We start from the raw sequence: 144179 nt of genomic DNA, 5'->3' as shown, positions 1-144179 counted from the left end.
ACTTAAGTGGCTTTCGTGTGTCGAATGTAAGAAACAAGTGAAAAGAGAATTATTAGAAAGAAAGAGTATTGAGTTAAAAAACTGACAGAGGCAGATGTTAACTATTTTCACATAAGCAGCTTTGTAGGCTTCTTATAAAGCAGTATTTGGGGTTTCTAAGACATGTATGAAGACTACCAAAAATGTGGGCTTAGAAATGTTGAGTGATGATGTGGCAAAGGAGGTAGCTCACACACCATTTTCCAGAGAAACTATAGTTGAATATATTCGGGAACTGACTCATGATATGGAAGACAACTCATAGAGAAAAATGAAACTAGCAAAGTATCTTTCATTGAAACTAGATGAATGCACAAGTCCTTTTAAAATGGCCATCCTTTTAGTGTATGTATGATTTAAACATGACTGTGATAGGAAGAAATAGTCCTTTTATTTTCTCAGCTTCATGGCTAATAAACACAACTGTGAACTGTATAAAACTAGAAAGGATTACATTGTCTATAAATGTGTCTGGAGTTAGGATTTTGTCTAGGATTATATTCTGATGGCACAGCTGCAATGACTGGAAAACATTCTGGATTAGTTACCCCGTTTATGGAACTTGTGCCAGAATGTAAATCAATTCTGCTTCCTTCAAAAGTTTCACTACAAAAGTCAGCTGAACTGAACAGAAAATTCATGGGTCTCAAATCCCTGACTTGTAGAAAAATAATTTAACTTTCATTATGATTCCAGAGGATAAATTGTTAGAACTGACTATTGATGAAGGATGGAGGATGAATTTTGCTCTATTTTATATAAAAATTTGAAATGAAAAACCTAAGCTTGCTCAAATTACTCTGAAATATCTTTTTCCATTCTGTCAAAATACCCCTGTAAGATTAGTTTCCCTCCTATGAGTGTTATTAACACAAAGCACGGAAACAGTTTAGATGTACCTTGCTCCCTACGGGTGGTGTGTGATCATCAACGTGCTCAAGATTGGAAGGTTAATTAGCAAACTCATTTGTCTTATTGAAACCTTTAAATATTGATATGAAGGGTGCTATCCAAAGTGTGCATGCAGCATTTAATAGGGGAAATCCTCTTTCATTCACAAATTTTTGCTTACTTATGACCATGGAATAACCAAGGGTTATAAATGTAGTAATGATTGCCTAGGTTAATCGTTTGTACACACACCTTCAAGAGCAATATGCTCAATTTTTGTAGTTTTCCCCCCTTTTATTTTCGTTCTGATTATAATCATATTTAACAATATAATAATGAATGAATTTAATAATAGTGAATGAATCTAACAGTAAAAAACTTATATTTTGTATGTCTTTGTTTTTATTTCACTTTTCTAGTAATTCACTTTTATTGTATTAAAAGAAGTATTGATCTGTAACAGATTGGAAGTGGAAGAAAGGGGGAAAGATCCTTCTCAACAGACTGCTGCTGTGGAGAGTCAGTCTGGCACATAGGATCCATGATGCAGAGGGAACATGCTTACCCAGAGCCCATGGTCCTAGGACCCAGAGAATCCAGCAGCCCAAAAGGCCCTGAGCCTGTGTCCAGGACCTATGCAAGCTTCTTCCTGGGAGCACATTGCTGAGAGTGAACGGTGCTACCAGGGGATGAGTGTGGGGGGGCAGGGCACAGCGAGGATGTGCAGGCCACATGTGCACGAAGGCCCTTACAGTATGAGGTGGGAAAGACGCGGGCAGGCCAGGGCTAAGAGCTGGTTCATTCAGTGCCATCACGTTCCAGTGTGAACTCCAAGAACTTGAAATTTGGCAGATTGAGAAGATGGTATGTTTGTCAAAGCAGGATGATAAAATGTATTTATTCAATAGTCGACAGCTTTGTTTATAACTTTAAGTTTCTGGCATTTTGAAATATGGGTCTCAATTTTGTTGTTTTGTCAGGGCCCCACAAATGTTAGGGGACCACCTAGCCAGGAGATACACCAAAACCGGAGCCGCAAATTTGGCAGTCAGCATGGAGAGGGTATTTGCAACTGAAGAAGAGGCAGTCAGGGGTAAAGAAGGCAAGTCCTACATTCAGACTACCTGCCTTGAATTTCTTATCAGCAACCTACTAGCTATAGAACCCTGGGCTATCTTTCTGCACCTCAGTGGGCATGTTGATAGCACCTGTTTCATAGGGTGATTTTGAGGATCAAATGAGTTCATCCATGTAAAGCACTTAGAGTAGGCTAGGCATAGAGTAAGCTCTCAATACCAAGGAAGTGAATTGCCTGGGAAAGAAATAGAGAGCAAGAACAGAAGGGTCTCAGGAGAACCTTGGAAAGAAAGTCTAGAGATAGAGAGAGTCTGGGGAGCATGTCCCAGCCCCTACCACAGGGCCTGGCAGGTGGTATGTGCTCAGTAAATGTGGATCCTGGAAAGGAGACTGAGGAGAAGCACGTAACACACTGGATGCAGCAGGAAGTTCAAATAGGGGGTGAGGGGATGAGAAGACCTTATTGGATTAGGTCAGGAAATACCTTTAAAAGGATGTTCCAGTTCACAGGAAGTCAGACTGCAGTAAATTAAAGAATGAATGGGAAGATATTCTTTTAGTTCAGCTTTGTAACTCTAGTGGAAACTACCCTTTTTAGAAATTCATGTAGAGGGTGAAAGAGATAAAATAGTACCTTGAGGGGTATGCAAAGTTGAAAGAAAATTCTTTTCTGTTCAAAGAACCATGGGCAGACTTGTTGCCAAACAAGAGGAAGAGATTATTACTGGAGCAAGAATCTAGGAGAAGGATTAGAAGAGATGGAATCAAGAGAAAAGACATGGGGGTGAGTCTTACAAAAGAATATTCTGCCTAAGAGGGAAGGAAACAGGATCATCGATAAGAGTATAGAAGAATGTTCAGGACTGATAAATTGATGTTCTTGAAGTCTGTGCAAGGGAACTTGAATATCCAGAAGAACAAGTAAATAGAGCTGACTAGTAGGGAGCATATTCCTTTACCCTACTATGGCAGATCGGTGAGATGGCTCATTCACTCTGGCTGGCTTATCTCCCTACACTGCAGAACAGTAGTTGGCAAGCTACCTACAGTCCACAGGCCAAACTGAGCCTGCTGTCCCCAAACTGAACTTGGGTTTGTTCACCCAGCCGCACAGCAAAGCCAATCTACTGACACCGGGTTGCGGTGAAGGAGAGTACAGTGTTTATTTGCTGGGCACCAAGCAAGGAGAACTGGCAGCTAATGCTCAAAAGATTCAAACTCCCTGATGGCTTTAGGGAAAGGATTTTAAAAGATCATATTAGGAGTGAAGGTCACAGGATGTGTAATCAGCTTGTAGACATTCTTCTGATTGGTTGGTGGTGAGGTAACAGGGTGATATTTTGGGAATCCCAGTCATCAGTCTTCTGGTTCCAACCAGTCTGGGGTCTACGTGCTTGTGGTCAGCAGTTTCCATTCAGTAGGGGTCCTGGTTTCAGAAAAACTACTCAAAGATTCTCATCAGATTGTTATCTGTATCCATTGAAGAGGAACTAGGAGTTCTGTGCCTCTGTTTTATTGCTGAACTATTATTCAATCTATTATTACTTTTCTTGCTTGGCTGCTTTTCCTTTGTTCCTCTAGTCATTAACTGCTTGAGTCTGCTCTTTGGAACTCGGGGAAGGCCTAGGAGACTAAAGCTTCTTCTACAAATAAGAAGCAGGAACATGGAGGGACGTGTACCTGGGAGGGCCCCATAAGGTCCTACTCAGTTTTACTACTGCCTCTTTTTCTATACCCTGTGAACTAGAAATGGTTTTCATATTTTTAAAATTGGGGTAAAAATCTGCATAACATAAAATTTATTATTTTAATCATTTTTAAGTATACATCTCAGTGGCATTAACTACATTCACATATTGTACCTCATTCATCTTCAGAAATCTTTTCATCTTACAAAACTGAAACTCTCTACCTGTTAAACAATAACTCCCCATTTCCACTTTCCCCCAACTCCTGGCAACCATCATTCTATTTTCTGTCTCTATCAATTTGACTTCTCTAGGTACCTAAAGTGGTCTGATCCCCTAATTCCTGGCTTTCCCACACACATCCAAGCAATTCTCGGGCATCAGCTCAGTGTCCTGAAATTCAACTCAGTTCTGACACTGTCTACCTGGAGACAGCATCAGATCCCACAGATTAAAGTTCAGTTGTACAAGTCTGCCAGCCTCCTTCAGACACTAGTCAGAAGCTCAGGTCGACACGTGTTATGCTTCTGACTGACCAGATATAGATGGGAGGTTCCAAAGACCCCTCCTTGGGTTTAATTAATTTGCCAGAGTGCCTCACAGAACTCAGAGAAGCACTTTATTTAGTAGAATACTGGTTTATTTTGAAAGAATATATAACTCAGGAAGAGCTAATAGAAGAGATGCATAAGGCAATGTATGGAGAAAGGTAGGAGTTTCCATGCCCTCTCAGAGTGCACCAGTCTCCCTGAATCTCCATGTGTTCACTGATCAGGAAGCCCTCCAAACCCAGTTCTTCTGGGTTTTTACAAAGGCTTCATTGCAAGGGCTGATTGATTACATCATTTGTTACTGGTGATTGATTCGACCTCCAGCATCTCTCCCTTCCCCAGAGGTCAGGGAGGTGGGACTAAAAGTTCCAACCCTCCAGTTACATGGTTTTCCTGGCAGCCAGCACCCCCTCCTAAGGGGTGTTCCAATAGTAGCCTCATTAATGTAACAAAAGATACCTTGACCATTCTCATTTAAGAAATTCCAAGGGTTTTAGGAGCCCTATGCCAGAAACAGAGATGAAGACCAGATACATATTTCTTATTACAAATGACAATAGTACAATATTGCATGTAAGTGTAATCATACAGTTTTTATTCCTTGTGACTAATTTTATTAGAATAAAGTCCTCGAGGTCCATCCATGTTGTTGCATTTCTCAGAATTTCCTTTCTTTTTAAGGCTGAATAATATTCCATTGTCTGTGTATACCACATTTTGCTTATCCATTCATCTGTCAATGAATACTTGGTTTGCCCCCACCTTTTGGCTATTGTAACTAATACTCTATAGATATGGATGTGCAAATATCTGTTTGAATCCTTGCTTTCAATTCTTTTGAGTATATACCCAGAAATAGGATTGCTGGATCATATATTAATTTTATTTTTAATTTTTTGAGGAACTGCCATACCATTTCCCATAGCAGCTGCATTGTTTTCCTTTCCCAGCTGTGCACAAGATTCTAATTTCTCCATATTCTCACCAATATTTGTTATTTTCTGGGTTTTGTTGGTTTTTTTGTTTGTTTGCTTTATACTAGCCATTTTGTTTCTTTTACTAGGTTTGAGGTGATATCTCATTGTGGTTTTGATTTGCATTTCCTTAATGGCTAGTGATGTTGAGCATCTTTTCATGTCCTTATTGGCTATTTATATATTTTCTTTGGACACATGTCTATTCACATCTTTTGTCCATTTATGAACTGGATTGTTTGGTTTTTTGTTGTTAAATTTTAGGAATTCTTTATATATCCTGGATATTAACTTCTTATGAGATCTGTGATTTGTAAATGTTTTCTGCTATTCTGTGGGTTGCCCTTTTACTCTATGCACAGTGTCCTTTTCCACAAAAATTCTTAATTTTGATGAAGTCCAATTCATATATTTTAACTTTTGTTGCTTGTGTTTCTGGTGTCATATCCAAGAAATCATTGCCAAGTCCAATGCATAAAGACTTTCCCTTATGATTTCTTCTAAGAGGTTTATAGTTTTAGCCCTTACACATACAATTTTTATTCATTTTGAGTTAATTTTTATATATGATATAAGTTAAGGGTCCAAATTCATTCCTTTGCATGTGGATATCTTTTTTCCCAGCACCATTTGTTGAAAAGACTATCCCTTCCCCACCAAATGGTCTTGGTACCCTTATTGAAAATTGATTGATCATATATGTGAGGGTTTATTTCTAGGCTCTTCACATTTTTAAACGGTTGGAAAAAATCAAAAGAAAAATATTTTGTGACATGTGAACTTTTCATGAGATTCAAATTTCAGTGCCCACAAAAAATGTTTTATTGCAACACATCCTGGCTCATTTGTTTCTGTATCATCTATGGCTGCTTTTACATTATAGCAGCAGAGTTGAATAATTGTGACAGAGACCATATTCTTGAAAATCCTCAAGTATTTACTATTTGGTCCTTTAAAGAAAATGTTTGCAAACCTCTGTTATAGATAGGGGATAAAGGGCTGTAAAATGCATTTCTCAGACTCTCACAGCTAGGAGGTAGGCAAAGGACCCAGTTTCCACAATCAGATTTATGCACACAGAGTTGCACGTGAAAATGACTCACAAAGAGCAGCCACAGTCAGGGAGATAAAATTTTCTGTTAAGTAAAGTAGTGGGGCATCCCGTTCTTCCAGTGAGGTTGTTGGAGGGTTCTGGCCCCTGGTTCTTTATATCATGAGTGAAGAATGGCTGAAGATGGTACAGTGGTGTCCCATTAGAAAGGTTCTATGGTATGTTGAGGCATTTTTCTGACTATGCTTTTCCTGGCCTCTTTATTCCTGACTGCATAGCATCAAATCTTAGTTCTCTGTCCAGTTTGGAGAATCGTGAGCTGCCTAATGTTGCTTTAATAAATCTTCACCTGCTTCAACAGCTAGAGTGACCTCTGTTGTCTGCAGACAAGAACCCTGACTGATGTATTCAGTGAAGACAATCGTATTAGACTCAGTAGTATTTCCTCAAAAGGTAGAGTAGTGTTTTGTGAGAAACTCTTAATTCTAATTGTGACTTTTCTACCAATTTTTATTGTCCATAACCTTCCAATATCTGTAAAACTGGTTTAATGGAATTTATAAGTCACAAAGGGGGTATAATGGAGATTATCCAAGGAACAGACACAAAATTTAGTTGTAAAGAAATCAGACTCTGAGTGAGAAACCATAATTGAAATAGCACATTTAATTGTAGGAACTTCACTCCCCAGACACTTTCATTTCACTACAACTGAAAGAAAAAGAGATATGTTTCTGAGAAGAAAGCAAATTGTTTCAGAACTCTGACTTTGTAGAGCAGAAATCCTAAGAGTATCTCAAAAAAAAGGAAGATTGTTTATCATGGAAATGAACACACCTTGGAGGTGATGGAGACGACAGATAGGGTAGGAGGGGATGCTCTAGACCCAGGGGTAATAATTCAGAATTCTAATCTCAGTTATTCCACTTAGATGCTGAGTAAATCACCTCATTCAGAGCTGCTCCCATTTCTCCTAGCTGATGATTACACTCTTGAAAAAGCAAAATGCTCAAATTAGAATGCTTGTTTTATTGTTATTTATGCCTGTTCTCTGTTTTCCCACATAGTCGTGTGGGTGAGTAATAGTGACATCACCACAAACACAGAACTTCTTACATGAACTCTGCTTCAGGAATGCACATGGTTTTCAGACCCCTGCTTTTACCTCTATATGATTTATCTCTATTATTAGAGATTTTCCCTTTTTCTTTCTAATTTGAATATACTGGTCCTAATGAGACAGTGATAGTTCTCTCCCATGTTCACCTCTCCCATAAAAAGGAAAAATTTCCAATTCTACTCCATGTGAGAAAAGTCAAGAGAAACAAAGAAAGCAGTTTAAAATGGAATAAAGTAAAAAAACCATACACATCCTAAAAGTTGGCAAGATGATTCTTGAAGAAATCAGAACAGATGAAGAAGCAAGACATAGAAAGTAGGTAAGCTGGTACCACATGAAAGGTTGATAGGGAAAATAAAAGATCTCTTCAGAGAAAAGCATGCTCAGGCAGAAATAAGAAGGGGATCTTGAAGGCCATGCTCAGTGGACGGTGTCACTGGGCTTTCACCTTTTATGGGCAAAGAGCAGCTGAGACAATAGCTAGCGACCAGCAGCATCAGACATCTGGGAAATAATGAACTGCTTGCCCTTCATTTTCAGCCTACAATTAGACAATTGTGGGTGCAATTATTTGTGTGTGCAATTTTGTAACAACAGATAATTGTGGCTAAAGAGTTACCTGTATTGTGAAAAGGAGAAATAATTGGGGCCCCCTTTTAATAAGTCCGTGTTTTACATCTAAGCAAGTGTATAATTTGATTAGTGGAAAGACACCCATGACTTTTTTCTGATTACATCTTTATGTTTTCACAAGTGCTTTCCCTAGCCCATTGTGGGCCTCAATGCAGCATCATTGGCATAGAGCAATCATTAAATTACAAGGAAGAAAATGCCACATCACAAATGGGCCAGCCATGGATACTATCCAGACCACATAGGTATTCTATAGTCAACAGTGAAGGTACAAATAAAAGACCCAAAAGCTGAAGCCAGTAATTTGCATCATGCCTGAAATATAAAGAAATAGACCAAAGCATATCCAGCTCAGTGCGCAACACATGGAAGTCACCCAGCGAGGATTTCCTGAATTGATGCTGTTAAAACTCCCCTCCCTTTGTGCCCCACAGCATTTAAAACATGCCTCTACTTTGGCCCTTAGGGTTTTGTATTTTTTTGTATGTCTATCTCTCCCCACATCTTGCAGGCTATTGCAAGAAAGTGTTTGTGTCTTTTTCATCTTTTATTTTTCTAAGCCTATTTCTGTCTCTGGTGGCAGAAAATGAACTTAAAGTCAAACAAAACAGAACAAAATGACTGGCCAACAGAGGTAGGCTCTCAGAAGGGTTCTCTTTCTTTCTTTCATCCCATGAGTTGGCCTCTTTTAATAAAGCGGCCTCATTCTCTCTACTGTGGGTAGGGAACCTTCATGTGGGAGGCAGGATAAGCTGATGGCTCTTCAGTAAGACAGCCAAGCCTTGGATACAGCGCCACCACTTACCTAAAAAAAGTTATTTAAACTGCTTTGAGCCATGGCTTCCATATCTGTAAAATGAGAGAAATAGTAACACCTACCTTATTAAGTTGTTGTAAAGAGTAAATGAGATAACATATGTATGACACATAGAATGTGCTCAATAAATGTAAGCTTTATTAGTCGGTTTTTGTTTTTAATGGAGGAAGCAGGGCGATAGATATGATTACAGACAATTCTAGGTTTATAATATCCTAACTTAGTGACCCTAAAAGAAAGAGGGAACATTTATATCCCCGCATCTGTAACAGTTTCTCAGCGCACACAATTTCGGGGAAGGATTCCGATTAGCTAAGATTTACTGAGGGTTTACGGTATGCCAGGCACTATAGTAAATGTTTCCACGCATCATCTCAATTAATTTTCACCACAACTCTATGATGTAAGTGCCATTTTTATCCTCATTTTACAGACAAGCAAACCAGGGCTTAGAAAAATTTACTACAGAGAGCACACAGGTTGGCAAGCTTTTTTTTTTTTTTTCTTTGATAAAGAATCAGATGGTAAATATTTTAGGCTCTGCAGGCCACATGATCTTTGTCACAACTACTCAGCTGTGTATTGTAGCTGGGTTAAAAAACAAAATTCAACTGAGTAAATTTTAAAGATCAAATCAGCTTTATTGAACAATTCGTGAATTGGAAACATCCCAGCTAGCAAGTAGAAGGGAACTCCGAAGGGCTACTGAAAGGCAGGACAAGGAAGTCATTAGTAAAAAGGATTATTTCAGATTAGGTCATTTCCCTTTGGGGAAAAAAGGGTCTTCTTAGGTGAGTTACCTCATCTTCCTTTGGAGGATGGAGAGGGCCCAAGTGACAGATTACCTCATTGGTGCTGATGAGAAAATTCCTGACTGACTGGTTAAAACTGCATTTCTGGGGGAGAGTGAAGCTTCATAGAGTAGGTATTAAACCCTGATTTGGTGGCATGGTCTAGCAAAAGTGACTCCATTTTGGGCCTAGGATTTTTTTTTTTTAAACAATGCCCTTAGCTTAACTGAGAAATGTCATCAAAATTCAAGCTGTTAGGGCCATTCTCAGCCACTTCTCTGAAATTCACCCAGTTTTCGTTGTTGCTTCATGTGGTATCCGTAGATTATGATGCTTTTGCTTAATCCCTGCAACATTCACAGGTCACAGCTTCAGGCTCACAATCTTTAAGCTAGTCATCTTCATTTCTTTTCTGACAGCCCAGTTTTAGGGAGATTATTTGCTTAGTGGTTAAGTGGCTGCGAACTAGCATTTAAAGCTTTTGAGAAAAATACAGTGTACCAGGGAAACTATTATGATTATAACAAGCAGGATAATCCCCAGTGTCCGGAGACCCAAACTGATCAAAATCAAATAAGTCAAAGAAAAAGCCCATTGAAGGACTCACCTTTTTAAGCCAAATGGCTTGCTCACTAATCCTCTGCAATTGAGTTTCAACTTCCCCAGAAGCATAGCAGGTAGTGTTGACCACAGAATACTTCTTGCTCAGCTGAAAGTTAATCAAGGGCCATCCTACTATGGAGAACAATTTTGGCCAGAGAGTATAAGGATCTTTGTTGGGCAGCTCTTGTCTCAGCAATGGAATCTGCAATATCTTCAAGAGTTAAGGAGGAAGGGAGATATAATTCAGTGGTAGAGCATGTGCTTAGCATGCATGAAGTCCTGGGTTCAATCCCCAGTACCTCCATTAAAAGATAGATAGATAGATAGATAGACAGACAGACAGACAGACAAACCTAATTACCTCCCCCCACAACAATAACAACAAAAAGAGTTAAGGAGAGATTTCTGATCACATCCTCATTTGCATTTACTCCTAACCGGGGAAGTATGGTTCTGCCAAAGGAGAAAGATCCTTAAGTGCCTCTCAGTAGGTTGTTTCTAACTCAATGCTGTAAATCCAAGGGGATCAACCAATAAGGTGTCTTAGTTTGCTTGTGAAAAATTGGGAACACTGTTGGATAACCCATTGCCCAGCTGTGAGCCAACCATCCAGGCATCCTTGGCTGAAGAAGAATGATAACCACCGCAGATAACAGGGACACAACCATTTCTGTTAAGGAAGTACTGTTAATGGATTCATTCCCAGGGATTGAGATCTCTTAGTGGGTGGGCAAATCTGATCCAGATAATCATGGGAATGTAGGGGTACAAATGTGCTAAGATTTATGTAGGTTACTGTGTCTAACTGAGTAAGATCAGAGAAAGAAAAAACAAAGCACAGTTTCTGGCCGTAAAAGTTGAACTCGGTAAGAGACTTCAGATGGAAGGGAGAGTTGATTGTAGTTTGTGCTGACATTGGGAATAGAAGAGAAATTGGTCACAGCGAACATCAGGGAATCTCTGGCATCATGGATAGATCGGAATCTTTGCAATCTGAAATTTCAGGTTGCAAATCCAGCAATCTGAAAGATTAACCCCCCTTAGCAATGAATAGACTTGGAGATGCAAATGAGGATGTTATATTTCCAGGCTAATGTCAAAGTAAAGTGAAGAAAAAGAAGGAGGAGAATTTCATGTTTAGTTAAAGTATGAAGTCTCAATCCATCATCTTAGGTGGAAGAAATCTTTTCGAAATTATCTACTTCTCTTCTTTTTCAATTTGATTCGGAGTCTCCAGACCGTGACCAACAGGATCCTTTGTTTAGAGTTTTTTTTTTTTTTTTTTTTTTTTTTTTTTTTTAATTAAGGGAGGTACTAGGGATTGAACCCAGGACCTCATGCATGCTAAGCTGCCACTCAACCACTGAGCTATATCCCACCCAGCAAGAGCCTTTGAATTGGGACTAGGAAAGCTTCTTTAACCTTGATGTTGATGATAGGCTTTAACATAAGACATTAAACACATACAGAGGCTGGTCATACTAGCATGAGACAGCAAGGGATCAGCAGAAAGTTGAATACTAATCAACACTGGTCTACCAATAACTATCTCAGGTGGAGATATGAGTTTATGTCTTCCAAAGGGGATACTGCCTACAGTCAGCAAAGCCAGAGGCATTACCAAGGGAGTCTGGTGGTTTTCTCTTGACCTTGCCTGATGATTAAGGGTGATAGAGACAGTGTAATCCCAAGAAGTTTGCAGGGTTTTCATTAAGACTCATATGATTTGTCCTGTGAACTGGGTCCTCAATCACTGGAGATAGTGGAAGGTATACCCCAGGTGGACATTTTCTAACAGTTTCTCTGCACTGTGAGGGCATCAGCCTTGCGGCAGGGGAAGGCTTCAACCCATCTGAGAAACATACATACAATAACAACATATTAGCAACCCATGCTAAGTGGCAGTTGAATAAAGCCCAGCTGCAGGTGCTCAAAAGGTCCAGAGGGAGGAGGTCTGAGGCCCAAATAGTTTTTTAAGATTATGGATCTGACAGGTCAGATACTGCTATTTTTGCAATTTTATCAAAGTCTCCCCACCAATGTCTGTTTATAGTTTGAGTCATCTTAAATGCAGTATGATAGGTGAAGGAATGCGAAAGCTGAAAAACGGCGTCTGCCAGGGAACTGGGAAGAACCGGAGCCATCTTGGGTTTCTCATAGCCCTGACTGGTCATTTAATTTACTACCACTGTTTGCCCATCTTAATTTCTCTGATTCAGGCAGACTGTTGCCATGTTACAAGGACATTAGGATGACAAAACTCTGGCAGTGAGGGGTTATTCTGCAGAAGTAGAATGGACTTCATCCACATGAGCCATAATATTTATAGACTTTGTTGCTGCTGTCCTCACAGGAAAGTCAGCTACTACATTCCCTTGATACTGACTCGGCTTTAGTCCTTTAAGTGTGAGTCTCAGTTGTGATGACAGCAATTTCAGAAGGTCAGAAAACAGCAGTAAGAAGGTTGTCTACTTGTTGCCCATTGTTGATTGGGGTCCCAGAGGATGTAAGAAAACCTTTTTGTTTCCATAACATCCCCAAGTCACAGATGACCCCAAAGGCATACCAGCAGTCAGTATAAATATTAACAGTTTGTCCTCAGATAACTGCTGTGCTCTGGTAAGGGCATCTGATTATTGAGCTGATTTAGCTTATGGGAGGTTTTCTCTTTCAAGTAGTTCATGTTGGGTAGTAATAGCAAAACCAGCTTGGAAATTTCTGTTGTCATTTCTACAGTATAAACCATCAACAAACAGGATTAACTCAGATTGGTTAAAGGGGTGTCTCGTAAATCAGGAAACATCTCAAAGTCATGGGGCTCACCTTCATCAGGTAAAGGATGTAACGTAGCAGGATTAAGAACGTTGCAATATTTAAGGTATAGAGGTGAAAGCAGAAGAATCTCATAGGAGGTTAGCCTGCTAGCAGAGAAATGTGGTCTCAATTCAGAGTTAAGCCGACTCTGGACTGCATAAGGACTTTGTACATAAACATTATTTCCTGGAGTTAGGTCTGCTGAGGCTTCCACTAACTTCCACTAACATGCAGGAGCAATTGAATCAAGTTGCATGCCACAATAGGCAGTTGGTCTGTGTTTATTACCATGTCCTTGAATGAGCACTCCCAAAGCCTGGTTCTCTCTCCTGTACAAATAAGGTGAAACGGGTAGCCCTAAGGCAGTGGTTCTTGCAGAGCTTGTTTTAGTGTTATAAAAGCCTGCTCATGTTTATCCTCCCAAAGAAGGGATTAAGGGACTGAAAGTTTAGTAAGTTCCTAAAGTGGGAAAACTAAAAGGAAAATTAGGAACCCACAATCAGCAATAACCAGCCAAGCCTATAAATCCAGAAAGCTCTCATTTGTCATAGGTCTAGGAAGTTACTGAATTAGCTTAATCCTTTTTTGAGAGAGTAGATTTCTTCAGTGCTTAGGTTATGACCTAGGTAATGAACAGTATCTAAGGATAATTATAATTTTTCCTTAGCAACTTTACATCCCTCTTCAGCTCATCTTTTATGAAATGCCTCTTTGGTAACTGAACACAGTAAAAGGTCATCTACATATTGTAAAAGGATTGATTTCCAGGAACTGGAGGGAGATTTCATCTTGGGGGAGTACTTGGAAGAAATAAGAAGGGGCCTCAGTGAACCCTTGAGGCACAACTGTCCAGGTAGATTACTGATTGTGAAACTGAGTCCCCCTAACACCGAGTTCCTCTGCTGAGTTTTTGATTAACCTCTCTATCTAAAACTTTATTCCCTTTCTTGTCCTTCTCTGTACCCCTCAGGATTGAGAAATACCAAAGAAAAGGATGGGTTGAAATCAAACAGGACCCTCCAGGGCCCTCCCGTTACAAAAGCCCCTCTGTGTTGCCCTGTTTCTTATTTGTAGAAAAAGGCTTTCGTCTCTCAGGGCTTCCCTGAGTTCTAAAGAGCAGACCCAAGCAGTTACTAATTAAGGAAGTGAGGGAATGCAGAAACAAGGAAAAGCAGTCAAGCAAGAAAAAAAGCAGTCAAGTCAAGCTTAGACAAGAGTTCAGTGATAAAACAGAGTCCTAGTTCCTTCTCAAGGGATATATATACCAGTCAGATGTATACCTTTGAGTTGTTTTGCAGAAACTAATATTCCTTCTCAGGTGGAGGATGGTGACTCATACTGACCACAAGCACACAGACCCCAGATTTGTTGAAATCAGTAGGTTGATAATTAAGATTCCCAACACATCACCCTATTACTTCACCACCAACCAATCAGAAGAAACTCCATGAGCTGCAACCTTCATCCCAAATGCTGCCTTTAAAAACCCTTCCCTGAAAGCCATCAGGAAGTTAAGACTTTTGAACATGAGCTGCCCATTCTCCCTGCTTGGTGCCCTGCAGTAAACGCTGAACTTTCCTTCACCACAACCTGGTGTCAGTAGGTTGGCTTTGCTGCTCATGGGTGAGTGGACTTGTCAGTAACAATTGTACCAAGTAAAGGCAAATAGACTTTGGCTGTTGGGGTCTAGGAATGCTGAAAAAGGCTGAACAAAGGTCTACAACAGTGAACCATGTTGAGTCTGGTGGGACTTGAGATAAAAGGATGTTCGGGTTTGAAACAACTGGGAAACTGGGAAAAACTGTCTTCTTAATAACTCTTAAACCCTAGACAAGTCACCATCCCCATCCATTAGGTTTCCTGACTGGCAGGATCTGCGTGTTGCTGGGGCTGGTGCAGGGAATGATCAGCCTCTGGGTGATAAGTTCTTCTGAGATGAGTGAGAAACCTAGTATGGCCTCAGGATTCAGTGGGTATTGAGACAATTTAGGAAGAGGTTTAGTAAGATCTACCTAAATCTTTATAGGCTCTGCATTTTTTATTCTCCCAATGTCAGTACTAGAAATAACCCAGAGATTTTGGGGCATCTCGATTAATTTAAAGGACTTTTGTTGTAATTCTTCCTCTGCTGTATCAAGGGCTGATTGCATGAGCATTCAAGGTCAGGTTCAGGTTAGGTAGGAAATTCTAAAGTGAGGTCTTCATTGAAGTAAAACATGTTAGCCCTTTTGAGTTAGAAAGGATTTCTACCTAATAAATTGACTAAAGCTGTGTCAAATAGAAAAAAAAAAATCCTTTTCAGTGAAAGATCCCAGAGTTATTTGTACTGGTTGAGACAGAAATCTCTCTCTGAACTTTATTAGATGCTCCCACTATGGAAACTTCTTTTTTCACTCTGAGGTATTTGGTGGCCTATGAGAGTGGGTTTTAAAGTAGCAAGTGTAGCTTCCGTATCAACTAGAATTTGGCAAGGTTCCCCATTAATTTTAATTTCAGTTCCCCCTTGGCCATTTTAGGGAATTGCTGGTAATGGTTTACTGGAGAATCCCTCAGAGTCCTGTCAGCTCTGGGAGCAAACCATATGGGAGTCCTCCCTTGAGAATAGATATGGGGGGCACTCAAGTTGAAGACTGTGCATGGGTCCTTTGAGGACAATTTTTCTCCAGTGTCCCAGCTGATTACAAATGAGACAAAAGTCCTTGGGCCAGCATTTTGATGGTGGACCCCTAGAAGGTTGTAATACGAGAGGCCGGGGTATTATTTTAGGTCTCTGGCCTTGGAGCTGTTATAGATGTAAGGCCAACAGCTTGGCAGATGTTTGTTGTGGTCTTATTCTAAGGTCCTTTCAAAATGCTCAGCTATGGTCATGAACTCAGTCAGACTAGTGGTCCCTCATCCTACTTTCTGTCTTTTTATCAATCCACTAATCTCAGGAGACAATCATTTATAAATAGAGCAGCTAGAGAGGTTGGGTGACCCTACTTATTATATGGAACGTGTAATGCCATAGGAAGAGGGCTTCTACATGGGCCTTAAAATCTGCCACAGATTCATCTTTCTTTTGTTCACATGACTGAATAATAGACCACTCAGTGAGGGCAGGGAAAATTCTAGGAATGGCTTATAAAAGGTCAGGTGCTATTTTGCAGGCTTTTTCTGGCCAAGGATCTAGAATATCATCTTCAGGTTTTTGCCATTTTGCTTCCTGCATCCATTTTGGGGCTTCACCAGGACCTACGAACATGTGCACAAGCTGATAAAGATCTGGCATCCTGGGAGCATAGGCCTCAAATAATGACTCTAAATTCTTCAAAAAAAAAAAAAAAAAAAAAAACTTTGGGGGATCCTCTGTAGGTTTAGGAAAATTCTTAACTATGACCAAGGGGTGAAAGTTACCTGAGGAGGTTTGTCTGCAACAGCTTGTATTTTTATTTTGAAAAGTAATGGTTTAACAGTCTCTTCAGAGTGGAAGGGCAGTTGAAACAGAGAATTCGTCAAACATGAGGTAAAGAAGGACGGAGAGGAGCAGTGTCATGTCTGTCCTATTGTCTTTTGTTTTAGGTACTTCTTGTGTTTTCAATTTTTTATTTAGCCTTTTATAACAAGTCTTCTAATGAAGCTATTTTGGAATCTTGATGCCTTTTGGAGGCTTCCACATACCCATTAAAATAGGTATCCCATTCTGTTTAATTCAGGAGACCTTACCTTCAAATGCACTTCCAAAATGAATGATTTTTTCTACTCAGAACATCCCTCATAATGGTCATTGTAATTCTAGGTTGTTTTAGTAATATTTTGCCATTTGTGTAGAATAGTCACAGCTTCCAGGATTATAGTTCTTGTACATAAAATAATCTTTAGAAATAAAAGATTCAATTTCTTTTAGCTAGCCTTTCTCTACACAAAATAAGACAAATAAATACGTGTACCTTAATGCAAAAGTAGTCACCTCCTTGGACTTATCTAGAATTTTCAGATTCCTTTTTTGGCTTTTATCAGTGGGTTTAAAAGTGTGGTCCCTGGACCAGCAGCTTTGGCATTACCTGGAAACTTCTTCGAAATGCAAATTCTCAAGCCCACTGCTATCCTACTGAATCAGAAACTCTGGGGGTGGATCCCAGCAATCTGTTTTAACGACCCCTCCAGGTAACCATAGTTTAGGCTCAAATTTGAGAATCACTGGCCTACAGCATCTTCAGTAAGGGGTAATGAGGTCTAATTCTGCTCCTTGTACACAGCTGAGCTGGTGTCTTGGGCCCCTGGTCACAGTGGTGATTGTGTGGTTGCTTGTCAGAAACCAATTATTGTCCTTAAACAATGAGACAGCCAGTTATTTCAACAGCAAACTGGGTTTATTTGGGACACAGCAAAGAATTGCAATTTGGGACATACATTCTATGGTGAACCACAGGCAAGTCCAGAGAACAGAGTGTTACTGGGCCCTTTCCAGATTCTTGGACAGCAATGCCATAGAAATGAATATTGCTTCCACAAAAGCCTTAGGCAAGCAAAGCTCTTTATTAGAAGAGATAATTTGTGTATAAGGAAGAAGGTGGAGGAAAAGGCCAGCTCCCCAAGTAGAAGGGGCCAGTGCTCTTATAACAAAAGGGAAAGTTTGTCTTATGATTACTGATCATTTCCAGAAACCATCAAACTTCTTTGATCAGCCATAGATGGCTCCCTGGTGATATGAGGAATAGGTAGTGCTTCCATGGGGGGAAAGGAATGCAGAAGGATTTTCTGCAAGAAAGCATGGGAACAGATGAGGTTAAAATTTCTAGTTCAGCTTCTTGTGGCAACTAGGTGTACTCTTTAGTGTTAACAGAGATAAAGTTAATCTTTTAAGTCTGGTTTTTGGTTTTTTTGTTTTGGTTTGGTTTTTGGTTTTGAGTTTTTTGTCTTTGGGACTCAGGTCCCCAGGGCTTTTGTTCTCTAGCTTGCAAGGCCTGTTTTCACAAGGCCATTCCCCTAGTCCTTTCCAAAATGGCTGTACTCTTTTGTCTTCCTATCTCACAAGGAGAGGGCCATTCTTTTATAGAGGAGAAAGGGGAGTTGGATGGGGCTGTTATAAACAAAGATTCCATTGGCAGAAACTGGGAGATTGATGTGTAGTGGCTTTTCATTGGCTGAACTGTTGCTGTGCAAGGAGAAATTCTTCCTTCCTCCTGCTGGGTAATGAAATTGTAAACCTTCTATTGGAGTTGCAAGGTATATTGCTTCCTGTTGGGTCTGCAATTGAGGTCAAGTGATAAGGCATGAGAACTCCCCTTTCTGGCCTTCTGACTCCATTTTAAATGAAGCTTCTGTTCATTAATTTTCACACTGCCACCTGAAGCCTGTTAGTCTCTCCTCTCCTCTCCTCCTGGCTGGATTTCCACTTTTTCTGTTTATGAGCAGTGTTCTGACTGGACTGCCCTCCAAGTTCCTCTTTCTTTTCTAAGGATAATCTCAACACTGGTAGAAAGCGGAGGTGATGCACACACCCTGAGCGGAAGGAAGTCCTTCCTGAGCAAGCCCTCCAGCTCTGCATATCCCAAGAGACATCCCAGCCCAACTGTGCTCTTGTGATATTGTGATATAATAAGAAATGTATATTTGGTCTTCCTCCCCAGTTCCTGGCACAGAGCTCCTAAAACCATTGTAATTTCCTAAGTGATAAGAGGTGAAAGGAAGATCTTTTTTCATAGGATTTAGTTTTTGTTCCCAATTCCTGAAATAGTTCTGGAGCAATAAATGTGGAAGGACCGTATGTTGTTCTTCATAATAAGCCCCTTCCAACCAGAAGTGAGTTTACGTTAATGAAGTGACTTTTGAGAAGCCCCTAAGGAAGGGAGCTTTTTGCCAGGGGAACCAACCATGTGATTAGAGAGTTAGAACTTTCAGCCCCACCTCCCCACCTTGAGGGAGGGCAGAGAGGCTGGAGACTGAGTTAATCACAAATGGCCCCTGATTTAGCCAATCACACCTACATAGTGAAACTTCCATAACAATCCTAAGCAAAGAGGTTTGGAGAGCTTCCAGGCTGGTGAACACATCCACACGCTGGGACGATGGCATAACTGGAGAAGGCTTAGAAGCTCTGAGCCCCTTCCTGCATACCTTGCCCTATGCATCTCTTCCATTTGGCTGTTCCTAAATTGCATCTTTTATAATAAACTGGTAAATGTATTTCCCTAAGTTCTATAAACTGTTTAAGCAAATTATTGAACCCGAGGAGAGAGTCACAGAAACCTCCAACTTGCAGCCAAGTAGGACAGAAGTTGTGGATAACCTGGGGACCTACTGCTTGGGATTGGCATCTAAAATGGGGACAGTCTTGTGGGACAGATCCCTTCTCCTGTGGGGTCTGATGCTATCTCCAGGCAGATAATGTCAGAATTGAATTGAATTATAAAACACCCAGTTGGTATCTGCAGAGAATTGGAGAATAGCTCAGTGTGGAAAACCCACATGTTTGGTATTGTAAGTATGAGTAGAAAAAGAAATGAAGTTTTCTCTTTCATCCCTTCTTCCCTCCCTCAGTCCTACAAAATAGGACAGTGCTTCAGAACTGTCTTTTTGGAGTCACAGACAAAACAGGAATACTTCCTTATTATACATTTCTATGTTTTCTGGTCTCCATACAACATGCATAGATTTTATTTATAGTTGGGGGGAAATGGTATTTTTATTAAAAAATCAGAATTAGACAGTGATCCCAGTTTTGTTAAAATATAAAAAAAACAAGAAAAATGAAAAAAACAGTGTGTGTGTGTGTGTGTGTGTGTGTGTGTGTGTGTAAGAATGCTACCCAACACTGTGAGGCCAAACAAACTGAAATGTCAGAGTTTGGAGCAAAGAAAGGTTTATTGCAGGGCCAAACAAGGAGAATGGGTGGCTTGTGCTCAAAAACCCCCAAACTCCCGGAAGGGTTTCAGCTGAGCATTTTTAAAGGCAAGGTGAGAGAGGGGCATCCCAGGGCATGCTATCAGTTCATGCACAATTCTCTGATTAGTTGATGGTGGTCAATCCTTAGGCACCAGAAGGTCTGGGGGCTATATGTTCATGATCATTAAGTAGTTAATTTCTTCCATTTAGTGGTGGTTTTAGCATCTGAAAAACTCAGGAAATATGCATTAGGTGCTATTATCTAGGTACTTCAGAGAGGAGCTAAAGCAGAAGATATGGGGGAAGAGTCTGTCTGGGGAAGGCCCCATAGGGTCCTGCTCAGTTACACGAAGACACTGGCATTCATGATGATCACTGCCCTTGATAGGATTACAGGTGATTTTAATGGTTCATTTGTCTTTTCATCATTTTCCAATTTATTACAAAAATAATACAGATACATCATGCATAACATCCTCATATTTTTTATTTTTTCATGATGTGTCAATGATCCACCAGATTTTAAATCTCAGCCTTCCCCTTTCAACTATGCAACATGGGCATACATCTACATACTAACACACTAGGAATACGGGGGAGCTTACCATCTAGCCTTGAGGCTCTCAGGGGTACTTTTTTCTCCTCTGTCAAATGGAGCTGGTAATTACCATGTAGGGTTGCCTGAAGCATTAAATGAGACAGTGCTCAGAAAGCACCTAGATACTTGGCAAACATTAGCTGTTATTATTATACTTTTTGTTGCCGTTGAGTTGGATTTAAAGATAAATGACTATCCTATAATGTTTTCTGAAATCTATGTTAAATTAACAAACATCTTAGCCCTTATTGTATTCCAGGCACTGCAACAGGTAGGAACTTCTAGGATTAGGAAGGTAGGTACAAATCTGTTACTATGCTCATAGAAATCATTATCCATATCTTTACAAAGGTGATCATGTTTTCCTTGACAACACCAGTCCTAGGCATAAAAATTTTCAAAGGTACAATCCTAGAGTTGTATTTCTTAGGTTCTGTCCTACCTAACCAATCACAGGGACCCCAGCTCTTCTCAGCCACATGTAAATCAATGAGGTTAGAACACCCCCTCACACCATACACAAAAATAAACTCAAAATGGCTTAAAGACTTAAACATAAGACAGGACATGAACCTCCTAGAAAAGAACATAGGCAAAACATTCTCTGACATAAATTGTAGCAATGTGTTCCTAGGTCAGTCTACCAAGACAATAGAAATAAAAGCAAAAATAAACAAATGGGATCTAGTTAAACTTATAAGCTTTTGTACAGGAAAGGAAACCATAAACAAAATGAAAAGACAACCTACAGACTATGAGAAAAAATTTGCAAATGATGTGACTGATAAGGGCTTAACTTCCAGAATATACAAACAGCCCATACAACTCAATAAAAACAATCAAACAACCCAATGAAAAAATGGGCAGAAGACCTAAACAGACATATCTCCACTGAAGAATACGAACAGCCAATAGGCACATGAAAAGATGCTCGACGTTGCTAATTATCAAAGAAATGCAAATCAAAACTACAATGAGATATCACCTCACACCAGTCAGAATGACCATTAAAAAACTTCACAAACGATAAATGCTGGAGAGGGTGTGGAAAAGGGGGACCCTCCTACACTGTTGGCAAGAATGTAATTTGGTGCAGCCACTATGGAAAACAGTATGGAGATTCCTTTAAAAACTAAAAATAGACTTACCATATGATCCACAATTCCACTCCTGGGCATATATCCAGAGAATACTCCAGTTTGAAAAGACAGTGCCCAATGTTCACAGCAGCACTATATACAATAGTCAAGACATGGAAACAACCTAAATGTCCATCACAGATGACTGGATAAAGAGGTTTGGTATACACACACACACACACACACACACACACACACACACACACACACACAATGGAATACTATTCAGCCATAAAAAAGAACAAAATAATGCTATTTGCAGCAATATGGATGGACCTAGAGATTATCATACTAAGTGAGTAAGTCAGACAGAGAAAGACAAATATCATATGATATCACTTATACATGGAATCTTAAAAAAAGGAGACAAATGAACTTATTTATAAAACAGAAAGAGACTTACAAGCATAGAAAACAAATTTATGGTTACCAAAGGGGGAAGGATGTAGGGAGGGATAAATCAGGAGTTTGGGATTAGCAGATACAAACCACTATAAATAAAATAGACAAAAAACAAGAGCCTACTGTATAGCACAGGGAACTATATTCAATAGCTTGTAATAACCTATAATAAAAAATGCCAGAATGCCAGCAAAAGAGTAGTACATGCCAGGATGAGAGGCTACTTTGGTCAGCAAAGGACACAATGAATTTAGATGGAACTTTTTAACTGAAGTATAGTTGATTTACAATGTTGTGTTAGATTCTAGTGTACAGCACAGTGATTCAGTGAGATTCCCTTACAAATGGAGATGTCCCTTGCAAATGTAAGTGTTTCTTACAAAAAGGTAACTCCTACTAGATTTTAGAGCTCTTCCCAGGTCAACTGTTTCTCAGAAAATAACCAGCTTAAAACAATATGTCAAAAGAGACATATTTTAAGCTGGCAAATTCTGCTCCCTTATAGCTCCAAGTTGGGAAACAAGAACATGCCCAACCTTCACACCACGAAGGCCATTCACTCTCTCAAATGACGAGGCTATGTGAAAGAAGAGTTTGCCTGAAGACGTTTCTATTGGTGCCTTACCAAGGAGGGTATCCAGTATCTCTGTGATTACCTCCACCTGCCCCCTGAGCTACAGCTGTCCTGAGACTGGCAGGTCAAGGCCCAAAGGTCTGGAAGGAGAGTGACCTGCAAGACTCACGTAAGGGGAAGCCTACAGAGACACCTACAGATGTCTGTGTCCCACAGAGATGTGCTGTGCCCCACAGTGTGGACAAGAAAGCCGAGGCTGGGGCAGGGTCAGCAACCAAATTTCAATTTAGAGGTGGATTTGGTCATGGACATGGGCAGCCACCTCAGTAAAGTTGAAGAAGATTGTTTTGTGTTGAATAAATCTGTAGCCAGAAAAGTGTGTGTGTATGTGTGTGTCTCTGTGTGTGTATAAAACAATCAGGACCTACAGGACCCTCCTTAGTACAACAGCTCTTCTGTGTTCTCTGTTTCTTATTTGTAGAAAAAGATTTTGGTCCCCTAGGCATTCCCTGAGTTCCAAAGAGCAGAGTCAAGCAGTTACTAATTAGGGAAGTGAGGGAATGCGGAAACAAAGGAAAAGCAGTCAAGAAACAATAGTTCAGCAATAAAAACAATTTTAGTTCCTCCTCAAGGGATATACATAACAATCTGACGCATCTCTTTGAGTTGTTATGCAGAAACTAAGACCCCACCCCACCCTTGTGGAGGATGATGACTGCATGCTGACCATAAGCATGTAGACTCAGACTGGCTGGAATCAGGAGGTTGATGATAAAGATTCCTGAAATATCATTCTGTTACCACCAACCAGTCAGAAGAAAGTCCGCAAACTACAATCCTGACCCTAAATGTTGCCTTTCAAAACCCTTCCCTGAAAGCCTTCAGGAAGTTTGGGTCTTTTAAGCACGACTTGCCCATTCTTCTTGCATTTCTTGCATGATGTTGTCGACTGAAATAAATGCGCAGCCTTAAAGTTGAGAGTTATGTTTAATTTAGCGGGAGGACTTGAGCAGGGATGACAGCCTCTCAGATTGCTCTGAGGGACTACTCCAAAGAGGTAGGGGAGGAGCTAGGATATATAGGAGCTTTACAACAAAGACCAGGTAGTTGGAACAATAAAAGATTACTTGTTATCTGAAGAAGCCAAGCATCTCAAGTTAAAGAATGTAGTGCTTTTCTAAGTACAGGAGGAAGCAAACTTTTGGGCTCATTGAATTCATTCCTTTGACAAGCATCTAGCTATCTAGGGCCATTATCTTGTCCTTTATTATTCTGAGTCCCCTCAGAGTGCACCATTGTGAGTGGCTGCAGAGGTTGGGCTGCAGGCTTGTCTTCCCTGGGGGGTGGCGGCAGCAGCTGATGACTTGATGGCTTCAGCATTCTTTGTTTACTGATATGGTTTGCAGTATTTTTCATTCACAGTGCCCTGAAGTAAAAACTGTACTTTCCTTCACCACAGACCAGTGTCAGTAAATTGGCTTTGATGTGCAGTGGGCAAACAGAACCAAGTTTGGTTTAGTAACAGTATCAACCTCCAGTTGTCTATCAGATAAAATCCATCCACTTTTAGTACAGCACCGTAAGCTCACATAATGAGATCAATTAGTTTGAGTGAATTCTCTCATGTAGGGGAATAGGATTTGCCACTCCAAAATATGTCTCTTTGGCATATTAATTATTCTAAGCTGGTTATTTTCTGAGAAACAACAGACATGGGGAAAACTCTGAAAACTAAGAGTCACCCTTTTGTAAGAAATATTTACATATGTATAAGGGAAATCTCTATTTGTAAGGGTGTCTCCCTCACTGTACCAGGAAAAGGAGGATGACCAATACTCTAGAAACTCAGCAGTGGAGAAGGCAAAGACTAAAGTCTGCATCACAATCTTACCCCTGTTTACTGTGCTTTTCCTGGTAATCTTCCACAACTTACCCTCCCCATCCTCAACATCCTCTTGTCTTTAGACAAAAATTGTATTTGAGACCATTTTGGTGAGTTCCTCAGTTCTTCTGGATCTCTCCCATGTATATGTGTTATTAAACTTTGTTTGATTTTCTCCTGTTAATCTGTCTCACATCAATTTAATTCTTAGGCCAACCAAAAGAACCCAGAAGGGTAAAGGAAAATATCTTCTTCCCCCACACCCATACTTGAGAATCTCAGGGTCAAATCCAAACCATCTGCCCTGCAGTGGAGACCTGTGAAGTTGTATTACTCAGGATTCCCCAGAGAAACAGAACCAACAGTATGGATAGAAAGAAAGATGTAATAGGAGATTTATTATAAGACCTGGCTTATGAGGTGATGGAGGCTGGGAAGTCTCCTGACCTGCTGTCTGCAAGCTGGGGACCCAAGAAAATGGTGATGTAATTCAATTTGAGTCCAGAGACCTAAGAATTAGGGTGTTAGTGGTGTGAGTCCTGATCTGAGTTCAAAAGCCCAAAAAGCAGCAGCACCAATGTCCCAGGGCCGAGGATAGATGTCTCAGCTCAAGCAGAGAGAACTGATTTATTCTTTCTCCACCTTTTGTGTTCTATTTGGCTCCCTCAATGGATTGGACGATGCCCAGTCTCTTTGGGGAGAGCAATCTGCTTTACTATGTCTACCTCTTCAAATGCTAATCTCTTCCAGAAACACCCCTGCAGACACAACAGCTATCTGGGTATCCTTTAGCCCAATCAAGTTGACACGTAAAATTCACCATCACAGGAGTGATGGAGGAGAACCCTACGGGGCCTTCCCAGGACAGACCTCATGCCTCTTGATTTCTAATACCTTGTATAGTCATCTCCAAATAAGTTTTATGTTATATCCTTCAATTTTTCTCATGTTCTAATTCATTTCTTTGATAACTTGGTACAAAGTTTCCCCAACTTTCTCCATTTGTGGCATTCTTAGTGTCTTGGTAATTTTTCTAGGGTCACTAGGCCAAAAGAAATACCTAACGGGTCCATTTATTAATTAGCTCAAATAATAAGTATTTGTGTATGAACAACTTAATAGCTGTTTGGAAAAAAATTATACATGTAAATTGAAAGAAAAAATATAACTTCATTCTTAAATAACCAAAATTACTTCTGAATGGATATGTAGCCTGTTGGGCACCAGAGAGCTTCTCAAACCTTGGGATCAGACTTGTTAAAAATGATTAAAGGAGACAATTTAGGTGATACAAACAACCTTTATTTAACACTTCACTGCAAAATAGGGCAGATGGCAAGAAATTTTTATAGGATAAAGAATAAGGAACGAGGAAAAGGAAAATAGAAAAGGAACAAGGAAATAAGTATAGAGCCCAGTGTTGGTTTGTTGTTTAGGGACTGGCTGGACGGATATCCTGTAGTTCTGGTCAAGCAGAGCATTTACAGGGACATGACAGTTTTCTCAGTTTTGGTTTGCTGATGTGGCACCCAGGGTAGGAGCGGCTCCATTTTGGGTCTAGGAATTTATTTCAACAACCATACACCACCGTCCTCATTCCCTGTTTCTCATTGCTTTGCACAATACTTCACAAGTGTATGCCATGGTGAGAGAGGCTGCACGATGTAAAGCTGATCCTGTGAACTACCTTGAGCTTACAGTTAGTGCAACATCTGGACAGATGTTGTGCTTCTCTGGAAGTTTTCAAATGTCCTGGGGCATCCCTGTGAGTTTGCTGCAGCACCCCAGGGCTCCCTGGAGCACAGCTTGAGAACCATGGCCTTGGTAGGTATTTTAGCCCTTTTATACAAATATCTCTGTGGACGGGGCATGTTGGCTGCCATTCCCATAAACAAAGAATATTGCCCACCATCCAGTTCTACAAGGATCAAGCATTTAGCCACTGCAGCTACCCTCCAATGGTGCACCCGGAGAGGAATTCAGGATGGAGAAAACAAGAAGCCTTCTGTGCTTTGGATACTGGCCCTCAATAGTTAAGATGCAAAGCTAAGGAATAAGTTCAAGGAACCCAGATTCTTGCATCTCCCCATTCACAGAAAAGCACTAAAATTATTAACATGAAATGCCTGTTTTTTGTGATTAGCAGTAAACTTTTGATGTTCAACAACATGGTTTTTTTTCCAGCCAAAAAAACTCCTATATATCCTGACTCCTCCATAACCTTTTCAGAGCAGAGCCTCAGAGCCACCTGAGAGGCTGTCTCCTGGCTATACTTCTCAGTAAGGTCCCCAAGTAAAACAACTTACAACCTTTAGGTTGTGCATTTTACCTCAGTTGACAACTCTGTTTCGCTTAAAAAAAATTTTTTTTTCTCCATTTTCTTATCTGAAGTCTTATTGGCCTGAGTCATTCAACTACTGGCGTATACTGAGTGTGAACAGCACAAAAAGAATATTTTGGCTATCAGAAGAAAATGTTAATGAAAATGATGAAAAATGGGGAAAAAAGGAAGTCTTAGAAAATGAGACAAGAAACCATGATCTTACTAAATCATCCAACACGTGTCAAAGTGCATCATAAATCAGGGCCAACTTTGGTGTTTGGCTTTGGTTGAGGGATAGACTAGAACAGAAGGGAAACTACAATCCCACAGCAAAATGTAGGGTTTTTTTGTGTTTTTCCAATATTTAAAAGCCAAGTGTTAAAAAGAAATAATAAGCCCCGAATGGAGTCTTTTGCCCCTTATTGCAGCAAGCCAGGACTTAATTATGGTTTCAACCCCTCCCTGAAATGTGACCTTTAAAAGTCCACCTGAAATTTCCTGATCAACACCAGTGAGGTGATCTGTGTGATAAAGATCTCTCCCTATCCCACCCCCCTCCCCTCAGAAAGAAAAGAAGGTGTCCTGGCCCAAAATGACTCTTTTTCCTTTTTTTTTTTTTTTTTTTTTTGCTAATGACTTCTTTGCCTCACCCTCTTTCCAGAAGAGCCTTCCATCTTGTACCCTCCTCTGAGCGCCCTTTCAGTTCATAGATGGGATGCAGCTCTTTCATGAATCACCGAATAAAGTCAATTAGATCTTCAAATTTACTTGGATGACTTTTGTTTTTTTAGCACAAGAAGAAGAGGAAGAAGCACAAGGAGAGGAAGGGAAGAGGAAATTGTCGCTCCCCTCACATAATTTTTTTAAATTACTCTTTCGGCAATCATCTATATTCCCTCGCCTAGAGGCAGTCACGTTTGCACCAAATGGGTTAATGCAAGATGTGAAAGAAACTATGCCTGGTCAGAGCTCGGGCCAGAAAGGACTAAAGAAACTCTTGACCTTGCACAGTGCTTCCCGCTGGCCCATTCTGTCCCAGCCTCGGTGAGGCGGTCTTGTCCAGGCCTATTCAACTCTTTCTTTTGTTCCATTTTAGGTATCTTTGTATTCTAGTCTCTGGGTCCATCTGGACCAGAACAAGATGAAGCAAAGCCCCACAGCGGGAAGACTTGGGTTGTGCTCACAGTTGCTCAGATCTTGTGGAGCTGTTAAATTCCCAGTCCTTCCGGAAGTGGGGGCTATAGTTCTTGCCCCAGGAGGAACTGTAATTATCCAAGTGAGCAGGCCCACATGGGTGGTTCCTTAAAAACTGTGAGTCATACAGTCAAAAAATGGAAAAAACAGATCCTGAAATCCGTGTATAACAGAGAGCACTGTTTCAGAATCAGGGGTACATTTTTGCTTTTGCTTCCAGATTCCTGAACTTAGGTTTCACTTTATAGAAATCTGAGCTGGTGGTAAAAGGAGCAAAAATGAATATGTTACGAGCCCCTTGGTTCATAATCGGAGTTTTCTTGTTGCCCAGCCTTAGAACAAGGAGCAGCAGATAGATTTTGTTCTCATCTCACAAAGCAGCTGCGCTGACGCTTCAAGCAGCCAGCTGTAATGTCAGCAATCGACTTGACGTTGGTAATTTCACAAGCTAAATTAAACACTCCAGGCTGGTTCTTAAGCACTGGCAATAAGGGAAGTCAGTGAAAAGAACCAGCCCCTCAGTCCCTGGAGGAAAAAGTTTCCCTTGTTATAAACTAAGAGGGAAAAAAGGCAAGACATCATATTTTAAATTACTAATTAGCTATTTCAGGCTGCAGCCAAAGCACTTATCTGTTGGACTAAATATATCACTGTAATGGTTTTGCTTAATGTTGTTTGGAAAGTTAAAAGTCGACAAAGTGAAATATTCAACTCATTTGCACCATCATTAAGAAATGAATGAAAGCCATGGCATTTAAGAGTTGAATGTGGTGCTGTTAACACTAACAAGAAGCATCCTTTGAGCCTTTTCCCAGAGCCCAGGCGGGCCTCCAGATTTCATGAACCAGGAATGACTAAATAAGTGGGATTACAGAAGATATGGAAATCAAAACATCTGCCCACAACTGTCTCCTTTGACTTCAGGAGCTGTCAATTTCCAAAGCCAAACTGAAGAATAAACATTTTAAAAAAAGGCACAGAAGACAAATCGCTTGCCCTTAACCATGTCATTACACAAGTCCACCAATGAGATTCTTGGAAGAATCACAACTACACCATTAGAGAAAGTGGGAAGGTAGACCTGAGGCTTCAGGTGGCGTCTAGTTTAGACTGTGTAAGAAAGTTAATTTAGGAACAGGGAAAATGGAAAAATACAGGTGCCAGGGCTATGAAATCCACCAAAGAAGAGAAATAAGAAAGGAAAGTATGGTGCAATTATTGTCTAAACCACACAGAACTCTGAGAGTTTGTGGAGGAAGCCAGCAACCACAGGTGTTTCCACTAAGTCAAATGGACAATGACCCTGAGTGTTACCCAGACACAGATTGGGGAAGAAAGAATGAGTAGAGACCTCAGATTTGGGATCTCAGGTGCAGGTTCTGCTAACAACACAATAATGGCAGCACACAAATTCTTTCTTCCCTCATGGTCTTTGAACTTGCTCTTTCTTCTACTCCAGACATGCCCCCCGTTTTCACATGGATGGTTGCTTATAGTCATTTACCCCTCTGTGAGCTTTCTCCAATCCCTAGTCACTCTCCACCATATCACTCTGCTTTAACGCCTTCATAGCACTGACCATCACCCGAATTCATCTTATTTATTATCTGAGTGTTTGTTCAGTCTGTCTCCCTCGTGGCCATAAATGTTTAACAACCAGCTGTTGGGGAGGAGAAATGATAGTAAATACATGTAGCGCACAACTTCCAGATAATAATAAAACATGCAGTACTCTTTATTGTAAATTCCGTATCGTCAATTGATTCTCACAGGATGTCTTTGAGGACTTTTGCCACACGATTGTATCTGTAGCCAAACTGTGGTTGCAAGTCAACCATGATTTGACAAATAGAGTTGCAGCCCAATCTTCTCATTCTTTTCCCAGTAGAAATATTGTCATTAAATCTGATATGTCATCAGCTGTTGAACCATTTCTCACCCTCATACAAATTATATTCACTAAATGGGCACCTCTTTCAGCTTCCACATGGTTGGTTGCAACAGTGCTAACCATGGCTTTAGATTTTTGTGCAGTTACAAGGATTGGAACATTGTTTATTATAGCTGGCAAAATTCCTGACAATGTAATGAGGCACACTCCTGAGTCAACCCAAGCTCTATGCCTCTCCAGCCTAAGGTAGTAGTAGTAGTACAAGAGGGTGAAGGACACCTGGAACATATCACATGTACACAGATCCTTTCCTAATACAAAACATAGTACTATGGGGGATGGGTATAGCTCAGTGGTAGAACATATGCTTAGCATGCAAAAGGTCCTGGGTTCAATCCCCAGTATCACTATTTAAAAAAAAGGAAGTAAAGAAAAAAAATTTTTAAATACTAGTATGTTGGTTTTGACTATCTTAAAATCTTTCTGTACTTGATTCTTAGTCTTCCTGGGATGGAAAGACTGGGAAGAATGCTCCCATCCCAACTCCCGATGGCCAGCTATTAAGGATGATAATTACAACCCTAATTATTAGAAGATTCTAATCAGAGATTTTGGTCAGACAGAGAACCTGGAACTGCAGACATCCAAAGCAATTCTTCTCACTGTCAGACCATCTTTTTATAGATGTTGTGTCATGGGTTTCATCTTAAAATCTTAAAAGAGTTTTGGTCTCCTGACTCACACTGTTTAATTCTGCCTACTCACTGAGGTCTGCAACTTCCCCCTAGGCTGGTCATGTGAGTGGATGTGGCATTTCTCTAGCTCTTAGGCTATGGAGATGTATTTGTTTGCTAAGATGTCATAACAAAATACCACAAACTGGGTTGCTTAAACCACAGAAATTTACTATCTCAGATGTCTGGAGGCTAGAAGTCTGAAATCAAGGTGTTGGTAGGGTTGGTTCCTTCTGAGAGCTGTGAAGGAGAATCTGTTCCAGGTCTCTCCTTGGTTTTCTGGCTGTCTTTGACCTTCCTTGGCTTGTGGACACATCATCTTGATTCCTGCCGTCACCTTCACGTGCTATTCTCCCCGTGTGCCTGTGTCCAAATTTCTCTTTTTTATAAGGACACCAGGCATATTAAAGTAGGAGCACCCTACTCCAGTTTGACCTCATCTTAATTATATCTGCAATGACCTTATTTCCAAGGTTACATTCTTAGGTACTAGGTTTAGGACTTCACATGAATTTGTAGTGGAGCACAGTTCAAGCCATAATAATAGGTGCTTTTTTGGGGGGTCTAACTCTAAATACCTTTAAACTAGATAGGATTCTAGTTTAAGTGTATTTTCTCTCTAATTAAAACATTTTAAACTTTATGGGATCTTTCATTCTTTTGTGGCTTTAGGACCTTACAACTTTTAGAGATATTTAAAGATACATCACACAGCTCTGCCTGTCTTGGGATCAAGAACTCAAGAGGTCATTCTTCTGACAATTTGATTTGAGTCAACAGTGTTCAGTGCTGGATAACATGCTATGAGCGTACATTATATCTTTGAAATCCACTCTGAAATCTCTACTCTGTTACTCCCATAATCTGCCTAGAAATTCAACAAAACAGTTCAGTGAGTACTTGGCTACAAATCAGTTCTAAGATGAGCATTTCCCCCCACATTTTAACGTCTCTGAAATCAGAATTTGTGTATGATCTCTGGCATGTGATAGTTAAATTAGCAGCATTTTTTCTTTTTGATAGACATAAAATAATGATACGATCTTAATTGTGGTATCTTAATGAAGTACAGTATTGAATATGTTCTATTTGCAGACACTGCTGAGTATTTAGAATCTACAGAATAGTAGAAGAAAGAAGAGATAGCTGCCTTTACAGTCTCTTAGGAGAGACAAATAAACAACAAACTTCAGTGTAGTGATTTGAGGGGATAATTTTTTTTTGTGGACTCCTGATTCTCATTTACCCACTGCCCTTTTCATTCATACTGCATTGTAATTATTGGTTTCCTTGCCTATCTTCTCCTCTAGCATCTTGAGGGCAAGTGTCCTATCTTAATCACCCTTATATCCTCATTGTCCAGCACTGAGCATGGCCCATAGTCAAAGCTAAATGATTAAATGAATGAATGTATCTCTAAGCCAACATTGTGTTGGAAAGTCACTAAAGAAGACTCAGAATTTATCCTTAATTATGGAAACCAAGTCAAGTTTAATTGTTTACTCCAACAGGACTTTCAAGCAGGACTGCCCAGAATGCATATCATTAAGTGAGTTTTTGCCATGGTGGTTCTTGGTGTTGGAAAATTATGGTAAAGTGTAAGAATTGTTCTGTGGTTTGTACTGATCTCACAGACATGTGTCAACTGGGCTGTAATATAATTCAGAAACATGGGGGTGTGGAGTGAGGTCTTCCCTCTATTCCAGGGAGGAGTTCTGCCACCTTCAGGGTCCTATTTTGCTCTACTTTGTTCTCAAGTTCAGACAAAATTGAGCTTAGGTGAGCTTTAACTGGCATTTTGAAGAAGTAAATAGGTGCAGAATCAAGGAACAGAGCAAGATTAAGACTTAATGATGCAAGTGCAAAATAAGGCATGGGTGTTAGTTTTCTATTGCTGCATAGAAAGTTATCATAAATTTATCAGCTTAGCACAATAATTTTTATTATCCCACAAGTTCTGTGGGTCAAGAGTCTGGGCATGGCTAGCTGGGTCCTCTGCTTAGGGTGGAGGCTATAAGCAAGGTGTTAGCCAAGCTGTGTTTTCATCTGGAGGCTCAAATGGAGAAAGATCTGCTCCCAAGCCCCTTCAGGTTGTTGGCAGAACTCAATTCCTTGTGGTTACACAACTGAGATTCCTGTTTACTTGCTGGTTATGGCAGGTGGCTGCTCTCAGTTCTGAAGGCACCTGCAGCTCCCTGCCATATGCCCTTTCCATAGACTCATAACATGGCCCTATATTTTAAAGCCAACATTGGAGAGAGAATCTCTGACTGAAGGGAGAGCCCAGTCCTCTGTTAAAGACATTTATCTGATTAAATCAGGTCTGCCCGAGATACTCTCCCTTTTGATTAACTCAAAGTCAACTGATTTGGGACCTTAATTACAAATGCAAAATCCCTTCCTCTTTGCCATATTCTGTTGACTAGAAACAAGTGACCAGCCCCATCCAAACTCAAGGGGAGGTGATTACATAGGTAGGAACATTAGGGAGGAAATCAGAAGACCCATCTTAGAATTCTGCCTATCTCTGCATAGATAACCCCTCACTTCAGCTCAAAGCCATGGAAAAATCATAACTAGGAAGTTAACTTCATGGAATTCCAGGATTGGAAAGGACCTCTAGAGTCTTTAGTTATAACTAGACCTGGAAAATGAATACTTATCCCTTTATAGATCTCCACAGAAAGTGAGTCTGTTTATAATCAGTCCTTGTGGATAATAAAAGTTAGTGCTTCCAGAGGGGAGATAGGTTACTTATCCCACACCAGGTCCAGTTCCTTAGTAGTGGCTTTCTAGCTTTCTAGGGCATGGAGTTGGGAAGGTTATGAAGCTAAGAGTCAGTGGAAAAGAATTCTGGGATCATTTACTGATGTCTGTCTAGGAAAGGATAGTGGGAACAAAGATATGATGTAGTTGCCAATGTCGTAATGAGAGGAGGACCAGAACAGAAGATCTCTGTTCTAGTCCCAGCTCAAAACGAGCAGGTGACTTTGAGTAAATCACTTTACTTCTCAGCCCTGTTTGTTCACCCATTTAAAAAAAAGGGGAAAAAAGCTGCCTCCTAGAGTTTTCTTGACAATTAAATGACATAGCTCAGATGAAGTTGTTCTATAATTGTAAATCACTAAACAGCCATAAGAAGTTATTGCCATCTAACTTCTTGAAAGAAATTATTCCTGTACATCTTCTGATGCAGCCTTTGTCTCCAGCACCTTATTTCTGCTTTCTTCAAATCTCAGGTAGGAAATAGCTTTCTCACACTTGCACTTGGCTCCCTGGAATAGATGTCTGCCTTGTCAAACTGACAAACAGAACGACAAGACCGTCATGGCCAGCAAGTCAACCCTAGTGTCTTTTAACTCCTTTGAGTTTGATATGTTAAGATCATGGTTCACCTAAACAAACTACCAACGTTACTTTAAAATAGTGGGTAAACCTTCAGATTGTTGAAAGTTTGGACTATACAGGTACATGGAGCAATCTTGGGATCAGAAAAACAAATATTTATAAAGTCAATGCAGTGCAACTGCCCTGAACTCTTTTTACATGTAGGAAATGTCAGTTCAGGAGCTCATACCTACGGGCCCAGCTTGTGTCCCTCTTCAGTAACTGGTTTTTCTGGTATCAAGCAGAGTATGCAAGAGAGGGAACAGTTACCACCCATCAAATCCTAGCTCCATCAAAGTGTGGTCTGGGGACCAGCAGCACTGGCATCACCTGAGAGCTTTTTAGAAATGCAGACTCTCAGGCTGCAACTCAGACCTGTCGTATCAGAATTCACATTTTAATGAGCTCTCCAGGTCATTCACTTGCATGTTAAAATTTAAGAAGCCTGTACTAAACTTTCCAGACTAGTGTACCTCAGACCTCTCTAAACAGTTTGGGATATCCAGCCTCTATCAATTGGTCTTTATTTTGCAGGCATTACTGTCATTTTACTTTATTTTAAAATTTTTTCATCAGTTACAATGTGTTGATTTCTGGTGTACAGCACAATGTCCCAGTCATGCATATACATACATATATTCATTTTCACATTCTTTTTCATTAAAGGTTATTACAAGATACTGAATATAGTTCCCTCTGCTATACAGAAGAAAAATTTAAATCTATTTTTATGTATAGTGGCTAGCATTTGCAAATCTCAAACTCCCAAATTTATCCCTTCCCACTTCCTCTTCCCTGGTAACCACAAGATTGTTTACTATGTCTGCGAGTCTGTTTCTGTTTTGTAGATGAGTTCATTAGTGTCCCCTTTTTTTCTTTTTTTTTAGATTCCACATATGAGTGATATCATATGATATTTTTTTTTTCTTTCTGGCTTACTTCACTTAGAATGATGATCTCTAAGTCCATCCATTTTGCTGCAAATGGCATTATTTTATTCTTTCTTAAGACTGAGTAGTATTCCATTGTATAAATATACCACAATTTGTTTATCCAGTCATCTGTCAATAGACATTTAGGTTGTTTCCATGTCTTGGCTATTGTAAATGGTATAAATATTGTAAATAGTGCTGCTATGAACATTGGGATGCACATGTATCTTTTCAAATTAGAGTTCCCTCTGGATATATGCCCAGGAGTGGGACTGTTAGATCATATGGTAAGTCTATTTTTAGTTCTTTGAGGAATCTCCTTACCGCTTTCCTTAATGACTGCACCAAACTACATGCCCACCAACAGTGTAGGAGGGTTCCCTTTTCTCCACAACCTCTCCAGCATTTATCATTTGTGGACTTTTTAATGATGGCCATTCTGACTGGTGTGAGGTGATACCTCATTGTAGTTTTGATTTGCATTTCTCTGATAATTAGCGATATTGAGCATTTTTTCATGTGCCTATTGGCCATTTGTATGTCTTCACTGGAGAATTGTTTAAGTCTTCTGCCCATTTTTGGATTGGTGTCATTTTATTATTATTTGTTATTGTTGTGATTCTATTTTTAAAATTTATTTATTTACTTATTTTCCAGCTTTATTGAGATATGATTGACCTAACACTGTGAAGTTTAAGGTGCACAACATAATGATTTGATATATGTTTATATTGCAAAATGATCACTACAATAAGGTTAGTTGACACATCCATTACCTCACGTACTTACGTACTGTGTGTTTGTGTGTGGCAAGAACATCTAAAATTGCTTTCTTAGCCATGTTCTAATGTACAATACTTTATTGTTAACTATGGTCACTATGTTGTGCATTAGATCCCCAGAACTTACTCATCTTATAATGAAGTTTGTAGCACCCTTTGAGCACCCTCACCCATTTCTCCTCTCTGCACGCCGGCATTTTAAACATGACCCGCAGTCTGTGCTCTAGCTGCTCTTCCACTTCGCACATGGCAGTGGGCAATCTGATCTATTAGCAGTTTCTATGTAAGATGAGAGAGCACATTATTAGGATTTTGCCAACTTATTTTTTAAAGGTTGCACTTGTGACCTGTTTGTTAGAAAACAGTTCAATTACGAACTGATTTGGACACACTCTGTGACAGTCCAACACAAATTTGGTGGTGTTACAATGACAGAAATGTCAATATCCTTATAGATCTAGTTATACAGAAAAACAGACACACATCTGACTCTGACTCTGACTCTTTGCTTCATCCAAAGGATATATGAGACTCCAGTGAACTCCCAGGGAGCCTTATCATGTTCACATCTAGATCCTCTCTAGGGGCTTTTAAAGTTTTTGTAGCGGAAGCTGAAGTAATAACGGCACATGCCTGAAAGACAAGGCTGTAGATGTAGAAGAGAAGGAAAATGGTGGGAAAAGAAGACAGGAAAAGAAGGTCTGGATCTCATTAATCTGTAACCCAGGTGTCCTGGGTTCTTGTGAACTGTCTCTTCTCCAGCTTTGAAAACAGGGCTCAGTTTACACAGAGCTTCAGAGAACATTATCAGTCTTAGTAGAGATGCTGTAGAAGACAAAAAGAAGGCAAATATTGTATCTTAAGCTGCAAACACCCTAGTAAAACTCCTCAGTAGAACTTTCTGTTATCCATCAGCTGTGGGCTGCCGTACAACGTCTCTCTCAATACATTTTCCTCCCAGACCCCTAACTTTTCCATCTTCTTGCCCTGAATAGACATTCTTTCCAATGGAACAACATGGCCCTGTGTCAGATCTTCCCATTTTGTATAACTGCGCATTGCTTACTACTCTCTTTAAGAAGGATGATTCCACGTTGTACTCAGGAAACAAATGTTTCTCCAGTGATGGGGCGCTAACTTCCTTATGGGGCTGCTGGGGATTATGAATAACAATCAATCTGCAGTCTAATCTGCTGGGTCAGGGTTTGGGTTTTGGATTCAAAATTCTGCTCATGTAAATTACTCAACCCCTCTAAGCCTCACCTTCTTAATATGTAAAATGAAGTGTGGATCCTGAACATTGCAGGCTGTATTACAAACAATCAAAGCAATGCCTACCTTATATGTTTGGGGAGGGTCGTGTCAGATATTATATGAAAAGTATTTCCCCAATCCCAGTGCCTGACATCAAATGATAAATGGGTTATAATAGTAATGATTAAATCACCCAAACCTCCAACACTCCAAGTATATGAACGTCTACCAAATTAAACTCTAAATACTCATTTTAAAAAATTTTTTTAAAATGAAATATAGTCAGTTTACAATGTTGTGTCAATTTCCGGTGTACAGCACAATGCTTTAGTCATATATGAATATACATATATTCGTTTTCATATTCTTTTTCACCGTAAATACTCATTCAATAAGACTATTTAATGACTAGTGCATGCATAGTACTGCAAAAACAAAATAAGGAAAAAGGAAGTAGGGGATACATAACCAGCTACTGAGACCCAGCTATGTGTCAGGTAAATCATCTTATTTATTCCTCCAAGTAATGTAATGAGAGAGATTAGTGTCCTCGTGTCCACGGATAAGGAGACAAGAGCTCTGAGAGGTGTTGAAGGACGGAGGGAATGAAAAGTGCCCATGGTACTAAGAAGGTATCCTGAGACTGAAAAACGAGGCAGGCAGCTCAATATAATCAATGGATGAATTTATTATAGGGTCACTTACTCTCACGCTGTGATGGGGCAACAGCCATCTGGAAGCATTTGCAGCTGCACTCAGCACCACTGAGGGGCCATTGGGACAATTTACAGTTAGCCCAGGGTATGGGGGTTGGTTCTTGGAAACAGCACGCATTCCTGAGTCAAGATTTATGAACGGGCAACTAGTCTCGCGGGTGCCAGGAAAACACCAGTGAAAGTTTTCATCACTATTTGGGGACTAACAGAGCATAGAGGCTACCTGGTCCTAAAGATTATTAAACATAATCTATTAACTACAAAGCCCTGGTTGGCAGAGAGGTGATTTACTGCACAGTACAGTCCTGGGTAGGGTCAGCAGGAGGACAGGAGAAACTGTAAGGGCCCAAGATGGCATCAGTTATGCTAACAGCCATACAAGAGGTTATATAACTTGTCCAAAAGGCACAAGTCTGCATTTGCACCCAGGTATGTGAGGCTCAGGAGCCCTTTCTCTTCTATAAATTTCAGACCTCAAAAGTAGAATATGTGATCAAATCTTAAATTCTAAGGAAAAAAGGAGAAGAGCAGTGTTAGATACTAGGAGAGAAGAAACAGAAAGGTATAAAGGGGAAGACAGGAAAGAGAATCAGTTGTTGAAGGAGGGATAAGAGGGCAGCAGAATAAGAATATAGAAATGAATATATGTATATTTATGTATGACTGAAGCATTGTGCTATACATTAGAAATTGACACAACATTATAAACTGAATAAAAAAAACTCGATAAAACTCAATTAAAAAAAAAAGAAAGAGGGCAGCAAAAGGAAGTTGGAGGCTGACTCCTCTGGTCCGGTCTATGACAGTGGCTGGTGATGAGCCGGCGCCTGAAGCTCACTTTGTCACCTTCAGTGATGTGTGAACTAGCACCAAGAGGAAATGCATCACTTCTGTGGTTTACCAACAACTGCAGCCAACAACAACTGATCTTGCTCTCTCTGTGGAGAGGCTCAGACAGAAGTATTTTTACTTTCTATTACAACTTAATTCTCTGTCTTATAATTTATTTTTGTACTACCCAATAATTGTCTCATGTGGTTTCGTCTCATGCCCATAACAAGACTATAAAACACTCAGTGCATGTACCTTGACTTACCTTTCTGAAAGAAAGTAGTCACTGATGAGGACACATTCAATTTCATGAAAGTTTTCCAAGGAGAAACTGAAAAGCAGAGCTGGGCAGAGAGTCATTTTAAGAGTAAATAACAGAGAACAGAATAGAGAGTCCAGATACAAACCCATGCTTATATGCTATAGTAATTTTTGACAAGGGTGCCAAGAATACACAAGGGGAAAAGACAGTCTTCAATAAATGGTGCTGGGAAAACTGGATATCCACATACAAAAGAATAAAATCAGGACACCTATCTTACACCACTCACAAAAATTAACTCAAAATGGATCAAAGACTTAAATGTAAGACCTGAAACCTATAAAACTCTTAGAAGGAAATATAGGGGAAAAGATCCTTGACATTGGTCTTGGCAATGATTTATTGGAGAAGACAACAAAAGAGAAAACAAGTGGGACTACATTAAACTAAGGAACTTCTGCACAGCAAAGGAAACAATCAATACATTGAAAAGGCAACCTACAGAATGGGCAAAAATATTCACAAACCATGTATCTGATAAGGGGTTAATATCCAAAACACATAAAAAACTCATACAACCCAATAGCAAAAAAAGCAAATAATCCCATTAAAAATGAGCAAAGGATCTGAATGGACATTTTTTTCAAAGAAGACATATAAATGGCCAATAGGTATATGAAAAGACACTCAACATCACTAATCATCAGGGAAAAGCATATCAAAACCATAATGAGGTATCACCTCACACCTATTAAGATGGCTATTATCAAAAAAGACAAGAGATAACAAATGTTGGCAAGGATGTGGAGGAAAGGGAACCCTTATACACTCTTGGTGGGAATGTAAAATGGTACAGCCATAATGGAAAGCTGTATGGAGATTCCTCAAAATATTAAATATTGAATGACCCCGTGATTCAACAATCCCACTCCTAGGTATTGCTGGATACCCAGCAATCGAATTGAAATCGGTATCTAAAACTGAAAGTAGAGACAAAGCAATTGAAATCAGTATCTTAAACAGGTATCTGCACATCCATGTTCATTGTAGTCTTATTCACAATAGCTAAGATATGGAAACAATCTAAGTGTTCATTAGTAGATGAATGGATAAAGAAGATGTGGTGTATACATACACGATGGAATAGTATTCAGCCATGAAAAAGAAGGAATTCCTGCCATTTGCAACAACATGGGTGGATCTTGGAGGCATTATGCTTAATGAAATAAGTCAGACACAGAAAGACAAATATGGTAGGATCTCACTTATATGTGGAAACTAAAAAAGCCATAAAAACAGAGAGTACAATGGTGGGTGCCAGGAGCTAGGGGGTGGGGGTGTTGGGGAAATATTATTTAAGAACACAAACTGGCAACTAGGAGATCAGTAAGTTCAGGAGATCTAATGCACAGTATAGTGATTATAGTCAACAATATTGCGTAATAAAATTCAAAGATGCTAAGAGACTAGAACAATCTTAATTGTCCTCACCACAGAAAAAAAGGGGATGGTAATTATGTGGTGTGAGAGGTTTGAGCTAAGGCTACCATGGTCATCATACAACAATATAAAAATGTATCAAACCAATACGTTGTACACCTTAATCTTATAGTGTTGTATGTCAATTATATCTCAATTTCAAAGTTCCAGAATGACAAAGAGTAAGAAACAGATTTTGGAAATATACTTCCAGATGTTATAAACTTAGCTTTTTGATCCCAGGGAAGTGAGGGTGTCCGGAAGGGAGAGACCACTCATCAGCTATCCTGGGAAGAGGTCGATTTGAGAGGAGGGAACAGACTGGGCGAGGAGCATGTGTGGTAGGGGTAGCAGGGCAACAGGTGGCCCAGTCTCAGGTTGTGGAATTGCCTGGAGCACTTCTGTTGATGAGGGGTGGCTGCCCCTCATCACTGGGGGATAACCCAGGAGGGCAGCAGGATTGGGCAGAGGAAAGGGCTCAGGTTGGGTCCTGACTGTGCAGTGTCTCTGAATCATTCTCTGTGCCACATGCCCCTGCATCATGCACACAGCCTGTTCTGCACTGGATCAGGGAGGGCCCACGCCCACGCCCACGCCTGGGGCAGAGTGATGCAGGGAAATGCTGGGTCCCCTCCCTGGAGGCCAGAGGATGGTGCTAGCAAGGAACCAGTGGGCTCAGCCAATGCACTCCTCAAGGGCGTTACTTTGAGGAAGACACTTAACCAAAGCGCTGTCTCAACTTCCCATGTGTAATAGGAAAAGAAAACAAGGTTTACCTCAGAGTTGTCATGAAGATTGAGAAAATACGTGTGGAGTAATTGGAATTTCTATTTTCATTCTTTGTTTCTTCATCTCACCCCCTGTTCTTGTAATGACTAAACACCACCAGGCCATAGGGGTAGGCGGCAAGCAGACAGATCAAGCTTCTGTTCTCTTGACTTTAGATTCTAGTGAGGAAAGGAGACAGATCATCAGCAGACAAAACATCATCAGCCTGAGGCTGAGATTTGGGTGCACATGATTTATTCAGGAAAAAGTCCATAAAGGCTGAGGGAACCAGGATGGAGATGGGGAGGAAACTGAGCAGGGGAGTGCTCAGGTCAAAGCCCACCTCGGTCTGATCACCGGGTGCCTGGCATGCATCTCCCCATCTGATCACTGCATCATCCAGTTGCACTCTGAGGCTCTGATGAAGCTTATCTAGCCCTGTCTCCATCAGTCCTTGGCCACCTCAGGTGAAGGGGCCCTGCAGTCAAAGATGAGTCGGCCGAGATGGTCACAGGTGTAGGCTGTCAGCTGTGCCGTTCACAGGAGGTGGGGTGCAGGCTCACCCACTGGTAAAGGGGCTCTGGACAGAGCATCTACACCTGCTATGTATATTCACAAGGGAAAGTGTCAGATGGTGTAAGGGCCAGGAGAGAATGAACCTGCAGTGTCATAAGAGGAATCTGTGTGATTACTTTAGATCCGGAGGCCATGAAACAGGGGGTATGTTCAGATTTTTGTGGAACCTGAAACTGACAATGTAGGGGGACTCTTCTAAAGTAAAAGAATACAAAGTCATAAATATAAAACTAGTGCAAACATGCAGATTTATTCAAAAGAAGAAATCACAACAAACTACAATAACAATTGCGACAAATAATGAAAGGTAATAAATACCTCAAACATGACAAAATCCAGGAAAAAATAACATGATATTTATATTAACTCCCTGACATACCTCTATAATACCTTTTCCTACATAATTTGACTGCACATTTTTGGATTACCTTCCCATGTGATAATATTTGGTAGTATCCTCTTTATTAAGAGCATAAAGGCATTTTGATCATTCCCCTAAAAAGATAAATCAAAAAAAAATTTTTATTGATATTATGTTAAAGTTTCTTTCAGCTTCAGAACTTGTTATTTGGTAAAATCACAGGATTGAGGGTTATTGTCAAGTTGGGAAAGTCTGTATTAAGTTTCTTTCATAGATGAGCTGTAAGCTTTGGAAAGATGTACCGCAGACTGGCTTCCAACTCCACGCATTTCAAACTCACTCTCCTTCCATGCTCCCCATCTTCTGGTCACTGGGTGTTGTGGGCATAGTCATAATGAGATACCTGTATATGGCAACAATAAGCAGTCCACAGCAAGTGACAGGAGTATTCCAGGAAATCCCTACTGTGCGGAAGGACACCTAGCAATAACGTACCTACACAAGGAAATGATTGCAAATCACTTAAATATCTTCCCTAAACTCAAATGAAATGAATCCTGAAATCAACTTCCTCTTAGGCAGGTCTCCAAAATGCCCATAGCCACTCCAATGCCACCTGATAAGAGGTAGCATGAGGGTGGGACAATTGGAGTGTAAGAGAGAGTAACCTTCTGTTTTACTGACTGTGCATAAAAGATTTCACGTTTGCAACATTTATAAAAACACATAAGCATGTGAATAGATGGCCAGAGTCCGTCCCAGCACTCAGAAAGGGCCCATGTAAATGAGGAGCTCTGAAATGTTAAGTAAGCCTCTCTAGCGTCAGCTTAGGTCTGCCTTTGTCAGTGAGGGCCTCTTGGAAGAGGTGACACAGAAGCCAAAAACACTTAGCTGACACTCAATAAATTATTATTAACTGGAGTCTTGGAGTGAATTCACTGTGGTCTTTGAAGACAGGGATGCTTGGCTGTATCCTGAGCCTCAGACCAAATGACAAAATGACAGGAACTTCCTTTAGCACTTCAGTCCAATAGCACTTCCCCAGGAAGGCCTCTTTTAAAATAGAAGTGGCCTGCATTAGAAGTCCTCTCTAAATTACACCATTTATGGTCTGTAGCCACCCAGGCATACAGTCAATGAGTGGTGGCCGTCTAGATGTCTGTGCAGTGTTGGTTGGATTCAGTAAGGATTTAAAAATCAGTGCATTATTTTGCTGTGATTTGTATCTTTCTTCCCTTGCTGGCTTTGAGTCTCTGGGAGGGATGGGGAGTGGAGTGGGGCCATCCCTTGTGCCTGCCAGGTGTTCCTGACTAGGGCATGAGTCTCCCCGCCTTGGAATTGTTTGTTTACCTGCCTGCCTCCCTTCCAAAACGGAGCTGTGCCAGGGCAGGGGCTGTGTCTTATTTTCTGTGTCCAGCCAACAGCCCAAAGACACTTGATCCATGTTGCGTAGTGAATACACTATTGCCCACTCAGGAATGTATGAAGGAGAATCATTCCATCAGTGTCTCTCTTTTATTTCAAATTCCCGAGGACAAGTAAGTTAATACTTTGTTCAGTTTGCTCAGTAATGTAATTCTTGACCCTGAGCGACCTAAGAATATTTCCGTTTCTCAGGTCGTTTGCAGAAAGCATGAGGTAGTTTACATAAATAATTTTCACTGTTGGCTAGAAAACATTCACAAAATAAAGGAGAAATAACACACAATATGCGGTTTTCATTCTGGTGACTCTGCACAGAAATACGGAACAGATTCTCTTATTTTTGAGAAGACAAGGGAGCTGCTTGTCTAGAATCACTGTTCTCTTTGTCAGTGAATAAAAGGTTCTTCTGTTTGCAAAGATTTCACATGATGTACTAAAAAAAAAAAAAAGGCATGTAAAGTTTTCGATAGCAAGTGTGCTTACCAAATTTGCGTGAACTACTTTAATTGCAGAGAATTCAGAGGGATAAACCGCACTTCTGGGCAGTGCTAACAGAAAGGCTACGGGATGTGGGGGGTTTTCCCTTTGGTTTCCCCTTTCTTCTCTAGCTTTCAAAGATCCAAAAACAACAAGAGCGGTAGCAACAACATCAACAAACCCACAAATTAGTTTTTAATGAAAGCTAAAATTTTGAAGCTTATTTCCAAGGGACCTAACGATATCTGACACCAAGCCAAATTAATAGCAGGGAAAAAAAATTTTTTCCTGTACTTAAACTACCAACAGTGTTTAATAGAAGCAACTTCTATAAACTTTCTAGGGTTCTCAAATAAACCCTGGATTAAGATAAAAGCCTACCTAACTCCAAAGATTTAAAAGGAGCTATATAATATAACTATTTTTATAAAAAATTAAAATCTAGGTGAATCCTGAAACTAGTAAATGAAGATTAACTCTGGGTATTTAGAAAAGATCTAGATCTATCAAATGTCTACATTTGTAAAGCAAGAAGAGCATTGGTTTCATTAATAAAGGAACAGGCTGGTAAATGGAATTTTATCAAGTAAAAGTTAATTGATGTTCAAAAATTAGTAATTTAATCTTTGTAGCTTCAGGCGGTAGCCCTCTAAACCAACTGCCCTATTTCTAAGGGTAATTGTGAATGATACTGAAAGTGTTTTGCCTAACTCCACGCAAATATTTCTCTGTACACTGGTCAACTATGTATGTGACAATCTGGTATCAGCCTCATTATTGGGCTCTGCTGAAATAAGTTAGCTTTCTATCAATCATTAATATCTTAGTTTGTATTGGCATTTGAGCTAGCAAGGATGTGAAAGCAAGAACTCTGCGTAGGTAGGTGGGCTGCAGGCATCAGGAAAGATGAGCACATAAAATGCTGTGAAAAAGAAGAAGAAGAACCAACTTTCTCTAGAAGATACCCCTCCTTGGGTGGAACCTGTAGAATGAGATCACACCCGGACTGTTGTCAGCTCACCCAAATCATGCTGTCCTCCGAGGCTTTTCAGGAGATGGCAGCTCACCTTCTCCTGAGCCCACATTTTCTACCCTCTCCATGTGGCATAGTGTAGAGGTCAAGCCCACAGGCTCTGCAGCCAGACTTACAATTCAGCTGCATGACCTTGGACAAGGTAGTTTTGTTTATACATGTCTGCCCCATTAAAATGTAACTTTCCTGAAGGTGAGAACTCTCATTTGTTCATGGCCATAGAAGGAAGCCTAGTACATAGTAGGTGCTCAATACTTTTTTTTTTTTTTTGCAGCTTAATTGCTCTATGCCTTTATTAGTTAATATTAATGCAGCAAAGAGGGGACAAAAGCTCACAATACTTCACAGTTTCACAAGATGCATTGCAGGGAAAAAAGGGACTAGGAAGGACGAGTAGTATCCTAGGGTCTCAGTCGATGCATCCTGGGGGAGGTGGACCTCTAAATCCTGGTAGAGTGGGTCTTATTCCGGGGGTGGGGGGCATGTCTACTGGGGAAGCCCAATGGGTGGGCGCATGGGTGGTCTCATACCAGGTGGAGGAGCCGTAATGTCACATAAGCCATTCCCAACTCAAAAGAGTCCCTAGCCTTTCATAAAAAACCAGTATCCAAAAGTGGGAAACATATTCCAAGTGTCTACTTAGAGATTTAGACAGAGTCTTAATTCAGGATATTCTCTGTGAGAACTATTTTAGTCATCACTTTCTCAAAATAATAGTCTCTTCACAGACCAATACTTAATATTTGAAGGAGTGGATGAAGTGAAGTGGATGAAGTTTTCTCACTTGTAAAATGAGGGTAATAGTACAATATGACATACACACATGTAACAACCTTCACAAAACACAGGAGCAGAGTTGACCCGACCGAGGGGTCTTTTCTGCTTTTCCTGTTCGGGGAGAACACGGTTTCAGGATGTGCAGCTGCTGACAAAGGGGGACAGATAAAGCCACTGCAGGTGGGTCCTGTTATGCATTGTTAAATCATGTTTACTTGGAAATCCATTCTTCTCTTTGAAGAAAGAGATGTGGTCGTACAGATGTCCTTATGCTGCTGTTTTTGGTTTCATGGCACTTATATTTAATGAAATGAAAGTGACTCAGGTAAAATGTGATTGGGGAAGGAAGAGGGATGGGAGCAAAACTTTTCAGTTACATTTCATAGCCCTCATTCTCACTGGAGTTCCACGTGGGTGGGAAAATATTTTTAGAATTCAGTATGCTCAGTTACAAAATACATGTATAAACATAGGAATCTTTCCTACAGATGGCTGTGTTTCATTGGAAAAAAATAGTGGAAATATTTTTACAATCACAAAACTAAATATTAAACACCAGTGGATAAACTTAAGAAATATGAAGGCCTGTATGAAGAGTCCTCTACAGCTTGACTTAGAGGCATAAAAGAAGACAATTATTGTGAAGAGACACACTTTAATTAGGAAGGAGAAGATTCGTTATTAAAAGGCACCAATTCCCAAATTCATTTATACATTTAATGTGAACTTTCCACAATATTTTTCTTGGACCTATTCAAAATAAGTTTAAGCATCAGCTTTTTAGACTAAACTTATAAGACCAACCAATGTAATTTAGAAAAACAAAAGTATGGTTAAGGAAGGACTTGTTCTAACAATTATTTAGCATAACATATTATAAAGGTGTAATATTTAAAGTATAATAATGACCCCCTACATTTATTTCATGGCCTACTAAGGATCATGAACTGCAGTTTGAAAAACATTGATTTATGGGTATCAAAAATGGGCAATTTGGTTAAATACATCACAGCATAGTCATAATGCAGAATATATGTAGCTATTAAAAATATGGTAGAACTATGTTTATTGGCATGGAAAGGTGTTGACGATATATTGGTAACTAAAAAATCTCCTAGAATTATCCGATTTTGAAAGAATAAAAAATTATATAGGCATATATGCATGGAAAAAAATGTATGGACAGATAAATGCCAATATTTTAACAAAGGTTATACCCATTTGTCTTTAGCTTAAACCTTTTTTCCAGTATTTTTGGTATTATCAATAGTAACATGATTACTAACTTGAAGTGAAAAACCATTTTCTAAATTTCAAATGATGCTCTTGGGATAGGTTTCTGGAAATAAAATGATCATAATACACATTTTTAAGGCCATATTGCAAAATTATTTTCTGAAAAGGTTGTAGCAGTTTTCATTCCTTTCAGCAATGTATAGACAACCATGTGCTTGTCCTCTTACTCATATTAGGCATCTCAGTAAAAAAATTAATGGATGCAAAATTTAAAATACATTTTTTGTTATTTAGATAGGCTAAAAATTTTTCAGTGTTTAGTTTGTATTTCTTTTATTTCCAGTGAAGTTAAACACTTTTCCATACATTAGTCATTTGTACTTCCTCTTTGTGTATTGTTGCAAATGCTTTCTGCCTGGGCTGTTTCCTTTTGAGTAAGACTGAACATTCACACCATGATGATTACCATGACCCAACTTTTTTCATTTCTGGAGAATATATTATTACTATAATCCCATATCAAAACTCAGGGTCTAAAATTTTCTCCCATCTAAAGGCCTACCTCATCAGAAGATGAAGAGAAGTTTTACAATATCTAGGGATCTATATGTCCTATAATTTTTTTATAATCATTCATTGCCAAAGATATTTTTCATCTATGCTTGATACTTCAAACATAATGACTTCTAAATTTCCCTTTTTCCCCTCTAAATGGGCCCCCAAAAGTAATTTTAACTAATATGTTGGTCCATTACTTTAGCATATTTTATTTACACGACATAAAATACCCTTAATGAACAACATTGAATGAATAAAATTGTTTAGAAGAAATTGTATTGTGTCCAACAGACCTAAAAATATTAAAAAGCTTACTGAGCTGGAACTAATTCTTGGTCTCTTTTCAGCAATTAACAGAGCTGTGGTGGAAGTTTCAGGACATACTTCTAGGGCCATAGTGAAGACATTATTTTGTTTTCATGAGTTAGGTATTAAGTGAAAGCATTTTAGAGCAGAGTTTTTCAAACTGTGAGTGGGTCATGAAATCAGTTAAGTGGGTCAGATGAGCTTTTTTAAAAACATAAAATTGAATGAAAGGGAAAAGAAAGGGGAAAACAAGAAAAGAGCATCACATTGTAATAAAGCAGTACTTCATATGATGTGCCTGGTTGGTATATCAAATGTATCCCTACTATGGGTTGTGGTCGGATAGGTTTAAAAGCAAAACACTTCAGATAATAGCCAGTGTTCTTCTCATTAAAAAAACAAAAGGCCTTAATCAACCATATTCTTTCTCTGAAAATTACTCTCCATTAACATAGCCCTTAATAACTTAAATTTGTTTTAAAGAGGGTTATTCATTTGCTGCTACAATATGCTAGGCATTGTTCTAGGCACTGAGGATGCAGTGGTGATAAACTGTGACCGGTACTCTCCTAGATCTCCCATAGACCTGGAAGACAATGAGGTACAGCATCAGGTGGTTCCATAAGCAGCATGAAAAGAAGGCACTTAAAGGAGTGCAAGTGACTTGCAGTTTTAGAGAGGATGGTCAGGGAAGGCATCGCTGAGAAGGCAACATCTGAACAGGGTTCAATATTTAATTTTTTTAATGGTGTATTTTAAATGTTATTTTAAATCTAAATGAACATCTTAATAAAAGAGGGCAATTGCCGAAATTAAAAATATATAAACTATTTAATGCCCTATTACGATGTCTATCTTTTCGTTCACTTGTATAATTAGAAATATATAAACTGAGAAAAAGATAAACTTTGCTCCTGCTCCCAAAAGTGTCCAATCTACTGGGGTGTTCAAGCAAAGGCAACAGGCAAAGGCAATCAGAATGTAACACGTATATAAGGGGAGGGGGAGTACAGGTTTCACTGCCTTTCTTGGAGGATCAGGGAAGGCTTCCAGAAGGAGTGATGACCATACTGAGTTATAAAAGGTGAAACAAAATTGTAAGTTCCAATTGTTTTGACTCATCCTCGTTTAAAGTTGTAGTTGTGATTACAGTCACTTCAATAGTGCTTAATGAGAAACTTTGAGTTGTGACAAGGACTTTTAACTTCACATAGCACTGGATTAGTCATTACTTTCTTTAAAAAGTTACGGAGGAGGTTAGAGAATGTTTACACACGTGTTGCCATTGAATTTAAGTTAAATCTATAATGATTCTCTGTCTTGTAATCGTAAAGTTAGATTTCCCTCTTTCTGTTTACTAAGAGGGGCAAAGTGTGTTCCTTTAATATTCAGAGGCAGGTTTTTTGTTTGGAAGGACTGTTGATTCATCCCCTGGGGACTATGAATGTTTGTGCTGCAGAACTATATTCTACATGTTAGAATGTTGTTGCAGAGAATTGTGTTTCTTTACTTGAGGTTGTAACAACGTGTCCGTCATGGGAGGTTAAACCAGCTCACTAACCTTGTGGTAATTAACCAGTAAGATCTCAATGATGCTGTTATAATGAACTCAACCAGTATAAAAGACTGTGGGTTTTCTTGGCGGAAAATACCTGAAGCTTCTTCCTTGTGCAGACTATGCAAATAAAAATAAGTAGGTGAAGCTAAACCAATTAATTTTAAGCACAACCCCAAATCTCATTCTTCCGCAGAAATTAGCACACAAGGTAGGGCGGAGGAGCCAGTGTTCCAGATCCAGGGAACTGAATACAGTGAAGCCTGGGCACCAGCATAGGCAAATTTGTTTCAGGAACTGAAAGTCGTTCATGCGCAAAGCTTCTGGGTGAAGATGGTGGCTTAAATAGATGTGTGTGATTCCACCCCCTCCAAGCCTAACTGAATCTACTCTTGCAATATCCTCCAGAAATGGCATTTCACAACCACCAAAATGCAGTTTTCATCCAAACCATTTATTGCTGTCTAAAATGCTACATGTTTTACCCATTTATTTTTTGTGCCCGCCTCCTCCCCATTAGAATGTAAAATCATAGAGAACAGTACTTTAATCTGTTTTGCTTAGTAGTGCTCCTGGTTAAGAATAGGAGACTAAAAACTGATTAGAAGTTCAAAAATGAGGCTTCGATCTTCACTCTAGGTGCAGGGTGATATGGGTGGATTATCTGCTGACTCTCCTCCTCCTTACCCTCTACTCTACATGTTAGTATTTTAAAGTATTTCCCTTGGGCTGGTCAGAAATTTCCACGAGAAGAATATTCCTGTCTCCTACCTGGAGGGTAAAGTCTGGCAAATTATTAGATTGTGGAAGCTGTGTGGGAGAGAGGTCTGGGAGTTTCTGTATTAAGTGTATTTTTAATCAACTTTTCCACATTGGTTTGTATTATCATGGGAGCAAATCTGAGTCCCAGTTAGCTCAGCTCAAGTAATAGAAGCAAAAAGCTGATTATGTGTCCTATGTCTTCTCATTCTATGCCTTCAACATCTGCCAATTCCCTTTGGCAATCTCTCTTTGGTCCAATTTATCAACTTAAATATGAAGCTATGTCTGCTCAATTATCTTAAGTCTTTAACCTGCTCCGTGTGATCTTTGATCTGAGGCTTCCTCACTCATTCTTCCCAGTCCTTCTACCCTCGATGAGCCTTCGCCTTCTCTTCTGATTTAGGACAGGACCTGTTCTATATAGAAGAGGTCTTATTTATTTCCTTTATACAAGGCAAGCAGAAGTCTCAGACAAGACTCAAACTGCATGTATCTCTAATCAGAGGATGAGATGGAGGGAAACGGAAGCAGGGGAACTGACTAGAAAGCTGAGAGCACCCTAACACAGCATATTTGGATGTTTATGGAAAGTTCATGGATTTCCTTAACTCTACCACATGTATATAAAGGTTCCAGCTGAGTTTACATGAACCTGATGAACTTCATTTCTTCGTGAAGTCATATTGGCAAGAAAAATGGTCTTTAAAATCAAGTCCTTCTTTGCTGAACTGTCTGTTAATTCTTCTGGTTCTACTGCATGTAAATGAGCTGCAAAGATGAGTCGGGATCACTATTTAGCCAACATTTACCAATGGGGACCCTGGAACTTTTAGACAGATGATGTTACCTTCCTGGATATCTTAACAAAAGATGGTTTGACTTGCTATTTTTTTTAAAACCTGGCAGCCAAAACACAAATTTGCCGTTAGTAATAATGGAGAAATTTTATTCAATAGGATTCTTTTGGGGGAGAACAGTGCACTTATTTTGAAGGGATGTCTTGATATGGCCTTTGGGGAATACAAAACAAAAGACTAACAAACCAAGTGTTCATCAACGGATGAATGGATAAATAAATGTGGTATATACATATGACGGAATACAGCCTTAAAAAGGAAGGACATTTAGACACATGATATAACACGAATAAACCTTGAGGACATTGTGCTAAGTTAACTAAGCCAGTCACAAAAGAAGACAGATACTGTACAATTCTACTTGTATAAGATATCTAGAGTAATCAAATTCAGAAACAGAAAGTAGAAAGGTGGTTGTCAGGGGTTGAGGAGGGAAAAATGAGCAGTTTAATGGGTTTAGATTTCAGTTTTGCAAGATGAATAGTTCTGGAAATTGGTTACACAACAATGTGAATATACTTAACACTATTGAACTATAGACTTAAAAATGGTTATGATGGTAAATTTTATGTTATGTATATCTCACCACAATTAAAAAATTTAAAAACCTACTAAAAAAAAGACCACAAAACACAATATATAAAATAATCTAACACTTCAAAAGTTTGCTGATTTAAGCATACTTATGATGGCTTTCCAGCTTATATAGTTGTTTTTTAAAATAAAAAATGTATACTACAATTTTTTTAAAGACTGTATGTATTTGCATAATTTTTCTCATGACTCTGTGTCCTTCTGACACTTTTGTGTCAGAAGCTTTTTCCTCCTGATGACTGTCTCTGAACATTCTATTTGGATATGACGGTATCAACCCAGTAAGTTGAAATTAACAAACTTTCTTCATTGTTACTGAGGATGACAGTTCCTAGTACTGAGTTGTACAGTCTCCCAAGTAGCCTTTCACCTGCCTGACTGGATGTAGTTAAAAAGTCAAGATAAGTAGGTCAAAAAGCACGTTTTATTTATTTATTTGTTTGTTTGTTTGTTTGTTTGTTTATTTATTTTCTATCTATCTGCTTTCTCACAGGGATCCTAGACCCAGGAGATTCTGATTGCATAGGTCTGCAGTGAGAATCTGGATTTTTTTTTTAAAGGTTCCCCAAGTATTTATGATAATCAGCCAGGCCTGGCAACCACCAGATGAGAGGGAAAGTATTAGAATATTTACAGGGTGGTAAATAATTGGGACTAATATTCTGAAGTGATTTTGAAGCTCTTCCTGAAAGAGTTCCAAGTTTAAATAAGAAGACCCTTGTCAGGAGAAACCCTGACACTAGAAAATGGTTTTAAAATTTTATTTTCTCTTTAAGATCACAATTACGTAAGCAACTTGATTTCCTCCCTCAGATGTTACAAGTAATCGGTATGCTTAATTGAAGGTGTATTCTTCTTCTTACCTATTCTGCAATTAGGGAAAGATAGGTTCAAAATGGCAAGTTCACTTGAACAGGTCATTCATACTCAGAGAATCTGAAATAAAAACTTAGGCAGGGCCTAGGCTCAAGACCTATGTGGCCACATATGGCCTCATGCTTAGAAGAGCCCCATGTTGGGTTTAATGCTCTGCTCTGCCATCTTGAAATTCTTAATAATTTTTTAACACAGGCCCCACATTTTTATTTTGTAGTGGGGCCCACGGGTTATCTAGCTGATCCAGGACTTAGGTCACTGATTCCAAAATGTGATGCTCCACTGGGGGAGGGTCATATGAATAAAGAATCAAAATTGTCCCTTTTGTTCAAGATTCAGTGTAGCCATTTTACACAAAATTTTCATACACTGGTTTTGCCATGTAGCATTGCAATACTAATACTAGAATCCACAATTTAAAGAGAGGCCAGAGCACATAATATTTACATCCAAGATTCAAACAGAAATCCTCACGAAGACAGATATAATTTTCTCATAAATATTTACAAGTTTCAAATTGATGGACATTAGTCACTCCATTTATCTTGCTGTTTCCTTGTGAATGAAGTCCATCCAGTATCTCCATCTTATTGAGAAAAATCTGTGAAGCTAATTCAGGAAGAAGAATTCAAGAATGCCAAAAATAAATGTTTCCATCCTAAGCTAAGAATGAATCACTTGTGCATTCATATGTTAGAGAAAATGTGACTTCTTTTTTCTAGTTTTACAAGGCCAACACCTGTCAGAAACACAAATTCTGACATTTACTGATTCACACTAGTCCCCAAAGCCATAAAAAGGTCGTTCATGGAAATGAACAAAGAAGGTATTTGTATCTTTATTTGATAATTATTGCCAGAATCCATTCCAAAATAGCAGAGTAACGTTTATGTTTACATTTGTGTGTTTTAGTGAATTTTATAGACCCTGAATCTGACTTTTGCTTGTAGGAATATTAACTGATGCTGGGAGGGAAGACCAGGGATGTGGCAGAATAAAATGTTTGTGCATTATATATTAAACCTGAGCATCCTTTCTCACCAGAAATCACCATAGAGTCAGCTTTCCCAGAAGGCACTGAGATCCAAAGTCAGTGTTTCACTTCTTCATTATCCCTCAGGCATCTAACACAGTGCTTGCACAGGGAAAGTACTCAGGGAATCTTCTCATCCTCTCCAATTTTGGCCTCTAGGGGATTAACTTCCTGCCTCCTGCTAATTTTTCACCCTTACCTGTCCTGATTAGGTAGCGCCCCCATGGGGCCAACTCTTTGTGTACTCTCTTTCCTGCTTCCATTAGAATTTCTTTGTCTTTGGTCCCATTCCCTCTGATTCTCAAAGTGAAAATAATCTGATTACTAACTCAGGCTCATGTTTCAATGAATGAGTGTATTAGCAAGGTAGCATGAACTTCTATTCTCCTTTAGTAAATATTTTTTTACAATTACACTGATATTTCAAGACAGTTGCCAATTGAGTGACTCTAAAGACTAAAATTTCTGGCTAGGCAATTAGGATTTTGAAATGCCTCTGAGCCTCCTGGTTTATTGGACGGCAGTTTATGAACAGGACTGGCTCTTTTAAAAAGATGTTTATTCATTTCTTTATTTGATCTCTAAACATGTACTGAGGGCTTACATAGCCTGTGCCAGGGAATACAAGATGGAAGAGGGTGACCAGGTCCCTATTCCCATGGAGCTTACATTCTAGGCATGTGGGAAAGGGATCTATAGACAAATAAGAAAATATTTAGTAATAATAAGTGCTATATGTTCAAAATAAGACATGGTGATGTGAAAAGAAATGACTACTAGGGTGCGGGTTGGAACCAAAGAAGGCCACTCTGGGAAGATAACATTGATGTTGAGACCCTAATGATAAGAAAGAATGGGATGGTCTTGAAAAAGAATATATCTGGCACATTGGGAAAAACTAGTGTAAAAGCCCTAAGATGAGAGGCAGCTCTGTGTATTCAAGGGTACAGTGGCTGGAATATAGGATGACCAAGGGAGATGAGGGGAAGAGAAGTAGGCAGGGGCCAGTTCATGTGGGGTCTTAGAGGCCAGAAAGAGGCTTTAAGTTTGATCCTAAGTGTGACTAGAAGCCAGTGGAGCGTTTTAAGCAGGGGAATACTATGTTCTGCTTATGTTTTAAAACAACCCTCTGGCATTGGAGTTGTGACTAGACTGTAGATGTCAGAGAGGAAGCAGGGAGGGCAATTAGGACAGAAATGATGGTGGCTTGGACCACAGTGGCATCAGTGGAGGTGTCAGCAGCAGAGTCAGGATTTATCTTGGAGACAGAGTCAAGAGAACTTAATGATGTATTGCATATGGCAAGGAAGAAAGGAAAGAGAGGACTAAGAATGAGTCCTGGGTTCTTGGTTTTCATAATTTAATGTATGATGCTGTCATTTCCTGAGATGGAAAACCTGGGTGGATGCGGGGAGTTTGGTGGAAGAGTTTCTGCGGGGGGAGGGGGGGTGTGGAATCAAGAGTTAACATTTTTAGAAAATGTTGAGTTTGCAATGCCTATTAAACATCTAAGTAGAATTGTCAAGTGAGCATTTGGATATATAGATCCGGAGCACAGAGGGGAGGTCAGGGATAAAATTTTAAATTTGGGAGTCACTGGCATATAGATGGACGTTAAGCCCCAGGGTAGGATGAGATTATCTCAGGAGAGAGGCGAAATGAAGAAGATGAGGAGTCAAGAATGCCACCACTTAAAACAATACAACAAACAGGCAAATACAACAAAAAGGAAGCAGACTCATAGATCTAGAGAACAAACCAGTGGTTACCCATGGGGAGAGGGAAGAAGAGAGGGGCAAGATGAGGGTAGGGGATTAAGAGGTACAAACTATTACATATAAAATAAGCTACAAGGATATATTGTACAACACGGGGAATATAGCCAATATTTTATAATAATTATACATGGAGTATAACCTTTACAAATTGTGAATCACTATATTATACACGTGTAACATATACATCGACTATACCTCAATTAAACACACACACACACATACACAAACACGAACGCCACCACTTAGATAAGCAGAGAAGTTAGCAAAGGAGCCATTGAGAAGGATAAAAATCTGGACTGTGTGTGTCTTGGAAGCCAAGAGAGGGTAATGTTTCAGGAAGAGGGAGTGTAAGCTTTGCTGGAAGGTGATGAGAGGGGCTGCATAAAATGCAGACAGATGTGTGCTCATCGGAGGTCTTTGCAACCTTGATAAGGCAGATTCAGGGCAACGGGGATGGAGGGAGGGGAACTGATGAAACACCTACTGTCTTCTCCCAGCTTGGACAACACCCCTAGAGCTGTGGTAGTCTAGGAATAATGATGCCCTCCTAAAGCTTTTTCTTAAATTTTTCTAAACTATATAGCACACAGAAAATACACAACAATACAGTGCTGTGAAGTTTTTATTGCCACCTACGTAGCTCATAAATCTTGAAATGCCATGAAGGAAACTCCAAAATAACCAGCATTAATAATTTTATGGGGTAGCTCTCCAAGACATCATGAAGGAATAACTAATAAAAGCAACTGTAAAAACACTAACAAAAATAGAAAAGCTGACTGTGGATCACTCATGCCTGACGAATTTCTGTGTTGTAATGCTAACAGAGCTACCATAAACACATGATGCTGACCTCTGTGGTTAAGGCAGTCAGATTATAACAATTTCCACAACTAGCAAAACATTTATCTGAAATTGTGACAGACTTTTATTATACTTGTCACAAAGTGCTACTGAAACCATATCATACTCCATTTGATTCAACAAATATTTTTATTGAGCAGGTAATGAAGGGAAGGGACTGCATTGCTGGGGAGGAGACATGAAGATGAGTCATAAGCAGTCCTTGCCTTCAGAAAGCCAACAAGCATGATGGCCCCCCACCCACTGGCCGCCACGCCCACAAGGGCAGGGATGGAGTCTCTCTGGATTACTGCTGTCACCCAACAGCTAGATGTAGAAGGCACTTGTCTTAGTCTGTATGGGCTGCTATAACAAAATACCATGGACTGAGTGGCTTATAAACAACAGAAATTTATTTTTCACAGTTCAGGAGGCTGGGAAGTTCAGCATCATGGTGCTGATTTTGTGTTTAGCAAGGGCTTCCTGGTAAATAGACAACCATCTTCTGGCTGTGTCCTCACAGACAAAGGGCCTGGGGAGCTCTGTGGGGTCTCTTTCATAGAAGCATTAGTGCCATGCATGATGGCTCCACCCTCATGACCTAAGTACCTCCCAAAGACTCTACCTCTTAATATCATCACCTTGGATGTTAGGTTTTCAACGTACAAATTTGGGAAGGACTCAAACATTCAGACCAGAGCAGTACCCAAGCCAGTATTTGTGAATCAATGAATGAATTTAAAATAAAGGTGAGTATATCTGGTGCATAGTAGGTGTTCAATAAATATTTATTGAACAAACACCTTAGGATACATTACAAAGTAGGTAGGAAAAACACAAACAAAGGAATATAGGGCTAGAACTGTCAAAAAAGAGTCTTGAAATGATTGTGGCTTCTAAATAGGTCTTGAAGGCTAGATAGAATTCAAACAGGTAGAGTTAGAAGGAAGGATATTCAAGACATGGAAATACGAAAGAACTATTTCTGTAAGATTTTTAAACCATGAAAGAGGATTCTTTAAGCAGAAAAGGAAAAGAAAAGTATAAACAGGCTGGAAAAAGCTTTTCACTCTTCATTGAAGGGTACTGCTTTGAGTTCATTATCTAATATGAAGCCAAACATTCTGTAGAGGCAATTTGTATTGATGTCCTGGGCTGGGTCCCACAATGATAACTTATACAGAAAGCTATTTTCCATAAACTGGTACCTACCTTTCCAGCCTGCCATATCTTCTTGAGAAATAGCAGTTTGGGTTAGGTCACCTGTAAATTTTGGAAGAAGATAATGAGCCAGCCAGTGTCAGCCAGGACACAACACAGGTATCAGAGCTCAAGCCTCGGGTTCTTCTGGCCCCCTGGTAAGCACAGAGGAGGTGTATAGGGTCAGCCACAAGTGGGTTTCCTCCCTTCCTGCTTTCAAGGGGGAAACAGGCAGACAACAGGACACCTGCAGAATTCATGGACAAGATGGGACTTCTGTGGAATCTTGCCTGATCTGTCCTCCTCCCAGCAATCAGGAGAAGGCAAAGCCCCTCAGAGTGTGAAAAAGACTATAAACAGGGCAAACTGGGGAAGGTCTCTCTTCTCTCTCTTCAGCTGGTGCTCTGCCTCAGAAATGTCCTAGATGTGTGTTTGGAAGAGGGGAGAGGAGCAGGCAGGGCCAGCTTTGTGGGTGTGAGACCTGCAGTCTCTCAGGGACTTGGTTTAATGCCATGGTTTCTCTGTCTTGAAATTCTTAATAATTTGAACATGGAACCTCACATCTTCATGTTGCCCTGGGCCCTACAAATTGTGTAGCCAGTCCTGGAGGTGGGAACTGGGAAGAACTAGCCTTCAGAGAAAAGCAAGCTCAGGCCTGCTGCTCACCTGGGCCTTAAACTGATGCTTCTTGACCAGTTTCTCATCAAATTCTTTCTCCTCCCAAATATTCCCAATGTCAGAACAGAGAGAGGGGCCTTGGACTCATTAGCCTGAATCTGAGGGAAGAGCAGGAAGCAGCTCTCCTCAACTGTGACATTTCTTTGAAGGCTCATTTTCGTTCTAAAAAAGAAAAAAAAAAAAGTGGTATTTGCATTGTTAAGTAATGTATCTGTTGGATACATTTTCAAATAGGCTTTCCCCCGATAAAACAATCTTTAAGTAAGACTTTCAAGAATATACACTCTCTTGATCTCCTGGATATGAAGGCCTTCCCCCACCCCCGCCCCATCACCTCCCAGGCTGCAGCAATAGGGGCACACAGGTCTAGGAGAGGCTAGTTGAAGGTCCAGTTCAGCAAACACCCACTCACGGATTCCAACTTCCTCTCTCTCCCCACGTGGTGCCCCCGTGGCCTTTACCTTATGTAACTCTTGGTGTCTGGCTCTTTTTTTCTGCCCTTCTTCCTTTTCCTCTTCTTGTAAAGAAAGTCACATTTGCAACAACATGGATAGATCTGGAGGGTATCTGGCCAAGTGAACTAAGTCAGACAGAGAAAGACAAATACCACATGATCTCACTTATAGGTGGAATCTTAAAAAAACAAAGAAACAAACTAACAAAACAAACTGAAAACAGATTGATAGATACAGTGGACAAATGATGATTGCTAGAAGGGAGTGGGTAGGGAAGGTGGACAAACCAGATGAAGGGGGTTAACAAACCTCTGGTTATATAAGAAGTAAGTCCCAGGGATGTAATACACAGCATAAGGAACATGGTCAGTGGTATTGTAATAACTTTGTATGGGGGCAGATGGTTATTAGACTTATCATGGTAATCATTTCATAATGTATATAGATGTCAAATCATTGTGTAATATCCCTGAAACTAATATAATACTGCACATTAACTACATTTCAATTTTTTAAAATTTAATTTTAAAAAATCACATATACTTGCTAGAACACAGCCCTAAAATTGCTTTATACCTCTGCTCCCAGTCTAGAGATGTGCTCCCAGCCAGACGGGCTGGCTTCTGAGTAAACCTCCTGGTTCCTGGTGGGGCTCTGCTCTCCTGGGCTCTACCCACCTCCCAATCTCCGTCTCTCATCTCTGCTCTGGACACAAGACCCACTGGTGGTGGGCGCTGGAGGGCCAACATTCCAAACATACAGTGTAAATTCTGACAATGATACAATCATCAAGCTCTCCCTTACCTCTCAGGTTGGCTCACACAGTGCCCTCTTCTTAGAAGGCTCAAGGGCTTCTGACTGCCTTCACATTCAGTTTAGGTGCCATTTCCTCTGGGAATCCTTCCTGAACATATCCCACCCCACCCTGCTCACCACCAAGACTAAGCTGGTCCTCCTATCCTCCTCCTTCCTCCCCTTATAGCAATATGTTTTACACTGTACTTGTCAATTCTTGTCAGTTCACACTGTCCTTGTCAATTTGTCAATTCCCATGTAACTTCACACATGATCAGAATAGGGACCAGTTTACCTGCTCTCCATTGTATTCCCAAACACTGGGAGCCTCCCCCCTACCATACACACAAAAATTGTTGAATGTTGTTGAAGGCTAGTCACTTAAGTGATTTTCATTTATCCCACGAAAATCTTAGAAGAAGAGGATTAATGTTCCCATTTAACAGATGGGGAAAGTAGGCACAGATTAACTTGCCCAAGGTCATACAGTTGGAAGTGGCACCATCAGATTGTCAGACATTTTTTCTTTTTTTAATTGAAGTATATAGTTGATTTACAATGTTGTGTTAGTTTCTGGTGTACAGCATAGTGTTTCAGTCATTTATATATGTGTTCTTTTTCATATTCATTTTCATTATAGGTTCTTACAAGATATAGTTCCTTGCACTATACCATAGGACCGTGTTATTTATCTATTCTTTATATAGTAGTTTGTATCTTCTAATCGATCCCAAACTCCTAATTTATCCCTCCCCCCTTACCCTTTGATAACCGTAAATTTGTTTTCTATGTCTGTGAGTCTCTTTCTGTTTTATAAAAAGTTCATTTGTCTCCTTTTTTTAGATCCCACATATAAGTGATATTATGTGATATTTGTCCTTCTCTCTCTGACTTACTTCACTTAGTATGATAATCTCTAGGTCCATCCATGTTGTTGAAAATGGCATTATTTCATTCTTTCTTATGGCTGAGTAGTATTCCATTGTGTATATATACCACAACTTCTTTATCTAATCATGTGTTGATGGACATTTAGGTTGCTTTCATGTCTTAGCTATTATATTAAATGATGCTGCTATGAACATTGAGGTGTATGTATCTTTTTGAATTAGAGTTTCCTCTGGATATACACCCAGGAGTGGGATTGCTGAGTCAGATGGTAAGCCTATTTTTAGTTTTTTAAGGAATCTCCATACTGTTTTCCTTAGTGGCTGCACCAAATTACATTACCGCCAATAGTGTGGGAGGGTTCCATTTTCTCCACAACCTCTCCAGCATTCATTGTTTGTGGACTTTTGAATGATGGCCATTCTGACTGGTGTGAGGGGCTACCTTATTGTAGTTTTGATTTGTATTTCTCTGATAATTAGCAATATTGAGCTTTTCATGTGCCTATGGGCCATCAGTATGTCTTCATTGGAGAAATGTCTGTTTAGGTCCTCTGCCCATTTTTTCATTGGGTTTTTGTTGTTATTGTTGTTTTTGAGTTGTATGAGCTGTTTGTATATTCTGGAAGTTAAGCCCTTGTCAGTCGCATCATTTGCAAATATTTTTTTCCTAGTCTATAGGTTGTCTTTTCATTTTGTTTATCTTCCTTTGCTGTGCAAAAGCTTATAAGTGTAACTAGGTCCCATTTGTTTATTTTTACTTTTATTTCTATTGCATTCGGAGACTGACCTAAGAAAACATTGGTACAATTTATGTCAGAGAATGTTTTGCCTATGTTCTCTTTTTAGGAATTTTATGTTGTCCTGTCTTATGTTTAAGTCTTCAAGCCATTTTGAGTTTATTTTTCTATATAGTGTGAGAGAGTGTTCTAACTTCATTGATTTACACGTGGCTGTCTAGCTTTCCTAACACCACTTGCTGAAGAGACTCTCTTTTCTCCATTGTACATTCTTGATTTCTTTATCGATGATTAATTGACCATAGATCTGTGGGATTATTTCTGGGCTCTCTATTCTGTTCCATTGATCCATATGTCTGTTTTTGTGACAGTACCACACTGTTGATTACTGTTGCTCTGTAGTATTGTCTGAAGTCTGGGAGGATTATTTCTCCAGCCTTGTTCTTTTTCTTCAGTAATGCTTTGGCAATTCTGGATCTTTCAGATTGCCAGATTTTAATGTCTATATCTTTAACTCCTAGTCGGAGTTAAATGAGAGAAGTAGAACCACTAAGAATGACATAGAGTAAGGGATTTGTTTTAAGGATTGGATCTTGAATGAGTGACTGTTGGAGCTCATTCAATGCTCTACCTAACTAGGACTTTTGCTGCTGCATCTGGTGCTGGGGCTTGCAGTCTGCAGGGCAGGTAGTCAGGGAGGAAAGATGGCCACGTAGTGGGAGAGAGCAGTGACAGACTGGAGCCTGTGGGCACCAGCAGGAATCCTCCAGGACAGACTGGAACCCACACTGGTACCCCCCTCCCTCCAAGCCTCCCACTTCCATGCAAGAATGACTTCCAGTAGCAGTAGGCATCTTTGCCAGGGGTAGACAAGCACCTGGCCCAGGAGTCACAGAAGCTGAAGGAGGAGATCTGGGCAGATCTGGAGGAGCTGTGGGCCCAGCTGCTACACCAGCCAGGTGAGCCAGCAGAGAAGCCTGAGCTGCAACAGCTCTGCTGCCCTGATCTTCTGAGCACAGAAAGGCTAGATGCTTCATTCCCACCTTCCAAGTCTTAGGCAAAGCATCCCTTGTGGCCAAAGCGATCCAGAACTATGTAGGGAAAGGAACTCTGGATAGCACGGCTCCAGCTTAACTTAGGCACAACATAAATCTACTTCACGCCCTTCCTCCTTGCTTTACTGTTACAAGTTACAAAAGGTTTCCATTTCTGGAAATCCAGTTTTTGTAACATTAATATACTACACAACATTATGCAGTATATCAATGCCCTCAGTAATTATTTTCATGCCAATTGCTTCTCATAATTCTGAAGCAGGGAATGGGCTTGCCTAGGTCAGCTATCTGATCTCACGTTGAGTTTTTCTGGGAACTCCCTCAAAAAAAAAAAAAAAAAAAAAAAAAAAAGCTGTACTTGGAGTGGCTGTCCCGGCTGAAGGGGCTCTCCCAAAGCGGTTCTATATGTTCTCCAGAATGGAATGTGCTAATTCTTGATTTACTCAAAGAGGAACATGTGCTCACAGCACTGCAGTCAGTAATTTGGAATTGTTACAATCTAGACGGTTGTAACATGCACTTGTCTTTTCTGTGCATTAGTTATTCACTTTATTCAAATATATGCACCTCTTTTTCCCTTTGAGGAACCAGCCCCTCCTCTACTCTTTTAGTCCATCTGGTTTAGGAGCAGGTGTCTCCACCTTCACTCTGGAAGTGAGCAGGTAAACAAGACCACTCATCACCCCTCGTCCATCTTCCCCAGAGAATGATCACCTAAGATCATAAAATTGGTAGTTTCACACTTTCAATGAAACTCCAGAAAATAAATTGTTAGCAGTATTTATCTGATACCCATATTCTAGCTATCTAGCTAGATAATAAAATCTGGACTATTTAGGGGCACAGATCAAGGAAACAATTATAAAACTTAAGTTTCAATATTTCTGTTGATTCTGGAAAGGGGAAACTGAAATAACTCTTCCACAGTCTGAAAATTATTCCTAATAGGAGTCAAATAAAGGCCTAGCCCAGCAAAAGCTCAGAACTCTTAAAGGTTTGAGTCCTATTTGTTTGTTTGTTAGATTGTATTTTGGGCCTTGAGAGTTTGCTTTCAATGTTCTGATATTGTGATTTATAATAATAAATATATATTTGGTCTTCATTAAGTTTTTGGCACAGAGCTCCTAAAATCCTTGGAATTTGCTAAGTGATCAGAGCATAATGATGTCTCTTATATAAAAAGGAGATGACTTTTGCACATAAGGATAGGGACTGGTTGACATGAGAGCCAACCATCTGATTAGAGAGTTGGATCAGGGGAAGGGAGAGGGGCTGGGGTTTGAATCAGTTGCCAATGGCCAGTGATTTAATCAATCATGCCTATGTAGTGACTTCCATAAAAAACCCCAAATGAGGGGGTTTACAGGGATGCTGGGTTGGTGGAGATTTGGGAAGAGAGGCTCATCTGGAGAGCAGGGCAGCTCAGAGATGTTCCCACATACCTTGCTCTCTGCATCTCTTCCATCTGGCTGTTCCTGAGTTATAATCTTTTATAATAAATTGGTAAGTAAAATATTTCTCTGAGTTCCGTGAGCCATTCCAGCAAATTAACTGAACCCAAGGAAGGGACTCTGGAAAACTTTAATCTATAGCCGGTTAGTCAGAAGTTCAGGATTTGCTATTACCAGCTGAAGGTGGGTGGGAGGATAACAGGACCAGGGGCCAGGCTTGTAGGACTGAACATGTAACCTCATCATCTAACACTACCCTGGGTAGATAGTGTTGGCTTAAAACAGTAATACAGCTGGTTATTTTACCAGCAAAATGGGTTTATTCAAGAAACAGCACAGAATTGCAATTCACAACATGAAATCTATGGAGAACTAAGGCAAGTCCAGAGAACAAAGGAGACAACAATTCCTTCATAGAGGAGAAGGGGGAGTTGGGAGGAGCTGTTATAAGCAAAGAGTCCATTGGTGGAAATTGGGAGTTTAAAGTGTAGTGGCTTTTTATTGGCTGAGTTGTGATAGTCTCTGGGCAGTGCCCCAGCAAGGAAAAATTCTTCCTTCCTCCTGCTGGGTTGTAAAATAGCAGCCTTCTTCCTGTTGGACATGAAAGGTATGTCTCTTGCTCTTAGTAATGCAGTTGGGGCTGAGTATCAATATATTATACATGATGAGCAATATAGTAAATTGCTAAAATCTAAGTCCATGGAGCCAGATTGCCCAAATTTAAACTCTGGTTCTGTCACTTACTGTTTAGCTTTGAGCATGTTTCCTAACCTCTCTGTGTTTTCACGTCTTTATCTGTAAAGTGAATTAATCATGGTACCAAACATAGATTTGTAGGTATCTTATAGAGTTGCATATATTAAATGAGAGTTACTATGTGCAAAGAGCTTATAACAAAACAGTGCCTGGCATATTGTTCTTTGGGGAAGTCACAGAGATAAACAACCACTCAGTGACCATTTTGGTGTGTATTATAAGTAGGAAATTGCCGGCTATTATGAGACAGACCAACAGAAGGTGCTAATCAGGTTGGGGTGGGCATGAGTGGAGGTCAGAGAAGGCTTCTTCAAGATATGTCTGTTTAAGCTGAAACCTAAAGGATGGAGAAATGGAGGGCCCAGACAGAATAGTATGTTTTATTTTATATACTGATATCATTTTTATTACATTTGTTCACACACATTATAAACATGTTGGGATATACTTTTACACATTATATACTGTCGTATTTTCTATCCATTTCCAGCATCCCCACTCTCCAAACAACTCTAATAACTGTTCCCCATCTAAAGGGGTTCTGAACACCTAATTTCAATGTGGGGTCATGGGGTTTCTCCCCCTGCGACAAGCAATTCACTGGACACAAACTGGGTGTCTTACATAGAACATAAACTCTGTCAAAGTGAAGGCTATGTTTCTCTTTTCCACCATGGTATTCACAGTGCTTAGCATATTCTTAGATGGTCAATAAATTATTATTGACAGACTGAATGAATCAATTAGTCAATCATGAGAAGACAAAAGGATTTATTTTGGGTGTCATCTGAGTATATTCATAATTTGATTTTGTGGAGGTCATTGTTGAATGGACATGATTTAGGCTGATTTAGACTGTTTTCAATATCCTTCCTAGAGTAACAATCATAAATTGGCAAGTGTGTACTGAGCACTGACCTAGATGCCGTGGGGGACACAGCTCACTCTAGTTGGGGTATCTTCCTGGACTAAATTAAATACCACACTTGTACAGATTTTTCCTGACGGTGGTCCTCAACTGGTTTGTCAGGACACACTGAACTTTGATCCGATTAAACTTTCATTTTGCTCCACTGTCACTAGACAGATAAAATGTTGAGGCAATAAGGTTGTGCTATGCAGTGTGGAATGTGGTCCAAACCACTGCAGATAAGATATAAGAAGTAGAAAATAATATCAAGCCAGCTCCCAAGAAAGACCACACGTTTCTTAGAATATATGTGATTCTTCAGAGGAGAACTCTGACTCTTCTAGAATGTAAGCTACATAAGGGTAGGGATTTGGCCTGTTTTATTCACAGTTGTATTTCCTAGGAGATATCACAGTGCCTGGCCCAGGGTCCACAATAAATAACTGATAAAGAAAAGAATAAATGAATTAAAGAGAGGAAGAAAGGAAGGAAGGAAGGAAGGGAGGAAGGGAGAGGACAGGGCAGAGCAGCAAGCAGGTTTACCCCCACAATGACGCAGCACTGAAGAGGGACCATGGGAACAGAGATAATGGTGGTTGCTTCTGCAGTTATGGCTCTAGATTGTTATACTACTTTTCCAAGAGCTATGTTGTGCTTTTTGATGACTTACATAGTATTTTTCATTCCTTTCTTTCTGTGTGCCATTAAAAATTCTAGAATTCAGAAGTTTATCCCAAACACAAACCCTTTCTAAATCTCCCAAAGGAATATTAATCTATTTACAGTCATACATCTGAGATAAAAGAACTGTTCTGCTTAGCTTTTGATAAACAGCTTGCATAACAAATAGAAAACACAATCACCATCCCTAGAGAAATGCTTATTAAAAAGCTGTACAGTTCTAAAAAATAAAAGAACCAACCAAAAAAAAATGTACAGTACAGACTACAGAGTTCTTGTTTTAGAGTGCTTGAGTTGAACTGTATTCTTTAAACTTCTGGGTCCCACTGTTTAGATATCACTCTGTGGTTGTCTAGGAGAAGGACAGAATCTTGGACCTTAATGGAAACCATCTAGCTTTTCACTGACAACTTTCATATCCCTGACTAAAAATAGTAATCTTTTGATTCTACAACATGTAAAGTCACTTCCTTCTATTATTTTTATCAAGAACTAACAAATCCAGTTTTGGTGGAGGTGGAGATCTGATTTGGGGGAGCTAGTTTGCAGGAGGTAGGTGAAGGGCTGAGGGAGGAGAGCCATGCTTGGTAAATACCCAGCCCCTCTCAGATATAAGGAAGCAGCAGGCAGTGGAAAGAATCACTGAGTGCCATTAGCCTGAGACATCATAGTCTACATGTGAAGTTTCATGAAAACTTGTCTTTCTTTTGAAGACAATTTTTTAAGAGCAGTTGTAGGTTTACAATAAAATTGAGAAGAAAGAGGTACAGAGATTTCCCATATAATCACTGCCCTTATAGGGGAGAGCCTCCCCATTATCAACATCATTCACCAGAACAGTAAATTTTCCACCAAGGATGAACCTACATTGACATATTATAAATACCTAATCACTCATGGTTTACCTAAGGGTTCACTTTTGGTATTGTACATTCTGTGGGTTTGAACAAATGTGTAATGACATGTATCCATCATTATAATATCATACAGAGTCTTTTCACTGCCCTAAAACCCTGTATGTTCTGCCTATTCATCCCCTGCCCCTCCAACCCCACCCTGGCAACTACTGGTCTTTTTATTGTCTCCATAATTTTGCCTTTCCCAGAGTGTCAAATAGTTGCAATCATATACTATGTAGCCTTTTCAGATTGGCTTCTTTCTCTTACTAATATGCGTTTAAGTTTCATCCATGTCTTTACAGCTAGCTAGCTCATTTCTTTTTAGCACTGGATAGCATTCCACTGTTTGGATGCACTACAGTCTCTCCATTCACTTACTGAAGGACATGTTGGTTGCTTCCAAGCTTTGGCAATTATAAATAAAGCTGGTATGAACATCTTTGTGCAGTTTTTTGTGTGTGGCCATAATTTTCAACTCATCTGGGTAAATACCAAGGAGCAAGATTGCTGAATTATATGATAAGAATATGTTTAGTTTTGTAAGAAAACACCAGACTGTCTTCCAAGTGTCTGTACTATTTTGCTTTCCCACCAGCAATGTTATGAGAGTTCCACATCCTCATCAGTATCTGGTGTTACCAGTGTTCCCGATTTTGGCCACTCTGATAGGTGTGTAGTGGTATCTCATTGTTTTAATTTGCATTTCCCTGATGACTTACCACGTGCAGCATCTTTTAATATGCTTATTTGCCATCTAAAGTTCTTCTTTTGTGAAGCGTCTGTTACGATCTTTGGCCCATTTTAAAATCAGGTTGTTTGCTTTCTTATTGTTGACTTTTAACAGTTCTTTGTATATTTACTATAACAGTCCTATATCAGATTGTCTTTTGCAACTAGTTTTTCCCCAGCCTGTGGTTTGTCATCTAATTCTCTCAATATTGCCTTTTTGCTGAGCAGAAGTTTTTCATTTTAATGAAGTCCAGCTCATCAAATTTTTTTTCATGATTTATATCTTTGGTGGTGTTGTCGAGGAGGAAGAAATTTCCCTCTACCCTTCTAGCTTCTTCTGGCTGGTCTAAGAATTAAACTGACATGAGACAGATTAATGGGAGAAAATCAAACTAAAGTTTAGTAATGTGTATACGTGGGAGAGACAGACAAACTAAGTAACTTGCCAAAATGGCTTAAGCCTTGACCTCAAATACCATCCTCAGCTAAAGACAAAAGAGGATGTTGAGGGTGGGGAGAGTGAGTTATGGGAGATTGCTAACATTGATCTGTTTGTTTAGTCTTTTACCAGTACCTCACTGTCTTGACTGCTGTAGCTTTATAGTAAGTCTTGAAGTTGGATAGTGTCAGTCTTTGTTCTTCTTTAACTAATTGTGTTGGCTATTCTGGGTCTTTTGCCTCTCCAAATAAACTTTATAATCAGTTTATTTATATCTGTAAAATAACTTGCTGGGATTTTAATTGGGATTGAATCTACGGATCAAGTTGGGAAGAACTGACATCCTGACAATACTGAGTCTTCCTATACATGAACACAGAGTATCTCTCCATTTATTTAGTTCCTCTTTGATTTTGGGCACCAGAGTTTTATAGTTTTCCTCATATAGATCTTGTACATATTTTGTTAGATTTACACCTAAGTATTTCTTTTTTGGGGACTGCTAATGTAAATGGTGCTGTGTTTTTAATTTTAGATTTCACCTGTTAGTATATAGGAAAGCATTTGCCTTTTATATACTAGCCTTGTATCCTGCAACTTTGCTATAATCACTTATTAGTTCTGGGAGGTGTTTTTGTTTGTTTTGGCAATTCTTTCAGATCTTCTACATAGATGATCATGTCATCTGTGAACAGAGACAGTTTTATATCTTCCTTCCCAATTGTATTTATTTTCTTTCTTTCTTTCTTTTTTTCCTTATTCTATTCCAAGGACATCAAATACGATGTTGAAAGGAGTAGTAAGAGGGGATAGCCTTGCTTTGTTCCTACGCTTGGTAGGAAAGCTTCAAGTCTCTCACCATTCAGTATGGTGTTAGCTGTAGGTTTTTTATAGATAGCCTGTCAATTTGAGAAAGTTCTCTTCTGTTTCTAGTTAACTGAGAGTTTTTATCAAGTATGAGTGTTGGATTTTCTCAAATGCATTTTCTGCATCTATTGCTATGATCACGTGGTATTTCTTTATTTCTAGTCTGTTGATGTGAATGGATTACATTATTTGATTTTCAAATATTGAATCAGCCTTGTATGCTTGGGATGAATCCAACTTGGTCATGATATGTAATTCTTTTTATACTTTTTTGGCTTCAATCTGCTAATATTTTGTTGAGGATTTTTGCATCTATGTCAATGAGAGATATTGATCTGTAGTTTTCTTTTCTTGTATTTGTCTGATTTTAGTATAAGAGTAATTCTGGCCTCATAGAATGAGTTAGGATGTATTCCCTCTGCCTCTGTCCTCTGAAAGAGATTGTGGAGAATTAGTAAAATTTCTTCCTTAAACATTAAATTCACCAGTGAACCCATCTGGGTCTGGCACTTTCTGTTTTTAGAAGGTTATTAATTATTAATCAATTTCTTTAACAGATACAGGCAAAACCTTGTCTTTTTTAAAAAAGAAATTTAAATGTGAATTTGTAGAAAATTGGTAAGATGCTAATATTGTTGTCTAATAGAGATACAAATAATTTTTGTCCCATACAGATGAAAATGACTTCTGCTTTTAGAGAAGATAGCACCAAAGGTTATAGTTTATTGCTCTGTAGGACATTAATCAGATTTATAGCTAATTTGGCAATAATTTAGAATGATTTCGGTATTCTTTTTTTCTTACATTGATATATATATAAAACATTATTTACCATATCTTTCTTCGAACCAGCTTTGTTTCCTGCTGACTTCCCCAATAATGAGTTAAAATAAAAACTTTACCTGTTTACTCTCTATTTGTATGAGAACTTTTGTTAATATTTTGAAGTTATACCTTCAACATTTTATAGGAATACAGCTTGACCAAATGTTTTAAATTGCATGTGTAAGAACTGTTCCTAAGGAGATAAGGATATGCTCAAAAGATTTAGCTCTAAGACCATTTACTGTGTATAATAGTGAAATATCAGAAACAAATGTACAACATTAGGAGACAGATTAATACCTAAATTTGTTTTAAGAAAGATTGTTTCTGAGTAAGTAGAGTGAGTCTTGTTCATATTTTCTTTCTTTCTTTTGGAAGAAGGAAAAAGCAAACTTGCAGGTCACAAAGTCTAGTTACACTGGTCTTCCTGTTCTTGTTGACATCTATTGAGGTATTTAGTCCCTGACCATAGTCTTCCCTTCTGTTCCAATACCACTATCTCAGGGAATTTCAGAGTCCTTGGACAGAATCACCTATCACCCTAGCTTTTTAAATTCCTTAATATCCCTTTTCCAGTGACCTTCTTCACTTCTGTAATTCACTCCAAAGAAATTTTAGATCCTTTCTTCATTCAGAACTGTTTATCCCTGACATTTCTGTGCTTTTTGCTCTGTTTTGCTTTTAGATGAAAAATGCCTTCATTGTTTTTCTGATTAAAAGAGGTAACACATGTTTACTGCAAATTTTTTTCAGAAAACATAGAAGGATTTAAAAAAGAAAAAACCTTGCAACTCAGAACTTACCACTCAGCATTTTGTAACCCTTTAAACTTTTTGCTAGGAATAGTTTTTTTGTTTGTTTGCTTTCCAAAATGGAAATTTACAATTCATTTTACTTTTATAATCTGCTTTTTGCCATTCAATGACTTATCTTTCCAATTCAACAAATACAGATCTACATCATAATTACTATGGCTGAAAAATAATTTATTATATGGCTATAATATTCTTTACTTAACCCAGGATGTCTCAGCCTCAGCACCAGAATCTGGGGCTGGATAATTCTTTGTTGTGGGAGCTGTGCTGTCATTGTGGGATGTTTAGCAGCATTTGTGCCCTCTACCCACTATGAGCCAGTGGTTCCACCCTCCCCAGTCATGGCAATCAAAAATATTTCCACCTATTGCCAGATGTCTCCTGTTGGCAATATTAACCTCCACCGATTGAGAACCAGTTGAGAACCACTGATATAATTAACCTGCGTTGTTTGTTTATCTACTTTGTCACAATTAGAAAGTGTTGCTTATAAAGATCCTAAAGTATATAAACTCAGCACTTCTCCAAATTACTTCTATAGCTTAAATTTTTAGCAAGGAAAAGTGTATTTTAAATTTTGATGTCTATTCCCAGATTTCCTCCAGAAAAGCTGTATCAATTTATAATTCCATTAAAATAGCAGAAATGTCATTTCCCCAGAACTTGTGCATTTCTAGGTATTATCAATCTTTTTAATCTTTCATGGTGGTAAGTAAAACATAATATTACTTTGCCCTTTTAATTTGTAATTCTTTGATTGCTAACCAGGTTGGTAAATTTTACTATGTTTATTGGCCATTTGTATTATTGCTTTTATGAACTGCCTATTAATGTCCTTGCCCATTCTTGGTTTTGTAAGAGCTATTAATTCTTTCGGTGTATAATTTTTCTGGTAACCTTTATGCTGAGTTTTCCTATATAGAAGGTATACATTTTTATGATGTTATTTTCCTTCTGTCTTTTATTATGGTTAGAAAATCACCTCTAAAGTCTTAGACTTAAGTGTTTTAGTCTATTAGGCCAATCTGTTATTCCTCCGTGTTTCACACTCTTAACACTAAACCTTTCTGACCTCTACTTAGGAATCATCTGGAAATCTTATTAAAATGCATGTTCTGCTTTGGTAGGTTTAGGGGGAGACAAGGGACTCTGCAATCCAATTAGCTCCCAGGTGATGTCATTGCTGTTCCTGGACCACACTTTAAGTGGCTCAGTTCTGGATCTTCAGCCCTCAAACTCCTGCACTCCCCACCTCCATTCTCTGATTGGCTCTCTCCTGAATTTGCTTCCCTTCCTACCTAGTGTGAATCCCATGGGCAGTAATTTCAATTATGCCTTAGCCCTTTGTTTATCTGGAATAAGAACCCTGGCAATCTCCATCCCTGTATTGACACTGCCAATACTTTCTCCAGTCTCCAGTCACAGAACCACTGAAAGAAATTATGTAACTACCACCCTGTGACAAATGTATGATTTCCAAAATCAGATCAGAAATCTGTCACTTTGTTCCTCATTAGTTCCCTTTCCCATTCCTTATAGGAACTTTGCCTAAATTTAATCTCCTCAACCCCATTCCCCCTCTTTTCAGGCCTCGTAGTCAAGGAACTACAATGAAAGAACCTCAGGCCATCTATTAGAAATCACATTTAGCAAAGTATAGCTGCATACATTTTTTTTAAATCCACTCAACAACCCAAGTGTCATATTAAGATTTTCCAACTCTTAGAAAATTCTACTTAAAGACTTATGAATTAAAGTAGACCATTTATTTAATAAACACCTCCCAGAGTTCTCACAATATGCCTGCCAACTGTATTTAGGTAGGTACAATTACCATATCCATTTTACAGACTAGGAAACTAAGGCACAATGAGTTGACATAACCAGTGAGTGTCAGAGCAAGGACCCGGACCCAGATCATGTGACAGTATAATCATAGACCTTAAACCTCTTTACTCTCTACCTGGAGATCACAGGGAGCCTCGGGTTCTTAAAAGCTGAATCCCACAATAGTATGTGTATTAGAAACAAATAAGAGGCAGGTAATCATTAGAGGTTCTCAACTCTTGAAGGTACATTTCATTCACTCAAGGGTTTTTTTTTGTTGTTGTTGTTGTTTTTTTTTTTTTTTTAATATCCTTTTCCTGAGCCACATGGCGAGAAATTTTGTTCCATCAGTCTGGGGTGGGGCCCTGGCGCTACAATTTTTAATTAATTAAAAAGAAATTTTACGCCCAAATCAGTGCTTTTCAAACTTTTCATATTCACTGGACCCTTCGCACAAGTCTCCCATTATTCTGATAGGTAATGTGTGACAGGTGAGTGCGGTCTTGGTCCGTGCCATAAACCTCAGGTTTCGGTGAAGTCCTTGTTATCATTAGTGCAAACACAGACCACCTGGTCCTTTCACAAAGAGGCACTTTAGGAAGAGACAACTGAAATTGGCCTAGAGTACTGGTGGAGGGAGCGTTGACTTTCCAATAATGGCTCTGCTCCCTTTTTCCATGTGATTTCCACATTTCCAGCGTTAAATTTAACTCTGATTTAGTCACATCTCACACACTATATAAGTTTGTCGGAAATTTTCCTGGACTCCACACCTGATAGCCTTTAAAACTTCTACATACACGTTCTTAAACGCCAGGCGACTTCAGAGCAGGACTGGGGCGCCTGGCGCGGCTGGGAGCGCGGCCCTGGGGACTCCGGCCGGCACGAAAGAGCGTAAGAACCCGCGCGGGACTCCGGGCGCATCGTGGGGCTCCTGGTGGGGCTCCAGGTGGGGCTCCAGGTGAGCCCGGGGCGCGCCCGCCCGCACCACCCAACGCGAGAAGCCGTCCGAGACTTTAACGTCTCCAAACTCGCAGCAGCGGGAGTCTCATGCCCCCTTGGCGGAGCCTCCTGAAACCCGTCAGCGGCCGGAGCCGTTGCCGAGATGAGGACACTTCCAACCTGGGGAGCCAGCAAAAACTAAGGCCACGCAAGGCAACTAGGTTCCCAGACCTCTCCCCGGCGACCCGGGAACCCAGCGCAGCGCGGGCACGGGTTCGCCCAGGTGCAAAGGAGGCAGCGGCGCCCGGGCGGCCCGGCTCGGCCCCGCCCAGGAGGGACCCGCGCGGCGCCTGAGTGGGCCGGAGGGACGTCAGTCAGGCGCCGAGGGCGAGACCGGGGCGCGCCCGCCCCCTGGCTGGACTATAATGTGGCCCCCGCCGGGCTGCAGCCGCCGGGAGGCGGTGGGCGCCTAGGCAGAGGTGAGGCTGGGGGCGCGTGGGGACAGGCGCAGCTGCACAGCTGCCCGGTGGCAGAGGGTGGCGGAGACTCCGAGAAGAGAAGAGGGAGGAATAGAGGGTGGGCGGCGGGATAGAGGGCACCCGAGGCTCCCGTGCTCCGGTTGCGCTAACTCCCTAAGGTGTTACTTCCAACTTTTACCTCCTTAGGAAGCCAGGGAGGGTTAGCGTCAGGAGACCTGAGACTAGAGAGCTGAGCCGGAACTAGTAACGTCCACACCCACCCTACCCCTTCCCTTATCTGCTCTCAGCTTTATTATTGTTTTTATTCATCTCTAGAACATGGACTGCGCCCGCCTATGGCTAGGGCTGCTGCTGCCTGTGGTAGCTGCGCTGGACTTCATCTACCACCACCAGGGACAGATGGAAGCATTTCTGAAGAATGTTGCCCAAAACTACAGTTCTGTCACTCACTTGCACAGTATCGGGAAATCTGTGAAAGGTAGGATCCGCTCGTGTACTTTCCCAAGCCCCTAGTCCTCGCTTTAAATTCATTTAAATTCATTAAATATGCCTTAGCTTCCAGTCTCCTCTCTATGAAGCTACTGAGAGGGCTCCAAGCAGATCCGTCAGTGCCTGGCAGTGTTAGCTGATTTTGGCTTTTGTGTGTTGTGTTGTGTCAGGGAAGTAGTAGAAAACCTGAATTTCGCTCAACATCTCCGCTGTCATTCGGTGTCGTTGGGTGTTCTGCGTTAATGGCGTTCTGTATTTTTGGATCTTGCAGATGTTGGTTTCCTGGGATGTATATTTTAGTTTTTAGTTGTCTAGATAAACTTCTGCCAAAGAGTCTGTTTATCCGTCTCAGGTTTCCCTTTTTGTTGGCTTCTTTAAACATGATTTGGACTGTTAACCTTTCTTCAAGTCTCTTTTAAACTAAAATAGTGCAATTCTGTTGGTGAGATTTCAGTGTCATGTATAATTAGCCCTATGACTTAAAGTTATGCAAAAAAGTGGCTGGGGTGCTGATAAAAAGGCTAGTTCTTTCTACATTTTTACTTGTATTTCGGGGAGGTAATTAGGCTTGTTTATTTGTTTAATGGAGGTACTGGGGATTGAACCCAAGGCCTTGTGCATGTTAAGCACCTGTTCTATCACTGAGCTATACCCTCCCCACAAGGCTGTTTTTAAAGTTACCTATTTGAATAAGGTAATTGCTGGGTAATAAGTGTATGATAGCAGTGAATGGTACTGCTCCTAGCACTTCCACTCTCATCATTTAATTGCTTATTGTTTTAATGTAGAAACAATATATTAAGTATAAATATATAACTATATATTACATTAAGTGTTCTCATTTTAATAGATAGGGAAATTGAATCATAGAGAAATAAAGTATTTTGCCCAAGATCACCCAGATGGTGAGTTTTAGAACCAGGACTGGAACTCAAATCGCTCTACTTCAAGAGTTAGACATTTGGGGACAAGGCAAATAATTTCACCGGTTATTTTTACTTTCTTAATCTTTTATTATATTAGTAGTCTCCAAAGAGATTACCAGATACCTTAATGCTTAAATCATAAGTTTTGTCAAGTTTATGCCATTTGGATCTCAATTCTTTTAAGGTGTGTTCAAATCTCACCTGGATTTTGGCTCTAAGCTTTTCACACAATTGGGAGTCTCTTAATTATCATATTCTTAAGTAATTATTTCCCCCCAAAATTTAAGGGTATGTTTTTTTGTATTAAAGAAGTATTACATAAATTGACTTATGTGCAATGCAACATAAAAATCCTGGTCTTATGTGTGTAATGGTATCTTTGTTTTCAAACATTGCCAAAGAGTTGGTGCCAGAATTACTCTGTATTGCTGTATAATCCAAAATTACAGAGGCTGAATGTATGAGAAATCATATCTTGAATCAGCATATATATTCAACCTTTTCATTCTCCCTAGGGCTAGAGAAGAGCAATTAAAAAGATCTAAGAATACTAATTATATTAGTAAAGGAAATACAGAGCACAACTAGCTTGAGTTATTGTTCAGTCATCATTTAAACCACAAGATGATGCAAATGTTGTTCATTTTAAGGACTAAACGATTTGGTTTTAAGTTTTTATTTTTTTTTCAAGCAAAAAGGGCTTGTGAAAGAAAATTGGGGGCTGTCTTTCTTAATGTCAACCAGCTGTTTTGATCTCTCCTGCATGCTATCAGACCACAGTAATGGTCTGATAATAATGGAAGCCAGCAGGTTAATTTTTTTTTTTAACCTTGTATGCACTCTTGTGGTTAAAGGATAGAGGAGTTATCACGTAAAAAATAAAATCTGGCAATAGTGGTCAAATGTTTGTCTTGTGTGTGTTCTGAATAATTGACCTTGATTAAGAAAAATCCCAAATCTGCTATTAGAGTCCAAGTTGTTGGTTGAACTACACACTAGTAACTGGAAGTCAGGTGCCAATCTATCCCTGCGTGGTGGCTCAAGCATTGGAAGATGGTGCTCCCTTGTTGGCACTCTTTTCACTAGATAGTTTTCCCTGGCCGTCCTGCCCTCTGATGTTTGGCGAACAAGATTCACTGTATGTGTTATTTTTCTTTCTCTCTCTCTCTTTCTCTCTCTCTTTCTCTTTCTCTCTCTGTTGTGTGAGCACGGGCAATCTACCTAGAAGGGAAAATACTATTCCTACCTAACCAAATACCTTTTTAATTTTATAAATGCATATCACATTTATTTTCATTGCTGTAATCATGGATTCTGTCCCACTTTTCCCCCCAGTTTACATGATTTCATTATGTATTTCCATGAATTGAAAATTCTGCAGATGAGACTTGGTTGCTATGTAGCATCTTATCCTCTTGATCGTGTGAATTTCTTAGTCGTTCACCTATTTGAGGCATCTGCATAGTTTCTGATGGTTTCTGTTATAAACAGTGATGCTAAAAAGCCATTGAGACATGTCATGATAATGGCCTTCTATTTTAACTGGTGATTTGTTTCCAGTTTCTGATTTTCAAATGTTTGAAACCCACACAAAAGTTGAGCACATATATACCTTTCACCTAGATTCAGCCATAGTTGACTGACCATATTTCACTTGAGACTTTTGGAGGAAACCCCACCACCTAATGACAGAGTACAGACATCTAAGGGCAATAGTAGCAACTCAAATAAGAACTGACAGCTGAGTTGAGAAATGTCAGAAAAGGTACAATGTTCATTGATCCATTCCTCCATTTGGTTAAGGGAGGGCCTCCTTCCCTCCATTTTTTTTTTCTTTTAACTCCTAAGTCCCTTTGTCTCACATGTTCCTGGGACATCCTCAGTAATTTATTTCTGTTTGTTTAATTGATTGGACATTTGCTGAGGGAAAGCCATGTGAAGCAAGCAAAAATGTGCCTCATTTATGCCCTGTCATCAAGTAGCTCCCTTTAAAATACAAGTGTATATATTGTAGATTTCCCCAGCTCTTCTCTCCATGTCCCCCAAAATAGTTTTAGGACTATTTTAAATGAGATTTCCCACATGTCTGTTTTAAGAATCTTGTCTTTCCTCCTAAATCTAACCTTTATCTGAATAAGGAAGTTTACAAAGGCCAAGGGATAGATAATAAAATCTCTGTTACAAATTGCTTTCCATGTATTGGGTATTTGATTACATTGTTTCAATCTCAACAACTCAAAGTAGGCAGTAGCCTCATTTACAGAGCAAGTCAAATGAAGCACAGAGAAGTTAATTAAATTGCTGGACGTCGCACAGCTGATAAGTGTTAGAGGGAGGATTCAAACCCAAATTCGCATCTCTCTCAAGCACATCTTTTCCTCATTAAAGAAGCAGCTTGACACAGATATGGATGGCTACATGGAGATTGAGGTTAGTGGAGAGTTTCAGAGTCATGTTTTGGGCACACTTGATCTGAAAGTATAGCTTCTACCAAGAGTCTATAGCTGTGCTGTTCAACACAGTAGTCAGTAGCCACTTGGCTATCGAGCAGTTGAAATTAAGCTGTGCTAAAAGTGACTTTGAAGATTTAATACAAAAAAGTAAAGCAGTCCATTAATATGTTTATATTGATTCCATGGTGAAATGGTAATATTTCAGATACACAAGCTAATTAAGAAATATTTTGGATATATATATAACTGAATCATGCTGTACACCTGAAACTAACACAACATTGTAAATCAACTATACTTTAAAAAAATTTTTAAGAAATATTTTAAAATTCACCTGTTTCTTTTTACTTTTGTTAATGTGGTTGTGGTTACTAAAACATTTTAAATTACGTATATGACTTGCAGGTTGAGCTGTGCTGATCCAGACAGAAATTTGTTGTTAGCAGTATTTTTTTCTGAGTACAAAGGAATGTAGAAAATTTGGAAGACACAACAAAGCACCAAGAAGAAAATTAAAATCTCACCATCCAAAGAAAAAATTAAGTAGACTTGAAAGACTGTATGTTCTGGGGGGAGGGTATATAGCTCAGTGGTACAGTGCACTGCTTGACATGCATGAGGTCCTAGGTTCAATCCCCAGCACCTCCATTTAAAAAATAAATAAACCTAATTACCCCCCCAAACAAACAAAAAGACTATGTACTGCTTTGTGTCTTTCCTCCCTCCCATTGAGCCAGATATCTTATTTGTCCATGCAAACATGTTATTTCTAACACTTGATATTTTTATGCCTGCTTTGTGTCCTATCAATGGATATACTATTGTTTATTTAACTTACACCCCACTGACATTTAAGTTTTGTTTCTAAACTTTTCCTGTTAGAAAAAATACCATAGTGAACATCTTTATAGCTAAAGCAGCAAACATTGTCAGAGCATGGGCTTTGAAAGCAAGTGCTCAAGTTTAAATTCTAGATCCTCTACTTTGTAGCAGAGTGACCCTGGGTTGTTAGAATAATTCCTAGCACATAGTAAGTACTACAGAAGTTCTGTTGTTAGGGGGTACGTTACCTGCTATTAGGGACACATTTCTAAAAAGGAAATTACTGTGTCTTAAGAAGCTTTACATATTTGATACATGTAACCAAATTGCCTTCCAAACAGAGTATATTGATTTATAATCTCGTAAGAAACATATGCTAAGAAAAAAACAACTCTTGTAAATCTGCTAGTCATAGATCAGGCATAGACCAGTGATTTGAAAGATTACTTTAATAATTGTCAAAGGGTACAAAGTTTCAAAAAAAAAAAAAGTTTCAAAGTTTCGATCATACAAGGTGAATATGTCCTAGAAGTCTACTGTACAGCATAGTGCCTATAGTTAACAATATTGCTTACATTACAATTTGCTAAGAGAGTAGATCTGAAGTGTTATAATAATAATGAAAGATTACTGTAGCATTAGTTTTTCATTATTGTGTTTAAAGTACAAGGGAGAATATATTTCTCATGCATTTTCCCCAAGAATTCTCACCTTCACATAGTCATTCAACAGATACTGAATCTCTGCCAGGAGTCTTCATAACATTTCAGATGCTCAAAAATCTCCCCACAATTGGCTTAGATTCCTGCCCCAAACAGGCATGTACTGTGTTCACATACACAGATCTCTCTCTGTACTACCCTTGACTAGGTAGATTTTGCCTGGTGATTTGCACTCTTAGAAAAGAACACTGTATATAAGATTTTACCACAACATTTGGTTTTCTGTCACCCTGTTGCTCAAGCATGATCATATAGCCAGTTTGCTTAAGATTCTGTATAAAATGCTTTTTGTGATATAAATATTGACCTATGGAGAACTAAACAGCAAGAAAACCGCTAAAATCTAGGAATTTCAGCTGTAATACATGTTTGTGATTTAAAGTCACATTAGGTTAGTGTAGGCCCCCGACTGTGGGAACAAAGGAACGAGCCTTGGGCCAGAATGGTAAACAAGTTATAAAAAGCTGCAGACTCAGAGGAGGTGAGAAGGCTGGTTAGCCAATGACGGGTAAGATCCCCAGACGGGGGCAACCTAAGACAGGCACAGCCGCCTGAGTCCAGGAAGAATGTTGTGAAGCAGCCGTTTCTCATATGTTCCGCCCTGATAAGTTGTAAGGCTCGCTGGTGCCAACACGAACATGATTTACCAAAACATAAAGGGTCTTCTGACCTTGAGCCAGACGCTGCCTGTTAACCATTTCCCTTGTCATTCTTCTTTGCTATATGAGACTGTGTAACTTAATAAAGCTTCAGAGTAGCCATCAGCTCTCTCCGCATACAGTGTGTATGTGTACATGATATCGCAACACCAACAGTTAGCAAGCACTTCCCCTCTTCTTTACCTTGAAATATAAAGTCCTTTTCTGAAATGTCTTACTGTTATCAGCCTTGTTTTGTAAACATCCACAGCTTCTTAAAGACACTGCCTTTTTTTTTTTCTTACAAGGAGATGATTTAGATTTCCACCATACTTGTAGTATATTTTAAAAGAAGAAATTGAGACGGAATATCCAAAAAGTAACACAGAATCTTACTTTGTTTCTTGTATCTAGTAACCATTTTTGTCCCCAAATTTCAAATGTATCTAAACACCAATATTCTAGGGGCATTTGAAACTTAATGTTGGCTGTCTTAGTATTTTTAAGTGAATTTTTCTATTGTCCTGACTCTTCACATATATACTACACTTAATCACTCTCACAATGGTATGAAATGCCATTATTACCCTTAATTTACATGTGGAGAATTGAGATTGAATTAGCTAGTAAATGATGGAGGGGTGATTGGAACCAAAGTCTGTCTTGTGCCAAATAGTGAACCCTTAAACCTCTCTGCAATAAAGAGAAGATTCTCCAAGTTACCTTTTTTCTGATCTTGTCCCTTTTCCCTCCCCCACACACCCTGCCCTCCTCTTGCCCCTGATGCCTGAAATTCTGAAAATTGACAAGCTTTTCCTCTATCATCCAAGAAAAGGTCTGTAGTAAATGTCTTTTATATGCTGTGTGATCTACGGAATTCCTTAACCCCCACCCCCTTTCGGTATTTACAGTTTCATCCAAAGCAGTGTGAATTCCAAATTTTGGTGTAAATTTAATTTTTTCTTCCATATACCAAAACTGTTTGATTTTTGAGGCAAAAGGAGAAGGCTGAGATTCTGATTCACACCCATACAGGACACCCACCCACCAAAATGCCATCTCCTGAGAACAGTGGTTTTCATTAAGAGCAGTACCGCCCCCTAGGGGGAATTTTGGAAATTGAGAGGTTTAGGCCATATCTCAGAAGTCTTTGGAGAGGGGACCTCACTGACACATCCTCATGATTTTGTTAGCAGTGCATGGCATAGTCATGCGTAGTGAAAAATCGTCCCCTACATTGTCTCATGCCCTCTATAGATGACAGACCAGTCTACAGTGATCTGAGCCTAAAACCAAATTCCATTTTATGTACAAACACAAAATACTTTTTCCCATAATTTTAATATGTACTGAACTTTCCAGGAATATAACTATAGGTAAATTGAGGGAAAATTCAATTTTGTTTCTCTCTGAACTTGGTTCAGAGAGATTTCACATTCATGAAATCTTGACACCAGTAATCACGCAGCTGAATCAGTCTGCGTTTGTAATAAATGCCTTCACCATCAATCTCAAGAAATGACACAAGCATCTGACTTTATCACTGTGTCTTTCAGTAGACAGTGCCCAAGATTTATGTACTGATGCTATATTTTAAGTTGCTTTCCTTTTATTTCTCCTTTATATAAAGTTCAAACCTTATGTCAGTCTTTTTGAACTTATGTGTGTAAATATGTTACTTTCTATGAATTTATGCCTGTATGGTAAAGGATGAGTTGCAAAATACTGGACATGAAAAAACAGGCATCCACAGAGAGGGTTAGGAGCTATTCACCTAAAATCACAGATGTAGAGAGCTGATAAAGACTCAGTTCAAATTGATGTAGCCAGAATCCAAAAAGTGTTTGGTTTCTGTTCTTGATCAATAAACATGTGTGTCTGGAGGCAACACCATGGTGACAGCAGGATCCAGACTGAAAGATAACAGTCATTAGCTCTGTTTCTTTTAGTTTGTACATTTAGAACACCTCTTTCTCTAAGAGTACAAAATAAGAAAGTAAGATAAGAAGAATCTTAAAGTGAAAAAATTTCCAAGATTATGTCAAATACCTACATGCATTTGGATTAGGGGGAAGGAGATTAAATCAGAGCTTCCTATCTAGTGACTTAAAACAATTGGTGTTCTTCTGAACTTCATAGCAATTCAATGTTATAGAGGACAGTGGTTTGCTGAGGGGTTAAGAAATCCTAACTTGAGTTTGTATTCAAATAAAACAGACATAAGTTGCACATGAAAGATGTTTTCTCATCTGTTTTGCAAGGATTGCTGCATGTCAGATGTTTTGAAAGTGAAGACTTTCTGGTCTATGACCCTCCAAGTACATAGTGTCGCCAAGCCCAACTAGAGGTTTAGTCTCCAGGGCATCACAGAAATGCTGCCAACTTCAAACAAGTTGCCTTCAAACTGGCTCCCACGACTTATCCGGAACTTCCCCAGAGCTGAAGATAACAGCCTCAATGGTGGGGTGTAAAGGCATTAACGACAGGGGAAACCCTTCAAACACATAAGCACTGTCAGAGAGTTGAGGAGAAGAAAAGAAACCTTCTATTTGTATAAATAGAGAGCTCTCCATTAGCTGCTTACTCAGTTTTTGACATTTCTCTGATAGGAATCTCTGAGGAAACTAGAACCATTCTTAAGGAGTACAACTGAAGTCAACTGACAATTGGCCAAATACAGAACTCAGCCTCCTTTCCAACAAAGTGCACGGGTGTATTAAGAACACAGGTGAAGTTTAGCACAAGGTTACAGTTTTAGAGCAGGAATGGACGTCAGAGACTACTTGATCATATAGTCAGTTAATTGAAGCTTAGTTCAAAATGTCACCTCCTCCTGGATGCCTTTTTCCTGCTTGCCTGGACAGAGTTAGTCTCCTTGTGCTCATCTTCCTGAGCATCTTCCGGGAGCTCTGTCTATGTTGCACCAAGAGGGCAGGGAACAGGCTTTGTTCATCTTTGTATCCTAAGCCCTAATCTGTGCTGATTAAGTGTGACAGGCACTTGGAGGGCACAGCCAAAGAGTTTTCCATGTGTAGTAAAGGAAACATTAATGTAAATTCACTTTTATACAATATAGTATGTAGTATTATTATTATATAAGTATATAGGATGGATATTTTTATATACTTTTAATATGCATTTATATAGTTATACCTACTATATGTAACTTTATATATGCAACTTTATATAGTTACATATATTGTGTATAGTAACTACTTGAGTCTCTCAGGAAAATGAAGTCATTTTCTCTCAGTGTAACCTTTTTTGGCTTAAACTATTTTATGGTAAGTAATATGATACTGGGAGAGGTAGAATTGGAGGACCTCATTACAACACAGCTCACAGAAGTCACTGGAGTTATAGGAGGCAGCGGCAGGGAAGGTAGTGTCCTTTGCAGTAAAGGGCACAACTCAATTATTCACTGACAAACCTAAAGGGGTTCTGTCCCCCCTCCCCCCAGCCCTCCAAACACTAACCAAACCTGTATTAAGAGAAGGGAGTGTAAACAGAGGAGATACACACACACCCAGACCCTCTCCATTAAGAATTTTAAGTAAATATCCCTGGTTTTATTTGAACAGTGCAAAAATAATTCGGGTGTCTATTTGGAGAATGTAAAAAAGAGAAACGGATCATGGATGAAGCCTTTCCACCACCTCCCCCCCCCCCCAAAAAAAGGAAGCGTTAAGCAGATAATTGCAATCCCTCCATTTTAGGGTCTTTTTTCCCCTGCATGCTCAGGAATGCTTTACAGATTTAAGATGCAGAGGTTTTGGAAATACACAGGCAGACTGTTGAAGATATCTTAACTTTGACTTTTAGTCCCTGTTCAATATTGATTTCTTTGCCCGTTGTTAGTAACTCAGTCAAGCCCATCCATTAAAATTCTTTTAAAGGGGGCTATTCACTCCTGTGAAAGTGCAGGCAACTGGAGACATGTGGGGAGCAGATTATTTTAACATGAAGCAATTCCATGGGCATTTTCCCATTATTTTAAAATTAGATTTATTTATACCTTAGTAATACAACCAAATGCACATGGAGTTAAATTTCAGATGAAGGTTGCTCAGCTGAGGATCACGTTTCATTTTCTTCTGTTCCTCTTAGAGACTGAGATCTTACCGTACTAGAGATAAGCCTAGTGGGTTTATCATTTGTTACTGGTAGGTTCCTTTCTATTTCTGAAAAAACAAAGAAAGATAAATTGGGAAGTACCACATTCTAGCCTTAACATTTAGTTGGGCTTGGTGACCTGAGTTTTAAGAACAAATTTTTTTTAATTTTGAAAAATTATTTTTATGGTAAAATACACATCACACAATTTACCACATTTACCACTTTTAAGCATACAGTTCAGTGTTATTAAGTACATTCTCATAACTGTGCCACCATCAATACCATCTATCTCCAAAACTCTTTTTATCTTGCAAAATTGAAACTCTATACTTACTAAATACTTCTAACTGTCCATTTCCCCTCCCTAGTTAGGTAATTTTTTAACAGCTGTATTGAAAGATAATTCACATGCCATACAGTTCTTCCATTTAACATGTACAGTTCGGGGTCTTGAGGATGGTCAGAGTTGTGCACCCATCACCACAGTCCATCTGAGAACAGATTCATCACCCCGCAAAGAAACCCCATGCCATTCACAGTCACTCCCATTTCCTCCCCAAACCTCCCCAGCCCTAGGCAGTCACTAATCCACTTTCTGTCTCTATATATTTGCCTGTTCTGGACATTTCATGTAAATGGAGGCATACAGTACATGGTATTTCATGACAGGCTTCTTTCACTTAGCATGATGTTTTCAGGCTTCGTCAGTGTTGTAGCCTGACCAGTACTACTTTCCCCTTTTTGGCCAAATGATATTCTATTGTGTGAATATGCCACATTTTATTTTTACCCATGCATCAATTGACATTTGAGTTGTTTTCCACTTTTGGGCTAGAATGAATAATGCTGTGAACTTTTGTGTTAAGTTTTTGTGTCAACCTATTTTTAGTTCTCTGGGGTATATACCCAAGGATAGAATTACTGGGTCACACAGTAACTCTGTGTTTAATATTCCAAGGAATCAAAATTTTCCAAAGTGGTTGCACTATTTTACACTCCCACTAGCAATGAATGAGGAAGAACATGTACTTCTAAATGTACAAAACATGTCTTCATACTCACACACCAGTTCGAAGTGTAGAGGTGGCCAGAGCGTGCAGAGGCCTTGCGGTGGAAGGGGTCCTGCTGTATTCCCAGAACAGAAACAAGGCTAGTGGAGCTGCCGCATAGCGAGCAGGCGGAGTGGTACTGGGTGAAGCTGGGAAGGTGTGCAGGGGACAGTTCATAGAGTGCCTTGTACACTGATTCAAATATGGAGAATCTGAATTCTGTTCTGAGAATAATGGGAAACCAATGAAGGGTTTTGATCAGACTGATGTGATCTGATGTAGGTTTGAAAAATTATAACTTTGCTTTGCTGAATGGAGAAGTAATTAGAAAGGGGCGAGTATAGAAGCTGGAAGGAAGATCCATTTGTAATAATCCAGGCACCTGTTAATGATGGCGATTTGGATTAAGATGCTGTGTTAGAAATGGAGAGAAGTGGAGGGATTAGAGATTTGTTTCGGAGATAAAACCAACAATACTTGCTCATGGATTGGAAGGGAGGTGAGCAGAGATCAGGGAAAAATAAAAAGCCCAGGATGACTTCAGGGTTTCAGCTTGGGCAGCTGAGTGTATGAGGTATTATTTGCTAAGATGGAAAACAACTGGAAGAGGACAGGTTTGGGTTGGAATTAAGAGCTCGAGGAGAAGGACCACGACAAGAAGGGGACACGGGAGAGAGGGCGAGCGACCGAGTGCAGAGATGTGGGGTGAGGGTGGTGTAAAGGAATTCATTAGCCATGGATGTGTTCATGGAAGGACTTTCAAAGGCCAAAGGAGTCGTGACTGCTGCTGAAAAAACCAAACAGGGTGTGGCAGAAGCAGCAGGAAAGACAAAAGAGGGTGTTCTCTATGTAGGCTCCAAAACCAGGGAAGGTGTGGTTCACAGTGTGACAACAGTGGTTGAGGAGACCAAAGAGCAAGTGACCAGTGTTGGAGAGGCAGTGGTGACAGGGGTGACAGCAGTAGCACAGAAGACAGTGGAAGGAGCAGGGAGCATTGTAGCCGCCACTGGCTTTGGCAAAAAGGATCAGTTGAGCAGGAGTGAAGGAGGAGCCCCCCAGGAAGGATTCTGGAAGACTTGCCCGTGGAGCCTGACAGTGAGGCTTATGAAATGCCTTCTGAGGAAGGGTATCAGGACTACAAACCCGAAGCCTAAGAACTATCTTTGCACCCAGTTTCCTGAGATCTGCTGACATCCTGCACAAGTGCTCAGTTCCAACGTGCCCAGTCATGACGTTTTCTCAAAGTTTTCAGTGTATTTTGAAGTCTTCCATCAGCAGTGACTTGAGTATCTGTACCTACCCCAACTCGGCATTTCCGTGCTTTCCTCTCACTGAATATATGGTAGCAGGATTGCTGTGTGCTGTGGATATTGTGGCTTCAAATCTAAAATGTTAAAGCAAATTAAAAACACCTAAGTGACTACCACTTATTTCTAAATCTTCACTATTTTTTTTGTTGCTGCTGTTGAAAAGTCGTCAGTGATTTACTATCATATTACATAAGATTTTAAGGTGTCTTTTAATGATTCTAAGAATAATGATGTATTCTGCAATTTGTTAATATATACAATACTTAAACATGTGAGCGTGAAAGTATGCACCTATAAATATTAACTATAAAATTTTTTTTAAAAAGCTCTAATTTAGACGATTTTTTTTGTAAGTTTGAAATCCTTAGGAGACATCCAGTGGGAATGGCCAGTAGACAGCTAGGTGTATAGGTGGAGTTTGGGGGAACATTTTGGCTGTAGAAAAAAACTTGAGAGTCATCTGTATGGATGGTATTGAAATCCATGGGTCTAATAAAATAATCTAACAAGAGAAGGAAAATAAAAGAAGGTCAGAATAGAGCAATAGGATATTAGAACATTTAGAGTCTGATGGAGGTAGAAGCCAGCAAAGGAGATGGGGGAAAAAAAAATCAGCCATGAGGTAGGAGGAGGATGAAGAGCAGTGTCACAGACATCAAGGAAGGGCAGCAGATCAAGAAGGAGGCTGCTTTGGGGTCCCATGACCCGTCATTCGCTGGAAAGACTCATGACTCAACAAAGTTATACTTGTAGCTAAGATTTACTAAGCAAAGGACACAGTGCAGGCACAGCAGAATAATGACATGTAGGCAAAGATGAGAAGAGCATAGGCACTCTGTTCTTCCGTGAGGATCCTACAGATGCATGTTTTCCTCCAGTTGTGAACTGTACCTCTACACGTGGAAGCCCACTCAAGTACTGGAAGTCCAGAGCTCTTCAAGGGAGCTGGTCACATGACTGTCATGGCCAGCCAGGGTGCAGACCCACAACACACCAGGTGCCTGTCGTGAATCTCTTTGTTTACTTTAAACAATGCTTTTGGCTTGGTACATACTGACCCACTGTATTGTGGATACATAATAGCCTCCTTAATTCGTGAACTTGGAAGGAGCTTAGTGTTCATTTTGCTGAAGGTTCATCACGATGAGTGCAGATGTTCCCAGAGATAAGCAGGGAAGGGAGTAAAACTCCTCTTTCCTCTCGGAAGTTAACCATGTCGGATGCAGCTGTAAGTGAAGAGAGAGCTGTAAAGTCAAGTGTCCCAAAGTAGAGTCAGTTAAATCCTATTTTCCTCTAGACAAATTCATTCAATGTATTTAGCAAACATGTATTACATGCCTAAAATAGTTAGTGGCGTGTGCTAGCATAAAAATACAAAGGAAAAGAAGTTAGACATGGTCCATTCTCTGATGGGGTTGATGATCTAATGAGTGAGTGGGAGGGAAGAAACATCCAACAAATGCAGATGGGATTCGCCCTGGGGGAGGAGGATATGGTGGGGCACCTGAAGGATGGAATCAGCCAGGTGAAAGGGGGAAGGCAAGGCAATAAATAGCATGTTCAAAGGCCTGGTGGTGAAGGAGCAGATGGACCCTTAGGAGCACAAGAGGTTGAGTGTGGCTGGAGAGGAGAGCATGGAGGGGGAGAGGAGACAAGGTGGACAGGTCATAGAAGACCTTGCACACGTTGTGCTGGACCTCTTGCTTCATCCAAAGGGAGTCATAATCTTCCTACAGATTCTCGCCTGATGGGAAAGTGACAAATTTGTTTTCTTGATTGGAAAATTCCTGATAATTTTGCAGTTGATTTTGCATTACAATAAAGACTCCCTTTAAGAAATAGGTGGGTCAGCCATTTCTGGAACAAGAAAATAGAAAATACAAACACACCAGGATGAGTAAACCAGAGCACTCACAAAATGTAGTATTAAATACGTAAAAATAACAGTTCCTAAAAACAATCAGTGAGAAGGGCTCTGATTTAAATACCATAATTGGATCAGATTGTTCACCTAAACACTGAAGATCGTTTATTTTTACCCCACAGCTTACTAGAAACATTTCAATGGTACTTTGCACTTAGTGTCTTTTCTTGTTGCCCTCACAGAGCACAGATAACACAAAAAGAAATGATTTTTTTAATCAGCCATTTTGGAGACAAATTCTGGTTATGCCAGACTTATACAGAAATTGATAAATATTAATTAAATCTGGAATTCATAGAGAAATGTCAGAGCACCTAGGAACAATACTTAGTTTTTTTCCAACTGTATTGAGACATAACTGGCAATAACATTGTGTACGTTTAAAGTGCATGACATGAGTTGATAAACCCGCATTGTAAAATGATTACCACGTAAGGTTAGTTAACACAGCCTTCTCACATAATTAGTATTTTGTTGTGGTGGTGGTAGTAAGAATATTTACTCTTTCAGCAACTTTGTACAATAGAGTATTGTTAATACTATATAATATAGTCATCACACTATATGCTGTAGTCATCACACTGTGTATTAATCCTCAGATCTTCTAACTGAAAGTTTGTACCCCTTGATCAACATCTCCCTATTTCCTCCAATCTCCAGCCCCTGGTGACTGCCAATCCACTCTGTTTTCTATGAGTTGAGTTCTTTTATATTCCACATATCAGTGAGATCATAGCCCTATCTTAGTTCAGCTAGCATAATGTCCTCATTTCATCCATGCTGTCACAAATGGCAGAATTTCCTTCTTTTTTAGAGCTGAATAATATTCCATTATATGTACATGTCACATTTTCTTTATCCATTCATCCATCTGTGAACACTTAGGTTGTTTCTCTATTTTGGCTGTTGTAAATAATGCTGCAGTGAACATGGGGGTGGAAATCTCTCTTGGAGATACTGATTTCATTTCCTTTAGGTATATACCCAGCAGTGGGATTGCAGGATCATACGGTAGTTATAGCCAAGACATGGAAACAGCCTAAATGTCCATCAACAGATTACTGGATAAAGAAGATGTGGTATATTTATACAATGGAATACTATTCAGCCATGAAAACTGACAACATACCGCCATTTGCAGCAACATGGATGTTCCCGGAGAATGTCACTCAAAGTGAAGTAAGCCAGAAGGAGAAAGAAAAATACCGTATGAGATCACTCATATGCAGAATCTAGTTTTAATTTTTTTTGAGGACCCTCCATACTGTTTTTAATAGTGGCTGTTCCGATTAACATCCCTGCCGACAGTGCACAAGATAGGAACAGATACTTTCTATTTTTAAATAATATTGGAATATTGTTGTTACGAATACATTTGACCCTTGAACAACAACAGTGGATTTTTTCTGTAGTAAACACTACAGTGCTAAATGATTGGCAGTTGGCTGAATCCTCTGATGTGGAACCACATATATGGAGGAACTGCAGGAGGAAGGGGATCAAGTAAATTTGATTTCAGGGGTTAACACCCCTGACCGCCCCCCCCCCCAATTGTTTAAGGGCCAACTGTACAAGCATTTGAATTTTTCAGGTAGTTTGTAGCAGCACTGAGAGGGGGCTTCATCTTGGTCTCATTTTCTAGGTAAGCTATATTGAATGGGAGCAGCAAGTGTGGGAAAATGAAAGAAGTGTAGCTGCTGTTTACCAAGTGCCGGTAATGTGCCTGGCATCCTGCTTTATGGCCCTTGACACATTTTCCTCATTTAAGCTATAGAAAAACTCTGATAGGTCATTTACTTTCCCATTTTAGAGCTGAGAACAAATAGATTTCCTAGCTGAAGAAACTGATGATCCAAAATTATATCTTGGTAACTGAAAGACTGGGGTTACCAACCCAAATGCATCTTCCAGGAATTCATTTTTGTATTCATTCAACAGCTGTTTCTTAACACTCCTGTTAGCTACCAGAACCTAGGCAGGAGGATACGAAGAACAAGACCTGGACCTTTCCTTTAGGAACAAGGGCTGGGGCTTTACACCCAGTCACCTTAACGGGAAAAGCACTGTAATATGGCTGTGAATGTTCAAAGGCCTGGCCTCCAGGGTTCTTGGGAAAGTCGAGAAAGTCTTATCGGGGAAGCTGATGATTGAACAAAGCTTTGACTGTTGGCAGGCAGGCAGGTGAGGGGTAGGAATTCCCAGTAACGTGAGTGGGGAAACAGACAGGAGCGTAAGGGGCAAAGGGTGAGGTTGCTGCCGGCAGCAGCTGGGGCACTGAGTGCTGAGGAGCTGGGACTGCCTTGTACACCGCCAAGAATAAAGAGTTGATGGTGATTTCGAATGTTTCTTAGCATCTAGGGTATCTTAGTGTGTGCTTCCTGGAAAATAAAAAAGTTTCAGAAGGATTTTGTCATGATAGTGTTTGGTTTTTGGGGACAGGAACAGATTGTTCAAAGGACAGTGACAAATAGGGAAAATATTTTGACTCACGTAACTCTTCACTAAAGTTGCACTATTTGTAGCCCCCAGGGAACTATGATTCCATAGGACATTCTGTCCTCTGTCCTTGGGAAAGCATGTTTCAAAAGGAATAAAAAGGGGTGTTTGAGCATTAGTAATAAAGTTGTACACTTTATTGAATGCTGACTATATACTGGGCATTATTTTAAAGCCTGACAGCAATCTGGGAATTCAGTGGTATTATCTCTGTTTTACAGATGGGGAACTGAGGCTTGGGGAAAAGGTGACTTGCCCAAGGCATCTTAGCTGTTAAGGGGCACAGCTGGGAACTCAAACCCAGGAGTCAAAGTTATGGTTCTTCCACTTTCCAAATGGTCTTGAAAACCTAGAAGCTTCTGTCACAGTGACTTGGGAGATCTCAGTGGGTAAGGAGACAGACAACACCTTGGGTTCCCTTCCTGATACCAGAGGAGCTCCACTTTGATTTCTTACCATTGGATTTTCACATACAATTTTGTTGGAATAAAAGTTCCATGTCCCTGGGGTGGATATTGATTATGGAACCGTTGCAAGTATAGACTGAGGAAGTGCCAGAAGCAAGGCAGTTTGCCAGACAATCTGGTGGGTGCCAAGGGGTATCAGTTCCTCCCCTTCAGAATGTTGTGTTCTCATGGGACATATGTATGTGATGGTTTACAAAGGCTGATCAAAGCAACATTGTATCTGTTAGGAAATATTGACTATATTCTGTATATCAAGCCAATAAATTGATCAAATGCTAGGAGCTTGTGTGTATAAGAATGTCTTGGTTGATGGACCTATGTGTTGGGTCAGGCAAAAGATTTCACTCTAGAGCCTTCACACACTCACATCCTTGCTCTACTCTGGGCAGACATAGTCTCTCTAAATACCTCAAAATGCTTAACCACTTCTACTGATTTGCCTGGGCCCAGGAGTACATCCGGGGATTTAGACTTACGCGGACTCCATTGATAGACTAGGTGAAAGAGGGCAGAATCTGGCCATCAGGAGCTCTGGATTTTTCCTGTGTGCACAGACTGAGGCACCTTAGATGCTATGGCTGTAGGACCCCTGGGGGGAGACTGTGCATAAGACGTCAAGTCCCCAAGGCAGGACAGAGTCCACTCAGCATCGGGAGGAGAAGATGCTGGTGTGGCATAGGGATGCTTAAAATGCCCCAGCCAGCCTCAGCTCCTCTCATGCATCCTGGGAACCAGATGTTTGGGTCAGACAAGTAATTGTGTCATTCCTCACCACTAGGGTCCCACTTGCTAGAGGGGGAAAGCTGTTCCCTGTGTGCTAGAGATGGAGATAGGAGGGAATTAAGAAAGGAAAACAAAAATAACCTTTTCTGTTGGGTAAATTAACAGAATCTCTGGCTGCCAAACAAGGAGGCTTGCTCCGTGAGCAGTTCAAACAGTATTTCCTCTAAGGGACATATATAAGCTGGTGTTAAAGGTACATGTGGTCTAGTGAGAAACTGTTCCCAATTTTGAAACTCCAGGGAAATAGAGTAAGCTAATGGAGTAGAGTATGCCCAGTATGAGACACCACATCTCCAAGCATTTGAGCTCCAAAACGTCTTAGCCTCATAGGAATCATAGTGTGATCTTAGAGGTCATCAGTAACCAATGAGAATTTTAACACTGTCCTCTCCTGCACTCACTCCTTTTATAGCTGCCTTTAAAGCAAGTTCTCACTTGGCAGTCATTTTTTAAAAACAGGCTTTTAAATTAGGTAGTAGGGTGACATTTGAGTGTTCTATCAAAGTAATCTTAATTTTTTAAATCTTGGTAAGAAAAGGATGTCAGTATCAGATATTGAAAGTGGGGAGCTATCAGAATAGGGGGAAATTCCATATTTATATCCACACTATAAATACACAGATATTTGTAAATAAGAAGACAGGTTAATAGTGGTTAAGAACACAGACCCTGTAGAATACAGGTCTCCTGGGTTCAAATCCTGGTTATGCTCTTCAGTAATTGTGACCTTGAACAAGTCTTTCTTACCCTCTGTGCCTATTTATTTTGTAAAATGGAAATAATACCATCTACCTCATGGGTTGTTGAGAGGGCTAACAAGTTAATAGATATTAAGTGCTCAGAATGTGATTGGCACATAATAGATACTATAGAAGTAGATGCTGCCATTGCCGTTGTATTAACTGGCAACTTGGAATCATGGCACTGACACATGTTTAAAACACTTGAAGCTACCGCTACCATGTACTGAGGGCATCTTTGGTGTCAAGCACAAGAGAAGGAGGTGTTTGTGCCTTAATCTCATTGAATCTTCACAACAGCCTAGAAGGTAAATGTCAGTTGACAGCTTTAGAGACTGAACTTGCCAGCGGTTAAGTGACTTGCCCAGGGCCACAAAACAAGTGGCTGGCACATTCAGACCAGAGCTTCCAGTTTGTAGAGCTTGGCTCTGGGCACACCTGCAGGTTTAGGCTGACCTCATTCCTGCCAGCACACCTTGTGACCTGGGCCATACAAGTTATAGCCTCTGGACTGGACCCTCCATTTTACAGAAGGGGAATATGAGACCATTGGGTTAAGTGAATTGCCAAAGATCACGCTCTAATTAGACTGTGAATTTTAGGTTGGGAAAGCAGATCTAATACTAAGTCCATGTCTCTACGTAGGGTCCAATTGCTTGCGGTATGTTTGACAAAAAAAGACTCAGGGTAAGTTGTCAGATACCAGGTGACTGATTCTGTTGGAATCGAGCATATGCAGGCTCAGATGCTGGATGACAGATCATTCTTGCTTTGATTGGCTTGTATTTATGTATTTGAGTGAACATAGGAAAACGAGTTTTCCTTTTTCCACTTTTGCATTTGCTTTGGAAAAATCTCGTATCTCTTTAAGAGGTTTAAAATCATGTTTAATAATAATGTAGTAATCTTAGAAAAGACCCATCCAGATTTCTCCTTATCACCCTTTATCACTGGCCTTCAGCAGATGAGAGCTTTCTATCCTATGGAGAAACACATTTGCACAAAGTGTTTATGAGGGTGTAGATTGACGGCATTTATTTATAATAGCAAAACTCAAAAATGATAGTCATCTAACTAATGCTGTTGAATTGTATACTTAAAATGGTTAAAATGACAAATTTTATGTTGTATGTTTTATCACAATCTTTAAAAATGAATAATGTAATATACCAAAACCATTGAATTATACACTTTAAGTGGTGAATTGTGTAGTATGTGAATTATAGCTCAATAAAGCTGTTCAGGATGAACCATACATGTATCAACAGGGAATTGATTCAGTTGTGCAATACCCAGTCAATGGAACATTGTACAACCTTTGTAAAAGAATGAGGTAGATTTTTGTTTTGACATAGGAAGATTCCAGAATATATGTGAAGGAAAAAATTCATATCCAGACTTCTTTCTATGCGTTTATATAGGGAACACGTGCACAGAATTGCTTTCTAAGTATTGTGCCACTTGCCTTTTTCCACTTGTGTGTGTTGGGGGTTGGTACCTGTGGGCATACTTCATTTTTTTTTTAGATTTTTTTTTTATCAATGCTATTTTTCTTTGTCTCTTTTTAAATTTTTTGGGGGAGGAATGATTCGGTTTATTTATTTATGTATTTAATGGAGGTCCTGGGGATTGAACCCTGGACCTTCTGCATGTGCTCTACCCTGATCTATACCCTCCCCCTATACCTCATTGTTTTAAACTGCTCCATACTAGTCCTGGTTTGATTGTACTATAGTTGATTTAATCATTTCTATATTAGTGAGTGTTTCGGTCTCTATAACTTTCAGTTATTTCAAACAGTGCTGTGTGGTACCCTTGAACGCACACATGGGCTCAGTAATGTCCCAAGGTAGGCATTGCTAAGTCAAAAGTTACATGTATTCTTGTACTTGGTAGATACTCACAAATTGCCCTTCAAGAAGATGTAATATTATACTTCCAGCACCACACATATATGTACATCTCCCCACATCCTAACCAATACTTTAAGTTTCTTCCAATCCAATGGATAAGATATGTCTCCATTCAAAATTGCCTTTTCATGATTGAAAATTAGAATGAGCATGTTTTCACATTTACTTCACATTAAATAAACATCGAGGTTCTGCTCTAGATACTGGACAACAGTGAGCAAACACGAATTGCTGCCCCCGTGGAATTTATGTTCGACGCTTACTGGCCATTTTTATTTCCTCATGCCTTTAGCCTGTTTCTACTTATGTGTAGGCCTTCTTAGATATTCTGGATAGTCTTTTTTATATAGGTAGCAAATATTTTCACCCATTTCTGTGGCTTGTCTTTAAACATTGTTTTCAACATCTTTTACCTTACAGAAGTTTTAAATTTTTATGAGGCCATTCATCAATCTTTTCCTTGATGCTTTTATGTTTTATGTCTCATTTTAAAAAGCCTTCTTTACCCCCAAGGTCATAAACATATTGTATACTTTTTCAGTATTTTTATAGTTTCATTTTTTACATTTAGCACCTGAATCCATCTGGAATCTATATTGCTGAGCGGGGTGGTATGTGGATGGATTTCACATCCTACAGTGTATATTTTGGGGGTGTTCAAATTTTTATTTAAGTATGTATGATTTTTGTCAGCAGAAAGAGTCATGAGGATTTTGAAAGGATACTTAGGGAGTGAGTGTCCAGAGGAGAAAAAGTGAAGTGATGGGAAAAGAAGGCTGTGGACTGTGGAGTAAATTTGAGTCATCATGGATCTAGATGGGGACAGGGACAAAAAGAGAATCCCTGGTTGACCCTGTGTCCTGGGAGCTAAGCAACTCAGGAAATACATGAAACATCTCAAATAAACAAAATGTCAGCTTCAGAATACAAGAACAAGAAAAAAGCCAGAGTGAATCAGAGGTTAGATTCTTCGGTATTTCTAGTAGTAATATAATAGAATTTGGTAATTCATCATTTGGGACAAAAATGAGTTTGGGATAATACCCTATTTAAAGATAATCCAACCCTGAATTAGTGATTGAGTTTGTTCCCATTAGTTCTGGCTACCTGGGGTTAGTGAAAGTGGCATGTTGATTAGCACTTTTTTAGATTCAAGAAAGAGAATGTTGTGTAGCAGAAATAAGGGTAACAAAGGAATGAACCATTGGTAGGTAATTCTTTCAAGGGGGCAGAGTGGGAACTAGTCTGAGCTCACCCACTCAGAACCACCCTGGTACCCTTCTTCCCTTGCCAGTGGACCCATATGAGCCTTTAGTGTCTCTGCTACACTGATGAGTTTAAAAATACCAATCCAGGGCAGGGGAGGGTATAGCTCAGTGGTAGAGTGTGTGCTTAGCATGCATGAGGTCATGGGCTCAATTCTCCAGTACCTCCATTAAAAAAGAAACAAAAACCAATACGTCTATCAAATGCGTGTGTTTGTTTGCTATGTACCAGGCCCTGTTGTAGTGCATTTCGAATGCTAGATTGTTTACTCCTCATAACAACCCCAGAAGGTACAGACAGAAGCCTTATTTTACACATGAGGAAACTGAGGCTCCAGCGTTAAACAGGGGCTCAGCCTCACACAAGAAGCAGCGGAATCACAAGCTGGAGTTAGGTGTCAGGTTCCAGGTAGGCATAACCACTATGCTGATGCTGCCTCCACACTGGCTGTTTCAGCAGACGCCATGGTCAGGAAAGAGTTGCTATTCTCTGAGCGCCCATGAGGCAGAACTGAAAAACCAGTGTCAGGAAAAGATACTTGTAATGCCTCTGTGTTTATCAGATCACCCTGGAAGGAGCCTCTTTAAAGTAAAAAAAACAGCTGGCCCATCTGCACTGCAGAGCAACCCTCTGACTTCAGTTGCAACGTGAGTTCGTAGTTCCTGCAAAGTTTAGCCTGATGGTAAAACTGAGAAGCTTTTAGATACCAACGTACCTTTAGATACCAACGTGGCATTATCCACGCAGGGATGGTATGGTGCATTCTGGAAGGAAGTGGTTCTCAGTCTGGTTCGCATCACAGGATGGAATACTACTCAGCCCTGAGAATGAGTTACGTTCACATACAACAATATGAATAAATCCACAGTAGGGCATGGACAGTGCCTGGGAGTAGGGTGCGTCTAGGTGGTAGCCGAACATCTGTGTGTTCAGTTTATAAAATCCACAGTGAGCTGTACAATGTTTTGTATATGTATATTGTGTTTCCCTGAATTTTTTTTTTTTGAGTGTGTATTATAGCGAGCGGAAGTACTGTAAAAAATGTAAACGCCTGAACTCACATCTAGAGATTCCCATCCTGGGAGGGACCCATGTGTTTGCAGTTTTGACAAACACCCCCGTTAGTTCTGCTGCAGGCGGTCCAGAGAGCTGCTTGTAAGAAGCACAGTGAAGCTGCCGACCTAGTCTGCCGTTGCCCTGCTTAACTCTGGCCATCAACAGGATGAACTGAGTGAAGAATGATTGGAGAATGACTGAAGTCACACTGTAGCACATTGGGCACCTAGAGGTCTAGCCTGTGTGATTTCAAAACTTCACGAAAATGCAGAAACAACTGTATGAAATGCCTGCAACCCGATTTCTCTGAATCCTCTTCATGCATGCGTGAGAGGTGTTTAAAACTTTCTGCATTTTAATGGAAAGTGAAGAAATTCCAGGCCTGGCTCTAGTCTACTAAAGTGTATCTCCATTGGATTGAAATCCTCCACACATGACTGTCACCATCCACACCCTTCACTGTCTCTTCTTCCCCTTCCACCCAAATACAAATGCCATGGTTAGTACTGCTTCCTGCCCATCCCGCTTTGCCAGTGGGCCTTTCTCATACCATTTCATGCCCACGTACATGTGTGTTAAGTGGGGTGGGCAGGTTAAACAGCACTTTACCACTGGCCTCTAAGAGCGCACCTAATTCTGAGGGATGGTTGGGATCGTCTCAAGATGTTGCCTATGAGTGATTCTGTGGCTGAGCGCTGCTGGCTTGTTGAGCAATGAAAAACCCTGGCCAATCTTGTCACCCATCCTCTCATAAGCATCTGCCCCATCTATACTGCCCAACCATTTGGTGGAGCACGGTAAAGGGAAATAGGTGACAGGTTGAACAAGGTCCCTTTCTACAAACTTCTTACTCTTAGATGTAAACAGAGGCACAGTGTCAGAAAGGATAAAGGCTGGCCACCGTGTGCTGCACATGATATGTGCAGAGCTGTGACTGTTCCCCAGATGTGAGATGAACCAGGGCTGCGATGACCCATTGTAGAAAGTGTCTATTACAGTCAAAAAGTCTCTGCAATGGCTCCTTCTATCTATTTGGAATTATCACTAAGGCTCTTGTGCCATGGCCCATGGAAAAGTAGGTACCTTTCAAGAAGCCTGACTTGCCTCAGAAATTTATGTCCATGAAATTGATTCTAGGCCTTTGGCCATGGCACCCGGCCCACTTTTGAGAACAGTTTGCCAGTGAGCCGTGTGCTACGTGATCAAGCGGCCTCGTATCCTTGTGAGATTGGCCCGGCATAAATTGTTAATTAAATATATATAAACAACAAAGTTCAAGATAAGATGTGCTTTAGTGGGTGAGTAAGCTCAGGTGGCTCATTAACAGCTGCCCTTCCTCATGCTCCTTTAGAAATGGGCATTTCCCAACCAACATTTTAAGGTAGGAGTTGATCTGAGATGCAAGCTAGTTATGCAATTTGAAGCTGAAAAGTCGGATCTGGATTTTCTAACCCTGAATGTTCAGTGGCGGTGGCCCATGCAATGCTCTGGCAGAGAGTTCAGAGCCTGAACATTCAGCATTGCTCCCTTAGACGTCCTGGGCCTCAGCTGCGGTCATGGGTACAAGATGGCACTGCTCAAACTATGATCTTCAGCTTAGGAAGGACTTATGACCAGTCACTTGTACACACACAGCCAGCGAAATAGTTGGTAGACAGCGACTTCCAGAATAAATGCTAGTTTCTTTGTGTGTGCATAGATCTACTTTGCAGATAATGCTGACTTTGAACGGTAAGGAGTTAGTGTCTCAAAACTCTTCTAGACACAAAAGAAAAGCACGGGACATTCCCAAACCTTCTTATCGTTGATGAGTCTAATGCCGCTATTGGAGAAGTGACTTACTAAGAGTTGCTTTTTTTTTTTTTCTTTTTTTTTTTTAAATGAAGTATAGTCAGTTTACAATGTGGTGTCAATTTCTGATGTACAGCGTAATGTTTCAGTCATACGTGTACATACATATAGTCCTTTTCAGTTGCTTTTTCAGTATTGGTTACTATAAGATATTGAATATAACTCCCTGTGCTATACAGTAGAAACTTGTTGTTTACCTGTTTCATATATAGTAGTTAGTATCAGCAAATCTCGAACTCCCAATTTGTTGGGTAGGGAGAGGGGCGGGGAGATGAAGTTCTTGCTTTGTTTTGGGAGTTGAATGCCTCAAGTTCTTTGTCCTCAGAAAGATAAACATCTATTGCCTCTAAGATGGTAACAGAGGAAGTTCCATTAAGGAGCATAATGTGGAACAAACATTAATCTTAGAGTAAAACAAAAAACCAGTTCAAACCCCAGACTGTCAGAGCCTATTCCCTCATCTGTAAAATGAGGATAAGATACTTAACTTATCTATCTCATGGGGTTTCTGTTGGATTAAATGATAAGAGGGAGCGTGTGAAAGCACTTTGGAAATTATGTAAAATATCAATATTTAAGGCAAATATGATTTCCTGAAATCTTTGAGTTCTTCCTCAGGTTCCATGATTATGACATCATTTAAATAGGAGCTACCCTCTCTGTAATCCTAATAATCATATTCTCAGTGCAACATTGGGAAAAACCCCAAATCAGTAGAAATTCCTACTAAAGCAGCTCACCCTATAAGGCCCCTCATTGAGTGACAGTAATGAGTCTACCGAAAGCATCATTACTGATTGTTTTGTAAGCTTGAGAAATCTGTTGATGATTTCTGAAGGTTGGGTGTTGCAATGATGTGGATGCCGGAGCACTGACTCTTGTACTGGTTTTCTTTTTTTTTTTTTTTTAAGTAAATATTTATATTTGTATTGACTTTACAATGAAGTTGACATGTTACTTTGTTGCAGAAATTAATTAGCACCAACTCATGGTTTAAATGCTCTAGAACTATAGTGTTAGCTATGCTCATAATTGTCTTGACTATATTAAAAATAAACAGAGCTAGAAACGTAAAGGAATCTCACACCACTCCTTTGAAAGAGGTTGAAAGAGATTATCACGTAGCTTAAATTTGCTGGCAACAGACATGTGCTGTGATTGTGTTAAAGAATAAATTGAAAGGATCCTTGGAAGCCACAAACTTTCTGAGTCAGTGTACACAGGCTGGATGACACTCAGGCCTTCTCTCATCCTTTCCTTCTCAGCAGCCATGCCCTGTCCCTGCCTCACCCTTTCCTCTCCTGTAATCTCTTCTACCCAAAGCCCAGGCGAGAGGACTGACCACACTGAGGCAGAGAGAACAATTCAACCACTTACATTTCTTTTTGCCCTCATCCAAAGCCCAATCTTGAGGAAGACATCAAAGTCAAGATTAAAACTGCCCAACACCCAAGCTTAACTGATTTCTTATTTTTTTTTTCCTAGTGGAGGCACTGGGGATTGAACCCAGGACCTCGTGCATGCTAAGCATGCGTACTCTACCACTGAGCTATACCCTGACCCCGTGATTCCTTGTTTTCATCCCATGTTAATCACTTGGCCTTTGCTAAATTAATGACTTGGTGACCAGAAAGCTCAATGATCACATGAATCATATGATTTTAAAATATGTCTGTAGTTTTTTTTTCTGATTGTAATAGAGGTTTAAAAATGTCCTTTACTGAACATTCACATTTGCGTCAAGATGATTTTTCTTTCTCATATATATGGCGATGTAATAAGCTAATGTTTGGTTCTGCATAATTGACATAGTAACTTCTTAACCCCTTTTCTAGTGTAGTTCTGTGTTTTCATCAGAAAGAGGCAGCCTATGAATTTCTCACCCTGGAGCTTCCTTTCCCCTCTTCCCTCTGGCTTCACTTTTCAAGTGAACAACTCTGACCTCTCTTGACCCTTTGCAAACTGCAGAAGTCAGTGGATCAGACCATGATTTTTTTTACCTTTTTAAAAACTCCCCCTCGCCCCACAGTTTTTTATTTTGAAAATTTTCAAGTCTAGAGAAAATTGCAAAAATAGTAAAATAAATACTCACAGTCTTCATTTATTTATCCACTAGTTATTCATATTTTGCCACATTTGCTTTATCTCCCTCATGAGCTTTATTTATAGGTTTTGCTAAACTATAGAAATAATAAACAGCATGCTTATTTACAAAAACTTAAGCATGCACCACCTAGAAATGACTTCTTGCTAACCACACACACCATTAAATTAAGAAAATCATAATTACTCAGTGAACAGTATACTTCATTTTTCACATTCTCTAATGGTTCCAAGAATGCCTTTTGTAACTTTTTCTTTCGCTCAGAGTCCAATCAAGGATTGAAAACACATTGCATACAGTGTTCTATCTCTTTAGTCTCGTAACCTGGGACAGTCCCCCACTACCTTTTGTTGACATTGACCGACTCCTCTTGAACCAATTTCATGTCATTGACTGTTTCCTAATGAACTGGTTCCTTATTGACAAGCTGTCGGCTTGCCCTCCTACGGTGATGAGTTACTCTCTCCACGGCAGGGCCAGACTGGAGGTCTTAACATGATTTCCAGCCTCACTCGCCTGGAGAGAGTTAAAGTCTGCATGATGGCTTCAATCACTTTGGCCACAGGCCCCGTGAGAACTCCTGCGCTGTGAAAGCCGTGTTTATGGTTCGGCACAGACAGCCCAGGTGACCGGCTTCCTGTCCTCCCTCGGCTCAGTGGCATCCCTAGGTGTTTTGCTCTGGGAGTTTTGAATGAGAGTCAGTCCTTGGACTTAAATTCACATGATGTCTGGTGGCTTGAATGTCCATGACAATTTATATGCTGTCAAAATCGATTCTGAAGGACATGTTCTCTCCAGGTAGCCCTTTCCGCTCTATGAATCCACACTTCAATTTTTTTAAAGCTTCAGTCAGTTTTAGTTTATCTCAACTGATCTACAGATCTTCTGAAAGGTACATTTCTGCTGATGGTTGGCATGAATTTCTACCCAGATGTTAGGGACACTGTTTACCTTTGAAATTTTTCTGTCATTGTCCTGCTGCTGGGCCTGTAGAGCCCAGATTGTCATTAGCCAGTTCTGTGCACTCAGGGCCCTCAAACAAACATCTGCGTGCCATGTTCCTGGCACTGTTGATAAGCTCGTGAGCATTAAACGAGCTGGAAACCCCATGAGGTGTGGGTACCATTAATCCTATGACAGATGAGAAAACGGATTCACTCAGAGAGAGTAAGCAATTTACCCAGTACCACATGGCTAGTGAGTGGCAGACCTGGAGTTTAAACTCTGGCAATTTGATTGTAAAATCTGCACACGTCATGACGTAAGGGGCCACTAAAGGGACACTGCATCTTTCAAGAACGCTCAGATGCTAAGGTTTTTTAAAACTTTTTAAATATTCTATTTTAATTTTTTTCAAGCCTCTTTTTTTGGGGGGGGGTAATTGGTTTATTCGTTTCTTTGTTTTAATGGAGGTACTGGGGATTGAACCCAGGACCTAGTGCGTACCAATCATGCACTCTACCACTAAGCTACCACTGAGCTATACCCTCCCCACTCTGAGATACTGTTTTGAGGCATGTGTGATGCTGTAGAAATCCCAGTTTAGATGTCCTTACCAAACTGTTGATCCATTAGTGAGACTTAAATCTCATACTAGTAACTCTAGTGAGAAGTCCACCATTGTTAAGCCCACAAATGCATCAAATGTCCTAGTTTTAAGTCAAGTTTAGACCTTGAAGAAACCTCATTTTGGCAACTTCAGGGCTTCTCCCAACTGTCCAGAGTTCGGCATCCTTTCTGGAACCTGGCTTGCTTCACTTTCAAATGAAAGCCTTCTAGGTACAAACTCAGCAAGTAGGATGACTGAAAGAAAAGAGTCTTTATTTTCCAAAGTAGCTTATGAGGTGAGGAAACTAGTGAACTAATTGCCATTATCCCCTGCCACTAAAAGATGAGTTCTTAGGGTAGCAATAAATAGGCAGTGAGAACAAGCAGGCCTCCAACAAACTGGGGGTTGTTGCGGGGAGGTGGAGGGGGTGCAATGGATCCGAACTGACCCCATCATAAAACACAGCTCTGTGACACCTACAGAAACTTATAAGAAATAAAAACGCCAACTGGGGAGAAAGAACCAAAACACCAACACTGAACCAAGATGCCCCTGGCAAACCATAAATGAGAACCCACCAACGGTCAAGAAACAGATAGTGCTCGCGGTCATTATTGATCTTTTAAAGTAGTAGTTTTTTAAAAATCTCAAGTACCTGTTTGTACTTTATGATGATACTCAACTTGGCTGTTACTACTGAACTTGGTTATTGTTGCTTCAAAAAGACGACCTGATTTTGTTTGACCTCTCTCCCAAGGGCCCCAAAACGGAAGTTCTCAGCTTTTTATAGTATGAGACCTCGAGAGATTTTCACTTTGGGGATTTAAAAACAAATTTCTTGTCTCTGTATGAAAAAAAGACTAGAAGGGAACAGAGAAATTACGGTGGTTGGGACATGAGAATTATGGCTACTTTTAAAAACTCAATTTAAAAAAAACTTCTTTTATAGCTTAAAATTTTTTAACATTTGAGGAAGTAGAAGAGATTTCTCAGCTTCTGACCTGGGAAAAGAGTGGGAGGAGTAGAGAAGGTAGGGTTGGAAGAGGAGGAAGGCAGAGAATTTCCTGCCATTTTCTTGTTTTGGTTGATGGTTGGTGATTAATGAGACTCTGCTTCTCTGGGAGTTGTGACTAGTCTTGGAATCAAAAAAGAAGAAGAAAAGAAAATGTCTTAGAATTCAGTGCATCTTCATATTTTTCCTTTTCTTTTTTCAATTGAAAAAGCTAATACTAGATGTAAAATAGATAAACAGCAAGGTCCTACTATATAGCCCTAGGAACTATATTCAGTATCTTGTAATAGCCTATAATGAAAAAAAATATGAAAAGGAATATATATATATGTATAACTGAATCACTATGCTGCATACCAGGAATTAACACAACATTGTAAACCAACTATACTTAAATAAAAAAAAAGAAAAAGAAAAAGTTAATATCCCCAAGAAATCAGAAGAATCCCTGATATAGAAATTGAAACCCCCAAACCTCCCCACTGACCTGTTCAGGAAGCAAAGAGATAGAACCTAACATCTATATTTCTCAGTTATCATTTCAGAACATTAGTCCCATGGGGACAAATGTATAAGCAAATGAAATCCCATCTCCCCATGATGATGGAAGAGTCTAACTGGAACTCAGAAATTTTGTTTGGATCTCAGCACTCTCTTGTATGGAAATACCCCCAAGAAGGTCTAAATATCCTGGAACTGATCTAGAAACTTGGATCTTTTTCAGAGCCCACCTTGGATAGCTTTAGCTGCAGATCTTCCTTCAGTCCTGGACTAGGGTGACCTTGGCTCCAACTAGACTTCCTTCCTTGGTCATTTACCCAACCATCCATTCATTCAGCAATCACTTATCTGTCATCTACGAGGTACGTGCCAGGCACTACACTAGATGCTGCAAACACAGGCATACACAGTCCCTTGTCTGCAGGAAAACCTGTGATTTTAGTAAGTGTTAGGAGAGGGCTTGCAGAAATGCTATAGGACAGGTTCAAAAAGGAGAGCAACTCAGGCTCTCAGTAAAATATAGGATCAAGGGAGAAGGGCAAGAAAGGTGATGGATAGGGGCAGGTCAGCTTGTGGTTGAGCCTTGAAAGGCAAGAGGAAGTGAGCCACTTTGATGAGGTAGATAAGACTGTCCATGGGAGAGAAAGAGCACGCACGGATAGGTACTGAAGCAGGTGTTGGCTCCTTTTGGAATTACAGCTAATTGAGAATGCCTAGAGCCCAGTGTGTGATGGAGGCTGGAGGCTGGAGGCGGCCAGGGGGACAGTCCATGAGAGGTCAGGGTGCCATTCTGAGGGGCTTAGGTTCTACCTTGATGTCATGGGAGAGAAAGGGACCCGTCCATCACAGGATAAGCAGTGGAGCCATGCAGTCTGATTGACATTTGATGAACCCCCCTGCCAAATAACGGAAAGTTTACCAAACATTGTTTTTCTTTTGGCCTTGGCTTTTTCAAATGGTGAAAGTGGTGTCAGAAATAAAAAGCTGGTGTTTTGGGGGGCAATCTAATCAGTTGGTGTTATACATTTGTTTCAGCTGACCTAACGTGAGGCTCAGGATAGGCATTCAGGGTCTATTTGTTGAATGAATAAATGAGAAAGTGAAGGGTTGAGCCATTGTACAGGATGGTAGCTAACACAGTGAAGATGTACCTGATTTTAAGCTCCTATAAGTATTTGCAAACAAGTCTGGTCACCTTGGGAAGCTGCATGTAAGCCACCAGGGCTGCAGCTGCAGGACACAATGCTGGTGGCTGCTCTCAGCTTGGTCTCAGAGCTCAGGTTTGGCCAAAACCTTTGCTGTCTGGTTGCTGGTTCCTGTTGTCAAGCAGGCTTGTGTTCCAGCAGGTCCTGGCCTACCATTTTGTCCAGGGCTATATTTCATAGCATCCTGAGAGGGCCTCTGGTCACCTTGCTTGAGACTGTCCCTCTTTACTTAGCACATGGCAAGTATGTAGGTCCTTTTTGCTCTACTCATGCCCACCTTTGCACTACTAGAGTTCAAGGCATTATCTCAGCTCTGGAGTCACCTCTACCCACCTACAGCTACTATTCGATGATGCATGCAGATATAATGAGATGACCCAAGAAAGAATGCCAAGAAATCAGCTTTGCCAGTGATGTCTTGCTACCACATTCTTTTTTAATACAGTGTTTTCAGTGCATTTTAATATTGATGTGTTGGCTGTCTACCCTCAATCAGTAGACACTGTGAGTGTGTGTAACAGCTTCTGGTGCTATAGAAACAAAACTGTACAACATGTTTCACAGTTGATCATTTGGATTGAGAAGATAGTTAAACAATGCTCCTATGTGAATGAGGCTTATGTATAATTTGTGCCAGATGAGTAGTTGTTTTTTATTGAAACATAGTTGATTTAGTGTTGTGTTAGTGTACAGCATAGTGATTCAGTTATACATACATGTAGATATATTCTTTCTCAGATTCTTTTCCATTGTGGTTTATTATAAGATATTGAGTTAAGTTCCCTGTGCTGTACGGTAGGAGCTTATTGTATCTGTTTTATACATAGTTTGGATCGGCTAATCCCAAAGTCCACGTTTATCACTCCCCATACTTTCCCCTTTGGTAACCATAAGTTTTCTATGTCTGTGAGTCTGTTTATGTTTTGTAAACAAATTCATTTGTGTCTTTTTTACTTTTAACTTTTTATTGATGTGTAGTTGATTTACAATGTTATTTTCAGGTGTACAGCAAAATGATTCACTTATACATATATACACATATTTTTTTTCTTTTCAGATTCTTTCTACTATATGTTGTTCTAAGAAATTGAATATAGTTCCCTGTGCTATTCAGTAGGTCCTTGTTGTTTATCTGTTTTATGTATAGTTATGTGTATCTGTTAATCTCCAATCCCTAATTACCCCTCCCCTTCCGTTCCCCTTTGGTAACCATCGTTTATTTTCTATGTCTGTGAATCTGTGTTTGGTTTGTAAATAGAATTTGTATCATTTCTTTTTAGATTCCACATGTAAGTGATAGCATATGATAATTTGTCTTTGTCTGACTTACTTCACTTAGTATGATAATCTGTAGATCCACCCATGTTGCTGCAAATAGCATTATTGCATTCTTTTTTATGGCTGAGTGGTATTCCATTTTATGTATATATAACAACTTCTTTATCCAGTCATTTGTTGATGGACATTTAGGTTGCCCAGATGAGTAGTTCTAAAGCAGAGGTTCTAAACTTCCCTCACCTCTGAGTCACCTCCACACAATCTTAGTGTTCTGGGAACTTCTGTCTCAACAAACACCAGTGTCAGTAATATGAACAATGAGCATTCACTGAGGGGGGAGATAATTTGGGTTTGGGTTGGTTACAGAGGGCACATGAGACAGCACAGACTAGACTAGACTGCAGAAATGAAAGACCTCCAAATCTCAGTGGTTTATAACAGCAAAAGAGAAGCTTCTGTTTACTCACATTATCTGTCCATTGTTGCTAGTGGCTCTGTTCCCTGGCATCTTTCCTCCAGGACCCATGCTGACAGAGCAGCTCTATCAAAACATTGCCTGAGCTGTGATGGGGAAAATGAGATGGCAAACCATGTGTTGGCTCCTAAAGTTTCTTCCTAGAGATGACATCTGTCATTTCTACCCACATTTTATTGGCCAGAACAAGTCATGTGACCACACCTGACTTCAACAGGGTACTGAATGATGGACCACCTGTGATACAGAGGCTTTTGCTAAGAAGGTGACCTAAACCCTGGTGGATGGCCCTGTTTATAAGGCAGATCCAGTTGGGGAGAAGGCCGTGACGGCTCGGGCGATGCTGACAACACTGCTGAGGAAACAGGACTCTTCCACGTTAAACCCTTGGAAAACGGGCTGAGAGGCAGGCTGTTGGTTGGTTGGCTGGTTGTTTCATTGAGATGTAATTGACCAGGATGTTTCTGAATGGCAATGCTTGTGGTGTCATTTTATAGAAATATTCTAAAAAAGGAGAAATCAGGAGCGTCAGAGTAGCTTGGAGAAACTTTTTATAGTTAAATGCATAGGATTTGAAAAGGCAGAAACACTGGTTAGGTGGTAATCAAAAGCTGAGGTTGACAGTTATGTCTCTGGTTAACATAAAATGGGTAATGAAATAATTACAACCTGTAAATGGAGCCGCTTTACAAGCAGTGGCCTTCCAAACATAGGTTGAGTTTGGTTTGTTCATTTTAGTGGGAGTAGTTAATGATCAAAGGGGTCCCGGATGATGGTGTGATTGGGGACCGCTGACCTATACAAGTGATCTGGTCCCACAAGGTCCACACAATCTGCCAAAGGACCTCTACACAGTTTCCTACTGGGAGACACGGCAAAGAGCTGAAATGTTATTATTAAACCCATGGGCACCTGATTCATTGTCATCTGACAGGAAATTGTGATATTAAACAAATACGTTCCCACTGGTGAGGGCAGTGAGGGGTTCTTTCATTTTGGTTTGGTTTTGGTTTGTTTTTATCCAAATACACTTAATCTCCCTAATGTTCCATCCAACCTCAATACACCTGCACTTCTCTTGAGAAACAAACAAACAAAAAAGGCAGAAAATCCACTGATGTATTTTAGGCTGAGGACAACACAAGTCAAGATGAGGCTGAGTCAATGGTGCAGAGAGGAGCCCGGCGCCAGTCAGAGCACTTGTGTTAGCAGGTAGTGGGTGATGCAGGTGGAGGTCAGGTGGTGGTGGGACCCTGAACATGGAGGGAGGAATCTGGGTCAGATGTGCCAGTGGTTACCAAGAAAAAGTAATCCTAGAGATGCACCAATTACTTTTGGAAATACTACAGTAGATATTTATCCAACACCTACTATGCACCAGGCACTGTTAGGTGCTGAGAATATAACAGTGAACAAAACAGGCAAATGGAACAAAATGGTACACACATGGGCAGTGCTCTTTTGTGTTACGTTCTAGTTGAGATAGATGTCACACAAGTAAATGATTAAACCTGAAATCTCAAAGAGTGAAAAATGTGTAAAGAAAAGTCACACAGAATTAGAACTTGAGCAGGGGATAGATGATGGCAGTGGTGCAGCCATCGGGTGGGGCGGGGAAGACAACAAGTCACTGGTGAAGACTGATGACAGTGACGTGGTCCTGGGAAACAGCCAGCCCTTCCCCCGACAGTGGCAGGATTGGCACCCTCAGCTGATTGAAGCTTCCTTGTCCAGGCCTGTCCCATCAGTATAAGAAGCCAGGAAGGCTGGCTCTAAGGTAGGTGGCCATTGGGATCTACTGCTGGTGGACCAGTTGGAAAAGTGCAGGCAGACATATTTCCCAGATCCAGAGCACACAGGCTTGACACCCACGCAGAAGCTCTGGTGACCACTGAGTCCCACAGCCTTCTCTGGGGCCAGGCTAACCCTCAACCAGCAGGTGGCCCTACTTTGGACCCCACACCAAGATCTCTGTGCAGTGGGAAATTCCCTTGCAGCAGATTTTGGCGTTGAGCACCTTTCTCTCAGTCCTGGGATGTCTCCTGAGTCCCTGTTATCCCTGGATCAAACTGAGCTACAAAACTCAGGACCCTGGGTTGAAGATGGAATTGCCTGAGGCAAAAGAAACAGCCCAGGCCCAAGGCTGCTTCCAGCAGAACAGGGCACTTGCTCTTTCCACAGTAGCAACAGGACCCCTAGGATGTCTGATTCCTTCCTCTACCCCTGAACCCCTTGTTGACAGGCTCCTCTGTTCATGAACAAGGTCAGGAATTTCGTCACGTGGCTGATGTGGGGGCGGGAATCGCGTCTGTCCAAGCATGGGTTCTCAGCTTAGCAAGAACAGAAACAGACAGACTAGGTGTGCATGTTGGCTGGCCAGACCCCCAGTTTAGTGGAGGAGCCACAGTGAACGCTGGACCGTTAGCCGTGAAGGGAGGGTGTGTGTGTGAATTTTATGTCCCAGAGACAGGGTATGTGCAGAACAGATGGGTTTTGTCCAGTCTCTCCTAATGTTGCTCCTCCACCCACTCTACTTTTTTTAGCCTAGTCTTTGTTGACTAGTAGACAAACTTATTGCAGGGGAAACACCTGGCAGATAGATCTCTGAAGTACAGCCAGTTCCAGATTTCCCAACTTTGGGACAAAGTCACCAAGGCTTGGCTGTAGTCTTTGAATAGAGAGCAGCCTGGGGACAAACCGGTCCACCAGTTTGCAAACCAATTTTAGATTTGCTTCCAGAGGGAGGAAATAACAGCTGTAACTCCTCAAACCATCCTCATGGTGTCCCTTCAGCCTCTTCCTTCCATTTCCAATTCCCCCAAGGGGGGAAAGCAAAAATCCCAACACCAGAAATGGCACATGGCAAGCTTGGGGCCCAGGCTCATGTTTCCTTGGTATTCTCCATCCCTTAGGTGCCTGGAGCAGTGCAGCATAGTGGTTAAGGATGAAGCCGACTCTGGATAGACCACCTTTGTTACTGTGGTGCTTAAACTTTAGTGTGCAGGAGAACCCCTGGAGAGCTTAAGACATAGACCGCTGGTCCTCACCCCCCGAGTCTCTGATTCAGTGAGAGCGTGCATTTCTAACAAGTTCCTAGGTGACACTGATGGGGCCACACTTTGAGAACCACTGCCTTGTGAGCTCACCTGAGCTTGCGTCCCCCTGTGTGAAAGGATAACACTTGTACCCACCGCTGACGGTTGTCAGGGTGGTGAGTGTACGTAACTCTGAGTGCTACTACTATGCAGGCGTGGCCAGTCTGGAAACTTTTGCCCCTGTTTTGTTTGTTGTTACTTGTGTCAGTTTTGTTTTCGTCACGGGCCACTTATCAGGGACCTGTTCCTCCACTTCCGAGCCCGGGAATATGCGACTTGGGAGGCTGAGTGTTTAACCTGACTGAAGTAATGTGCTGTTTTCAACTCTCCTGCGGACATGACTTGACGTAGGGCTTTGTGTGCTGTGTGGGTAACGAGGGAGACTGAAGGTTGGGTGTCAGACCTTTGGATTATTCTTCGGGAAGGCAGGAGGAGCTCGCCAGCCTTATGGCTGCCTTGCCGGTAGCGCTGTTCTTCCCATATCTGTGAGGACATGAACTCAGTGCATCCAGCAAGCTCTCCCAAGCTTTGACTTAGGTCAAAAGGGAATTGTAAGGACACACAGAGAAATACACAAGTCTGGGAAACAGCTGATGCATCACTCTGGAGACCAGAGCCTCGTGGGTGGGACATGCATGTGACATGCCTCATCGTCACTGCAGCTCTGCTCCTGGGACCAGGCCACCCACGCAGTGTCTGCTTCTCTCTGGGCTTGTCCTGCTGGAACTCTGGGAGTAGAGAGAGGCTGATGGGTTGTTACTTCAGCACCCAATACAGAATGTCCCTATGGGGTAGCCCTCAGTTCAGGTGTCCTGCCTGGGCTCAGTCGTCACAGTGGGTAGCAGCCTGCAGCATGCTCCAGGTGCAAAGCATGGCAACGCGATGCTGAGAGAACCTCCCCCCAGGTGGGGTGGGTTCTGGCCTTTCCAGTACTTTCAGGGAGATTGAGGCAGCCTAGAGTCATCAGAAAAACACAGATGTTGGACTCAGACACACCTGGGTTTGAACTTTGGTTCTGCCACTTAAATCAGTTTCCTTAACAATAAATTATGATATCACTCGCCACACAGAGGTGTTGTAAAGATCAAGGATTATAAAGTGCATAGTGGAGTCCCAGCCACATAGTATCTGAAGGTAATAAATGATATGAGTTGGTATTTTATTTAAAAAAAAAAACTGGAAGGATAGAAAAGTGAAAAAATTAGTTTTGTTACCTTATCACTTGGCCCCTTATCACGGACAGTGTGTCAGTTTCACTTCTTGGAGGGGCTCATCCATTATTCCATTTAAAGCTTTAAATATTGTGGAGCTATTTCCTTCCATGATATTTTTTTTTTAATGACCAGTCTGTTTTACATGGCTGCAGTTATATAGTTTTGCATTCTGATTTCTTTCACATGATAAAATATTTTTACTTTATAAATTCTGAACACAGTTTTAGTGGACATGCTGTAATTTACATAAAATTACTTATAGTGGACACCTAACAAGAAAGCACTGGATGATAAATGGTAGTGCATCCAAGTAATAAAATATTAAGCAGTCTTTTAAAAAGACGCAGTCAAAGTGTGTTTGTTAATGTGGAAACCTGTTCTTGATTATATGTAACATGAGATGATTTTACCTGAAGATGGACTTCCTCCCAAATCTATCTGGACATTCACTGCCCCAGTCTCAGCAGCTTGCAAACTCTCAGGGGACTCAGAGATCACCAAGGGAGCCTGTTAAGTGCAGATTTCAGGCTTCCCCCTAGAGGCTGATTTAGGAGCTGGGGCTCAGGGGTTGGCATGGTTCCAAGGATCCAGGTGGTTCTGATGTGGGAACAACACTCTTCCTGTTTCTACCTGTTGAAGCTGTACATTTTCCAAGCTTCACCTTCTACTTCTGAAAGCCGAGGGTGTTCTCTAGCACTTACTGTCCGCTTCCGTGTCTCGTGGATCTTTGCGAAGCCTCCTGGATTGTAAGACTTCTCCTGGTCCTGCAGGCAAACCCATCTGGGCTTTGTGTGAAGCCCCAGGTGAGCTCCTAACTATAGATACTGAAAATTTTGAAATCCAGGTTTGATTTACTTTGTTAAAGTGAAGACAAAGTGGCTGAGCATTTCAAAACTCTTTAGCACATTTGGTATTAGCAGAAACTTCAGGGAATAAAGATAGCCTATCCAACCTTGGGAGGAAAAAAAAAATCTTGTTTAAATTACCCTCACCTTGGCAATCAGGCTTTGAAAAGTCAACAGTTTGTCCTTTGTGCATTCACTCTGGTGTAAGCCAGAGACAGCCAGTGTTCGTTGGAGAGGCTGGTTGAAAGCCCTCAAGAGGCTTGTCCTTCCAAAAGTGTTGCATGGATGTCTCCAGGTGTATGGGTTGGTTTTCATTCTTAGACTTTGTGCCATGGAGGTTATTCAAGGTAAGTGTCTCGTCTTGCAGTTCATTTAGGGGCCATTCGTGTGAAAATCGAGGCTGAGTTACCACCAAAGTACTTTTCCACTTAGGTTTTATTGGTTATTTCCCTCCTTCCTTAAACCAAATAGTACTGGATCCCCATATCAAGTCAGGTTTTTGCTGTCTTACCCTATTTTTTATATCACTGGTCAGCTGTGGCAAATGCAGTTATAAATATAACAATTGGTAAACAATATATGGAGATGATTCTGAATTTTTCCCCTTGCCTGTGAGAGAACTAGACCATATTCTGTACAAGTCTGTGGATATTCTACCTTGAAAAGTATTAATTGCTACAGATAAGAATTCCCCACAAGGAAACCTAAAGAGCTGGGTTTAATAGAAAAAAGCTCAGAAGGAGCTCTTCCTAGCTTCGCATGGAAGTGTTAACTTGGTGGAATTAAAGCCTCAGATGACCTGAGAATTGGTGCTGTTGGGGATTGGAAGGTTAGGTGGCTCTGGCAGGAAATGGATGTGGATGGACTGTGTTTGTCCACATGGCTAACTCGGAGCTGTTATTCAGAACCCTGTTCGGAAGTCAGGTCTAAAGCCGTCTGTAAAGCCCTGTGAGCCCCCTCTTTGGAAAAAATTAACCGTCTTTTCCTTTATTCTACACCCACGTGGTACCCTATACACGCTTCTGTGATCACGTCTGTCACAGTCTAGTGCAGTTACGTGTTTGCGTGTTGCTGTTTCCGCTAGATCAGAAACTTACTGGGCAGTGAGAGTGTGACTTATTTGTAGGGTCTAGTCTCCTGGTTAAATGTTCTGCACTGAACAGGTGGCATCTGTCAGATAAACTGCCTTTTGTGGATGTTTTCTGAGAATTTCTGCAGTTAACTAAGTGTAAAGCATGACCCTTTCAAGACAAATTTCCCTGTAATTGTTATAATAAATTAAGAATCAATGGTGAAAAAGACAAATCCAGTATGTACTTCTCCCTGGATTCCTAATGGCAACCAAAGATCCCCCAGCCCACGGGACCCCTAGATTTAGGGAGAACTACACCTGAAATTCTGTAGAAACCTCCTCCACGTTAGCCCATGAGCTGCTGTTAAATTCCTTCCCTGGGTTCTTGAGCTCCACAGAAGGCTTAGCTAACACAGGTAAGTGAGCTTGGTATCTAGGTGGTGGACGTCAAACATACATTTCCCCAGTCTTGAATTCTAAAGTGTTTGTATTTAAAAAGCCAGATGATTTTAGAATCGAAAAGAACCTCTTCACTTTACTGATTAGGAAACCGAGCATCTTGAGAGGCAGTTTTCGTTAGTGGAAGGTGCCCTAGAATTGAAGTCAGATAGGCCAGGATTCAGGTCTTGGCTCTGGAGCTCAAATCACAGCCTCTTACCGGCTGTATGTTCACAAGCAGTCTATTTAATGTTTTTTTGAAGATCGGTGTTTTCATTTGGGAACTCTGGTTAAAAGTCCATCTCACTGTGTCAGCACAAGGGCTCACTGGAGGTAACGTGACCCAGAGATGCAGCTGTACGTCTGCCCAGAGCAGATCTTCAGTGAGCTCTCGTCTCTGCCCTCCCCCACCCAGGTCACACCATCTGGCCGAGTTAGGGCTTAGAAGTTTTCTTTGATGTGTTGTTGGGATGGAATGTGGTTCCCAGGTCACATGACAGGACTCAGGCCCCTCAGGGACACTCATTGCTAAGAGGCTGTGTTACTTGAGCATTTGGATACCACACGATTCAGGTTTTACTTTAAAAACAATCTCCCTTCTGAGTTACGTGTTTCATTGCTGCTGCTTTTTTCACTTTCCTTACACTGAGAGTTAGGGCATCCTCTCAGTCAACCATCAGTTAGAATTTAAGCTGGTCTAATTATGTGAAGTAGCCCAATCGCTTCTATGAAGAACCAGGAACTCAGAGAAAACCACGTACACACTTTGGAAAAGTAAGATCTGTGGAGCCTTAATAAGTCTTCAGTTTTAAGTCTTCAATTTTGAAAAGTCACATTCTAGAAGAAGTTAAATATTTGTGCTAAATTGCAAGGGTCTTGGCTGGCAGTAAACTAAAAGAACAGAGGTGTTGGTCCCGTGAACTGAGGTTGTCCTGAAACATTTCTCAGGTGGGAGAAGCATGTCATTTTTTCACTATCCTCACGCTCCCAGAGTTCATTTGTCATTTTAAAAGACAACTCATTTCTCTATTTTTCTTCCCTGTAAAGGCAGAAACCTGTGGGTTCTTGTTGTGGGACGCTCTCCAAAGGAGCACAGAATTGGGATTCCGGAATTCAAATACGTGGCAAATATGCACGGAGATGAGGTATGTACGTGGCTTGAACATCTGACATGTCACCAGAGACACGTCCCCTCTGGTGTCTTGCAGTCTGTGTAAATGCTAAGGAAGCGGCACATTGTAGCAAAGAATCTAGAAAGGTCTTCCAGTGAGGCTGTCTGAGGGAATGTAAGGACCATCACAGCTATTTGGTTGTTTCCCCTGTGTGGGTAACCTGAGCTTGTTTTGTTGGGGGGCTTGAAGAACAAGGGTGCCCCAGCTCTGAACCTCCAGCCAAATCCCTGAACTCCTGCCTGGGTTAGTTTTTCCCACCTCCTGGTCAGCACCAAGGTGACCCAGCAAAGGAGCAGTATAATACTTGACCCCCAGATAATCAGAGGATTCCAACCAGCTCTCCAAACTTTTTTTTTTTTTAACATTTTTTATTGATTTATAATCATTTTACAATGTTGTGTCAAATTCCAGCGTTCAGCACAATTTTTCAGTCATTCATGGACATATACACACTCATTGTCACATTTTTTTCTCTGTGATTTATCATAACATTTTGTGTATATTTCCCTGTGCTATACAGTGTAATCTTGCTTATCTATTCTACAATTTTGAAATCCCAGTCTATCTCTTCCCACCCTCCATCTCCAAACTCTTAATACCTGCCTTTTTGAATACTTTGGCCACTTCCTCTTAATCTAATACTCAATGTTTTCAATGCTTTAAATTTAGACAATCAAGCTTAGAGTTCTGTCATACCCACCATTCAACACACTCTTAAATTCCATCATAACGTCTTGTCTCTTTTCCATCTTATCGGGGATAAACTCTATTTTTGTTTTGTTTACAATATTTTTTATTTTGCAAAATACCCTTTTACCACTTCTGCCTGCCCAGCCCTTCCTGCCAGGTGTTTGAAGATGCTCCCCTCTGTTTCTCACTTCACTTCCTCAGAGTATTGTAAGAATGTGACAGAGGCAGTTTTTTCTGTTCACTAGGACTCCGTACCTCTGGACAACCAGTGGGGGCGGGGAGGAGGTAGTCCCCTGTCTTCACAGTAAAAAACATTGACAGAAGAAGATGTAACACCTTATAAAACACACTCAACTTTAAGGAGTGCCAGCATGAATGCCTATTCCAATAAGTATAACCCACTGACTTGTGAAAACACTTCTAAGTGTGCAAGTGTGGGTGGCGGGCACTACTCAGACGCTGAGCCTGTCCTGCCTTCACCGTCCCCAAACCCAGGCTCTGCAGGAGCAGGACCCCCCCCCCCCCACCGTGTGACACACATTCTGCCTTTCCTAGGCACGCTGCTCAACCTGTCCTGCTGAGAAGGGGCGCTTCTTGCCGCTGGAGCACAGGTGCCAACACTTGCCTCCAAGAGAGTGGTTGGTCTTTGAACCTGATTTCTGGGTGGATGGAAGTTCAATCCTCCTGTTACACTTTTTTTTTTTTTAACATAAAAGCCTCTGATCTGAAAGACTTAATATTGCTGGGAGTCTGACCAAAGTTGTTTTTAATAAAACAACTGTTCATTACAGACAGCAGCCTCGGCTTCCTTTCCCTTTAGCTTATCTAGTCAGTTGATCAAGGTCCCATGGAATCCATTTTTACTGAATTCCCGGCACTTCGGAGGTAGCAACCTGCTGCTCAGAAATTAATCCTCTGAGCGGAAACTTCCAAAGATAAAGAAGAGCCCTTCACCTCACTCACCCCTGAGTTTGCTCGCACTTTCCCAAATTTTTGACATCTTGCCCTCCAGGTAGTTACTGTATCCCATCAAATCAGGGCTCTCTGGTTCACTTTGATTCTTTGAGGATGGCTAAGGACTGAGATTATGGAGGGGGAGAAGGTCCCAGTGAGTCTGGGGAGTGAGGACCTGAAGTCCTGTTGCCCTCTGTGTGTCCCAGCTGGTAGCAGCGTCTGGTGGCTCTGGGGGCCACTGAGAAACTTACTGTCCTGACTGTGAGATCTTGTATATTCTGCCCTCCTGGTGCCACCAGCAGCCGGGGAAAGTGATGGCTTGATGGCCTTATAAGGGTCACTTGGATTAGAGGGTCTAAGCGCCTTCCTCATCCTTCTTTCAATAGCGTTTTCAATAACCCAGAATTAAAAAGCAGCAGAGCTAACATTTGGGGCAGTGGTTCTTAACCTTCGGTTAGATTCTGGCACAGACTTTAAATACTGATCTCAGGGCCCATGGATCTTCTAGGAGTTTGTGGACCTTGTGCAGAGAATCCCCCAGGGGTTCTATGTGTACTGAGTAGCGTGGTGGACAGAACTGACCACAGTATTTTTACAATGTTTCTGCTTTTCCCGGGACCCCACCTCAGAGAGAGAGAGGGAGTGTGTGTGTGTGTGTGTGTGTCCCCCCCCCACACGTGGCCCCATGGCTAAATGACAGTGAGCACCAGCACCACCAGGAAGCCCCCACTCTGTTGATCACACACACCACTTCCCTCCCCAGATTCTCACCTTCCTTCATTATGCCTTCTTTTAGAATCAGATCTTTGTTAAATTAAAAATAACCTGTTACCATTACAAAATCAACGTATGTACATCTTAGAAGAAATACAGATAAATAAAAAAAGAGAACATCGCACACTGACCTATAAATTAGGACTCTTAATTCCTCATCACTGCTCCTTCCCGACGTTTGCCTGTGCGTGTGTTCGTGAGCACTTTCACCAAATGAGCTGTGCCGATTTGCCATTTGTCAGGCTTGTTCAGGTAATACTCTTACATGTCAGTAAATGTTTACCTATCTTTATCTTACATCCCACGTTCTGCTTTCCCCAGTCGTCCTCAAAACGTCCCCCACGTTATCCAGTCAGGATCCCTCCAAGATCGCGCGTCGTACGTAGTTGACATGTCCCTGTATCACTTTCAATCTGGCCATTAAAGAACCTTTTCATGGCGCTAGGCTTAACGAAGAGACCTTGATCCACTGTGTGTCCTGCAGAATGTCCCACAATCTGGATTTTTTTGTTTCCTTCCTTATAATATCATCAAATTTGTGCCTCTAGTCCCTCTGTTTACTTCAAACTGGAAGTTAGATCTAAAGGTTGGTGGGATTCAGGCCACAGTGCGTGTCTGGAACAGTGAAGTTGAGTGGACGTGGCCGCTGCTGAGGGTTCAGGCTCATTAGCATGGCTGCACTCAGGAATGCACAGAGCACACCATGCGTAGCCAGATCAACTTCAAACAGCCCATTTGCAGGTGAGAATTGTTACAAAGGAAGTGAATTCAAACCTCTTGTTTTGTATGACACTCTTCTTGTCGTCACTTTGCAGGGCGTGGGCTCACGTCCTCAGGAAGCCGCGTTGATCGGGTATCCCGGTTCCCTTGTTGCTTGACAAGAAGGGAGTAACAGTAGCCAACATTCAGTGAGCGTGGACTGCGCTGAGTGCTTTGTGGGCATCACTTGTTTTGCTCACTTCTGCAGAAGGCGTGTTTGTTAGTGCATTTACCAAGAAGGGAACCCAGGTTTTTGTTTGGTCCTCGGGGCCTGAGCTCTGAACTTTACCCAGCTTTGGTTCTGCCACCTTGATGCCCTCCACTGCCTTTGGAAAGTTCTGTTTTTCAGTGTTTTCCTTCTTATATATAGGCCTATGATCTATCTCAAATTAATTTTGGTTTGGATGGATACCCATCTGCTCCAGCCCCTTGTGATGAGGCTCATTCATCATGTGAAGGAGTAGCGACTCTTAGAGTAAGACGAGGGTGAATGTCTCCACCTCCCAGACCTGTCCCTTTCTCGTGCCTGCTGCCCGCCTCCCCTCCTTGATTGCTGGGGAATCACACTGGGCAGCTGACAGAAGGCGACCTGCCACCTTTGATAAGCCTTTGTCACCTGCTGTTCATGCTTTTTCAGAACGAGGGAGACATATTTCTGAGGTTCTAATCTTTCTCATTTTAGTAAGTCTGACAGGTGTTGTTCTTGTTTGTACACACATCAGCATGTCAGATCGTGGAAGCCCCGGCTGTAGGTTTATTTTCCACAGGCTTCTCATTGGTGGTGCTGGCACACCTGAGTCTAATCACTGCTTTTCTTCGGCAGGGATGGGCGGGGCTCTCTCCCCAGCCCTTACGCCACAAACATCCACGTTGTTTGGGAGTAGGGTTTGTGTCCGCCTTGCCCTCCACCCCCACCTCATTCTGCTACTGGCTGGCTTTGTAGTAAACTATAACCTGTCATCTAAAATCAGCTCTGCCGAACTCTGGGACCACATCCTGAAACTGGAAACAGCTAATACCCTCAGCCTAAACGTGGGTACAGGAGAGAAACCTGGAAAATCACTCCTTGCTCCTTCCTCAAGCCCTCCTGTTCTTTGGTGTCCATCTACTGTCCCGTGTTTTAAAAATTTTTGCAGGTAAAATAATTCTTATACTCAGGCAATCTCTAGATTGTTAAAACACCTATAATCCCTCTCTGATGGGAATACTGAAGTGAGGCATGACTGTGAGCTTGGAAATTTGGGTGCCTAGAGTTTTAAGCTAATCCAGTAACGGGCAAAGTGCAGGTCTGGAGGTCGGGTGCACAAAGTTCCCCTGACCGCAGGGCCCGTGGTCTCTAAGAGGTATGGGAGTAGGTACTCAGTATGAGTCTGTTAAGCTTAACTGAATTACCAATTCTGATTCTTTTTTTTTTCCTAGAGATTTTTTTTAAGCTTCTGTTTCTTAAATAACAATGAATTATTTTTACTCTGAGGGTTTATTTGGGTATAGAGTTTTGAAATACCCATATCACACTTAGAATTTCATACTTGGTGGCATTAATTTATAGTTTATTGGATTCCAGATATATAATTGAAAAGCACTGCAAGAATTTGGATAATAGTGATCATATTTTTCAACCTAAAAATAAAAGATAAAAGGTTTTAATACACCTTCTAGGTATAAGAGGCAGTTTTTGGGATGTAGGTTGTATGCCTAAATGTCTGTACTTAGATGCTATTTTAATAATTTAACATGACCAAGAGGATATAATATCCAAAATTAGGGCCTGTCCTGGAAAATCTTGGGATGTATAGTCAACATGCAATAGAGGTTCCAAACTCACTAAGACAAAACCAAAAATTAAAGCTTGCCACTTCCTGAGCCCTTTTTTCCACCACTCTCCCAGATGCCGACAAAATGTTCTCGGTTATACAACATGGCTTTGGATAATTAATTCTTTCCTTTGGGATCTAGACAGAACTAATCTTTATTCCAGAAGTATCTAATTCCTTTTACTCATGGATTAAATTCCTCATACAACTATCCTTTTTCTATCTCCCCCCCCCCTTTTTTTTTTTTTTTTTTGGTGAGCCTGGGCCAGGGTATCTAGATCCTGAGTCCTTGGCATGATCAGAATTGCTGGTCCCCACCCCTGTAAAAATGTGTTCAATAATGAAAATCCTTCCAATGAAGTAACGATCGTTTGTAGGTCTCCCCTCGCTAAGAACCTTAAGTCCTCATGTGTTCAGAAAGTGCCTCTGAATAGTCAGAACTTTGTAACGGATTTGGCAACAGTAATCACCAATCATTTATTGAGTACATGCTGTACCAGGAGCCGGGCAAGGTACCGGGGCTACAGGGAAAGCAGATACAAAGAATCTCTGCCATCAAAACTTAGACAGTGGAGTTTGGAGAGGGGAAGGGGTGGTCGTTCGGGGTCTGTCAGGCCGCCATAATGTATGTGAGCAGCATTAGGGTCGCAGAGGTGAGGAAAGTTAAAGGGCCACATAGGCAGGTCACGGAACCCAGACTGTGGGAGGCCACGGAAAAGTGGGCTAGGTAATGTAATATCTAGGCTAATATTTGAAGACAAAGGTTTTAGCCAGGCAATCAGACAAATGAATCAAATCTGTAACACACTTACGTGGAACCCCAGAACTGCCAGGCTTATTCCGCCCCCACCCCCTGCCCAAGAAGTTGCACCCCAGCATAGCATTTAAAAAACAGACTCCGCCATTAGGAGAGCTGAGGGTTTTGTGCTACCCTCTACCTCACTCTCACACCGTACACTACCAAGTCATGGACTGTTAACTCAAAAGTTTTTTCCAGTTGTTTACAAACGTTCTTAGAAGAGCTAGAACACCCATTTTTATCTGGCAAATTCCAACTTGACTGAATTGAAGTAAAGCTGGTAATTTATTTTCTGCTTTCTGGGTTACTGCCATTTTACCAGATGCATGATAGTGAGACTCCAGAAGCTGGTGCTCACCCAGCCGTCCAGTCTCTTCTCTAGGGCTTCTTGCATTAAGTCTACAGTCTCACAAAAGGAAGTGAGTGTCACATGACAGGCTGGTTAAGCCAATGGAAACTGTTTTGACCACATTTTCTTAAAGTTTTAGTCTCTCTAAGGTTTCATATTCCAAGACTTAATTTTAAATCAAGGGAGGTCCATACATAAAACATGAGTATTTGAGACATTTATATTAAGGTTGGGAAGAATTAATCTGAATAATATGTGCATAAATACACCATTACTCAGACAGGAAAATATGATCCAAGAAAAAAGGACTTAAACAGAGAAATTTCACAGGGAGTTAATCTCACCATTTTTTAAATTATCTGACTCTAAATTGATTCTTTATCATACTTTCAAGAGTTTTATTTCACCCTCTGCAGTTAAGAACTTGTGGTTTGTCAGTGTACAGGGGTTCCATTTTCTCCACATCCTTGCCAACATTTGTTATTTGTGTTCTTTTGATGATGGCCATTCTGGTAGGTGTGAGATGGTGTCTCATTGTGGTTTTGATTTGCATTTCCCCTGACATTAGTGATGTTGAGCAGCTCTTCATGTTCCTGTTGGCCATCTGCATTTTCTCTTTTGGAAAGATGTCTGTTCAGTTCTTCTGCCCATATTTTAAATGGGTTGTTTGTTTGCTTTTTAATTGAAGTACAGTTGATTTAAAATGTTGTATTAGTTTCTGGTGTACAGCATGGTTGGACTTGGGGAGGGCACTGTTCTGAGTGAAATAAGTCGGACAGAGAAAGACAATACTGTGGGATTATTGCTTGCATGTGGAATCTTAAAAAATACGACAGACTAGTAAATGTAGCAGAAAGGAGATGGACTTGCAGATGTGGAGAGGGAGGTGGGGGGGTGCAGGGTGGAGGTGGAGGATTGTGGGGAACAAACTGTCAGGTGTAAAGTGGGCTGCAGGGGTGTGCAGCACGGGGGCTATAGCCAGTGTTTTGTAATAGCTGTAAGTAGAGTGCAGCCTTTGAAGCTGTGAATCACTGTACCGTGTACCTGTAGCATATGGTATTGTATGTCAACTATACTTCAATTTTAAAAACATATTGTAAAAATAAATACATAAATAAAGTTAAAAAATTTTTTGTATTCAATTTCAGGAAGTTCAGAGTCTCCCAAAAGCCCTCCTATAAACTCTCTGGATTCTTTATGCCTTCAAAATACAGGGTTTGTCACAGGGAGAACAATCAGGAGCCAGGAAGGCATGGCAGGAGCACAGCATGGAAGTCTTAGGGATGGGAGTGCCTTTTGGTAAGAGCAGGCTTTCCCAAAACTGTCTGACAGAACATGGAAAATCTTAAAAAAAAAAAAAAAAGAATGTATTAAGTGTAGTTGCTGTATCATATGTGCTGGTGTACAGAGTGGTGATTCACAATTTTTAAGGTTTATACTCCATTTATAGTTGTTATAAAGTGTTGGCTGTAACCCCTGTGTTGTGCAGTAAATCCCTGTAGCTTGTTTTGTGCCGACAGTTTGTACCACTTACAACCCTACCCTTCTACTGCCCCTTCCCTCTCCCCACTGGTGACCCCTGGTTTGTTCTCTGTATCTGTGGGTCTGCATCTTTTTTGTGATGTTCACTAGTTGGTTAGACTTTTTAGATTCCACGTGTGGGTGATGTCATGCAGTATTTGTCTTTGTCTGACTTAATTCACTTAGCATGGTTCCCTCAAGTCCATCCATCTTGCTGCAGCATTCTTAAATATAAATGAAAAACTGAACATATTTGTATAGTTTTTTATATCATGTGGCAATGTGCCTTAAAGAAACAGTGTATCATACCTGATATACTGCACACCAGATACCACGACATATAGATGCGTGGTATTAAAATGTACCTTATTGGCAACATTTACTGAAAAAAAAAACACAAAAACCTTGTGATTTGTTTTGGAATATGGAGACAAACAAAATACCTTGATCACACCTTTGTTTCCTTGGAAGAATCATGATTTTATTGTTTTTATAAAAACAACATAGGTTGTCTTTTAAAAAGTGACACTAGAAAGATAAAAGGAAATAAAAATCATTCAGAAACTATCACTCAGAAACCACTATTAGTAGTATTTGCTAGACACCATTCTGGACATCTGTGTATTTCTGTAGTAAGAGAATGAAGGGAATCAAAGGGACATAAAATAAAATGTGTCATATTATATGTTATCTATAAAAGTATGAGATTTACTTTTACTTGAATTTAATGGAATAAAACTGAAGTGAAACGGAAGTAATGAGCTTGGTAAGTATTTTCTCAAAAAAAATTAGTTATCAGAAGAGTCTTCTAAAGTCAAGAAAAAATTAGGAAAAAACTTTGAAATTATAATGATTTTAAATATTCTTAAACTTTGTATGTCTCATGCCCTGTTGCTATGAAAAGTGAAATTAGCACTTTGAAGTCTTCTCTCCTTTTCTATCCTCCTTTGCCCACCCTGTTAAGTATAAACCTTAACTTTTTACCTTCTTGTACCCACACCACCCCAGTTGCTTAATCTGGTTAATTCTATAGCTTTATCACAGCACCTTACTCTTCTTTGTTTTCATTTGCTAGTGGGTGGATGAATTTTATTGCCAGCTCATGTCTTGAGTTCCGGCATGCTGAGCATGTTGGCTTCAGGCAGTTAAGGGGAAATTCACATTTAGAACCACGTGGGGACTGTGATGTGGTTCCCTCGGTATTTGACTTAGGATTCGGATGGGCCTCAGGTTTTTTCTGGTACATCCCTCTAACAGAACCATTCTTCAGTCTCCAGCCAGCATTTAGAGATCTCGCTTCCTCCTCCCTTCCCTTGACCTTTTTCTCTTCCCCAACCCCTTGCCAGAAGAGTTCCTTCAATCACGCTGTCCACATTTAAAGCCACCTTTCACAACTTAAGAGTCACAGCCTCCCACTTACACTCGTTTCAAGGGGAGCCGGTAAGTAGCTTCCAAATGTGTTTGAGCTTCCAAAACACTGAGTTGGAAACCCAGCGTGTGACTTACTTATTTTGGTTATTAGTTTGTAAGGACCTTTTTCAAGTGACAATTTTGAGTGTAAAAACAAAAATCAGTGGTGGAAGGTAGACGTGAGTAGGAAAAACTGAAGTCAGAACTGAACTCAGTTCCACTCTGAATTTTATGGCGACCTGTAAATACGTGTAATTTATGTAAATACGTAATTCATCTATTTAAAATTTTCTCAGTCGGATTTTCAGTTATTCTGTGTTCATTAGGATAACAAATTCATACAATGTGATCTTGCTTGCTGAGGAGAGGCATAAAGCATGGAACTGCTCATCTTCTGTCACAACAATGAACTCCTACAGTGGACTCATAACTGAACGTGCTCTTCCTGCCCACTGCCTGCATTTAATGCGTCAGCAGCCCCATCCAGATTTAATCACCCGCTGTCCCAATTTCCCACTTACTAACCCCTCAGTGGCATCTGATTATATGTAGGAGGTAAATATTCCTTATTTAGAGTCTTTGAACTCAGGATTATGGTGGAAAATTAACAGAGCCTAATCAAATATTTCCAGAAGGCTAAAATGTGAATTCCTTTAAAAAAATAAATAAATAAGAAAAATAATAGATCTCTCCCTTGGGGATTATAAAGCAAGATCTTTCACAGGCTTTCAGTTTCCCAGCCACTATTGGTACATAAGGTAATTTTAGGTGAATGTGACCATGTTTGTTTTCAGTCAGGCTTTTATTTTATTGTACAATTAGAAACATATGTAGCAAAAGGGTAATTATACAAAGTTTTTCATTTTTAATGTAAGTAAGAAGTAAGCCACTTAAAAGAAAATACAAACTAAATGATACTGTAGATAATATGCAGATATGGCAAAAATGGTGAGGGTGATGTGCAAATGAAATGTGAGAATGCAGAAATCAGAAATACAGAGATACGGTCAAAATTGCACAAATGTGCAAGAGGGGAATTTGGAAATAGAACTTGGAAATAGGGGAATATGGAAGTCAGAAACCTATTTAAATTGCCTGTTACACACTTGGAGTCTCCTCTATTAAAAGCTGCATGTCTACTGCAGGGGCCTTCCGTCTCTCATCCCCCGGGTCATGCACGGTGGGTTCTCACTAAGGTGCACAACTCCCCTGCCTAATTTCTAGCTCCCCACCCTCTCTCCACAGCGCCAGAAGGTACTTGGAAGACAAGCAAATAGGAAATATGATAATAAGAATAACATTTACTCCACTCTAATTCGTTTTTTTAAAGTAAGTTATTTACAGATGGGTACTTTGTTCAAAAATTAACTTAAAAAAACAAACAAACCCTTTTACAAATATTTTGCAGCACACCAGTGATTGACCGCCACGGGTCGGCGTATCAGGATATTAAGAAATGGTGGTCTGACAACTGGTTTTGGTCTCAAATGTCATGTGCAGAGTTTCTTGTTGGGAAGTTTGTGCTCTGGGAACTGTTTTCCTTGGACCTGACAATATCCTTTTCTCTTTAATACTCACAGTCGGTAGGGCGGGAACTGCTGCTCCATTTAATTGAGTATCTCGTAACCAGTGATGGAAAAGACCCTGAAATCACAAATCTAATCAACAGTACCAGGATACACATCATGCCTTCAATGAACCCAGATGGATTCGAAGCTGTCCAAAAGCCTGACTGTTTTTACAATAAGGGCAGGTAAGGATGAGTTAGTCTATCTCTATTTAAAAAAAAAAAAAAAAACACAAAAAAGCCCCCATCAGATAGGACACCATCAAGGAGTTCCTGAAACATCTCATAGCCTGTGTCAGGTCATTGCTGGGCTGAAAAGTCTTCAGGGTGCCCCGCTGCTTTGACAACCAGAAGTAAAATCCTGAATAAGGCTGCTTTATTCCTGTGCCCGTCTTACTGAGTCCAGCTTCACGGCCTCTCCCCCATCTCACCTGCAGCCGCTCAGACCCTCCTTCACCTCCTGCAACCACCCGATTCCTTCTCACCTCAGGCATTTCCCACTCATCCGCCCTACTGCTTACACAGCATTTCCTCAAAGCTTCCTGTCATACTTGAGGTCCCCAGTTATACTCATATCATCTGGAACTTTACCTTCACAGCACAACTTTAAATGCCTCATTTCTTGTTAATGTCCAGCTGTAAGCTACCTGAGGGCAGGGTCCCTGTTCCTCCTTGTTAAATCCCAGGGCCTAGCGTGGTCCCTTGCCCCTCAGTAAGTATCCAGTGATTTATTACGCCAGCCTGAGAACTACCCACAAAGAGTGAATTTTATAGTATTTCTGACTTAAAATTTATTGTGTTTCAAGCTGCCTCAGGAAGTTTAGAATTTCTCAATGTCTGGTTTCTGTTTATATGTGTGCACTTAGAAGTTTGTGTTTACCAAAACCCACCACTTGGTTTCCTTCCACTTCCAAGTTTTTAGCATATTTAAACATGGCCCGTCCACATTTCAGAAATACATTTGCATGAAACAGCATGTCCCTGTTTCTGTTATCAATCGCCATGGACCGAACCGCCCCAGAACTGAGGGACCTAAAACCACCACCTTTTTAATTTGGGCAGGGCAGAGCAGGGATGGCTAATCACTGTGCTATGATGTCTGGGGCTTCAGCTGGGGTCTGGCTGGGATGGTATGTCTGGAGTCAGTCCTGGCTGTCACCTGGGTCCCTCACTTCCCCCTGTGAACCCTCCATGTGGCTACTAGCATCAGGGTCTCAAAGTTCCAAGTGGGAGTGTTCCAAGAGGAAAAGCCCCAAAATGCAAACACTCTTCAAACCTCTGCTTCTATCCCAATCACGGCTGTCCCCTTTGCAAGAACAAGTCACACACAGAAGGGGCCAATATATTGTGAATGCCGGGTGTGGTTCCTTGGAAGCTGCCAAGGCAACCATCCACCACTCTGTATTCATATTTTTCCAAATATGATAGCAAATAAATACCTGGAGCCCAAACCAAAGGTCTACACACTGCATGAATCTGTTCCTTCACACCCCTAAAACCTAAATTTTTTCTTTTAAAGGCATAATAGTAACTACTATGACCTGAATAGAAATTTCCCTGATGCTTTCGAATTTAATGATGTATCAAGGCAGCCTGAAACTGTGGCGGTCATGAAGTGGCTGAATACAGAGACGTTTGTCCTCTCTGCAAACCTTCACGGTGGTGCCCTGGTGGCCAGTTACCCGTTTGATAATGGTGTTCCAGGTAAGTGAACATGGGCCCAGCTCTGGCCTTCTAAGTCCAGAGTGAAGCTACAAACTCTCTGCCTCTGAAGGGGAATAAACTCTTCCTCTCCCCACTTAACTTCTCTGGCAGGGGTAGAAGCAGCCCCTTCCCTCGACCCTAGCTGTCCTTCCTACAGTTTATAAATGGTGGATGGCAAGGTGGCTAAACTGACAACCAACAGTGGGATTACTTGACATTCATCAGTGAAATAGTACAACTGGGATTTAGATTATCCCACAAGAGGCAACATGGCTAAAAGAAAATAAAGTGAATCATGTGAGTAATAATTGCTGATTACTCTTAAAGCTGTGGGTTGAGGTACGTACCAAGGACTTAAAATATTTGAGCAGCTTCCTTTAACCCCTCCAGTACCTAAGGAAATCAGCAAAAGTAACTAAAAGGGTATTTAACTTTTAAGCTGACTGAGGCGGCGTTTGGACATGAATATGGTTTTGTGTGCTATCACCTTGTCTATGTCCGTTAAACACTAGGAAGGAGAGTAGAGGGAGCATTCGTGGAAGTGGGTAGAGGACTTCTCTCTAGGAAACTGGAGCCTGTGTGTGGGATGTGGTGATGTATTTGCTAATACGGTGTGTGCTTCCTCTGACTCTCACATCAACTAAAAGGTCTTGGTTTGTCTTTCATGTACAGCGACTGGGACATTATACTCCCGGAGCTTAACCCCTGATGACGATGTTTTTCAATATCTTGCACATACCTACGCTTCAAGAAATCCCACCATGAAGGAAAGAAATCCATGTAAAGCTAAATTAGAGTCTCAGAGTGGAATTATAAATGGATACTTCTGGTATCCACTCAGAGGTGAGCTTCTCCGTTCTACTGTTCTCATTGTAACTTCGCCCCGCTGGCTTGTGTTGACCCTGCAGTAGGCAGAAGTTGGCCAGGCACAGGACAGTCCTCTCACTCGTGTCTCTGTCAGCTAGTATCACAGAACAGTGGGGGTACTGGTCGTTGGAGAGGTGCTCCAACATGTTCCCACTGCCAAGGCCTCCTTAGTTCGGACGCTTGTTCAGCATTTACCTGGGAGCCAGGAACTGTGTCAAGAAAGATGAGCAGGACACAGATCTTAAGTCCTAGTTTAATAGGGAAGAGCAATATGCAAATAAAGCATTGTGATGGCAATGTAATTAGAATGAAAATAGAGGTTTAGAAAAGGCACAGTGTACCACACATCTGTGAAGCCAAAACACAGTAAGGAGTAGCGAAGACTATGGAGAAGTACGATGCTTCTGTCTGATCTACTGGGATCCAGTTCACTGTGGCCATGCCGCAGTGGGGGCCCCAGTTGCCAGGCCTTCCAGTTTGTGAAGTAAGCCGAATGTGTACATGAAGTCTCCTGATTTTAAAGCTACTTTGCAGGCTAAACAAAAAAGCCCTCTAATTTTTCCCCCTTGGAACAGGATGGCCAGGGGAGGGAGGGAGGAGCGGAGGGAGGAACTTGCCATGTAGGGAATGTGGGAGGGGGGATGGTCTTGTCAGAAGGAATAATATAAGCAGAAGCCCAGGGTGTCAGAGTCCTAGTCTGGAAATTGTGAGAGATGGGGAGGGACCTAGCACAGAAGGGCCAGAGGGCAGACAGTGGGCTGGAACTGGGTTTCCACTGCCTCAGTGGAAAGGGCCCCGCTTCCAGACTGGTTAGGCTGATCCGACCAAGAGCAAGCTGCATTTCTGCACACAGGCCACTTCCCTACTTGTCACTTTGGATGCACAGGCTATCAAGCAGTCTTGCACAAGCTGATAACTTTGTGTCTGGGCAGGCGTCTGCCAGCTTTCCAGGTAATATAAATAAGCACAGACCACAACCGATAGGCACCAGGGCCAGCCAGATACCACACCATCCCAAACATTTCTCTGATGTCCAAGATACAGCCTCCGGACTCCCACTTTCGGGCTGCAGCCTAGTCCCCGCTCACTGCTCTCCACAGGGAGGAAAGGGCCCCTTCTGCCCCCGCGGCACAGCTGTCCTTCCTGTGCACTGTCTAACGTTCAAGACACATCCAGATGTGTGGGAGATTAACTAGGAACCTAACTTGGAATTGTCCCCTGCCTGTGCCTGTGTGTAAGCTGTGTATCTTTCTGAGAAAAAAAGGCAGGCAGAGCCAGCTTAGGACAAAGTATTCTGGCTCAGCCTGGAGGTTTTGTCAGCCAGGCCCCATGGCCTTACCCAGGGCTGCACGCTCTCCACACTTGGCATTCCCCATCCTGCGTGCTTTGCACACCTGTTTTGCCATTTAACTTCTTTCTACCTGAGACACAGCCATCCAGCCAAGGGCTTTCGTTTTATTTTGTTTCTCTCTTCTTTTTTTCCCTCTTCTACTTCTTGGTGAAACCGAGGTCCAAGACAAATACAAAATTTCTAAGTAAAGGAAAAGAAAGGACAGAGAAATTCTTCCTGGCTGGATGTTACTCGATATTTACATAATATTTTTTACCATTTTCTGAGCATAAAAATCTTTTTTACTTCTTTACTTCCCAAATACCCTGATGGAATTGAGAATACATATTGTACTGGGCAGATATCAAGTGTAGCTAATTAAAATCTGGCAGAGACTACTTCCTTCAAAGTTACTAGATTTCATCGAATTCAAGATGCTGCTGATTGTAAAGTACAAGTCCCAGCAAGCAAGAAAGAAATTTCCAGCCTAATAACACCAGGATGTCTTTCATTCATCCACTGTAAGATACACCTGAAGTCAGAGCTTTTAAACTATGAAAAGTTTTACATCTTAGGAAGTAAGATTATAACCCTTTGACAATAGGGTGTCAAGAGGTAAGAGCTGGGACGCAAGCACGGGCAGGGGTAGCCTCAGGAGCAGCAGAGGCGTGGCTCTCCCCTCCCAAGGGTCATCAGTGCCCCCTCCTCTTACCCTCGACGCAGTGCAGAGCAGCAGGTGCGAGCCCCGGGGCTGGAGGAAGATGGCCCGCGCGTCGGTCTCTGCCATTCACTGGCAAGAATCCTGGGTGTGTTACCTACTGTTTCTGATTAAGTTTCCTCCTCTGTAAAATATGGGTGATAATCGTCATGAGGATTAAATGAGTTGATAACAAAGCTGCTCAAACAGCACTAAGCAAGAGCGAACTCTCAGTAAACATTAGCTGCTATTATTCCTCCAAATTAGTATACTGAGCTTTACAGAATAAGTGTGTTTATGAATGACATCTCACTCTAGTTTATATCCGTTTAAGATTTAATTTAGGAAAGAAATGTAATTCGAAGAATCCTTTTTTTTAATGTATGATTGTAGGAAAAAAAAGGACCCTTCCCCTGCTTCTCACTTTATTTTGATGCAGACCTGAATGTCAGTCAGCTCTGATTCAGCTGCCCATATGGGAATATCTAGGACTGCTTGGTCATGCCTGGATAATAAAATGTCAAGCCCTAACTGTACATGCTAATATGTCAAATTCATCTTTTCCTGTTTACATGTACTTTCACTGCAACTGTCTGATTCACCTGTCCCCAAGGTACGCGATACTTGGCTTCACTCCAGTTTTAGACCTTAACAAAAATGAAATATGCTTGTGTTTAGGTGGAATGCAAGATTACAACTACATCTGGGCCCAGTGTTTTGAAATTACATTGGAGCTGTCATGCTGTAAATATCCTCGCAAGGAGATGCTTCCAAGCTTCTGGAACAACAACAAGGACTCGTTGATTGAATATATAAAACAAGTGCACATAGGTTTGTAAGATTTTCTTACTAATTCCTGTTAGTTCAAAATAGAGCATCTGGCAAAATCTTTGGGTTGAGAAAGTGCAAGCCCCTCTTTGTTTTCTAGGTTCAATCTCATTTTCAGTAGCAGAACCAATGGTTCAGAATTCTCTCTGCAGCATGTGAGAAACACAGCGCCCATCAGTTCATATAAGAGAAAGCATGCTATGTGTTACTTTAACATGGGGGTGTTAAATCCAGGGTACTTCTGATTTGATGTGTTGAACGACCTGGAAATCTGGCAAAAGATGAGGAAAACAGGCTGATACTGTTTCATCATCACCTGTTCAGGGAAAAAAAAAAAAATTTTTGCTTGCCACTTGCCATACAATATCACAAACCCAGAGAACACTAGACATGCCATTTTGCATTTTTTTCTAGAACTGGGGTGGTGACCTAGCACCGTTAGCTTCAATCCCTCCCTCAACTCTGCCAAAAGACCTGGCTCTAGGAGTCTCCACAGCCATTTTTTGATAGCTGTCTGGCCTTTATCACAGATGGACAGACTAAATGTGACAAGAGTGGTCATTCTCAAACGTGTGCAGCAGACTTACCTGGAGGGTTTGTTAAAACAGATTGCCAGGGCCCGTCCTCAGAGCTCTGTAAATTAAATAACATACAAGTTATACTATTACTATTTGTTATTAATTTGAAGGGCTTACAGGTCCATTTACAAGGTTTTATAAAGAATATTCCTCTATTCGCCTGTCCCTATAATTAGATGAGCACAGCTTCTTTGAGAAAAAAAAATGTATATATAAACACATCAACCCTGCCCCCTTGTGGTTTAAAACAGAAGCATTTTTTTTTCTAGTTTAGTAATGAAATCCTATGTAAAAACCCTGATACAGTGTGGTTACGTTACTTGACAGAGGTTCTCTCCACATTGGTGCCCCAGTAGGAAGCCAAAGAATATCTTTGTGGATAGTGGAAGCAAACATCTCTTTACCACTATTGCTCTGGTTTAAGGAAATTACTGATGTTTTTGTCAAGCTGCATCACATTCACTGGTTCAGTTTCGTCACCTGCTAAGATGGTCTGTGAGATTTCCAGATGGGTCAGAGTCCCTGGCCTACCTTGTATGGGAAGGAAAGGCCTCCTGCTCTAATGGAAGGGCCTGGCCAAGAGCGCAGGAGCCTGGGTGAGGCCCAAGCCATTGTCATCTGCCTTGTGTGAAACCTTGCAAGCATCTGCCCTGCGTCACTCCTGCTTGTTCTAAGGCTCTGATGGGGTCATTCTTTCAATTAAATCTCACTGCCAGCTAACCTCAGGCCCTTTGGTCCTGTGTAGTCATGCTTAGAGGGTTGACGAGGCTTGGGCTGGGATGAGGGTGAGGCAGACATGAAGGCGAGTCTGAATTCTAGGCACCTGTAACGTCCTGCTTGTCCCCTCTCCGGGAAGAAGCAAAGATGAGCAAGGTAGGCTGTTACCTGCTGCTGTTCTGTCCCCTGAACTCCTCAGAGCAGATCTGAACCCGGAGGTTTGGGGAGCGGCCCACGGCGCCCAGAAACAAGGCTCTGGTAGGTGCTGAGTTCTAGAAGCCTGTGAGACACAGGTGCACCTGTCGTCAGGTCCAGGAAAAAAAAAAAAAGAATTAGGGAAAAGTAAAAGGCAACTTGGGCTTTAGGAGTTTACTTAACGTTCAAGATAAAAGTTTTGTTGGTAAATGTCAAAACTTTTACATTTCATTTATGTGTGCCTTATATTTTTCTGTCCTGGTAAATAATAGTAACTAAGGATAACTGGGATAGTTCAGGGTCCTTTTTTCATCATGGCCTCTTTCTCATTTATGTCATTAAGGTAACATGACTTGTCACTGAAGTGAGCAGACTGGTCTGGGAAAATTGGATTTAAAAAGAGAGGAGTTTTTCATTAACTGTATTCCTGAAATTTTGAGGTGAGGGGTATGATGTAGTGTGGGCTCTGGACACTAGTGTGGATTTAGAGCCAGGCTGTGCTGTTTAGTTGGTTATGTGAGCTTGAGGAGGGTATTTAATAATCCAAAACCTTAGTTTCCTCATCAGTAAAATTGTGGTAACATTGCCTACCTCACAGAGTGGATATGAAGATTCAATGAGAAAATTTACAGTGAGCACTTCGCATAGAGCCTGTAAATGTTTGCACTTGCCAGTAGAAATAAAACTCCCTCAATCTAGTCCACACTTCCAGGCAACTGTTTCCCATGCAGTGTGCCTGACCATGAGACAACTCTATTCAGTCCCTTGCATAGATAAGTGTCTTATTGTAAATACATTGGCATTTCTGAGCTTCGTTCAGGATTTTATGGAACCCACCTACAGCAGGCAGTGTGCAGTACAGCTTGGTGACTGAGTGAACAACTTGGAAATGATAGGAATAGATTTAGATTATCAACTGTGTTCTCCAGTTTTGGTAATATGTGCTATAAATGGAATATTCAACGACAAACAAATTTAACTGATAAATCAGATTGGTAGCTTGATTGTATTGTATATTATATCAGAAATAAGTTTACTGAATTCTGACTCAAGATGGTGACATAGGAGGATCCTGAACTCACCACCTCCCACAGACATACCAAATCTACAACTGCACGTGGAACAACTGTCTCTGAAAGAAACCAAAAAACTACCTGAGCAACTCCTACACATTGGATAAACGAGAAAAAACCCACATCCAAACAGCTGGGAGAGGCTGAGACAAAATCCTGCCATAAACCCCATCTCTGGTACAGCAACCCACAGTCAGGAACTTACAACTCCAAGCTTCTCCCTAAGAAGCAAATGTTTGAACCCCACATTTGGCACCCTAACTTTTAAGACCTGAATCAAGAGACAAGCCTGCAAAACATCTAGCTCTGAAAGCGACAGAGCTCACATCAACAAGGCTATAGTGAACCGAGAAACGGTTCTTCGAGGACTCAGACTTACCTGGCTATGCCCAGGGCCCAGCGCTGGGGCAGCTGACTGAAAAGTGCCCAGTCTTTCGGTGAAAGAGGCCTATTTCCTTGTCTGAAAGCTTCGGCCTAAAGAGCAGTCAGCTAGCTTCAGTCCGCCCCTAGAGCGTGTTAAAGACTTCCCAAAGATGGAGGCCAGTGGGTGCCATCTTTGCCCTGTCCCTCCACCTCCCTCCAGGAAGCTGGTGTCTCCTGGAAAAGGAGTTTGTGCTCTGTTGATGGGAATATAAATTGGTGCAGCAATAGGGAAAATAGTATGGAGATTCTACAAAAAAAATTAAAAATAGAACTACCCTATGATCCAGTAATTCTACTTCTGGATATTTATCCAAAGGAAATGAAAACACTAACTTGCAAAGATATCTGCACGCCCGTGTTCACTGCAGCATTCATGAAAGCAACCTAATTGGATGGATGAACAGATATGTGGTATAGTCATATATTCTGCCATAAAAAAGGAAGTCTTGCCATTTATGACAATATGGACAGGCATTGAGGGCATTATGCTAAGTGAAATAAATCAGAAAGACTGATACCTTGTAATCTCACTTACCTGTGAAATCTTTAAAAAAACAAACTCACAGATTGGTGATTGCCAGAGGCATTGGTCGGGCAAAATAGGTGAAAGCGGCCAGAAAGCACAAACTTCCAATTATAAAGCCAGTCAGCCCTGGGGCTGTAGCGTACAGGATGGCAGCTATAGTTAACACTGTGCCGTGTAGCTGAAATTTGCTAACAGTAAATCTTAAAAGTGATCACAAGGAAAAAATTGTAACCACGTTACTTGGGCCCATTGCAGTGACAGTTTCGCCATATATACGTATATTAAATCATGTTGTATACTTGAAACTGTCATTTCAATTATATCTCAATTTTTAAGAGTTTACCATCCATTCTCACTTTATTAACTCAAAACAGCAAAATTTTGTGCATATTTTTAAGATTTTTCTCTGTAAATGTACATATACCTCATTAAAATGATCTAATCCTCATTTATACTACTTTTGACCATGTCAATTATATTTGCTCATGTACAACTAGATCATGTAAAAGTTAATTCCAAGAAAAAACATTTTTCTACATAGAAAAATCGATTTTCATATAATAAAAAAAATTTTTTTCATAAGCCATAAAAGGTGGTATTAACATTTAATTCTCTTTTTGCCTTGCAGGTGTAAAGGGTCAAGTGTTTGATCAGAATGGGACCCCATTACCCAATGTAATTGTAGAAGTCCAAGACAGAAAACATATCTGCCCCTACAGAACCAACAAATTCGGAGAGTATTACCTCCTTCTCTTGCCTGGGTCCTATGTAGTAGAGGTGAGTATACAGTGCTAGTTATTGTTACTAAAATATTATAAAACTCATAGTACTTACCTGGAAGGGATCTAAAACAAGTCTGGAAGGCCCCAAAGTAGATACATCAGGGAGAAGAAAAGGCCGATGTCAGGTTTGCACTTGGCAGGGAGTGGGTGAGGTGGCAGGAATAGGAACAAACCCCCCAAGTCATGTTTTTTTTCCAACTGGCAATTATTTTTTTAATAGAAGCAAAATTCCACGTCTGGTGATACATTTTAGGATTAAAAATGGAACAAAACCTTATTAATAATAAGAATTAAAAAAACCAGTGTAGCCAAAGTACTTCCAAGTTTCATGGAATACTACTTTAACGCCCTTTGCATGAAACATAATTTTGACAATTAAAAGACAGATTGTGATTGTCATTACAAATAAAATTTGATCCACAAAGTTTACCCCTATATTGAGTGATAGACATATTTTGCAGCCTTCTCATAAGCAAATGATAGTGAGTTTTCCAATCAATGCAAGTAAAATTCCAGGTTTTAGTTCTATTTAGAAGCATGTTTGAGTCATTTCTTCCTCTAAGGAGGCATGGACTAGTTTGAGCCTAAATGCGTTTATGTGAATGAACTAAATGAATAAGTATATGATTTCTTTGGCCTCTTCCTCTTTGATGTGACTTTTTCTAAGAATGTCAAGATTCTTCTAGTTTGCTTAGTGGGTCTGATGCCAGCCCAGCCCTGGTAGTCACTCTATACAGAGCTACTCTGAGAGAAGGTTGTCATCTATTCTGTAGTGAAAATTGGCTCAGCAGTTCATTATTTCATCTTTAGGAGTTAATAAAAGGCATGGTTTTCCATTTATAAAACTCTGTAGGATTAAAAAAAAAAGAAAAGAAAAGAAACCTGCTCCACAGATTATCCCCAAAGTGCCCAGCACTTTGAGTGAGGGGCTCATCGATGGCTAACTTCTCTTGAGCACCTCTTCCTGCTGAGATGAATAGAGCTGGAAAGACCTCAACTTACTATGAATCTTCACCTTTAAAAAAAAAAACACCGTTTTCCTGTTATTTACTGTGACACGTTTTAGTCTATGAAAAAAAGAGGATTTTCCTTGTAGTGAATCTAAATTATTTTTATGCAATCCCATAAATAAGCCACATCTTTACAAAATAAAGTTATAAATTGTTCATTTTCAGTTAGATTAACACAGCATTATGTTGGTTTTAGTTACTAGTTCTAGGGCAAGAGAGGAAGGTAAGACTCTGGAAGCTGAAATGAGTGGCTAAAATATGTGCCAATTAGTGGTTACGTAAATGTTACTCCCTGTCCTTTTCCCTCTCTACCATATATAATAAAAGCATTTCTCAGTGGATATGGTCTGTAGTTAGCTTAGCATTTGTCTTTTTCCTGATCATTTCCTCCACCAAAAATATAAATCTAGCTGAAGACTCAGACTCATATGGACAAATCCAGGTAAAAATCAAAGCTTTTCAAGGAAGCAATAAACTTATACACTCAGATCAGCTGCAAGGAAAATGGAATAAATTGAGAAAAGAATTTCACTTATAAATAGTACCCTGATTCGGTATCAAGATTAAGTACAGACTTGGGACAAAGAGAAACAGTCAACCCTTTACCTTTGCTCTCCATGAAAACAGTGGAGGCAGAAATCAGTCTATTGCTTCGGACTTCTGACTTGCATCTTCAGATAAAGGAACTGTCTTTATTGCAGTCTGTAATTCTCAGCAATAGCATTAACAACTGTGGTCCCTGTCAATAGGCATTGGATAACTCAGCACTGAAGCTGGCTCTTACTAGCCTGGGAGACCTGGCAGATGTTACGTGTTTTATAAAGGCTGCGTTTTAGTGATGGATATCAGTGTTTAGTGTTGGCAGCACAAAATAGCTGAAGTCACTCAGATAACTGTTTGTTTCCTCTCAGGTTATAGTTCCTGGACACGATCCACATCTCACAAAGGTGACTATTCCCTCAAAATCCCAGAACTTCAGTGCTCTTAAAAAGGATATTTTACTTCCATTCAGAGAGCAATTGGATCATATCCCAGAATCACATCTTTCATGTCCTATGATTCCTCTTTATAAAGATTTGCAAGGCCACTCAGCTGCAACAAAGCCCAGTCTGTTCTTATTTTTAGTGACTCTTTTTCACATGTTGTTCAAATAAAGCAAAATGTGAAACTCAACCCCCATCACCACCTGGAATCAGGGATTACTCATGCCAGGTTACTGCAACTCTAACTCCCTCTGTGGGACCCTGACTGGATAAATGCCACAGTCCTTCCCTAAGAAGAGTTTCCAAATCCTGCAACAAGCAATGAATGGTAATAATGAAAGGAATGATTTAGTCTTAATGATGGAAGACACCTAACCATCGAGTACTGCCCACTTACACTTAATCTTGAAGTAGTCTTAGAAATTTCTAAGAAGTTAAACTTGAGAAGAAAAAAGTTCCTGCAAGAAAAATAGGAGCTAATTTTGTATACAGAGCCAAATGAATATAAGCAATGAAGATGAACATTTATTGACTACCTACTATATACATGATCTTGCCACGTGTGCTGTATGTGAAGAGAGTGCCATATGTATAATTTTCAGCACAAGAAGAAATGATGACAGGACTGAGAATATTAAGTTTTGCCAATGTTCTAAGGAAATACAAGAAAAAATAGGCAACCATGTCTCGGTGGCCCAAGAAATATGGGCCTGATGGGATGACAAATTTGTCTACAGAGCCCCCAAATAATAGTTCAGTTAAGTAAGGGCCCCTGCCTTTCTGCAGCCGGATGCCACAGTCCTTTGTTATGCTGAAGATCCCTAAATGCCTGAGCTTCAGACTCAGGTCTGACTGCCCACTGGACGCACCTCCCTGGATCTGACTTACAGATACCTCCAACTCATCATGTTGAATATTGAACATACTGTTCTCCCCAGAGCTGCTCTTCCTCCTGCATTCTCTGAGTTGCTGACAGCACCAAACTAGAAACCTGGGAGTCACCCGCGACACTTCCTCTTCCTCCTCCATCCCATATATTCAGTCAGTCACTAAAGATTGTTATCTGTAAGTGTCAACTGATTCTACCCTTTCTTCATGGCTGCTAACAACTGCCAGGTTTAGGCTGTCATAGCTTACCTGCAACCATGGCAACAGCTTTCTTGGTCTCTTGCTCCCAGCCTTCTCCTCTTCAGATCCATCCTCCTCACAGCACTGGAGAAAGGAGTCTATTTAAAACAAAAATCAACTATCAACTGCTTGTAATTCCTACACACATAACAGGCTGTGTGTGTCTGGAATGCCATTCTGACCAACTACCTTTTCTTTCCCACTCCTTTAAAACTTGGTTAAGGTATCAACTCCTCTGGGAGACCTTTGCTGACCATCGTCCCATTCCACCCAGTTTCATCTCCTCCTGTCAATTTGGGGGCCCCGCCTCTTTGCTTCCCCAATTAAACAGGTTACCTCTATTATGGGATTTACAACACTGTATTATGATCTTCTACTTCCATGTGTGATTTTTCTCTAGTAGAGTGTGAGGTCTTTGAGGCCAGGGTCTAATTTGTTTGAAAAACTTATTTTTTTTAATCCTCAGATCCTAGCACATGGTGGGACCTGAATGAATGAACAAAGGTTTCTAGCAACTTGCTACTGTTAAAACATTGTATGTAAGAATTAGGGGGCGGGGGGGGCATTAAACAAAAAAATTGCAACTGTGGTAAGTAGATTTCTGAATGCTGTGTACTGCTCATAGAAAGTGAGTTGCTTTGGCTCTTATTTTAAATTGAAAGTTCTATGGGATCTGGAAACAAAAACTATACTGGGCTTGGTACATGCTTGGGAACCACATATGAAAAAGAGATACATGGGCATTTAGGAGCTATTCCTGTGCCAGGTTTATTCTACATGCACAAAATCACACATGTTAATATAAGCAAAATTTGTTAACTTCTTTTAAATCCGGTAATAACCTGAATATCTTGATCATTTTTATTTAAATAAGCAGCAGTTTATTATATACTTGAAAGTATATATTGATATAATATTGCAGAAAACTATTTTGGTATATTACATGTAAAAGTACCTAAAACTCAACTTGATATACCATCAAGTCCTAAACAATTTTCTATCCAGTATTCTAACTTTTCCTTTTCTAAAACAGCAATTTTTGAAGGGAAATGAACCAAAATCTGATTTGGTTCATGAGCCTTAATGTAAATTTCTTAAGGGAATGTTTTTAAAGTCAGAAACTTTTATCAGAATCAAACTTAAAACCATTTAGAGGTAAGCAGAACAATTTAGAGTAATTTCCAAACCAAATATAAACCAAATCTGAATTTAGTTCGGAGCAGGTTTGGGGTACCTATTTTGCAGCAACCGCTCTGTGCTTGGAAATGAAGTCTGTTACAAGGATTTAGTGTGGTAGAATCCCAGCTACGCCCTCCACTAATCAAGTGAAGTGCTCAAGAGGAGAAACCATCATGGAATTCTCACTACAGTGAGACTAGATCCCCAAATCTCCCTGCATAACACCTTTCCTCCTGTTCTCCACCCCCTTAAGCTGGTGGTTATGCTCCTCGGGTTCTAAGTTCAGGTATAGTTCCTTTTATAAAGAAACCAACGTGGTAAATGTTTTCAAGATAGGAGAAAAGAAGGTAGCATATGTAATAAAATGATAATTAGAAGGCAGGAGGAGCCTTGTGATCAAACACACCCCACATTCAGTTACCTTACCTGTAAAATGAAGGCCTCTGCTTGGCTAATTCTGTGACTGTCAGAAGTAGTGGTGTAAGATGCCACACACTGGTGCCAGGTTTGGTGCTTGCCCAGGTGGAGCAAGAATAACACTGAAGGGGCATAAATATTTTGAAGGCAGTATAATATAACTTATTAGAGACCAATAAACAGAATTGGCCTAAAAACTGAAAACACTGGCTAGCTAAAACGACCATTTAATAATATTTAAGGAAACATTGATGAAGTAACACAGCTTTTTCTCTTGTACCTCCTCAAATTATAATAAATGTTAACATGAATGAATTTAAATGGTGGGGAGTATTTTAGAGAAATGTTGAGTCCCTGCAGGTAAGTGTCAATGTTGATTTTGGTGCTTAATTTATCGCTGACTTGAGCTGTTGGATGTTACTAGAAATGTTATAAAGCCTCTTCTCAGTATTTCCACAAGTCTAAGAAATCAACGTTTCCGTCCCAGAAGCAAATTTGCATTTGTAATGTTTCTTAAAATGGTAGGAGAGGTTAACTCTACCTTTAGAAGGTGAAAATATCTGGCACCATATTAGAAATATCTTTTCCCAGGGAATTCAGAAAAATGAGCATAGCATATTGTCTCACCACAGCAGGCTAAGTTTCTGATTGAAAAATTTGGTTCTTATTCCACATGGTGACAACAGTTGATGCCTGTTTTATGACAGATTTAGAATGAGGTTAGGGGAACAATGATGACGGTTAAAGAGGGAAAAAAAAAGTTGACAGCACGTAAAGTAGAAGTTTGAAGAGAAGAGTCTAACTTCGTTATAGTATGTACCACTGATAAAGCAAATATTGTACTGTATTGCTCACAAACCATTTTATCATACTGTAGCATGTGAACTACTCCACAGCCTGATAGATGTTGCATAAGCTGATTTTACAAGTTTTCTCAGTGACTCTTGTACTATAAGAACTTAAAATGCACGAATTGTCTAAGACTATAAAGTTTTATTGGGTAGGGGCCATGACTACCTCTGAATTCAGTAAAATGAGAATATTTGATTCTCAATAAAGAATATTCATATAAACAATGAATGTTGTTTCTTTCCATTACATTACCTTGAAAACAAATACTTATGCCAGTGTACAAAGTCCACATACCAGAGAGAGCTGATAAGCAAATAAAGCCTGGGAAAGACCGAATCTAATGACCTTTTATGAGGCAATAATATTGCAATAACTCTTCAAAGACCAAGTAGTCCTTCCAGAACAGTTTATATGATATAATATATACCCATTCAAATTAACTTGTGCCACTGGGCAGATGATAGGTGAAAAGTGTGCCTACGTGCAAAAAAACCACACACACACACAATCACGCAACCCCTCCCCACAAAAAACCTTTGGAAAATTCCCAGGGCACAGTAATGTAGTAAAGGATATCTGAAAAATAATGCAGGAAAGAAGTGGATTTCCCAAACAGACTTAGCCATGGAATCATTTTCTTAAATACTTTAGCCTTGTACCATCGCTCTGAACTTACGTATCTAGATTTCTAAACACATTTTGGGAAATGCTAATATATAGAGCGTCTTTTGTCCTGAATAATGTTTTACTGATTTCAACGTGCTTTTGAAGGACAGAACAAAAAAGGATTTGCCTCCTCTAGGAACTGGAAAACTAACAGTCTTTCCTAACCCTCATCAATGCAATCTCTGTTAATATTGAACTTCTAGTCATAGGACAGAGAGGCTGGGCTAATGTATGGCTGCCCCAAAACACACTAAACAAATACTTCAAATGAGACAAGACTGAGTAGGCAATGACTAATTTACAGGTACCGATTTCTAAAAAGTGACAAATATTTCAGTTAAGAAAATAAATTGGGGAGAGTTTTTCTATTTTCAGAAGAGAATTCATTATATAGGAACACTTTTAGCAAGAGTTTCTGGTATATTTTAGCTAGACTTTGATACTTAAATCTGCAGCTCCTTATAGCATTCATTACTCCCCATCCTGCCCTCCAAAGCAAGGTACAATTTTTAAATGAACTAACATTTAAAATATTAGACATAGTGAAAAAAGTAAAAGAAAATAAATTGTAAGAGATTAGTTCATTTTGGGGATGGTAGGATGTTTGTGTTTTTCCTACTTCATCTTTGAAATATTCTATTTACTACTTTTATAATGAAAGAACTGATTTAAAGAATGGAACCTCAGATTTTAGAAGCACCAGTTTACCCAATTGCTATACTTTCTTACATAGTCATTAAAATTTCCAGAGCTTATACTAAAATAACAGCTGATTAACAGTCAGTTAATTAAAACATTTTTTCCTGATTCCGGACAGATTCTTTAACACAAAAGCACAGTATTCGTCTCATGAAACTCTGAAGGGTGAACAGTGAGGGGTTTCAGGAAAAAATGTGAAGCTCGTGTTTCCTTTAACAATTGAAATAGAACTCCTGTTATTTGCTTTCTAGTCTAACTATCCATCTTCTGGGAGTAGTCTGTACATACTGTTACGAGTCTACCTACCATTAGTGGATGCCTTCAGAGGACTCCCAATGTGGTGCTTCCACCTGGTGGTTAAAGAAGTGCTTAACTACAGAGATTTGGTCTTCTCAACATGCCTCTTAAAAAAAAAACAAAATAAATGATTGTGAGAAAAGGTGAAAGAAGTATTTTTTATACAGAGGGATGTTCTGTTTTTTTTTTAAGAAAAGCTTTCCCAATTCTGTTATAGTTTTGAAACCGTATCGACTTTTAAAGACCACTGTTTCCTTAGAATGTTTCTCGTTTGCCATTTAAGTAATTTATTGCATGGACAATATTTTTTCAGGATGATCCTTACAACTGTCTTTTCCTCTTGTAAGTTAGAACTGCACAGCTGATTTCCTTGCCAATCAGCATCCTTTACTGTATGCCTACTGTGCACACAATGCATAGTATGAGGCACCTGGGGGAAGAAGGCAACACAAAAGGATGTTACAATCTGCTGTGAAGATACAAAGCAGCATGGCAGTGAATATAAGTGTGAACAGAGCATCAGAGTTGAGAATACAGGAAAGAAAAAAAAAAAAAGGAGGGGGTAGTGAATTCAAGTCTAGCTAAGCTGGGTTTTGGAAGTGGTTATGGTCATGAATGGATGGGAGAAGGGTATTATTAAACAACTGCCATTTAATAGAAATCCTTCCCATCCACCAGACTCCATCCCAGGCTCTATTCATTTATTGTCTCTAATTCTAAGGTGACTAAGAAAGGAAGTACCAGATCTGCTATTTGAATTTAGCGTGTCCTACTCTACTAGGATAAAAATAAAAAGAAGTCATGGGAGAATCAGGAGACAAATGACTTTTGTTGCAGCAAAAAGGATGAGAGCAGAGAGTGGTGAAAAGAAAGCCTATATTTGATAGAGAGCTCTAAAAGTCTAAAGTGATCGGGCAGAACATGTGAGATAATGTCTAAAAGCAATAAAATTACTGAAGCTTTTTTCCAATATTTAAATCAGGGAAGTGACATGAAGATACCTATAAGCTATCTATAAATGTACCCCACCCCCAAATAAAGGTAATGAAGTCAATTTAGGCAGATGTTACTGTGATCTTGGAGGAAGGCCTTGGAAGGTGTAGCCTGGAAAAGTGTGAACCAAAAATAAACACATAAAAATACTAAAATTTAACTGCAAAACAAATGAAATTAACCTAACATGACAGTAACCTAAATAAATAGATAAATAAAAGTTGAAAAAGTTGAAATTTAAAAATTGTAATGTAAAAGGTATTTTGATAAGTTGACTAAGTTGTTGGCTGAACATATAGTTGTATTCTCAAAGCAGAGCCATGGGACTGAAACAAGGATGAGTGGAAAATGTCTATAATTTTTCAAAAATAGGAATCTTTAAAGGAGAGCTTTAAAAGAAAGTAATAAGCATTCAAGTATGTTTTAGGATCACCACTCTTCTAAAAACAATTATGATTCTCTTATCCAAAATATTATTCTAACACTTTAATATATAATTTGAAATGCGCTAAACCTACTAATAACTTACTGAACACATGGGGAGTCTCCCATCTGCTTGTCACTTCATGCTGCCCCCATTCCACTTTCTGTTGCTTTTTTGCTAGTTCCTGTTAACAGTTTATTTTACAATTTGTTATTGTATTCAACACTTCTGAGCACCTTCTAAATGTGCTGGTGATTTCAGGTATTTATCTTTTTTAAGCAGTATTTGTAAATATCAAAAACACACAGACACAAAAACCCCCAAACAATTCCCTATCGTATATAATTGAAAGCTGGCTGTATGAGAGATAATATGGCCACAGACTTTTAAACAACTGGTACTTTTTTCAGCTGAAGAAATAATTTTCTTTGTAAATACTAAATCAAAATCCAATTTAGAATCCAAACAACCAGAAAACGCAACTATAAACTTTTCACAATACAGTGCATGACAACTTGTAGTTACTGTCATGAGCCTATAGACCTATACACTAATCAGTACCTTTAAAACATTAATTAAAAATAAAAACCTAAACTAAATGATGCTGTGACTCATTCAAAAAATTCTTACTGAGCACCTATATATGTATTGC

The 144179-nt window shown here is 40.4% G+C and overlaps 1 protein-coding gene and 1 pseudogene across 1 annotated transcript; both read left to right on the top strand.

The window, feature by feature from the left end:
* Positions 1-73387: 73387 nt before the first annotated feature.
* Positions 73388-140672, top strand: CPM (carboxypeptidase M). Its single transcript, XM_010970484.3, has 9 exons — positions 73388-73541; positions 73857-74019; positions 114398-114495; positions 125173-125345; positions 126679-126863; positions 127536-127706; positions 130436-130588; positions 134726-134874; positions 136801-140672. The coding sequence occupies exons 2-9, from the start codon at positions 73860-73862 to the stop codon at positions 137041-137043; spliced, it is 1332 nt and encodes a 443-aa protein (XP_010968786.1). The 5' UTR covers positions 73388-73541; positions 73857-73859; the 3' UTR covers positions 137044-140672.
* LOC141579406 (alpha-synuclein pseudogene) lies at positions 74055-89375 on the top strand (annotated as a pseudogene).
* Positions 140673-144179: the final 3507 nt, after the last annotated feature.

Source organism: Camelus bactrianus, chromosome 12 (assembly GCF_048773025.1).
Source record: "Camelus bactrianus isolate YW-2024 breed Bactrian camel chromosome 12, ASM4877302v1, whole genome shotgun sequence".
In the NCBI taxonomy this organism is placed as follows: Eukaryota; Metazoa; Chordata; class Mammalia; order Artiodactyla; family Camelidae; genus Camelus; species Camelus bactrianus.
Note: the sequence above shows the minus strand (reverse complement) of the source record. Positions and strands in the feature narration are given on the sequence as shown.

What these genes read in the sequence shown, in the direction of transcription:
- CPM (XM_010970484.3), top strand. Translation starts at nt 73,860, where the DNA reads ATGGACTGCGCCCGCCTATGGCTAGGGCTGCTGCTGCCTGTGGTAGCT. An exon ending in CAAATATGCACGGAGATGAG is followed by an intron (nt 114,496 to 125,172) that starts GTATGTACGTGG and finishes TAATACTCACAG; the next exon opens with TCGGTAGGGCGGGAACTGCT. An exon ending in CTTCTGGTATCCACTCAGAG is followed by an intron (nt 127,707 to 130,435) that starts GTGAGCTTCTCC and finishes GCTTGTGTTTAG; the next exon opens with GTGGAATGCAAGATTACAAC.